General features: G+C 37.2%; 10 protein-coding genes, 1 long non-coding RNA gene, 1 other non-coding gene and 3 pseudogenes across 13 annotated transcripts; 2 read left to right on the top strand and 13 right to left on the bottom strand.

Moving 5' to 3' along the window:
• Positions 1-5565: 5565 nt before the first annotated feature.
• Positions 5566-6201, bottom strand: LOC126937292 (interferon omega-1-like; annotated as a pseudogene).
• Positions 6202-13694: 7493 nt separating this feature from the next.
• Positions 13695-14629, bottom strand: LOC126937601 (interferon alpha-17). The gene has a single exon (XM_050761151.1). The coding sequence runs from the start codon at positions 14360-14362 to the stop codon at positions 13793-13795; it is 570 nt and encodes a 189-aa protein (XP_050617108.1). The 5' UTR covers positions 14363-14629; the 3' UTR covers positions 13695-13792.
• A 3451-nt stretch (positions 14630-18080) lies between these two features.
• Positions 18081-18984, bottom strand: LOC126937602 (interferon alpha-17-like). The gene has a single exon (XM_050761152.1). The coding sequence runs from the start codon at positions 18741-18743 to the stop codon at positions 18174-18176; it is 570 nt and encodes a 189-aa protein (XP_050617109.1). The 5' UTR covers positions 18744-18984; the 3' UTR covers positions 18081-18173.
• Positions 18985-22546: 3562 nt separating this feature from the next.
• On the bottom strand, positions 22547-23214 carry LOC126937606 (interferon alpha-10-like). The gene has a single exon (XM_050761156.1). It carries the CDS (start codon positions 23195-23197, stop codon positions 22628-22630), a length of 570 nt encoding a protein of 189 aa, XP_050617113.1. The 5' UTR covers positions 23198-23214; the 3' UTR covers positions 22547-22627.
• A 3719-nt stretch (positions 23215-26933) lies between these two features.
• LOC126937603 (interferon alpha-17-like) lies at positions 26934-27792 on the bottom strand. Its single transcript, XM_050761153.1, has one exon. It carries the CDS (start codon positions 27644-27646, stop codon positions 27077-27079), a length of 570 nt encoding a protein of 189 aa, XP_050617110.1. The 5' UTR covers positions 27647-27792; the 3' UTR covers positions 26934-27076.
• An 11403-nt stretch (positions 27793-39195) lies between these two features.
• Positions 39196-39302, top strand: LOC126938219 (U6 spliceosomal RNA). The gene has a single exon (XR_007720030.1). It is a non-coding gene; the product is annotated as a U6 spliceosomal RNA (small nuclear RNA).
• Positions 39303-40066: 764 nt separating this feature from the next.
• On the bottom strand, positions 40067-40943 carry LOC126937605 (interferon alpha-10-like). Its single transcript, XM_050761155.1, is given in 2 exon segments — positions 40067-40495; positions 40498-40943. Coding segments are annotated over 2 exon segments (570 nt in total). The 5' UTR covers positions 40639-40943.
• Positions 40944-49578: 8635 nt separating this feature from the next.
• LOC126937600 (interferon alpha-4-like) lies at positions 49579-50794 on the bottom strand. Its single transcript, XM_050761150.1, has one exon. The coding sequence runs from the start codon at positions 50510-50512 to the stop codon at positions 49943-49945; it is 570 nt and encodes a 189-aa protein (XP_050617107.1). The 5' UTR covers positions 50513-50794; the 3' UTR covers positions 49579-49942.
• Positions 50795-57741: 6947 nt separating this feature from the next.
• LOC126937598 (interferon alpha-14) lies at positions 57742-59343 on the bottom strand. Its single transcript, XM_050761147.1, has one exon. The coding sequence runs from the start codon at positions 58763-58765 to the stop codon at positions 58106-58108; it is 660 nt and encodes a 219-aa protein (XP_050617104.1). The 5' UTR covers positions 58766-59343; the 3' UTR covers positions 57742-58105.
• A 14438-nt stretch (positions 59344-73781) lies between these two features.
• LOC126937291 (interferon alpha-6-like) lies at positions 73782-74973 on the bottom strand (annotated as a pseudogene).
• An 8057-nt stretch (positions 74974-83030) lies between these two features.
• On the bottom strand, positions 83031-94462 carry KLHL9 (kelch like family member 9). Of its 2 annotated transcripts, none has more exons than XM_050761136.1 (2): positions 92268-94462; positions 83031-83300 (listed from the first exon to the last, which is right to left on the bottom strand). In XM_050761136.1, exon 1 carries the CDS (start codon positions 94216-94218, stop codon positions 92365-92367), a length of 1854 nt encoding a protein of 617 aa, XP_050617093.1. In that variant the 5' UTR covers positions 94219-94462; the 3' UTR covers positions 83031-83300; positions 92268-92364. The 2 variants fall into 2 exon arrangements, with proteins under 2 accessions (XP_050617093.1, XP_050617094.1); XM_050761137.1 differs by lacking the exon at positions 83031-83300 and adding an exon at positions 89023-90290.
• Positions 83031-94513, bottom strand: LOC126937621 (uncharacterized). Its single transcript, XR_007719792.1, has 2 exons — positions 94456-94513; positions 83031-83295 (listed from the first exon to the last, which is right to left on the bottom strand). It is a non-coding gene; the product is annotated as an uncharacterized LOC126937621 (long non-coding RNA).
• Positions 94514-112624: 18111 nt separating this feature from the next.
• Positions 112625-113194, bottom strand: LOC126937610 (interferon alpha-6). Its single transcript, XM_050761161.1, has one exon. It carries the CDS (start codon positions 113192-113194, stop codon positions 112625-112627), a length of 570 nt encoding a protein of 189 aa, XP_050617118.1.
• Positions 113195-123975: 10781 nt separating this feature from the next.
• LOC126937290 (interferon omega-1-like) lies at positions 123976-125961 on the bottom strand (annotated as a pseudogene).
• A 3774-nt stretch (positions 125962-129735) lies between these two features.
• LOC126937608 (interferon alpha-1/13) lies at positions 129736-130305 on the top strand. The gene has a single exon (XM_050761159.1). It carries the CDS (start codon positions 129736-129738, stop codon positions 130303-130305), a length of 570 nt encoding a protein of 189 aa, XP_050617116.1.
• Positions 130306-144179: the final 13874 nt, after the last annotated feature.

Genomic DNA, 144179 nt, shown 5'->3' with positions numbered 1-144179 from the left:
TGTGCACTGTTGGTGGAAATGTAAAATGGTGCTGCACAGCCACAGTGGAAAACAACATGATGTATCTCAAAAAATGAAAAACATAATTACCATATAATCTAGTAAATTCCGGTATGGATACATATTTAGAACACTTTTTGAAAGCAGGATTCAAAGATACATTTTTTACATCTATGTTCATAACAATAGCCAAAAGTTGGAAGCAACCCAAGTGTCCATTGATAGATGGATTATATGTGATATATACATATAATGGACTACCATTCATCCTTATATATATTCCATTAAACATATCGGAATATTATTCACTCTTATACCATGGATGATTATTCTGCCTTATCATATTATTCAGGAAAATGTGGTATATACAGATAATGAGACATATTTAGCCTAATTCTGACATATACTACAACATGAGGACGTAATGTAAGCCAGGCGCAAACAGACAAATGTAGTATGATTTCAATCATATGAGTTATCTAGAATAGATAATTCATAGAAACAGAAAGTAAAATGGTTTTAGGGGTGGAGGTCCAGGGGAGAGGAGATAAGGAGTTGTTGTTCAATGAGTACAGTTTCAGTTTTCCAAGATGAAAAACTGATGATTAGTTGCATGGCAATGTGAGTTTACTTAATACTGCTAAACTGTATACTTAAAAATGGTTAAAATGGTACATGTTTGCATGGGCATGGGCTCGAAGAAAAGCAAGCATTTCTGGTCCAGGTTTTAGCTTTCAGATTTGCTGAATCCTGTCTTCACAGAGTCAAGGGAGACATATCAACTAACTCAGAAGAGTTTATACATAAGAAAGGCAAATTTTGGGGAGTTTCAAATTCTTTCTGTGTAGTGGGCAAATGTTAATTGCACTAAATTCTTCCCTAGTATATAAATAAATTAAGCAGATAAATAGTTTGCTCATCATATGTCTAACAAGAAGTAAGGAAATAGATAATTGGAAACAATACTTCCCCCAACTTAATAGAGCTAAATAACAAAAATAATGTTAACAAAAAGAACGAAATAGCTAAATTGTAGAAGATATTTACTGTCAGGCATTGTTGTTAGTATTTACAAATCAATCCACATTTTACCCAATGAAGAGTAGGCCCCATGTTTCATACATGTTGAAACACCTATTATGTGCCCTGTACCATTAAGTCACTGGAGACATCTGTGACTACAGCAGGCAGTGATAAATTCTGGTATTTTCCCCATTTTTAAGAGAACAAGGAAACTATTGAACTGTGGAGCCACTGTTGGAACCCAGAAAATCCTATTTAGAGTACTCAACTCTTGCATGTGCTCTGGTCATATGTCATAACCACCAGAGCTGATTTCTAGACTCCACATTTTTTTTTCCAGTAGAGTCCTACCTAAATAATGACAGATTATTTCTCTTCTGCTCTTTTTCCGTTCCTCCACCGAAATGCTTCATTTGCTCATGTCAGACATGTTTTGTTATTAAATTGGGCCCCATGTTACTTACCCATATATCCTGGTTTTGTCTTCCTGAGACTGTATTTTCATAAACTTGAATATATTGGCCAAACACTTTGTTCACCCCAGTAATATATCCATAAGCAACTCTTTGAAACCCTACATAGTTCTATCCATTTATGAAAATGTCCACAAGGCTTTAGATTTCTATCTGTTTGCCAGACACCTTTGTGTCATCACCAGGATATAGGCATGCACTAAAATCAGAACTGAACCAACCAAATGAAGGCTCAGAGCTCAGGGTGGGCACATCTAGAAGGGCTCACTAAAGGAGTTAGAGGTGTGGAAATGTAAGCACTTCTGGGGAAGAGAGGAGAGCCCAGTGAATTAGAGGAGATGGACTGAGATGACCGAAGTCTAAATCACCTCACTTGGCAGCTGGTTGATGCCTTTTATGTTGCAGGCCAGAGAGTTTGCTTCTGGATTGATTGCACATTCTGACTGGAGGAACCTTAATGGCTAAGGAACAATCTTTCAGACAGTTACATTATAGATAGAATTTTCTGTCTTCTGAAAAAAATTAGGAATCTAATGAATGATTTAAAACAATTAAATCCATTAACAAATGCTAAATCAGTAAGGTCTAGAATCTTGAAAATCTATTCATTTTTAACTTTTTACTTTGAAAGAATTTTAGATTTACAGAGAATTACAAAGACACTACAGAGATTTTGCTTAGGCCTTAACCCAGCTTCTTCTCATGTTAGCAACCTACATGACCATGGTATAATGAATCAAAACAAAGAAATGAACACTGGGGCAATATTACTAACTAACATTCAGATTTTACTAAGATTTCCTCAGATTTTTAAAAACTGATGTCTTATCTTATTTCAAGAATCAACCCAGAATCTCACATTGCATTTTTTTGTCATACCTTCAGTCTCCTCCAATCTATAACACATGCTCAGTTTTTCTTTGGCTTTCATGACATTGAAACGTTTGAAGAATATTGATCATTTATTTCATAGACTGTTCATCAATTTGGATTTGTCTGATGTTAACTCATGATTATGCTGAGGTTATGTGTTTAAAGGATTAAAACCACAGAGTTTATCTGATCATCTCATCACACAAAATCCATGGTACATGATATTAATATGTTTTATTGCTGCTGATGTTAACTTAATCACTTGGTTAAGATGTTGTTTGCCAGACTTCTGCCCTATAAAGTTACTATTTTTGCCTTCCATACACTACATGGTAGAAGTATATCACTAAATACCAGCCTACACTCAAGTCTCTAATCTAGTTTCTCTCATTCATTTTTATGTTATCTGACATTCTTGGTTATATAGTATAATTAGCCATTTTAAGATCCACAAATGTTTATGATTTCATGAAGCCAATGCTGTCTCTTAGAACAATTCTAAATTTAATCAGGAAATAAAGCAAGCAATAATATTAAAATGTGTAAAGGAATTCTTGAATTTAGGTAGCTCAACCAGAAGAATTAAATGAGTTTTAAAATATCAGAAGTAATATAAATGTTGCTATTAGTAAGTTTAGGAACCATATTAATACAGAAGAAACCTCAAAACGTTGTGTTATCAGAATTAACTAGATTTATTGTACAGCTGCATCTATTGTTAAGAAAGAAAATAAAATTTCAATAGAATGTTCTACAATAATTGTTTGTCACTCTGAAAAAATTAATTTGGATTATCATAGCATATGAAATAAATTCTAATATGTTACATAATTAAGTGTAAAAACACATTTACAAGAACAGAAACTGGATGTGTGTAAAATAAAAAGACTTAAGTAGGCATGTGGTTCTGTGTTCTAGACAGTGCTTGGAAAAATATACATGGGACTGTTTAGTGCTTGGTTAACACATGAAATAAAAAATAAGTATCCATCAAAAGATTATAGCTACAACGTATAAGAAATGTTTTGACAATGATTAGGAATTATAAAATTATAAATCAATAATGTAAATAACCAACATAGAAAATACAGTAAATGAAATAACAGGTAAAATAAAATCGAAATTGTAAAACTTGATTGAAAAAAGAATTAAACTAGCAAGTAAATGGGTTACTGTTGAAATTTACTACCAAGTAGTATTAATTAGAATAATGATAAATTACCATTTTAGCCAAATAAATAAGCAACAATTTGAATCAAAAATATAAATAAGTAATAGTTTAAATAAACCAAATATTTAAGATGTCCAGTACAGCATGGGAAATATACTTAATAATAGTGCATTGTATTCTGGAAATTTACTAAGGGAGTAGATATGTGTTCTCACCATGCACAATAAAATTTTTTGTTAGGTGATGGATGTGTTAATTAACTTCATTGTCAGAATCATTACACAAGGTATAATTACAGCAAAACAGTATGTTGTACACCTTAGATCCATAAATTTTAATTTCTCAACCATATTATCAACAGTAAAATTTTTAAAGATTTTGTTCCAATTAATCTATTCTTTGAAAATGATTTTCAGAAAACACTAACAACATATGCATGAAGATGTTAACTCACATTCTCCTGCAGGTATCATCTTATTTCCCAACTCCACGAACAAGCTTCCCAAGATAAATTTTTATACACAGTATACCCAAATGCCCTTTTTGTGTGTCTTATTCAAGCCACTCCCATCAAGTTTCTGTCCCATTCATTCCACTAAACCAGATCCACCTAAGGTCACTGATGGCATCTGTTTTTGAGTCCATTAAGATAGGTCAGCTTTCATCTTCCCTGAGAACACCACTGTCTACCCCTCATTGTCTCTCCCTCATTCTTTCCTATTTCTCCTTCCAGCTGCACTGACCACTCCTCCTAAGTGCTCTTTGCCCATCACAGACTCTCCTTCTCTGCCCTACCTATGACTGTTGAGGATCTGCAGGACTAAGTTTAGATCCTGTCTCAACGTTCCCTCTTTATAACTATGTTAGGTGATGGATTCCCTAATATCCATTCTCATGCCCTCAATACCAGACATGCAATAAAAAACCCCAAATTAATACCGTTGCCCGTGGCATTTGTTGTTCATTCTAGACCCATATTCCCAGCTGCCAATAAGATTCTGGAATCACTGTTTCCTTTGGTATCCATGGGATTTTGGTTCTAAGGCTCCACACCTGTCCTCCGGATACCCAAATCTGTGCATACTCAAGTCCTGCAGGCCCTTCATATATGCGCGTTTCACATCCCACAAATACGGTATTTTCTAACCATGTTTAGTTTTACATGCAGAAACTGCAGATATGAAAGGTGAACTGTATTTGGAAGAAAAAAAAAAAAAAAACCCTGTATAAGTGGGCCCATGCAGTTCAAAAGTTCAACCCACCATGTTCAAGGGTCAACTGTACATATATCCCAAGTACCTTAAGAAGGACATCTAATATTGGTTTTCCCTTCCTGTCATCATTTGTACATAAAGCTTCTGCTGTGAGAACATTGTTTTCCTTTACTTATTTTTCTAGCATTTAAAAGAATTGCAATAAAGTAAGCATATGTACTGTTTTTACATCTCTTTCTCTGTAAGACTGAGAGTGCTTCATTCAATTGTATTTCTTGAAGGGAACTCTACAATCTGCCACTTACTTAACTTACACATATAATGTGAATGGAATAAAAGAGTAAATATATTTTATTGTCCTTTCTTCAATTTTATTCAAAATGTGGGTGTGGATTTTGTTTTTAGAAAAAATAATTTCAAGACATTTTCCTTAATGAATAAAACAAATGAGAATTTAATGAATAAAACACATGCAAATTGAATAACATGGAAAGATAAATATATTTGTAAATGTTAATACAATGTAAAGATGAACATGTTATTATATGTAAAATATCTAAATATTATAAATGAAAGAGATGCAAAAAGAGTGCAAATAAGTAAGCAAATAAATGACATCAGAGTAGTCATGTTTTAGGAACCGAAGGCCAGCACTGAATGTTTAAACATATACTTGCTAAATATTGTTAACAAGGTATTTGCTGAGTTTAATTCAATAAATTCTGTGACAAAGGCAGAAATAAGAGTCTATTGAAATGACCAAAGACACATGTGCAAGTGTGATATGGTGGATTAATCAATGAGAATCATTTCAGGATGACCCCAGGTCTTCATCCTTACTTCTCAGTCCTTGCAAGTTTGTTGATGAAGAGAAGGATTTCATGATTCCACTCTGACAACCTCCCAAGCACAGTCACTGTATTTCTTCTCTCTCAGGCAGATTCCCTGGATTCCCTGGAAGTACCTCCTCAAGGCCAGTGTAGGGCCCCAATCACCCCCACAGATTCTTCCTCTCCTGTTGCCTGCCCTAAGCAAGACTCCAGGCTTTCTAGCTGCTGATGAAATCCAGTGTGGAGCTGGTCCAGGAGGGTCATGTTCCAGGCAGCAGAAGAGTGCTCTGTGGGGAAGAGGCGCAAGATCTGCTGCAGCATCTCATGGAGGACAGACACGGCCTGGGCCTTCTGCAACTGGCTGCCATCCACAACTCCACGGGGAACCTGAAATCTCTTGTCTTCTTGAGACACAAGAAAGTGGAGATTCTCCACATTTGGCCCAGATGTTCCAAGGTGTTCCTGCTAAGTAGGCCATGGTTGTGAGGCAGATCACAGCTCAGAGATCCAACAGGGCCACAGCTGCAAAGCACTAGGGCCACCAGTAGAAGAAGCAGGAGGACCACTGGGAAACGAGGGTGCTGCTGGCCTGGCTGAGCTCGAGTCCGGATGAACATTGGACTCCAGGTTCTCTGAAGGCATTCTTTTTATGCATGACTTACAGTTGGAAACAAATAGTTTTCAGTGTTGGCCAAGATGGCCACCCAGAAGCTGCTAGTGTGTGCCACTCTCATGGAGAGAAATGGAAGAGGCAAGTAAATACAGCACCTTCAACTGAAACATCCAGGTACAGACTTTCGGACTCAAGAAAACAACTTGACCCATGGAGAACAGAACAAAGCAAGGCAGGATGACTGCCTACCCAGGAGTGACACAGAGCCAGGGGAGACTCTCCCGCCCAGGGAAGTGGTGAGTAAGTGAGCAGCCCTGGGGACCCACGCTTCCTCCACAGATCTTTGCAATCCTTAGATCAGGAGATCTCCTAGTGAACCCACTCTACCACAGCTTTCAGTCTGACATGCAGGGCTACTTGGTGTTTCAGCAGAGCAGCTGCTCAGGCATGCGTGGGGACCTTGGAGTCTTAGCTACCCAGGCCTCCCACAAAAGAAGCTATAACTCCAGCCAAGCAGGAGGCTAGACCCCTTTACATACCCCTAGGAAAGGGGTTTCATCCAGGGGCTGAGCAGTGACAAGTGGCAGTCCCCCTTTCCATGGCCTGTCTCAGGGTAAGACCCACTGGCTTGGGAATCCAGCCAGCCACTGGTAGCAGCCTCACACCTCCTTGACATGGTGCTCCCAGCGGCAGGGCATGGGCTGCCATCTTTGTTGTTTCACAGCCTTAGCTATTGGAGCCTTTGGGTTCTAGGGAATCCAAGGCAGCTAAGGACTGGAGCAGCCACCCAGCACAGCCCAGCAGCTCTACAGAGAAGTAGTCAGACTGCTTATTCACGTGGATACCACAACGTGTTTCTTTTCACTGGGTGGAATCTCCCCAGTGGGGTCTCCACTCACCTCCACCAGTGTTTTCAGGCAGACAGCAATTTCGAATGTCCCTAGGATGGTGCTCCCAAAGGGAGGGGTAGGTCGCCATTGTTGCTGTTTAGCTGCCTTAGCCATTCTTGCAAATGGCATTCTTCTGTGCTGGGAGTGGTAGCAGACCCCCAGCACAGCACAGCTGCTCTACCAAAAAGTGGTCAGACTGTTTTTTCACCTGAGTCCTTGATGCTGTTTCTCCTCAGTGGGCGGGATATCCCAACTGGGGTCTCCAGTCACCTCCTGCAGGTATGTTGCAACAGGCAACAGGTTTCACCTCTCTGGAACAGAGCTCCCAGAGGGAGGGGCAGACTCCCATCTTCACTGTTTCATAGCCTTCCCTGTTGATACCTTCAGGTACTGAAAAATGCAAGGTGACTGTGGTCTGGAGTGGACCCCAGCATATTGCAGCAGCCCTATGGAAATATGGCCAGACTGTGTGTTATGTGGATCCCTGATCCCCTATCTCCTCACTGGGTGTGTCTGCCAGGCCTGGGTCTGCAGCCACCAGCTGGGGCTATCGAGCCAATAGCAGCTCTGCAACTCCCTGGAACAGAGCTCCCAGTGAGAAGGGTGAGTTGCCATCTTTGCTGTCTCACAGCTCTTGCCATTGCTGTCTCCAGGCTCCAGAGAGTCTGCAGGGAACAGGGGGTGGTCCAGATCGCCAGCACAGAGCAACTACCTCACAGAAGAGTGGTCAGACTGTTCTCCATGCAATTCCTGGTTGTCACCTCTCCTCATTGGCCAGGAACACCTGACCAGAGACTCCCTTCCCCTGCCTCATCACCTCAATCAGGCAGTCCAGCATTTCTCCAAGGAAGAAATCCCAGAGTCAACCCACAACTCATCCACCACTACCGTTGCAGTAGGACAGCCCCAGCAGCCCTCTGGCTGGGGAAGGAACAAATGGCCTAGTCACTACACTGGCACCTCCAGCACTCCACAGCCACCATAGAAAGAGGAATTTAGCCCCTCTTTCCTGGGAATCCCCATCCCTATCCTTCAGGAGGCAGGGCCCCCAGCCCGTGTCTACAGAACAGTCACCCCACCCATGGCTGAGCATATCCACTGGTAGTTGCCTGGAGTTTCCCTAGGGAGAGGCTCCCAGAGCCATCCTACCTCTGCCACTGCCACAGCAGCAGTATTATCCCTGCTGCCTTGAGTCTGGGGAAGAAACAAAGAGCCCAAAGCTCTTTGTTTATAAGCTTACAGCATGCCACAGTCACCTGAACTTACTGCACGCTGCAGTTACCATATGGGGAGGAGAAAAGTCTCTGCTCCTCGTGAGATTTTCACCTCTTGTTTCCAAAAAAGTGAAGCCCCAAGCTTACACCAGCAGTTCAGCCACCCCACCCCTCTGGCTATACACTCTCATTAACATGGCTTCACATTTCTTGGAGGTGGAGAAACCAGGGGCAACAGAAAGCCTGTCTACCATTGCCTCTGCAGTGGTGCCACCCCAGCTACCTTGGGACTAATGACGCAGCAAAGACCCCAAGTGCCTTATCCATACCTCCAACAAGCTGCAGTCAACCCAAGAGAGGAGGCCAGTCTGTCTCCCATTGGTCAACCACCCACCCCTCACATCACCAGGCAGGGAACCCCTGGCTTGGGCCCACAGCACAGACACCCCCATTCCAGGCAGATTGCACTGAGTGATTGCTGGCCTGCATCTCTGGGGTGGAGCACCCAGGAGACAAGCAAAAGACCCTCAGTTACAACTACTACTAAGGTCCCTTCCTTCGATGCCTCCAAGCTGGGGAGTAAACATTAGCCCTGACATAATACCAGAGCTGTTGTGGGCAGCCCGGGAGTGCCAAGATACAAGCTACAGTCAGCACTCAAGTGGGAGAGGAGCCCACAATTTCATAGCATTCAGCAGCACGGCTGCAACCATGAGGAAATATAGGGAAGCGACATGACTGAGCAAGAGCCTGACAACTGACCACCACACCTAAGGGTCACCTACTAGATCATGCCCAAAGCTTCAACACTAAAATATCTCACTAACATACCCTCATTAAACCAAAGACAAGTCAGCTACAAATAAAGACCCTGCACAAAGCTGCAGCCCTGTGAAAACATCCAGAAAAGAAGTCTATTTATTGAATAAACTCAAGCTACACTCCCATATGCAGAGATGAGAAAGAACCAATGCAAGAACTACAGTAACTCAAATGGACGGAGTTTCTTATGTCCTCCAAATAATCACACTAGTTCTCCAACAAGGGTTCTTAACCAAAATGAGTTAGCTACAATGACAGAAATGTAACTCAGAATATGGATAGAAAGGAACTTCATTGAGATTCCTGAAAACAGTAAAACCTAAACCAAGGAAACTAAGAATCACAGTCAAAGGATACAGGAGGTGACAGACAAAATAGCCAGTATAAAAAACAACCTAATGGACCTAATAGATCTAAAAAACACATTACAAGAGTTTCACAATGCAATCACAAGTATTAACAGTGGAATAGACCAAGCTGAGGAAAGAATCTCAGGTCTTGAAGGCTGGCTCTCTGAAATAAGACAGTCAGACAAAACTAAAGAAAATAAACGAAGAGCAATGAACAAAACCTCCAAGAAACAGGGGACTGTATAAAGAGGCCAAATGTAGGAATCACTTGCATCCTTAGAAGAGACAGGGAGAAAACAAACAACTTGGAAAATATATTTCAGGATATCATCTATGAAGAGTTCCACAACCTTGATAGAGAGACCAAAAGTCAAATACCCTTGAAATCTACACCCAGATTGGGAGGCTGTTCTAATTCCTAGTGTTGTACAATACATAGAGTAAGGGATAAGTTAGGAGGCCCCGGGGAGGCTGGGCAGGGTGGAGGAAAAGGGACACATCCTGACCCTTTTTCTTTCGCCATAGCTGTCCATTGCCCCAAGAGGACATGTCCTGCCTGAAGCTGGGAATATTTTTTCTCTCTAAGATCCAAAAGTTAGGGAAATGGCCTAATTCCAGTACCAGGGTCAGTTCTTTCTTGGGAAGAGCCTCTCTTTAGCTATGAAGATACATCTCCTGCAAGGAGGCCTACTTCTCACTAACAGCCTGCTCTCCAGACTTGGCTGCTGTCTTGGTGCATTTTGACCAGTTGGTGGATCACTTTCCCTGTAAATGTTTAACAGTCTCCAAGTAAATGGAACCTGCCTTTTATTTCCTTTTTTGCTAAGCTACTGTTATGTCATTGTAACAGGGACATTGCCTCTTTCAGAAATATTCATCATAAGAAAGGAAGGAGAGTATTTTATAAAAGAGCTTCTGAAAAACCTAGAACTTTCACTGAACTTCTGCTTTCATTTGTGATTTTGTACTCTTAATGGGAAAGTGATGGATAAAACCCACAAGAGAACTGAAAACAGCTGTGTGAAGAGGCAGTGCAGGCTCACGGTGAGTGAAGAAGAGACCACAGTGCCAATTTCTAGAGGAAGAGGAAGGAAACTAACGTGATATGGGAGTGAAAAATGTGATACGGAAAAGCAGGGAGGAAAGGGGAAAGTGTGTCAGCTCCCAGAACCAGCAAAGATGTATATTTTACTTAAGTTTAGGAGACTACCTTCATATGGGAGTGTACTCTGGAATTCCGAGAGCCAGGAAACGGATGTGCCAGGTGCCAGAATCAGTTAACCATAAACACGTGTATTCTGCACTTCACTCTAGATGCCGCTACTCTGTCAGGTATTTCTACAAGCCACCATTTCCTGACTGAATATAAATAGGACTTTGAAATGAGGTGAGACAATTTTTCAGCCTCTCTAGAATTCATGACAGAATTATGTTTTTTTAGGCTGCCTAAAATAATATATGCAAGCATAATGGAATTTCAATGAAAAATAATGTATTCTTATTTGTACCTGATGTGTAAATTTTGTATTGGGATTTCCTTAATCATTATTAATCTCCTCTTTTCCTCAATTATACATAGCCATATCCTGCTCTCTTAAATTCCTTGGTTGTATTTTCACCTGATTTTGACCAACTTCTTTTCTTTATTTTTTTTTTTTTTTTTTAATTTTGCTTGAAGTTCCAGGATACATGTGCAGAACGTGCAGATTTGTTACATAGGTATACGTGTGCCATGGTGGTTTGCCGCACCTATCAACTCGTCACCTATTAGCACATTTTTTTTTAATCGAGTCTATCGTTGAAGGGCATTGGGGTTGGTTACGTGTCTTTGCTACTGTGAACAGTGCTGCAATAAACATAGATGTGCCTGTATTTTTATAATAGATGATTTATATTCCTTTGGGTATGTACTCAGCAATGAGATTGCTGGGTCAAATGTTATTTCTGCGTCTAGATCCTTAATGAATTGCCACACTGTCTTCCACAATGGTTGAACTAATTTACATTCCCACCAACAGTGTAAAACCTTTCCTATTTTTCCACAGCTTCACCAGCATCTGTTATTTCCTGACTTTTTAGTAATTGCCATTCTGAGTGGCATGAGATGGTATCTCATTGTGGTTTTGATTTGCATTTCTGTAATGATCAGTGATGTTCAGCTTTTTTCATACTTATTGGCCACATAAGTCTTCTTTTGAGAAGTGTCTGTTCATGTACTTTACCAACTTTTTGATTTTTTTTTTGTTTGTTTTGTTTTTTTGTAAATTTGTTTAACTTCTTTGCACATTCTGGATATTAGACCTTCATCAGATGGGTAGATTGCAAAAATTTTCTCCCATTCTGTAGGCTGCCTGTTCGCTCTGATGATTCATAGTTTCTTTTGCTGTGCAGAAGCTCTTCAATTTGATGCCATTTGTCAATTTTAGCTTTTGTTGCAGTTGGTTTTGGTGATTTCATCATAAAATCTTTGCCCATGCCTATGTCCTGAGCATTATTGCCTAGGTTTTCTTCTAAGGTTTTCATGGTTTTGGGTTTTACATTTAAGGTTTAATCCATCTTGAGTTAATTTTTGTATTAGGTGTAAGGAAGGGGTCCAGTTTCAGTTTTCTGCTTATGGCAATCCAGTTTTCTCAGCACCATTTATTAAATAGGGAATCCTTTCCCCATTCCTAAAGTATTGAGAAAGAGAATCTCTTCCAGTTTCAGATTTTATTTTGTGAAAGAAATGTGTCAGTTTTTAGTGACATTTAACAGAGAAATAATCAAAATAATGATCAATTACTATTGTAAATAATTTTATATTTTATGCTTTAAAAATATAAAATATTTAATGTATTAATATGATTTACCAATGCATCAAATATATGAAATTTAGTGACATGTATTTTCAAAAAGGAAACACTATGCAGATAAAAGATAATCCACATTTTTGGAGAGTGCAACCTTATTACTTCCCTCCATTGCAAAGGCAGATCTCTCACAATTTTCTATATGTGTTATCTTGAATTTTCTTTTCGGATTCACTCTTCTACCTACCCCAGTATGGCTTCTGCTGATTAATTCTATCAATCCAGCTCTCAGTAAGCTCTGCACTGCCATCTCTTTTCTTGCTGTAGTGCTCAGTTTTAATTCACATTTTTCGTAAGTCTATTGATTCTTTTTCTAAGCACATTTATTTTCTAAATATGCTTTTATCACCATTCCCTCTTGTCCTTCTGCTGTTAAGATATTCCACCTCTGAGCTTGCAGTGAGCTGAGATCCAGCCACTGCACTGCAGCATGGGCGACAGAGGGAGAATCCGCCTCAAAAAAAAAAAAAAAAAAAAAAAAAAAAAAGATATTCCACCTCTGTTTTCTTTTTCTCTTTGTGTCTCTTCTGTTCCCCCACTTTAGTGGTGGAAGGTCCTCAGAATCCACTTTAAGTCTTTTTTTCCCTCTCCACTTGTTCTCCACATGGACATTCATTCCATTTCATTTTTGGCCTTTCCATTGCCAGTTAGGAATTTCCAGATATGGTATTCCTTGAAAACTGCAAACTCATTTATCTGACTGGCAATGTACCTTTTCAATTACATGTTGAAAGTCAGTTTACAGAGAATATCTCTGCTTTTAATTCCAGACATGTCTCAATCTACCTTCTGCTAAGGGAATTCATTGCTTTTTCACTTCTTCATATTACAGCAGTTAGCATAACTGATATTAATTCAGCATTATTATTGTTTTTAGATTTCTTTCTGGACAAAAATCAAAGATACAAGAGAACAGGAACTGTAGTTTTTATGTTCATGTTTGTATCCTGATGACGACATATAACCTGGTATAGAAAAATATATTTTTCTAAAACTTGAATAAAATTATGATAGGTAACTTAATTAAATGATCTATTTTTAAGTCAGGTTGTACAGTCAGGCTTGGCAATTTTATCTTAAAGAAAAAACAAACACAAGACATTTTGTGTAGTAAAAATTTAATGAAAAAGGAAATTAATATATTAGCTACATAAGAAGAACATATATTGTTACATTAACCACAATGTAAAGGTACACATGATATTACATAAAAATAATTTAAATCTTAAAAATATGTAAATAATAAATATTTCAATAAACAGATGAACAGAGACATCAGCATGGTCATCTGTAAAGGACTAGTGCCTGCACAGGCAAACACGATGCTTCTTTACACTCCTGAAAACATTTGAAAATTTGGATTCAACTCGTGGTGTTTATAGGAGAAACGAGTCTTTGAAATGGAAGAACTCATGAAAGTGTGAGATGACATGTCCGTCAATGAGGATCATTTCCATGTTGAACCAGTTTTCAATCCTTCCTCCTTAATCTTTTTTGCAAGTTTGTTGAAAAAGAGAGGAATCTCATGATTTCTGCTCTGACAACCTCCCAGGCACATGGGCTGTATTTCTTCTCCGTCAGATAGAGAGTGATTCTTTGGAAGTATTTCTTCACAGCCAGGATGGAGTCCTCATTCATCAAGGGAGTCTCTTCCATCCCAGGCTCTGCTATCACACAGGCTTTCAGGTCATTCAGTTGCTGGTAAAGCTCAGCGGAAAATTTTTCTAGGAGGTTCTGTTCCCAAGCAGCAGATGAGTCCTTTGTGCTGAAGAGATTGAAGGTCTGCTGGATCATCTCATGGAGGACAGACATGGCTTGAGCCTTCTGGAACTGGTTGCCATCAAACTCCTCCTGGGGGAATCCAAAGTCATGTCTGTCCTTCAGACAGGAGAAAGGAGAGATCCTTCCCATTTGTGCCAGGAGTATCAAGGCCCTCCTATGACCCAGCCTGTGGGTCTGAGGAAGATCACAGCCCAGAGAGCAGATGGATTTGTAGCTGAGCACCACCACGGCCATCAGTAAAGAAAAGGACAGGGCCATTGGGATGTTGTCAATATTGCTAGGCTACGTGAGGTGGGTAACCTTGAACCTTGGCCTCTAGGTTTTCTGAAGACTTTGCTCTGTGCATGGGTCTTAAATAGTGAAGATACTAATTTCCATTTTCTAAAGGCTCTAGTTTTACTTTCTATCTCTGTTTTTGCTTTCTTTATTCACTCTCTACATGTGTTGAAAGATGTTTTTCATCATTGCCTATTTTTCACCTACACTCAAAATTTTTATGGTATTTTTTTCTAATTGAAATCTTCATGAACTCTTAATAACACAGATTTGGCATATTTATTTATGTATACTGTGTATACCTCTACTTCAAAGATAAAAACTATGAACTTTGCTCTTTTTATTCAATGTAAAGTTAAGAATGACAGAAAAGTTAAACTAAAATCTAAGTTTAAAAGCTATTGACATTTAATTTAATTTGATGAGTATAATTGTGAAATAACTTTTAATGTAATTTGTTCATGTAAATTTTGTTGTGTGAAATTACATATGCAAAATAAAAATCTATATAAATACACATTAATAATATGAATGTAAATACCTACCTAATCATTCAGAACTGCTAAAAATGTGAATAATTTTTTAAAAAATTTTTCTCATAGTATATGAAGCTTTGAATTTTCCTTTATATGAGAAAATAATTTGTAAACTTCACTAGCTGCAGTATTCATCCAGGTATTGCCAACACTTTTTTCTTTTCAGTACTTAACATAAATATTGATGTGTTGACTAACTTTAGTAGAAATAAATCATATAATATAAGCTATTTGCATTTAATTCTCAAAGTCTACAAAACATCCTGAAAAACTGAGGATCAATCATAAGTAATAACCATCAGATAGTCAATGGCAGCCCAAAGTTATGCAGGCTAAAGCTACAAATTGTGATAAGACTTTAAGATCCAGCAAAAAATGGACAGAAAGTCCTCCAATCACAGTCATCTCTTTGCCCTAGGTTTGTGACACTGATCTTGTAAATATTTTGTGTATCTTCCTGAATCAATATCAGTGCTTCTCATGTGATACACAACAAAAGCCAATGAAAAGATGTATATTAAGCAATCAAATTTTGTTGGATAGACTTGTTGGAGATTCACACACTATTGTAATATGTCAGATTTGTTTATACTACGAGAACTAATTTTTGTACCCTTCGAAGAAGTATCATTCCAATAAACATATGTGACTTAGAAAATATTATCAATTAAATCATTGTCATTTTTCAAAGGTTTTCAGAAGTTCTTATCGAAGTCAATTCTTATCGAATAAAAAAGACCATCTTTGTTCTAAATTCATAAATTTATAAATATTGAATATTATCAACTAAAGAATTAACTTTCAGAGTGGTCCTGAACTCTGACTCTAACTTTTTATTTTGCATAAGACGTTAGTTTGTCTCAGCCCTATAGAGGCTGAGTCCTTAAATAGAATGAGCTCTGCTTTAGCAAATCAGCTATTTAGTAAGTGAAGGTTTACTAGTTTCTCATTTTTTCTTCTACTAGCAATGGGATTGCTGGGTCAAATGGTATTTCTGGTTCTGGTTCTAGATCCTTGATGAATTGCCACACTGTCTTCCACAATGGTTGAACTAATTTACATTCCTACCAACAGTGTAAAACCTTTCCTATTTTTCCACAGCTTCACCAGCATCTGTTATTTCCTGAATTTTTAGTAATCTCCATTCTGAGTGCCATGAGACGGTATCTCATTGTGGTTTTGATTTGCATTTCTGTAATGATCAGTGATGTGGAGCTTTTTTCATGTTTATTGGCCACATAGAAGTCTTCTTTTGAGAAGTGTCTGTTCATGTCCTTTACCAGCTTTTTGATTTTTTTTTTTTTTTTTTTTGGTAAATTTGTTTAAGTTCTTTGTACATTCTGGATATTAGACCTTCGTCAGATGGGTAGACTGCAAAAATTTTCTCCCATTCTCTAGGGTGCCTGTTCGGTCTGATGATTCATAGTTTCTTTTGCTGTGCAGAAGCTCTTTAATTCGATGTCATTTGTCAATTTTAGCTTTTGTTGCAGTTGGTTTTTTGGTGATTTCATCATAAAATCGTTGCCCATGCCTGTGTCCTGAACACTATTGCCTAGGTTTTCTTCTAAGGTTTTTATGGTTTTGGGTTTTACATTTAAGGTTTAATCCATCTTGAGTTAATTTTTGTATTAGGTGTAAGGAAGGGGTCCAGTTTCAGTTTTCTGCTTATGGCAATCCAGTTTTGCCAGCACCATATATTAAATAGGGAATCCTTTCCCCATTCCTAAAGTATTGAGAAAGAGAATCTCTTCCAGTTTCAGATTTTATTTTGTGAAAGAAATGTGTCAGTTTTTACTGACATTTAACAGAGAATTAATCAAAATAATGATCAATTACTATTGTAAATAATTTTATATTTTATGCTTTAAAAATATAAAATATTTAATGTATTAATATGATTTACCAATGCATCAAATATATGAAATTTATTTAGTGGCATGTATTTTTAAAAAGGAAACACTATGCAAATAAAAGATAATCCACATTTTTGGAGAGTGCAACCTTATTACTTCCCTCCATTGCAAAGGCAGATCTCTCACAATTTTCTATATGTGTTATCTTGAATTTTCTTTTCGGATTCACTCTTCTACCTACCCCAGTATGGCTTCTGCTGATTAATTCTATCAATCCAGCTCTCAGTAAGCTCTGCACTGCCATCTCTTTTCTTGCTGTAGTGCTCAGTTTTAATTCACATTTTTCGTAAGTCTATTGATTCTTTTTCTAAGCACATTTATTTTCTAAATATGCTTTTATCACCATTCCCTCTTGTCTTTCTGCTGTTAAGTTATTCCACCTCTGTTTTCTGTGTGTCTCTTCAGTTCCCCCGCTTTAGTGGTGGAAGGTCCTCAGAATCCAGTTTAAGTCTCTTTTTCCCCCTCCACTTGCTCACCACATGGACATTCATTCCATTTCATTTTTGGCCTTTCCATTGCCAGTTAGGAGCTTCCAGATATGGTATTCCTTGAAAACTGCAAACTTATTTATCTGACTGGCAATGTACCTTTTCAATTACATGTTGATAGTCAGTTTACAGAGAATATCTCTGCTTTTAATTCCAGACATGTCTCAATCTACCTTCTGCTAAGGGGAATTCATTGCTTTTTCACTTCTTCATATTACAGCAGTTAGCATAACTGATATTAATTCAGCATTATTATTGTTTTTAGATTTCTTTCTGGACAAAAATCAACGATACAAGAGAACAGGAACTGTAGTTTTTATGTTCATGTTTGTATCCTGATGACAACATACAGCTTGGTATAGAAAAATACATTTTTCTATAACTTGAATAACATTATGATAGGTAACTTAATTAAATCATCTATTTTTAAGTCAGGTTGTACAGTCAGGCTTGGCATTTTATCTTAAAGAATAAACAAACACAAGACATTTTGTATAGAAAAAAAATTTAATGAAAAAGGAAATTAATATATTGGCTAAATATGAAGAGCATATATTATTACATTAACCACAATGTAAAGGTACACATATTACATAAAAATAATTTAAACCTTAAAAATATGTAAATAATAAATATTTAAATAAACAGATGAACAGAGACATCAGCGTGGTCATCTGTAAAGGACTAGTGCCTGCACAGGCAAACACGATGCTTCTTTACACTCCTGCAAACATTTGAACATTTGGATTCAACTCGTGGTGGTTATAAGAGACATGAGTCTTTGAAATGGAAGAACTCATGAAAGTGTGAGATGACATGTCCGTCAATGAGGATCATTTCCATGTTGAACCAGTTTTCAATCCTTCCTCCTTAATCTTTTTTGCAAGTTTGTTGAAAAAGAGAGGGATCTCATGATTTCTGTTCTGACAACCTCCCAGGCACATGGGCTGTATTTCTTCTCCGTCAGATAGAGAGTGATTCTTTGGAAGTATTTCTTCACAGCCAGGATGGAGTCCTCATTCATCAAGGGAGTCTCTTCCATCCCAGGCTCTGCTATCACACAGGCTTTCAGGTCATTCAGTTGCTGGTAAAGCTCAGCGGAAAATTTTTCTAGGAGGTTCTGTTCCCAAGCAGCAGATGAGTCCTTTGTGCTGAAGAGATTGAAGGTCTGCTGGATCATCTCATGGAGGACAGACATGGCTTGAGCCTTCTGGAACTGGTTGCCATCAAACTCCTCCTGGGGGAATCCAAAGTCACGTCTGTCCTTCAGACAGGAGAAAGGAGAGATTCTTTCCATTTGTGCCAGGAGTATCAAGGCCCTCCTATGACCCAGGCTGTGGGTCTGAGGAAGATCACAGCCCAGAGAGCAGATGGATTTGTAGCTGAGCACCACCATGGCCATCAGTAAAGAAAAGGACAGGGCCATTGGGATGTTGCAAATATTGCGAGGCTACTTGAAGTGGGTAACCTTGAACCTTGGCCTCTAGGTTTTCTGAAGACTTTGCTCTGTGCATGGGTCTTAAATAGTGAACATACTAATTTCCATTTTCTAAATGCTCTAGTTTTACTTTCTATCTCTGTTTTTGCTTTCTTTATTCACTCTCTACATGTGTTGAAAGATGTTTTTCATCATTGCCTATTTTTCACCTACACTCAAAACTTTTTGTGGTATATTTTTCTAATTGAAATCTTCATGAACTTTTAATAACACAGATTTGGCCTATCTATTTATGTATACTGTGTACACCTCTACTTCACAGATAAAAACTATAAACCTTGCTCTTTTTATTCAATGTAAAGTTAAGAATGACAGAAAAGTTAAACTAAAATCTAAGTTTAAAAGCTATTGACATTTAATTTAATTTGATGAGTATAATTGTGAAATAACTTTTAATGTAATTTGTTCATGTAAATTTTGTTGTGTGAAATTACATATGCAAAATAAAAATCTATATAAATACACATTAATAATATGAATGTAAATACCTACCTAATCATTCAGAACTGCTAAAAATGTGAATAATTTTTTAAAAATTTTTCTCATAGTATATGAAGCTTTGAATTTTCCTTTATATGAGAAAATAATTTGTAAACTTCACTAGCTGCAGTATTCATCCAGGTATTGCCAACACTTTTTTCTTTTCAGTACTTAACATAAATATTGATGTGTTGACTAACTTTAGTAGAAATAAATCATATAATATAAGCTATTTGCATTTAATTCTCAAAGTCTACAAAACATCCTGAAAAACTGAGGATCAAACATAAGTAATAACCATCAGATAGTCAATGGCAGCCCAAAGTTATGCAGGCTAAAGCTACAAATTGTGATAAGACTTTAAGATCCAGCAAAAAATGGACAGAAAGTCCTCCAATCACAGTCATCTCTTTGCCCTAGGTTTGTGACACTGATCTTGTAAATATTTTGTGTATCTTCCTGAATCAATATCAGTGCTTCTCATGTGATACACAACAAAAGCCAATGAGAAAGATGTATATTAAGCAATCAAATTTTGTTGGATAGACTTGTTGGAGATTCACACACTATTGTAATACGTCAGATTTGTTTATACTACGAGAACTAATTTTTGTACCCTTCGAAGAAGTATCATTCCAATAAACATATGTGACTTAGAAAATATTATCAATTAAATCATTGTCATTTTTCAAAGGTTTTCAGAAGTTCTTATCGAAGTCAATTCTTATCGAATAAAAAAGACCATCTTTGTTCTAAATTCATAAATTTATAAATATTGAATATTATCAACTAAAGAATTAACTTTCAGAGTGGTCCTGAACTCTGACTCTAACTTTTTATTTTGCATAAGACGTTAGTTTGTCTCAGCCCTATAGAGGCTGAGTCCTTAAATAGAATGAGCTCTGCTTTAGCAAATCAGCTATTTAGTAAGTGAAGGTTTACTAGTTTCTCATTTTTTCTTCTACTAGCAATGGGATTGCTGGGTCAAATGGTATTTCTGGTTCTAGATCCTTGATGAATTGCCACACTGTCTTCCACAATGGTTGAACTAATTTACATTCCTACCAACAGTGTAAAACCTTTCCTATTTCTCCACAGCTTCACCAGCATCTGTTATTTCCTGAATTTTTAGTGATCTCCATTCTGAGTGCCATGAGACGGTATCTCATTGTGGTTTTGATTTGCATTTCTGTAATGATCAGTGATGTGGAGCTTTTTTCATGTTTATTGGCCACATAGAAGTCTTCTTTTGAGAAGTGTCTGTTCATGTCCTTTACCAGCTTTTTGATTTTTTTTTTTTTTTTTTTTGGTAAATTTGTTTAAGTTCTTTGTACATTCTGGATATTAGACCTTCGTCAGATGGGTAGACTGCAAAAATTTTCTCCCATTCTCTAGGGTGCCTGTTCGGTCTGATGATTCATAGTTTCTTTTGCTGTGCAGAAGCTCTTTAATTCGATGTCATTTGTCAATTTTAGCTTTTGTTGCAGTTGGTTTTGGTGATTTCATCATAAAATCGTTGCCCATGCCTGTGTCCTGAACACTATTGCCTAGGTTTCCTTCTAAGGTTTTTATGGTTTTGGGTTTTACATTTAAGGTTTAATCCATCTTGAGTTAATTTTTGTATTAGGTGTAAGGAAGGGGTCCAGTTTCAGTTTTCTGCTTATGGCAATCCAGTTTTGCCAGCACCATATATTAAATAGGGAATCCTTTCCCCATTCCTAAAGTATTGAGAAAGAGAATCTCTTCCAGTTTCAGATTTTATTTTGTGAAAGAAATGTGTCAGTTTTTACTGACATTTAAAAGAGAATTAATCAAAATAATGATCAATTACTATTGTAAATAATTTTATATTTTATGCTTTAAAAATATAAAATATTTAATGTATTAATATGATTTACCAATGCATTAAATATATGAAATTTAGTGACATATATTTTCAAAATGGAGAGTGCAATCTTATTACTTGCCTACAATGCAAATGCAGATCTCTCACAATTTTCTATATGTGTTATCTTGAATTTTCTTTTCGGATTCACTCTTCTACCTACCCCAGTATGGCTTCTGCTGATTAATTCTATCAATCCAGCTCTCAGTAAGCTCTGCACTGCCATCTCTTTTCTTGCTGTAGTGCTCAGTTTTAATTCACATTTTTCGTAAGTCTATTGATTCTTTTTCTAAGCACATTTATTTTCTAAATATGCTTTTATCACCATTCCCTCTTGTCCTTCTGCTGTTAAGATATTCCACCTCTGAGCTTGCAGTGAGCTGAGATCCGGCCACTGCACTCCGTCTGGGCGACAGAGGGAGAATCCGCCTCAAAAAAAAAAAAAAAAAAAAAAAAAAAAAAAACAGATATTCCACCTCTGTTTTCTTTTTCTCTTTGTGTCTCTTCCGTTCCCCCACTTTAGTGGTGGAAGGTCCTCAGAATCCAGTTTAAGTCTTTTTTTCCCTCTCCACTTGTTCTCCACATGGACATTCATTCCATTTCATTTTTGGCCTTTCCATTGCCAGTTAGGAACTTCCAGATATGGTATTCCTTGAAAACTGCAAACTCATTTATCTGACTGGCAATGTACCTTTTCAATTACATGTTGAAAGTCAGTTTACAGAGAATATCTCTGCTTTTAATTCCAGACATGTCTCAATCTACCTTCTGCTAAGAGGAGTTCATTGCTTTTTCACTTCTTCATATTACAGCAGTTAGCATAACTGATATTAATTCAGCATTATTATTGTTTTTAGATTTCTTTCTGGACAAAAATCAAAGATACAAGAGAACAGGAACTGTAGTTTTTATGTTCATGTTTGTATCCTGATGACGACATATAACCTGGTATAGAAAAATACATTTTTCTATAACTTGAATAACATTATGATAGGTAACTTAATTAAATCATCTATTTTTAAGTCAGGTTGTACAGTCAGGCTTGGCATTTTATCTTAAAGAATAAACAAACACAAGACATTTTGTATAGAAAAAAATTTAATGAAAAAGGAAATTAATATATTGGCTAAATATGAAGAGCATATATTATTACATTAACCACAATGTAAAGGTACACATATTACATAAAAATAATTTAAACCTTAAAAATATGTAAATAATAAATATTTAAATAAACAGATGAACAGAGACATCAGCGTGGTCATCTGTAAAGGACTAGTGCCTGCACAGGCAAACACGATGCTTCTTTACACTCCTGCAAACATTTGAACATTTGGATTCAACTCGTGGTGGTTATAAGAGACATGAGTCTTTGAAATGGAAGAACTCATGAAAGTGTGAGATGACATGTCCGTCAATGAGGATCATTTCCATGTTGAACCAGTTTTCAATCCTTCCTCCTTAATCTTTTTTGCAAGTTTGTTGAAAAAGAGAGGGATCTCATGATTTCTGCTCTGACAACCTCCCAGGCACAAGGGCTGTACTTCTTCTCCATCAGATAGAGAGTGATTCTTTGGAAGTATTTCTTCACAGCCAGGATGGAGTCCTCATTCATCAAGGGAGTCTCTTCCATCCCAGGCTCTGCTATCACACAGGCTTTCAGGTCATTCAGTTGCTGGTAAAGCTCAGCGGAAAACTTTTCTAGGAGGTTCTGTTCCCAAGCAGCAGATGAGTCCTTTGTGCTGAAGAGATTGAAGGTCTGCTGGATCATCTCATGGAGGACAGACATGGCTTGAGCCTTCTGGAACTGGTTGCCATCAAACTCCTCCTGGGGGAATCCAAAGTCACGTCTGTCCTTCAGACAGGAGAAAGGAGAGATTCTTTCCATTTGTGCTAGGAGTATCAAGGCCCTCCTATGACCCAGGCTGTGGGTCTGAGGAAGATCACAGCCCAGAGAGCAGATGGATTTGTAGCTGAGCACCACCATGGCCATCAGTAAAGAAAAGGACAGGGCCATTGGGATGTTGCAAATATTGCTAGGCTACTTGAGGTGGGTAACCTTGAACCTTGGCCTCTAGGTTTTCTGAAGACTTTGCTCTGTGCATGGGTCTTAAATAGTGAACATACCAATTTCCAGTTTCTAAATGCTCTAGTTTTACTTTCTATCTCTGTTTTTGCTTTCTTTATTCACTCTCTACATGTGTTGAAAGATGTTTTTCATCATTGCCTATTTTTCACCTACACTCAAAACTTTTTGTGGTATATTTTTCTAATTGAAATCTTCATGAACTTTTAATAACACAGATTTGGCCTATCTATTTATGTATACTGTGTACACCTCTACTTCACAGATAAAAACTATAAACCTTGCTCTTTTTATTCAATGTAAAGTTAAGAATGACAGAAAAGTTAAACTAAAATCTAAGTTTAAAAGCTATTGACATTTAATTTAATTTGATGAGTATAATTGTGAAATAACTTTTAATGTAATTTGTTCATGTAAATTTTGTTGTGTGAAATTACATATGCAAAATAAAAATCTATATAAATACACATTAATAATATGAATGTAAATACCTACCTAATCATTCAGAACTGCTAAAAATGTGAATAATTTTTTAAAATTTTTCTCATAGTATATGAAGCTTTGAATTTTCCTTTATATGAGAAAATAATTTGTAAACTTCACTAGCTGCAGTATTCATCCAGGTATTGCCAACACTTTTTTCTTTTCAGTACTTAACATAAATATTGATGTGTTGACTAACTTTAGTAGAAATAAATCATATAATATAAGCTATTTGCATTTAATTCTCAAAGTCTACAAAACATCCTGAAAAACTGAGGATCAAACATAAGTAATAACCATCAGATAGTCAATGGCAGCCCAAAGTTATGCAGGCTAAAGCTACAAATTGTGATAAGATTTTAAGATCCAGCAAAAAATGGACAGAAAGTCCTCCAATCACAGTCATCTCTTTGCCCTAGGTTTGTGACACTGATCTTGTAAATATTTTGTGTATCTTCCTGAATCAATATCAGTGCTTCTCATGTGATACACAACAAAAGCCAATGAGAAAGATGTATATTAAGCAATCAAATTTTGTTGGATAGACTTGTTGGAGATTCACACACTATTGTAATATGTCAGATTTGTTTATACTACGAGAACTAATTTTTGTACCCTTCGAAGAAGTATCATTCCAATAAACATATGTGACTTAGAAAATATTATCAATTAAATCATTGTCATTTTTCAAAGGTTTTCAGAAGTTCATATCGAAGTCAATTCTTATCAAATAAAAAAGACCATCTTTGTTCTAAATTAATAAATTTATAAATATTGAATATTATCAACTAAAGAGTTAACTTTCAGAGTGGTCCTGAACTCTGACTCTAACTTTTTATTTTGCATAAGATGTGAGTTTGTCTCAGCCCTATAGGCTGAGTCCTTAAATAGAATGAGCTCTGCTTTAGCAAATCAGCGATTTAGTAAGTGAAGGTTTACTAGTTTCTCATTTTTTCTTCTACTAGCAATGGGATTGCTGGGTCAAATGGTATTTCTGGTTCTAGATCCTTGATGAATTGCCACACTGTCTTCCACAATGGTTGAACTAATTTACATTCCTACCAACAGTGTAAAACCTTTCCTATTTTTCCACAGCTTCACCAGCATCTGTTATTTCCTGAATTTTTAGTAATCTCCATTCTGAGTGCCATGAGACGGTATCTCATTGTGGTTTTGATTTGCATTTCTGTAATGATCAGTGATGTGGAGCTTTTTTCATGTTTATTGGCCACATAGAAGTCTTCTTTTGAGAAGTGTCTGTTCATGTCCTTTACCAGCTTTTTGATTTTTTTTTTTTTTTTTTTTTGGTAAATTTGTTTAAGTTCTTTGTACATTCTGGATATTAGACGTTCATCAGATGGGTAGACTGCAAAAATTTTCTCCCATTCTCTAGGGTGCCTGTTCGGTCTGATGATTCATAGTTTCTTTTGCTGTGCCGAAGCTCTTTAATTCGATGTCATTTGTCAATTTTAGCTTTTCTTGCAGTTGGTTTTGGTGATTTCATCATAAAATCGTTGCCCATGCCTGTGTCCTGAACACTATTGCCTAGGTTTCCTTCTAAGGTTTTTATGGTTTTGGGTTTTACATTTAAGGTTTAATCCATCTTGAGTTAATTTTTGTATTAGGTGTAAGGAAGGGGTCCAGTTTCAGTTTCTGCTTATGGCAATCCAGTTTTGCCAGCACCATATATTAAATAGGGAATCCTTTCCCCATTCCTAAAGTATTGAGAAAGAGAATCTCTTCCAGTTTCAGATTTTATTTTGTGAAAGAAATGTGTCAGTTTTTACTGACATTTAAAAGAGAATTAATCAAAATAATGATCAATTACTATTGTAAATAATTTTATATTTTATGCTTTAAAAATATAAAATATTTAATGTATTAATATGATTTACCAATGCATTAAATATATGAAATTTAGTGACATATATTTTCAAAATGGAGAGTGCAATCTTATTACTTGCCTACAATGCAAATGCAGATCTCTCACAATTTTCTATATGTGTTATCTTGAATTTTTCTTTTCGGATTCACTCTTCTACCTACCCCAGTATGGCTTCTGCTGATTAATTCTATCAATCCAGCTCTCAGTAAGCTCTGCACTGCCATCTCTTTTCTTGCTGTAGTGCTCAGTTTTAATTCACATTTTTCGTAAGTCTATTGATTCTTTTTCTAAGCACATTTATTTTCTAAATATGCTTTTATCACCATTCCCTCTTGTCCTTCTGCTGTTAAGATATTCCACCTCTGAGCTTGCAGTGAGCTGAGATCCGGCCACTGCACTCCAGTCTGGGCGACAGAGGGAGAATCCGCCTCAAAAAAAAAAAAAAAAAAAAAAAAAAAAAAAGATATTCCACCTCTGTTTTCTTTTTCTCTTTGTGTCTCTTCCGTTCCCCCACTTTAGTGGTGGAAGGTCCTCAGAATCCAGTTTAAGCTTTTTTCCGTCTCCACTTGTTCTCCACATGGACATTCATTCCATTTCATTTTTGGCCTTTCCATTGCCAGTTAGGAACTTCCAGATATGGTATTCCTTGAAAACTGCAAACTCATTTATCTGACTGGCAATGTACCTTTTCAATTACATGTTGAAAGTCAGTTTACAGAGAATATCTCTGCTTTTAATTCCAGACATGTCTCAATCTACCTTCTGCTAAGAGGAATTCATTGCTTTTTCACTTCTTCATATTACAGCAGTTAGCATAACTGATATTAATTCTGCATTATTATTGTTTTTAGATTTCTTTCTGGACAAAAATCAAAGATACAAGAGAACAGGAACTGTAGTTTTTATGTTCATGTTTGTATCCTGATGACAACATACAGCTTGGTATAGAAAAATACATTTTTCTATAACTTGAATAACATTATGATAGGTAACTTAATTAAATCATCTATTTTTAAGTCAGGTTGTACAGTCAGGCTTGGCATTTTATCTTAAAGAATAAACAAACACAAGACATTTTGTATAGAAAAAAAATTTAATGAAAAAGGAAATTAATATATTGGCTAAATATGAAGAGCATATATTATTACATTAACCACAATGTAAAGGTACACATATTACATAAAAATAATTTAAACCTTAAAAATATGTAAATAATAAATATTTAAATAAACAGATGAACAGAGACATCAACGTGGTCATCTGTAAAGGACTAGTGCCTGCACAGGCAAACACGATGCTTCTTTACACTCCTGAAAACATTTGAAAATTTGGATTCAACTCGTGGTGGTTATAAGAGACATGAGTCTTTGAAATGGAAGAACTCATGAAAGTGTGAGATGACATGTCCGTCAATGAGGATCATTTCCATGTTGAACCAGTTTTCAATCCTTCCTCCTTAATCTTTTTTGCAAGTTTGTTGAAAAAGAGAGGGATCTCATGATTTCTGTTCTGACAACCTCCCAGGCACAAGGGCTGTACTTCTTCTCCGTCAGATAGAGAGTGATTCTTTGGAAGTATTTCTTCACAGCCAGGATGGAGTCCTCATTCATCAAGGGAGTCTCTTCCATCCCAGGCTCTGCTATCACACAGGCTTTCAGGTCATGCAGTTGCTGGTAAAGCTCAGCGGAAAATTTTTCTAGGAGGTTCTGTTCCCAAGCAGCAGATGAGTCCTTTGTGCTGAAGAGATTGAAGGTCTGCTGGATCATCTCATGGAGGACAGACATGGCTTGAGCCTTCTGGAACTGGTTGCCATCAAACTCCTCCTGGGGGAATCCAAAGTCACGTCTGTCCTTCAGACAGGAGAAAGGAGAGATTCTTCCCATTTGTGCTAGGAGTATCAAGGCCCTCCTATGACCCAGGCTGTGGGTTTGGGGCAGATCACAGCCCAGAGAGCAGATGGATTTGTAGCTGAGCACCACCATGGCCATCAGTAAAGAAAAGGACAGGGCCATTGGGATGTTGCAAATATTGCTAGGCTACTTGAGGTGGGTAACCTTGAACCTTGGCCTCTAGGTTTTCTGAAGACTTTGCTCTGTGCATGGATCTTAAATAGTGAACATACTAATTTCCATTTTCTAAAGGCTCTAGTTTTACTTTCTATCTCCGTTTTTGCTTTCTTTGTTCACTCTCTACATGTGTTGAAAGATGTTTTTCATCATTGCCTATTTTTCACCTACACTCAAAATTTTTATGGTATTTTTTTCTAATTGAAATCTTCATGAACTCTTAATAACACACATTTGGCGTATCTATTTATGTATACTGTGTACAGCTGTACTTCACAAATTAAAAACTATAAACTTTGGTCTTTTTATTCAATGTAAAGTTAAGAATGACAGAAAAGTTAAACTACAATCTCAGTTTAAAAGCTATTGACATTTAACCTAATTTGATGAGTATTGTTGTGGAATAACTTTCAATGTAATTTGTTCATGTAAATTTTGTTGTGTGAAATTACATATGCAAAATAAAAATCTATATAAATTCACATTAATAATATGAATGTAATTATCTACCTAATCATTAAAAACTGCTAAAAATGTGAATAATTTTTTTTTGAATTGTATGATTTTTTTTTTTTTATTTCTGTGATGAATGTCAGTGAATTCTGATAGGGAATGCATAGAATCTGTAGATTGCTTTGGGCAGTGTGGTCATTTTAACAATATTAATTATTCTGATTCATATACATGAGTGTATTTCCATTTGTTTGTATCCTCTTGGATTTATTTAATCAGTGTTTTGTATCTTTCCTTGTAGAGGTCTTCTCCCTTCTTTGTTATATTTATTTCTATGTATTTTACTTTTTTGTAACTATCGTAACTGGAATTTTTTTCTTGATTTCTTTTTTAGCTAGTTTGTCTTTTGTGTATGGAAAGGCTAGTGATTTTTGTAAGTTAATTTGTATCCTGCAACATTACTGAATTTACTAATCAGTTCTAAGAGATTTTTGGTAGAGTGTTTAGGTTTTTCGTTGTACAAAATCATGTCATCCACAGAGACATTTTGACTTCCTCCATTCCGTTTCATATGCCTTTTCTTTCTCTTGCCCATGGCTCTGGGTAGGACTGCCAGTACTGTACTGAATAAGAGTGGTGAGAGTGGGCATCTTGTCTTGTTCCAGGTTTTAGAGAAAAAGCTTTCTACTTTCCCTCACTGAGTATGTTGTTAGCTATAAATCTGTCATCTATGACCTTTATTGTGTTGAAGTACTTCCTTTTTATTGAGAGTTGTCATCATGAAGGAATGTCGAATTCTATCAGATGCTTTTTCTGCATTTATTGAGATGATCATATGGTTTTTGTCTTTTCTGTTGATGTGATGTAACATATTTTTAAATTTGTGTATGTTGAACCATCCTTGTATCCCTAGGATAAATCCCATTTGATTATGATGTATTATCTCTTTGATTTGTTGTTGGATTCTGTTTGCTAGTATTTCATTGACGATTTTTGCATCTATGCTCACCAGGGATATTGGCCTATACATTTTTTGTTGTGTCCTTGTCTGGTTTTGTTATCTTGGTTATGCTGGTCTTATAGAACAGTTAGGGAGACTTCCCTCCTCTTCAACTTTTTTGGAACAGTTTGAGAAGATTTTTTATTCTTCTTAAATATCTTCGTGGAATTCAGCAGTGAAGTCATGTGGTCCTGGGCTTTTATTTGTTGGGACACTTTTTTAAATTTATTTTTTATTTTTTACTTTTTATTTTATTATTATTATACTTTAAGTTCTAGGGTACATGTGCATAATGTGCAGGTTTGTTACATATGTATACTTGTGCCATGTTAGTGTGCTGCACCCATCAACTCGTCAGCACCCATCAACTCGTCATTTACATCAGGTATAACTCCCATTGCAATCCCTCCTCTCTTCCCCCTCCCCATGATAGGCCCCGGTGTGTGATGTTCCCCTTCCTGAGTCCAAGTGATCTCATTGTTCAGTTCCCACCTATGAGTGAGAACATGCAGGGTTTGGTTTTCTGGTTTTGTGATAGTTTGCTAAGAATGATGGTTTCCAGCTGCATCCATGTCCCTACAAAGGACACAAACTCATCTTTTTTTATGGCTGCATAGTATTCCATGGTGTATATGTGCCACATTTTCTTAATCCAGTCTGTCACTGATGGACATTTGGGTTGATTCCAAGTCTTTGCTATTGTGAATAGTGCCGCAATAAACATACGTGTGCATGTGTCTTTATAGCAGCATGATTTATAATCCTTTGGGTATATACCCAGTAATGGGATGGCTGTGTCAAATGGTACTTCTAGTTCTAGATCCTTGAGGAATCGCCATACTGTTTTCCATAATGGTTGAACTAGTTTACAATCCCACCAACAGTGTAGAAGTGTTCCTATTTCTCCACATCCTCTCCAGCACCTGTTGTTTCCTGACTTTTTAATGATTGCCATTCTAACTGGTGTGAGATGGTATCTCACTGTGGTTTTGATTTGCATTTCTCTGATGGCCAGTGATGATGAGCATTTTTTCATGTCTGTTGGCTGTATGAATGTCTTCTTTTGAGAAATGTCTGTTCATATACTTTGCCCACTTTTTGATGGGGTTGTTTGTTTTTTTTCTTGTAAATTTGTTTGAATTCTTTGTAGGTTCTGGATATTAGCCCTGTGTCAGATGAGTAGATTGCAAAAATGTTCTCCCATTCTGTAGGTTGCCTGTTCACTCTGACGGTAGTTTCTTTTGCTGTGCAGAAGCTCTTTAGTTTAATGAGATCCCATTTGTCAATTTTGGCTTTTGTTACTGTTGCTTTTGATGTTTTAGACATGAAGTCCTTGCCCATGCCTATGTACTGAATGGTATTTCCTAGGTTTTCTTCTAGGGTTTTTATAGTATTAGGTCTAACATTTAAGTCTCTAATCCATCTTGAATTAATATTCGTATAAGGAGTAAGGAAAGGATCCAGTTTCAGCTTTCTACTTATGGCTAGCCAATTTTCCCAGCACCATTTATTAAATAGGGAATCCTTTCCCCATTTCTTGTTTGTCTCAGGTTTGTCAAAGATCAGATGGCTCTAGATGTGTGGTATTATTTCTGAGGACTCTGTTCTGTTCCATTGGTCTATATCTCTGTTTTGGTACCAGTACCATGCTGTTTTGGTTACTGTAGCCTTATAGTATAGTTTGAAGTCAGGTAGCGTGATGCCTCCAGCATTGTTCTTTTGACTTAGGATTGTCTTGGAGATGCGGGCTCTTTTTTGGTTCCATATGAACTTTAAAGCAGTTTTTTCCAATTCTGTGAAGAAACTCATTGGTAGCTTGATGGGGATGGCATTGAATCAATAAATTACCTTGGGTGGTATGGCCATTTTCACGATATTGATTCTTCCTATCCATGAGCATGGTATGTTCTTCCATTTGTTTGTGTCCTCTTTTATTTCACTGAGCAGTGGTTTGTAGTTCTCCTTGAAGAGGTCCTTTACATCCCTTGTAAGTTGGATTCCTAGGTATTTTATTCCCTTTGAAGCAATTGTGAATGGAAGTTCATTCCTGATTTGGCTCTCTGTTTGTCTGTTACTGGTGTATAAGAACGCTTGTGATTTTTGCACATTAATTTTGTATCCTGAGACTTTGCTGAAGTTGCTTATCAGCTTAAGGAGATTTTGGGCTGAGACAATGGGGTTTTCTAAATATACAATCATGTCATCTGCAAACAGGGACAATTTGACTTCTTCTTTTCCTAACTGAATACCCTTGATTTCTTTCTCTTGCCTAATTGCCCTAGCCAGAACTTCCAACACTATGTTGCATAGGAGTGGTGAGAGAGGGCATCCCTGTCTTGTGCCACTTTTCAAAGGGAATTTTTCCAGTTTTTGCCCATTCAGTATGATATTGGCTGTGGGTTTGTCATAAATAGCTCTTATTATTTTGAGATACATTCCATCAATACCGAATTTATTGAGCGTTTTTAGCATGAAGGGCTGTTGAATTTTGTCAAAGGCCTTTTCTGCATTTTATTGAGATAATCATGTGGTTTTTGTCTTTGGTTCTGTTTATATGCTGGATTACGTTTATTGATTTGCGTATGTTGAACCAGCCTTGCATCCCAGGGATGAAGCCCACTTGATCATGGTGGATAAGCTTTTTGATGTGCTGCTGGATCCAGTTTGCCAGTATTTTATTGAGGATTTTTGCATCGATGTTCATCAGGGATATTGGTCTAAAATTCTCTTTTTTGTTGTGTCTCTGCCAGGCTTTGGTATCAGGATGATGTTGGCCTCATAAAATGAGTTAGGGAGGATTCCCTCTTTTTCTATTGATTGGAATAGTTTCAGAAGAAATGGTATCAGCTCCTCCTTGTACCTCTGGTAGAATTCAGCTGTGAATCCATCTGGTCCTGGACTTTTTTTCGTTGGTAGGCTATTAATTATTGCCTCAATTTCAGAGCCTGCTATTGGTCTATTCAGGGATTCAGCATCTTCCTGGTTTAGACTTGGGAGAGTGTAAGTGTCCAGGAAATTATCCATTTCTTCTAGATTTTCTAGTTTATTTGCGTAGAGGTGTTTATAGTATTCTCTGATGGTAGTTTGTATTTCTGTGGGGTTGGTGGTGATATCCTCTTTATCATTTTTTTTTTTTTTTTTTTTTTTTTGCATCTCTTTGATTCTTCTCTCTTTTCTTCTTTATTAGTCTTGCTAGCGGTCTGTCAATTTTGTTGATCTTTTCAAAAAACCAACTCCTGGATTCATTGATTTTTTGGAGGGTTTTTTGTGTCTCTATCTCCTTCAGTTCTGCTCTGATCTTAGTTATTTCTTGCCTTCTGCTAGCTTTTGAATGTATTTGCTCTTGCTTCTCTAGTTCTTTTAATTGTGATGTTAGAGTGTCAATTTTAGATCTTTCCAGCTTTCTCTTGTGGGCATTTAGTGCTATAAATTTGAGCTGCGTTCCTTTGCAGGGGGCGATGCGCTCTTATTTTTTGAATTTCCAGCTTTTCTGCCCTGCTTTATCCCCATCTTTGTGGTTTTATCTGCCTCTGGTCTTTGATGATGTTGACATACTGATGGGGTTTTGGTGTGGGTGTCCTTCCTGTTTGTTATTTTTCCTTCTAATAGTCAGGACCCTCAGCTGTAGGTCTGTTGGAGATTGCTTGAGGTCCACTCCAGACCCTGTTTGCCTGGGTATCAGCAGCAGAGGCTGCAGAAGATAGAATATTGCTGAACAGCGAGTGTACCTGTCTGATTCTTGCTTTGGAAGCTTCCTCTCAGGGGTGTACTCCACTGTGTGAGGTGTGGGGTGTCGGTCTGCCCCTAACGGGGGATGTCTCCCAGTTAGGCTACTCAGGGGTCAGGGACCCACTTGAGCAGCCAGTCTGTCCATTCTCAGATCTCAACCTCCGTGCTGGAAGATCCACTGCTCTCTTCAAAGCTGTCAGACAGAGTCGTTTGCGTCTGCAGAGGTTTCTGCTGCTTTTTGTTGTTGTTGTTGTTGTTGTTGTTTAGCTGTGTCCTGTCCCCAGAGGTGGAGTCTACAGAGACAGGCAGGCCTCCTTGAGCTGCTGTGAGCTCCACCCAGTTCGAGCTTCCCAGTGGCTTTGTTTACCTACTTAAGCCTCAGCAATGGTGGGCACCCTTCCCCCAACCTCGCTGCTGCTTTGCCGTTAGATCGCAGGCTGTTGTGCTAGCAATGAGGGAGGCTCCGTGGGCATGGGACCCTCCCGGCCAGGTGTGAGATATAATCTCCTGCTGTGCCTGTTTGCTGAGACCCTTGGTAAAGTGCAGTATTGGGGTGGGAGTTACCCGATTTTCCAGGTGTTGTGTGTCTCATTTCCCCTGGCTAGGAAAAGGGATTCCCTTTCCCATGGCTTCCCAGGTGAGGCGATGCCTCGCCCTGCTTCGGCTCTCGCTGGTCTGGTTGGGCTGCAGCAGCTGACCAGCACCGATTGTCCGGCACTCCCTAGTGAGATGAACCCAGTACCTCAGTTGAAAATGCAGAAATCACCTGTCTTCTGTGTCGCTGGCGCTGGGAGCTGGAGACTGGAGCTGTTCCTATTCGGCCATCTTGCTCCGCCCCCCGCAAATGTGAATAATTTTTTAAAAATTTCTCATAGTGTATGAAGCTTTGAATTTTCCTTTATGTGAGAAAATAATTTGTAAACTTCACTAGCTGCAGTGTTCATCCAGTTATTGCCAACACTTTTTTCTTTTCAGGACTTAACATAAATATTGATGTGTTGACTAACTTTAGTAGAAATAAATCATATAATATAAGCTATTTGCATTTAATTCTCAAAGTCTACAAAACACCCTGAAAAACTGAGGATGAAACATAAGTAATAACCATAAGATAGTCAATGGCAGCCCAAAGTTATGCAGGCTAAATCTACAAATTGTGATAAGACTTTAAGATCCAGCAAAAAATGGACAGAAAGTCCTCCAATCACAGTCATCTCTTTGCCCTAGATTTGTGACACTGATCTTGTAAATATTTTGTGTATCTTTCTGAACTCAATATCAGTGCTTCTCATGTGATACACAACAAAACCCAATGAGAAAGATGTATATTAAGCAATCAAATTTTGTTGGATAGATTTGTTGGAGAGTCACAAACTATTGTAATATGTCAGATTTGTTTATACTACGAGAACTAATTTTTGTACCCTTCGAAGAAGTATCACTCCAATAAACGTATGTGACTTAGAAAATATTATCAATTAAATCATTGTCATTTTTCAAAGGTTTTCAGTTCTTATCCAAGTCAATTCTTATCGAATAAAAAAGACCATCTTTGCTCTAAAATCATAAATTTACAAATATTTAATGTTATCATGTAAAGAATTAACTTTCAGGGTGGTCCTGAACTCTAACTCTAACTTTTTATTTTGCATAAGAAGTCAGTTTGTCTTGGCCCTATAGATACTGAGTCCTTAAATGGAATGAGGTTTGCTTCAGCAAATCAGCTATTTAGTAAGTGGAGTTTTTATTAGTTTCTCATGTTCTCTTCTACTAGGAAGTGTTCAAGAATGAAGCTGTTTTGCTTCATCATGGCCATATTTGCTGGGATTATAATAAACAATGACAAAAGTTTCCATTTAGCTCTTATTGAGAGTCAATAATGCCCATTTAGTTTACTGCTAAAACTACTGGGATTCTAGTTTTTTTAAGGTGCATGTAGATCTGGGGATCCCAATTGCAAGAGAAGCACAATATCATCCTCTGCCCAGCACTATATTAACCATTTATGACTTCATCTCTGATCTGCCCTCTACTTTGTTATAATTGAAAACAACCAGCCTGGTGTCAAATGCAGATTCACATATCTAAATTCAAACTATCCCATTCACACAGTTTATAGGAATCAGACAATTTACTATTCCCAAACGTAGAGAATAATAGCCTCTGTCCCCCAGATAATCCTACAGCTTTCCTTCCCTGTATCAAATCCCCAGAATGTGTATGTGAACTGTAAATACTTGTGACATCATTTTTTTATCACTGTAAATACTTGTGACATCATTTTTCCACCACTGCCTTGGGCCCACAGCACAGACACCCCCATTCCAGGCAGATTGCACTGAGTGATTGCTGGCCTGCATCTCTGGGGTGCAGCCCCCAGGAGACAAGCAAAAGACCCTCAGTTACAACTACTATTAAGGTCTCATCCTTTGATGCCTCCAAGCTGGGGAGAAAACATTAACCCTGACATAACCCCAGAGCTGTTGTGGGCAGCCCGGGAGTGACAAGATACAAGCTACAGTCAGCACTCAAGTGGGAGAGGAGCCCACACTTTCATAGCATTGAGCAGGAGCACGGCTGCAACCATGAGGAAATATAGGGGAGCCACATGACTGAGCAAGAGCCTGACAACTGACCACCACACCTCAGAGTCACCTACTAGATCATGCCCAAAGCTTCAACACTAAGAAATCTCACTAACATACCCTCATTAAACCAAAGACAAGTCAGCTACAAATAAAGGCCCTGCACAAAGCTACAGCCCTGTGAAAACATCCAGAAAAGAAGTCTACTTATTGATTGAACTCAAGCTACCCTCCCATATGCAGAGATGAGAAAGAACCAACGCAAGAACTACAGTAACTCAAATAGAGTTTCTTATGTCCTCCAAATAATCACAACTAGTTCTCCAACAAGGGTTCTTAACCAAAATGAGTTAGCTACAATGACAGAAATATAATTCAGAATATGGATAGAAGGGAATTTCATTGAGATTCAGGAAAACAGTAAAACCTAAACCAAGGAAACTAAGAATCACAAAGGATACAGGAGCTGAGAAACAGTCAGTATGAAAAAGAACCCAATGGACCTAATAGATCTGAAAAACACACTGCAAGAATTTCACAGTGTAATCACAAGTATTAACAGCAGAATAGACCAAGCTGATGATAGAATCTCAGGACTTGAAGACAGGCTCCCTGAAATAAAACAGTCAGACAAAAGTGAAGAAAAAAGAATGAAGAGCAATAAACAAAACCTCCAAGGAATAGGGGATTGTATAAAGAGGCCAAATCTAGGAATCACTTCCATCCTTAAAAGAGACAGGGAGAAAGCAAACAACTTGGGGAAAGTAATGGATAATCCCACAAGAGAACTGAAGACAGCGGTATGAAGCGGCAGTGCAGGCTAATGATGAGTGAAGAAGAGAGCACAGTGCCGATTTCTAGAGGAAGAGGAAGGAAACTAATGTGATATGGGAGTGAAAATGGAATACAGAAAAGCAGGGAGGAAAGGGGAAAGTTTGTCAGCCACCAGAACCAGCATAAATGTATGTATGGTTTTAACTATACATAAAAGATGTATATTTTACTTAAGTTTAGGAGACTACCTTCATATGGGAGTGTGCTCTGGAATTCCGAGAGCCAGGAAACGAATGTGCCAGGTGCCAGAATCAGTTAACCATCAACATGTGTATTCTACACTTCAATCTAGATGCTGCTCCTCTGTCAGGTATTTCTACAAGCCACCATTTCCTGACTGAATATAAATAGGACTTTGAAATGAGGTGAGACAATTTTTCAGCCCCTCCAGAATTTGTGACAGAATTCTGTTTTGTTTTTTGTTTTTTGTGTTTTTTTCAGGCTGCCTAAAAAAATATATGCAAGCAGAATGGAATTTCAATGTAAAATAATTTATTGTTATTTATACCTGATGTGCAAATTTTGTATTGGGATTTCCTAAATAATTATTAATCTTCTCTTTTCCTCAATTATACACAACCATCTCCTGCTCTCTTAAATTCCTTGGTTCATGTTGTATTTTTACCTGATTTTGACCAACTTCCTTCCTTCCTTTCTTTCTTTCTTTCTTTCTTTCTTTCTTTCTTTCTTTCTTTCTTTCTTTCTTTCTTTCTTTCTTTCTTTCTTTCTTTCTTTCTTTCTTTTTGCTTTAAGTTCTGGGATACATGTGCAGAACGTGCAGATTTGTTACATAGGTATATGTGTGCCATGGTGGTTTGCTGCACCTATGAAGTCGTCACCTAGGTTTTAAGCACAATCTTTTTTAATCCTGTCTGTCATTGACGGGCATTTGGGTTGGTTTCTTGTCTTTGCCATTGTGAATAGTGCTGCAATAAACATACACGTGCATGATTTTATAATAGAATGACTTATGTTCCTTTGGGTATACACTCAGCAATGGGATTGCTGGGTCAAATGGTGTTTCTAGGTTCTAGATCCTTGATGAATCGCCACACTGCCTTCCACAATGGTTGAAGTAATTTACATTCCTACCAACAGTGTGAAAGCTTTCCTAATTCTCCACAGCTTCACCGGCATCTGTTATTTCCTGAATTTTTAGTAATTGCCATTCTGAGTGGCATGAGATGGTATCTCATTGTGGTTTTGGTTTGCATTTCTCTAATGATCAGTGATGTTCAGCTTTTTTCATGTTTATTGGCTGCATAAATGTCTTCTTTTGAGAAGTGTCTGTTCATGTCCTTTGACAGCTTTTTGATGGGGCTTTTCTTTTTGTAAATTTGTTTAAGTTCTTTGTGCATTCTGGATATTAGACCTTTGTCAGATGGGTAGACTGCAAAAATTTTCTCCCATTCTGTAGGTTGCCTGTTCTCTCTGATGATTCATAGTGTCTTTTGCTGTGCAGAAGCTCTTTAATTACATGCCATTTGTCAATTTTAGCTTTTGTTGCAGTTGGTTTTGGTGATTTCATCATAAAATCGTTGCCCATGCCTATGTCCTGAATGCTATTGCCTATGTTTTCTTCTAGGGTTTTTGTCGTTTTGGGTTTTACATTTACGTCTTTAATCCATCTTGAGTTAATTTTTGTATTAGGTGTAAGGAAGGGGTCCATTTTCAGTTTTCTGCATATGGAAACCAGTTTTCCCAGCACCATTTTTAAAATAGGGAATCCTTTCCCCATTCCTACAGTACTGAGAAAGAGAATCTCTTTTCCAGTTTCCGATTTTATTTTATGAAAGAAATGTGTTAGTTTTACTGACATTTTACAGAGTATTAATCAAAATAATGATCAATTACTATTGTTAATAATTTTATATTTTGTGCTTTAAATATATAAAAATTAAATGTATTAATATGATTTGCCAATGCATCACATTTTGAAATTTATTCAGTAACATATATTTTCAAAAAGGAAACACTATGCGGATAAAAGATAATCCACATGTTTTGGGATTCCAACCTTATTACTTCCCTCCATTGCAAAGGCAGATCTCTCACAATTTTCTATATGTGTTACCTTGATTTTTCTTTTCTGATTCACTCTTTTACCTACCCCAGTATGGCTTCTGCTGAGTAATTCTATCAATCCAGCTCTCAGTAAGCTCTGCACTGTCATCTATTTTTTTTTGCTGTAGTGCTCAGTTTTAATTCATATTTTCCATAAGTCTGTTGATTCTCCTTCTAAGCACATTTATTTTTTCAATACGCTTTTATCACCACTCCCTCTTCTCCTTCTGATATTAAGGTATTCCACGTCTGTTTTCTTTGTGTCTCTTCTGTTTCCCCACTTTAATGTTGGAAGGTCCTCAGAATCCAGTTTAAGTCTTTTTTTTTCTCTCCCCACTTGCTCCCCACATTACAGCCTTCATTTTTGGCCTTTCCATTGCCAGTTAGGAACTTCCAGATATGGTATTCCTTGAAAACTGCAAACTCATATATCTGACTGGCAGTGTACATTTCCAATTACATGTTTGAAAGTCAGTTTACAGAGAATATCTCTGCTTTTAATTCCAGACATGTCTCAATTTACCTTCTGCTATGCCTAATTCATTGTTTTTTTTACTTCCTCACGTTACAGCAGTTAGCATAACTGATATTAATTCAACATTATTATTGTTTTTAGATTTCTTTCTGGATAAAATCAAAGATACAAGAGAACAGGAACTGTATTTTTTATGTTCCCATTTATATTTTGAAGGCAACATATAACCGGGTATAAAAAAATGTATTTTTCCATATTTGAATAAAATTATGATAGGTAACTTAACTAAATCATCTATTTTTAAGTCAGGTTGTGCAGTCAGGCTTGGCATTTAATCTTAAAGAATAAACAAACAGTGCTCACTCCTGCAGCACATATACTAAAATTGGAACCATACAGAGAAGATTACCATGGCCCCTGTGCAAGGATGACATGCAAATTTGTGAAGCGTTCTATATTTTTAGCAAACTATTGCAAGAACAGAAAACCAAACACTGTATGTTCTCACTCATAGGTGGGAATTGAACAATGAGAACACTTGGACACAGGAAGGGGAACATCACACACCAGGGCCTGTAGTGGGGTGGGGGTAGCGGGGAGGGATAACATTAGGAGATATACCTAATGTAAATGATGAGTTAATGGGTACAGCACACCAACATAGCATATGTATACATATGTAACAAACCTGCACGTTGTGCACATGTACCCTAGAACTTAGAGTATGATAAAAAAAAAAGAATAAAAAACACAAGAAATTTTGTATAGTAAAAATTTAATGAAAAAGGAAATTAATATACTGGCTAAGAATATGAAGAACATATGTTATTACATTAACCACAATGTAAAGGTACACATTATATTACATACAAATAAGTTAAATCTTAAAAATAGTTAAATAAATAAATATTTAAATAAACAGATGACACTGCACTCCAGCCTGGGCAACAGAGCGAGACTCTGTCTCAAGAAAAAAAAATAAAAATAAATAATAAATAAATAATAAATAAATAAATAGATGAACAGAGACATCAGCGTAATCATCTGTAAAGGACTAGTGCCTGCACAGGCAAACACGATGCTTTTTTACACTCCTGAAAACATTTGAAAATTTTCTTTCAACTCGTGGTGGTTATAGGAGAAATGAGTCTTTGAAATGGAAGAACTCATAAAAGTGTGAGATGATGTGTCAGTCAATGAGGATCATGTCCATGTTGAACCAGTTTTCAATTCTTCTTCCTTAATCTTTTTTGCAAGTTTGTTGAAAAAGAGAGGGATCTCATGATTTCTGCTCTGACAACCTCCCAGGCACAAGGGCTGTATTTCTTCTCCATCAGATAGAGAGTGATTCTTTGGAAGTATTTCCTCACAGCCAGGATGGAGTCCTCATTCATCAGGGGAGTCTCTCCCACCCCGGCCTCCTGTATCACACAGGCTTCCAAGTCACTCAGTTGCTGGTAAAGTTCGGTGGAAAATTTTTCTAGGAGGTTCTGTTCCCAAGCAGCAGATGAGTCCTTTGTGCTGAAGAGATTGAAGGTCTGCTGGATCATCTCATGGAGGACAGACATGGCTTGAGCCTTCTGGAACTGGTTGCCATCAAACTCCTCCTGGGGGAATCCAAAGTCACGTCTGTCCTTCAGACAGGAGAAAGGAGAGAGATTCTTCCCATTTGTGCCAGGAGTATCAAGGCCCTCCTATGACCCAGGCTGTGGGTCTGGGGCAGATCACAGCCCAGAGAGCAGATGGATTTGTAGCTGAGCACCACCATGGCCATCAGTAAAGAAAAGGACAGGGCCATTGGGATGTTGCAAATATTGCTAGGCTACTTGAGGTGGGTAACCTTGAACCTTGGCCTCTAGGTTTTCTGAAGACTTTGCTCTGTGCATGGGTCTTAAATAGTGAACATACTAATTTCCATTTTCTAAATGCTCTAGTTTTACTTTCTATCTCTGTTTTTGCTTTCTTTATTCACTCTCTACATGTGTTGAAAGATGTTTTTCATCATTGCCTATTTTTCCCCTGCACTCAAAACTTTTTATGGTATTATTTTCTAATTGAAATCTTCATGAACTTTTATTAACACAGATTTGGCATATCTATTTATGTATACTGTGTATACCTCTACTTCAGAGATAAAAACTATAAACTTTGCTCTTTTTATTCAATGTAAAGTTAAGAATGACAGAAAAGTTAAACTAAAATCTAAGTTTAAAAGCTATTGACATTTAATTTAATTTGAGGGGTATAACTGTGGAATAACTTTTAATGTAATTTGTCCATGTATATTTTGTTGTATCAAATTAAATATGCAAAATAAAAATCTGTATAAATACACATTAATCATATGAATGTAATTACATACTTAATCATTCAAAACTTCTAAAATTATGAATCAATAATTTTTAAACATTTTTCTCAAAGCTTTGAAGTTTGCTTTATATGAGAAAATAATTTGTAAACTTCACTAGCTGCAGTATTCATGCAGATATTGCCAACACTTTTTTCTTTTCAGTACTTGACATAAATATTGATGTGTTGAATAACTTTAGTAGAAATAAATCCTGTAATATAAGCTATGTAATTCTCAAAGTCTACAAAACATCCTGAAAAACTGAAGATCAAACATAAGTAATAACCCTAAGATAGTCAATGGCAGCCCAAAGTTATGCGGGCTAAAGCTACAAATTGTGATAAGACTTTAAGACCCAGCAAAAAATGGACTGAAAGTCCTCCAATCACAGTCATCTATTTGACATAGGTTTGTAACACTGGTCTTGCAAATATTTTGTGTATCTTCATGAACTCAATATCAGTGCTTCTCATGTGATACACAACAAAACCCAATGAGAAAGATGTATATTAACCAATCAAATTTTGTTGAATAGAGTTGTTGTTGGAGAGTCACAAACTATTGTAATATGTCAGACTTGTTTATACTATGAGAACTAATTTTTGTACCCTTCGAAGAATTATCATTCCAATAAACATCTGTGACTTAGAAAATATTATCAATTAAATCATTTTTGTCATTTTTCATTGATGTTCAAATTCTCTAAAGGTTTTCAGAAGTTCCTATCCAAGTCAATAATTATCGAATAAAAAAGACCATCTTTGTTCTAAAATCATAAATTTATAAATATCGAATATCATCATGTAAAGAATTAACTTTCAGGGTGGTCCTGAATTCTGGCTCTAACTTTTTATTTTGCATAAGAAGTTAGTTTGTCTTGGCCCTATAGATACTGAGTCCTTAAATGGAATGAGCTCTGCTTTAGCAAATCAGCTACATAGTAAGTGGAGTTTTTACTAGTTTCTCATGTTTTCTTCCACTGGAAAGTGTTCAATAATGAAGCTATTTTGCTTCATCATGGCCATATTTGCTGGGATTATAATAGACAATGACAAAAATGTCCATTCAGCTCTTACTGAGAATCAATAATGCCCATTTAGTTTACTGCTATAACCAGTGGGATTCTAGTTTTTTAAGGTGCATGTAGATCTGGGGATCTCAATTGCAAGAGCAGCACAATATCATCCTCTGCCCAGCACTATATTAACCATTTATGGCTTCATCTCTGATCTGCCCTCTACTTTGTTATAATTGAAAATAACCAGCCTGGTTTCAAATACAGATTCACATGTCTAAATTCAAACTCTCCCATTCACACAGTTTATAGGAATCAGATAATTTACTATTCCCAAAAGTAGGGAATAATAGCCTCTGTCCCCTAGATCATCCTACAGCTTTCCTTCCCTGGATCAAATCCCCAGAATGTGTATGTGAACTATAAATACTTGTGACATCATTTTTCCATCATTTATAAATTTCAGCTTCAAATCATGTGATAATCTTCAGAAGACACTAGTAGAAAATGAGCCTGTTTATATAAAGGTAGAGATTATGAAATGGATCAATTTTAGAAAATAACCAAACACATTTTATTATTCATTATTTTAAATAATTCAAATTCTTCATATCTCTGAACAATTAAAATATTCTACATTGTGAAATGTGCACAGTGGTTTCCATAATAGAGGAGTCTTCATTTCACAAATGCATATTTTGTACATGAATTTAGTAGTTTATATAGTCGACAAATTTGTATTGAATTTTGAGCCTATCCTTTTTATCAGACCTTGAGAATACAGGGCAATTTTGCCCAAGTTATTGTTCTTAGTCTTTGAAACACTGGGGGAGAGAGTATTTTTCCTTTGTTCACTTGAGATTGTATTGGGAATTTTTGCATATTCATTTTTTACATAGTATGTTACTGTGAAAATTTGTTTTTCTATACTTTGATTTCTTTGATTTTCATATTCAGGTTAGTGTCAATGAAAGAATATGAATATAATTTTTAAATGGGCTATACAGTAGTTCTGTGTGGCATTCATGACAACAAATATATTTATATTTCTCACTTCACTTTTCCTAGAAGGTAAAAGTGGTCTGATTTTTCATCTTAATTTATGGGAACAAAAAGAAAACAAATGTATGTCTAAATGTGATAAGCATGTAAGAGGAGAAATACCTAATGTAAATGATGAGTTAATGGTGCAGCACAGCAACATGGCACATGTATAGCTATTTAACAAACCTGCATGTTTTGCACATGTACCCTAGAACTTAAAGTATAATAAAAGAAAAGAATGACCAGAAGGGAACTTAGAAAATATCTTGAGACAGATGAAAATGTAAACACAACATAACAAAATGTATGTGATGCAGTGAAAACAGAGCTAAAGGGGAAATTGAAAGCTATAAAAGTTTATATTTAAAAAGAAGAAAGACCTCAAACCAATGAACTAACTTTACAAATTAAGGAAGTAGAAAAAGTAGAAATAAACACAGAGCTAGGAAGAGGAAGAAAATAAGAAAGACTAAAGCAGAAATTAATAAAATACAGAATAGAAAAGCAATTAACTTGAAATACCATTTGACCCAGCCATCCCTTTACTGGGTTTATACCGAAAGGTATTATAAATCATGCTGCTATAAAGACACATGCACATGTATGTTTATTGTGGCACTATTCACAATAGCAAAAACTTGGAACCAACCCAGATGTCCCTCAATGATAGACTGGATTAAGGAAATGTGGCACATGGCTGGGCGTGGTGGCTCACACCTGTAATCCCAGCACTTTGGGAGGCCACGGCGGGCGGATCACAAGGTCAGGCGATCGAGACCAGCCTGGCTAACATGGTGAAACCCTGTCTCTACTAAAAATACAAAAAAGTTAGCCAGGCATGGTGGCGGGTGCCTGTAGTCCCAGCTACTCGGGAGGCTGAGGCAGGAGAATGGCATGAACCCAGGAGGAGGAACTTGCAGTGAGCCGAGGTCACACCACTGCACTCCAGCCTGGGCGACAAAGCGAGACTCCGTCTCAAAAAAAAAAAAAAAAAAAAAAAAAGAAAAGAAAATGTGGCAAACAGACACCATGGAATACTATGGAGCCATAAAAAAGATGTGCTCATGCCTTTTTCATGCCTTTTGTAGGGACATAGATGAAGCTGGAAACCCTTATTCTCAGCAAACTATCACAAGGACAAAAAAAAACAAACACCGCATGTTCTCACTCATAGGTGGGAATTGAATAATGAGAACACTTGGAAACAGGAATGGGAACATCACATACCAGAGCCTGTGGTGGGCTAGGGGGTAGAAGGGAGGGATAGCATTAGGAAATATACCTAATGTAAATGACGAGTTAATGGGTGCAGCACACCAACATGGCATATGTATACATATGTAACAAACCTGCACGTTGTGCACATGTACCCTAGAACTTAAAGTATAATAAAAAAATAATAAAAAGGAAAGAAAAGCAATTAAAAAATCAATGGAAGTGAACATTGGTCTTTTGAAAGGATCAACAAAATTGACAAACCCTAAATTATGTTAAGAGATAAGTAGAGAAAAATCACATGAAAGTCAGAAATAACAGAGGACATAAAACAACTGACGGCATAGAAGTAAAAAGGATTGGCCAGGAGCGGTGGCTCACGCCTGTCATCCCAGCACTTTGGGAGGCCGAGGCGGGCAGATCACAAGCTCAGGAGATCGAGACCATCCTAGTTAACACAGTGAAACCCCATCTCTACTAAAAATACAAAAGGAAATTAGCTGGGCATGGTGGCAGGTGCCTGTAGTCCCAGCTACTCAGGAGGATGAGGCAGGAGCATGGCCTGAACCCGGGAGTCAGAGCTTGCGGTAAGTGGAGATCGTGCTACTGCACTGCAGCCTGGGCGACACAGAGAGACTTGGTCTCCAAAAAAAAAAAAAAAAAAAGAAGAAGTAAAAAGGATTATAACAGACTACTATGAGCAATTATACTCCAGCAAAGTGATTAACCTATAAGACATAAATAAATTCCTAGAAACAAACAACTTACCAAGACCAAATCATGAATAAACAAAAAATCTGACTAGACCTATAACTAGCAAGGAGATCAAATCAGTCATCAAACTTCCCAATAACAACAACAATATAGGGGAGCCACATGACTAAGCCTGACAACTGACCACCACACCTAAGGGTCACCTACTAGATCATGCCCAAAGCTTCAACACTAAAATATCTCACTAACATACCCTCATTAAACCAAAGACAAGTCAGCTACAAATAAAGACCCTGCACAAAGCTGCAGCCCTGTGAAAACATCCAGAAAAGAAGTCTACTTATTGATTGAACTCAAGCTACACTCCCATATGCAGAGATGAGAAAGAACCAATGCAAGAACTACAGTAACTCAAATGGACGGAGTTTCTTATGTCCTTCAAATAATCACACTAGTTCTCCAACAAGGGTTCTTAACCAAAATGAGTTAGCTACAGTGACAGAAATATAATTCAGTATATGGATAGAACGGAATTTCACTGAGATTCAGGAAAACAGTAAAACCTAAACCAAGGAAACTAAGAATCACAATCAAAGGATACAGGAGCCGACAGACAAAACAGCCAGTATGAAAAACAACCTAATGGACCTAATAGATCTAAAAAACACTATAAGAGTTTCACAATGCAATCACAAGTATTAACAGCAGAATAGACCAAGCTGAGGAAAGAATCTCAGGACTTGAAGACTGGTTCTCCGAAATAAGACAGTCAGACAAAACTAAAGAAAAAAGAATGAAGAGCAATGAACAAACCTCCAAGAAACAGGGGACTGTATAAAGAGGCCAAATCTAGGAATCACTTGCATCCTTAGAAGAGACAGGGAGAAAACAAACAACTTGGAAAATATATTTCAGGATATCATCTATGAAAAGTTCCACAACCTTGATAGAGCCCAAAAGTCAAATTCACTTGAAGTTCTACACCCAGATTGGGAGGCTGTTCTAATTCTTAGTGTTGCACAATACATATAGGAAGGGATAAGTTAGGAAGCCCCGGGGATGCCAGGCAGGCTGGAGGAAAGGCACACATCCTGACCCTTTCTCTTTCCTCATAGCTGTCCATTGCCCCAAGAGGACATGTCCTGCCTGAAGCTGGGAGTATTTTCTCTCTCTAAGATCCAAAAGTTAAGGAAATGGGTTAATTCCAGTACCGGGGTCAGTTCTTTCTTGGGAAGAGCCTCTTTTTAGCTATGAAGATACATCTCCAGTCAGGAGGCCTACTTATGCATTAGCAGCCTGTTCACAGACTTGGTTGCCGTCTTGATGCATTTTGACCAGTTGGGGGCGCTCATTCCCTGTAAATGTTGTAATAGTCTCCAAACCTGCCTTTTATTTCATTTGCTAAGCTACTGTTATGTCATTGTAACAGAGACATTCCCTCTTTGTCAGAAATATTCATCATAAGAAAGGAAAAGGAATATTTTATAAAAGAGTTTCTGAAAAACCTAGAACTTTTATTGAACTTCTGCTTTCATTTGTGATTTTGTACTCTTAAGGGGAAAGTGATGGGTAAAACCCACAAGAGAACTGAAAACAGGTGTGTGAAGAGTCAGTGCAGGCTAATGATGAGTGAAGAAGAGAGCACGGTGCCGATTTCTAGAGGAAGAGGAAGGAAACTAATGTGATACGGGAGTGAAAAATGGGATACAGAAAAGCAGGGAGGAAAGGGGAAAGTGTGTCAGCTCCCAGAACCAGCAAAGATGTATATTTTACTTAAGTTTAGGAGACTACCTTCATATGGGAGTGTCCTCTGGAATTCTGAGAGCCAGGAAACGAATGTGCCAGGTGCCAGAATCAGTTAACCATCAACACGTGTATTCTGCACTTCACTCTAGATGCTGCTCCTCTGTCAGGTATTTCTACAAGCCACCATTTCCTGACTGAATGTAAATAGGACTTTGAAATGAGGTGAGACCATTTTTCAGCCTCTTTACAATTAATGACAGAATTCTGTTTTTTGTTTTTTAGGCTGCCTAAAAAAATATATGCAAGCAGAATGGAATTTCAATGTAAAATAATTTCTTGTGATTTATACCTGATGTGTAAATTTTGTATTGGGATTTCCTAAATAATTATTAATCTCCTTTTTTCCCCAATTATACGCAACCATCTCCTGCTCTCTGAGGAGATGTTGCATTTTCAGCTGATTTTGACCAACTTTCTTCCTTTCTGTTTTTTTGACATTGCTTTAAGTCCTGGAATACATGTGCAAAATGAGCAGATTTGTTACATAGGTATACGTGTGCCATGGTGGTTTGCTGCACCTATCAACTCGTCACCTAGAATTTAAGCACAATTTTTGTTTAATCCCGTCTATCATTGATGGTCATTTTGGTTGGTTTCTTGTCTGTGCTATTGTAAATAGTGCTGCAATAAACATACACGTGCATGTATTTTTATAATAGAATGATTTATATTTCTTTGGGTATATACTCAGCAATGGGATTGCTAGGTCAAATGGTATTTCTGGTTCTAGATCCTTGATGAATTGCCACACTGTCTTCCACAATGGTTGAACTAATTTACATTCCTACCAACAGTGTAAAACCTTTCCTATTTTTCCACAGCTTCACCAGCATCTGTTATTTCCTGACTTTTTAATAATCGCCATTCTGAGTGGCATGAGATGGTATGTCATTGTGGTTTTGATTTGCATTTCTGTAATGATCAGTGATGTTGAGCTTTTCTCATGTTTATTGGCCACATAAAAGTCTTCTTTTGAGAAGCATCTGTTCATGTCCTTTGCCAAGTTTTTGATGGGGCTTTTTTTTTTGTAAATTTGTTTACGTTCCTTGTACATTCTGGATATTAGACCTTCGTCAGATGGGTAGACCGCAAAAATTTTCTCCCATTCTGTAGGCTGCCTGTTTGCTCTGATGATTGATAGCTTCTTTTGCTGTGCAGAGGCTCTTTAATTAGATGTCATTTGTCAATTTTAGCTTTTGTTGCAGTTGCTTTTCGTGATTTCATCATAAAATCTTTGTCCATGCCTATGTCCTGAACGCTATTGCCTAAGTTTTCTTCTAGGGTTTTTATGGTTTTGGGTTTTACATTTAAGTGTTTAATCCATCTTGAGTTAATTTCTGTATAACGTGTAAGGAACAGGTCCAGTTTCAGTTTTATGCTTATGGCTCTCCAGTTTTCCCAGCACCATTTATTAAATAGGGAATCTTCTCCCCATTCCTAAAGTATTGAGAAAGAGAACCTCTTTTCCAGTTTCTGATTTTATTTTATGAAAGAAATGTGTCAGTTTTTACTGATATTTAACAGAATTAATCAAAATTTTGATCAATTACTATTGTAAATAATTTTATATTTTATGCTTTAAATATATAAAAAGTAAGTGTATTAATATGATTTACCAATGCATCACATTTATGAAAATTATTCAGTGACATATATTTTCAAAAGGGAAACACTATGCAGATAAAAGATAATCCACATTTTTGGAGAGTGCAACCTTATTACTTCCCTCCATTGCAAAGGCAGATCTCTCACAATTTTCCGTATGTGTTATCTTGATTTTCTTTTCTGATTCACTCTTCTACCTACCCCAGTATGGCTTCTGCTGATTAATTCTATCAATCCAGCTCTCAGTAAGCTCTGCACTGCCATCTCTTTTCTTGCTGTAGTGCTGAGTTTTAACTCACATTTTCCATAAGTCTGTTGATTTTTTTCTAAGCACATTTATTTTCTAAATACACTTTTATCACCATTCCCTCTTGCCCTTCTGATATTAAGGTATTCCACGTCTGTTTTCTTTGTGTCTCTTCTGTTCCCACACTTAAACGTTGGAAGGTCCTCAGAATCCAGTTTAAGTCTTTTTTTCCTTCTCCACTTGCTCCCCACATGACAGCCTTCATTTTTGGCCTTTCAATTGCCAGTTAGGAATTTCCAGATATGGTATTCCTTGAAAACTGCAAACTCATTTATCTGACTGGCAATGTACCTTTTCAATTACATGTTGAAAGTCAGTTTACAGAGAATATCTCTGCTTTAATTTCCAGACATGTCTCAATCTACCTTCTGCTAAGAGGAATTCATTGTTTTTTTACTTCCTCACAAATCAGCAGTCAGCATAACTGACATTAACTCAGCATTATTATTGTTCGTAGATTTCTTTCTGGACAAAAATCAAAGATACAAGAGAACAGGAACTGTATTTTTTATGCTCACGTTTATATCTTGAAGTCAGCATATAACCTGGTATAGAAAAATATATTGTTCTATAACTTGAATAAAATTGATAGTTAACTTAATTAAATCATCTATTTTTAAGTCAAGGTGTACAGTCAGGATTGGTGTTTTATCTTAAAGAATAAACAAACACAAGAAATTTTGTGTAGTGAAAATTTAATGAAAAAGAAATTAATATATTGGCTACATAAGAAGAACATATATTGTTACATTAACCACAATGTAAAGGTACACATGATATTACATAAAAATAATTTAAATCTTAAAAATAGTTAAATAAATAAATATTTAAATAAATAGATGAACAGAGACATCAGCGTGGTCATCTGTAAAGGACTAGTGCCTGCACAGGCAAACACGATGCTTCTTTACACTCCTGAAAACATTTGAAAATTTGGATTCAACTCGTGGTGGTTATAGGAGAAACGAGTCTTTGAAATGGAAGAACTCATGAAAGTGTGAGATGATGTATAGTCAATGAGGATCATTTCCATGTTGAACCAGTTTTCAATCCTTCCTCCTTAATCTTTTTTGCAAGTTTGTTGAAAAAGAGAGGGATCTCATGATTTCTGCTCTGACAACCTCCCAGGCACAAGGGCTGTATTTCTTCTCCATCAGATAGAGAGTGATTCTTTGGAAGTATTTCCTCACAGCCAGGATGGAGTCCTCATTCATCAGGGGAGTCTCTTCTACCCCAGCCTCCTGTATCACACAGGCTTCCAGGTCATTCAGTTGCTGGAAAAGTTCAATGTAGAATTTGTCTAGGAGGGTCTCATCCCAAGCAGCAGATGAGTCCTTTGTGCTGAAGAGATTGAAGGTCTGCTGGATCACCTCATGGAGGACAGAGATGGCTTGAGCCTTCTGGAACTGGTTGCCATCAAACTCCTCCTGGGGGAATCCAAAGTCATGCCTGTCCTTCAGGCAGGAGGGAAGAGAGATTCTTTGCATTTGTGCCAGGAGTATCAAGGCCTTCCTATAACCCAGGCTGTGGGTCTGAGGAAGATCACAGCCCAGAGAGCAGATGGATTTGTAGCTGAGCACCACCACGGCCATCAGTAAAGAAAAGGACAGGGCCATTGGGATTTTGCAAATATTGCGAGGCTACGTGAGGTGGGTAACCTTGAACCTTGGCCTCTAGGTTTTCTGAAGACTTTGCTCTGTGCATGGGTCTTAAATAGTGAACATACTAATTTCCATTTTCTAAATGCCCTAGTTTTACTTTCTATCTCTGTTTTTGCTTTCTTTATTCACTCTCTACATATGTTTAAAGATGCTTTTCATTTTTTTCATCATTGCCTACTTTTCCCCTGCACTCAAAACTTTTTATGGTATTTTTTTTCTAATTGAAATCTTCATAAAATTTTAATAACACAGATTTGGCATATCTATTTATGTATACTGTGTAAACCTCTACTTCACAGATAAAGACTATAAAGTTTGCTCTTTTTATTTGATGTAAAGTTAAGAATGACAGAAAAGTTAACCTAAAATCTAAGTTTAAAAGCTATTGACATTTAACTTAATTTGATGAGTATAATTGTAGAATAACTTTTAATGTAATTTGTTCATGTAAATATTGTTGTATCAAATTACATATGCAAAATAAAAATCTATATAAATACACATTAATAATATGAATGTAATGACATACCTAATCATTCAAAATTCCAAAATAATGAACCAGTTGTTTAAAATTTTTCTCACAGTATATGAAGCTTTGAATTTTGCTTTATACGAGAAAATAATTTGTAAACTTCACTAGCTGCAATATTAATCCAGATATTGCCAACACTTTTTTCTTTTCAGCACTTGACATACATATTGATGTGTTGTATAACTTTAGCAGAAATAAATCATATAATATAAGGTATTTGCAATGAATTCTCAAAGTCTACAAAACATCCTGAAGAACTGAGGAGAAAACATAAGTAATAACCATAAGACAGTCAATGGCAGCCCAAAGGTATGCAGGTTAAATCCACATGTTGTGATAAGACTTTAAGACCCAGCAAAAAAATGGACAACAAGTCCTCCAATCACAGTCATCTATTTGACATAGGTTTTTAACACTGATCTTGCAAATATTTTGTGTATCTTCATGAACTCAATATTAGTGCTTCTCATGTGATACACAACAAAACCCAGTGAGAAAGATGAATATTAAGCAATCAAATTTTGTTGGATAGACTTGTTGGAGGTCACGAGCTGTTGTAATATGTCAGACTTGTTTATACTATGAGAACTAATTTTTGTACCCTTCAAAGAAGTATCATTCCAATAAACATATGTGACTTAGAAAATATTATCAATTAAGTCATTTTGGCATTTTTCATCGAAGTTCAAATTCCCTAAAGGTTTTCAGAAGTTCCTATCCAAGTCAATTCTTATCGAATAAAAAAGATCATCTTTGTTCTAAATTCATAAATTTATAATATTGAATATTATCATGTAAAGAATCAACTTTCAGAGGGGTCCTGAACTCTGACTCTAACTTTTTATTTTGTATAAGAAGTTAGTTTGTCTCAGCCCTATAGAGGCTGAGTCCTTAAATGGAATGAGCTCTGCTTTAGCCAATCAGCTATTTAGTAAGTGGAGTTTTTACTAGTTTGTCATTTTTTCTTCTACTAGGAAGTGTTCAAGAATGAGGCTATTTTGCTTCATCATGGCCATATTTGCTGGGATTATAATAGACAATGACAAAAATGTCCATTCAGCTCTTATTGAGAGTCAATAATGCCCATGTAGTTTACTGCTAAAACGACTGGGATTCTAGTTTTTTTAAGGTGCATGTAGATCTGGGGATTCCAATTGCAAGAGCAGCACAATATCATCCTCTGCCCAGCACTATATTAACCATTTATGACTTCATCTCTGATCTGCCCTCTACTTTGTTATAATTGAAAATAACTAGCCTGTTGTCAAATACAGAATCACATATCTAAATTCAAACTCTCCAATTCACACAGTTTATAGGAATCAGATAATTTACTATTCCCAAAAGTAGGGAATAATAGCCTCTGTCCCCCAGATAATCCTACAGCTTTCCTTCCCTGGATCAAATCCCCAGAATGTGTATGTGAACTGTAAATACTTGTGACATCATTTTTCCATCATTTATAAATTTCAGCTTCAAATCATGTGATAATCTTTAGATGACACTAGTAGAAAATGAGCCTGTTTATATAAAGGTAGAGATTATGAAATGGATCAATTTTAGAAAATAACCACATTTTAGAAATTTAGAAATTGTAGAAACAAACACATTTTATTATTCATTATTTTAAATGATTCATTTAAATTCTTCATATCATTGAACAATTAAAATATTATACATTGTGAAATGTGCACCAGGGTTTCCATAATAAAGGAGTCTTCATTTCAGAAACGTATATTTTATACATTAATTTAGTAGTTTATCCAGTCAACAAGCTTGTATTGAATTTTGGGCTCATCCTTATTATCAGACTCTGAGAATACAGGGCAAGTTTGCCCAAGTTATTATTCTTAGTCTTTAAAACACTGGGGGAGAGAGTATTTTTTCTTTTTTCACTTGAGATTGTATTGGGAATTTTTGCATACACATTTTTATGTAGTGTTTTACTGTGAAAATTTGTTTATATTTTGATTTCTTTGATTTTTATATTCAGGTTAGTGTCGATGAAACAATATAAATATAATTTTTAAATGGGCTATACGGTGGTTCTATGTGGCATTCACAACAACAAATATATTTATATTTCTCACTTCACTTTTCCTAGAAAGTGAAAGTGGTCTGATTTTTCATCTTAATTTGTGAGAACAAAAAGAAAACAAATGTAGGTCTAAATGTGATAAACCTGTAAGAGGAGAAATACCTAATGTAAATGATGAGTTAATGGGTATAGCAAACCAACATGATACATGTAGGGCTATTTAACAAACCTGCAAGCTTTGCACATGTGCCCTAGAACTTAAAGTATAATAAAAGAAAAGAATGACCAGAAGGGAACTTAGAAAATATCTTGAGACAGATGAAAATGAAAATACATCTTACCAAAATATATGTGATGCAGTGAAAACAGAGCTAAAGGGGATACTGAAAGCTTTAAAAGCTTATATTAAAAAAGAAGAAAGGCTTCAAACCAATGAACAAATTTCACAAGTTAAGGAAGTAGAAAAAGAAAAAATAAACACACAGCTAGGAAGAGGAAGAAAATAAGAAAGATGAAATTTTATTAATAAGAAATTAATAAAATACAGAATAGAAAAGCAATTAAAAAATCAATGGAACTAAGCGTTAGTCTTTTGAAAGGATCAGTTGAAAGCTATAAAAGCTTATATTAAAAAAGAAGAAAGACCTCAAACCAATGAACTAACTTTAAAAGTTAAGGAACTAGAAAAAGAAGAAATAAACACATAGCTAGGAAGAGGAAGAAAGTAAGAAAGACGAAAGAGCTTAGAAAATATCTTGAGTGAGATGAAAATGAAAACACAACATACCAAAATGTATGTGATGCTGTGAAAACAGCTAAAGAGGAAATTGAAAGCTATAAAGGCTTATATTAAAAAAGAAGAAAGACCTCAAAGCAATGAACTAACTTTACAAGTTAAGGAAGTAGAAAAAGAAGAAATAAACACATAGCTAGGAAGAGGAAGAAAATAAGAAAGATGAAATTTTATTAATAAAGAAATTAATAAAATACAGAATAGAAAAGCAATTAAAAAATCAATGGAACTAAGCGTTGGTCTTTTGAAAGGATCAACAAAATTGACAAACCCTGAAGTGTATTAAGAGATAAGTAGAGAAAAATCAAATAAAAATCAGAAATAACAGAGGACACATAACAACTGATGGCATAGAGGTAAAAAGGATTGGCCGAGCGCGGTGGCTCACGCCTGTCATCCCAGCACTTTGGGAGGCCGAGACAGGCGGATCACGAGGTCAGGAGATCGAGACCATCAGAGCTAACACAGTGAAACCCCATCTCTACTAAAAATACAAAAAGAAATTAGCCAGGCTTGGTGGCGGGTGCCTGTAGTCTCAGCTACTCAGGAGGCTGAGACAGGAGATGGCCTGAACTCTGGAGGCAGAGCTTGCAGTGAGTGGAGATCTCGCCTCTGCACTCCAGCCCGGTCGACAGAGAGAGACTCCGTCTCTAAATAAATAAATAAATAAATACATAGATAGATAAATAAGTAAAAAGGATTATAACAGACTACTATGAGCAATTATACTCCAACAAATTGATTAACCTGGAAGAAATATATAAATTCCTAGAAACAAACAACTTACCAAAACCAAATTGTGAATAAACAAAAAATCTGACTAGACCTATAACTAGTAAGGAGATCGAATCAGTCATCAAACTTCCCAATAACAAAAACAACAACAACAACAACAGCAAAACATAATCGGATGGCTTCAGTGGATAATTCTATCCAACATTTAGGGAATTAACACCAATCTTTCTCAAAATCTTCCAAAAAATTGAAGAGGAAGGAATAGTTTCAAACTCATTTCATGAGACGAGCATTTCCCTGATGTCAAAGCCACATAAGGATACTGCAAGAAAACTACAGATCCATTTCCCCGATAGATATTGATACACAAATCCTCACTAAAATACTTGTAAACCAAATTCAACAGCACAATAAAAGGATTATACATCATGACCAAGGGGGATTTACTACTCGGTTGGAAGAATGTTTCAACATATGAAAATTAATCAATGCAATACATCACATTAACAAAATGAATGAAAAATATACATAATAATCTCTATAGATACAGAAAAAGAAATTGACCAAATTTCATATCCTTTCATGATAAAAAACATTCGACAAACTTGGAATAAAAGGAAGTTAGCTCAACATAATAAAGACCATATACGAGAATCCCACAATTAACATTATATTCAATGGTGAGAAACTGAAAGCTTTTCCTCTAAGATGAGGAACAAGGCAGGGAGGCCACTCTTACCACTTTTATATAACATAACATTTGTAGATCTAGCCATAGCAATTAACAAGAAAAAGAAATAAAAAGCGTTCATATTGGAAAGGAAGAAGTAAAATAATCTTTTTTCAGATAGCCTGATCGTGTATGTAGAAAACTCTAAGTTTACACACATACACACACTCACATACAAACTATTAGAACTAATAAATGAATTCAGCAAAGTTGTAAAATATAAAATTAAGATGCAAAAATAAGTAGCATTTTTATATGCTAACAATGGACAAATCTGAAAAGGAAACTAAAAAAACAAAACCCATTTGCAATAGCATCAAAACAGTAAAGTACTCAGGAAAAAACTTAAACAAAGTGGAAAAAGATTTATATATTGAAAACTAGCAAACACTGCTGAAAGAAATTAAGGAAGAGAAATGAAAAGACATTTCTGTTCATGGATTGGGAAGCCTGTCATTGTTATGATTTTCAAACTATCCAAAGCAATACACAGATACAATGCAAGCCCTCTCAAAATCACTAAGGCATTTTTGGAAGAAGTAAAAAAATCTGCCCTATTTTTCTACAGCTTCACCAGCATCTGTTATTTCCTGACTTTTTAGTAATCACCAATCTGAGTGGCATGAGATGGTATCTCACGGTGGTTTTGGTTTTCATTTCTCTAGTGATCAGTGATGCTGAGCTTCTTTTATGTTTATTGGCCACATATATGTCTGTTTTTAAGAAGTGTCTGTTCATGTCTTTGCCTACTTTTTGATGGGCCTTTTTTTTTTTTTTTTTTTTTTTTTTTGGTAAATTTTTTTAAGTTCTTCGTACATTCTGGATATTAGACCTTTGTTGGATGGGTAGACTACAAAAATTTTCTCCCATACTCTAGGCTGCTCGTTCGCTCTGATGATAGATAGTTTCTTTTGCTGTGCAGAAGCTCTTTAATTAGATGCTATTTGTCAATTTTAGCTTTTGTTGCAGTTGGTTTTGGTGATTTCATCATATAATCTTCGCCCATGCCTATGTCCTGAATGCTATTGCCTATGTTTCTTCTAGGGTTTTTATGGTTTTGGGTTTTATATAAGTCTTTAATCCATCTTAAGCTAATTTTTATATAAGGTGTAAGGAAGGGGTCCGGTTTCAGTTTTCTGCATACGGCTCTCCAGTTTTCCCAGTAGCATTTATTAAACAGGGAATCAATTCCCCATTCCCAAAGTATTGAGAAAGAGAATCTCTTTTCCAGTTTCTGATTTTATTTTGATAGAAATGTGTCAGTTTTTACTGACAATTAACAGAGTATTAATCAAAATAATGATTAATTACTCTTGTTATATTTTATGCTTTAAATATATAAAATATTAAATGTATTAATGTGATTTACCAGTGAATCACATTTATGAAATTTATTCAGTGACATATATTTTCAAAAGGGAAACACTATGCAGATAAAAGATAATCCACATTTTTCTGGAGTCCAACTTATTACTTCCCACCTTTACAAAGGCAGATCTCCCACAATTTTCTATATGTGTTATATTGATTTTTCTTTTCTCATTAATTCTTCTACCTACCCCAAAATGGCTTCTGCTGATTAATTCTATCAATCCAGCTCTCAGTAAGCTCTGCACTGCCATCTCTTTTCTTGCTGTAGTGCTCAGTTTTAATTCACATTTTTCGTAAGTCTATTGATTCTTTTTCTAAGCATATTTATTTTCTAAATATGCTTTTATCACCATTCCCTCTTGTCCTTCTGCTGTTAAGGTATTTCACCTCTGTTTTCTTTGTGTCTCTTCTGTTCCCCTACTTTAAAATCGTGGAAGGTCCTCAGAATCCAGTTTAAGTCTTTTTTTTCCCTCTCCACTTGCTCCCCAAATGACAGCCTTCATTTTTGGCCTTTCCATTGCCAGTTAGGAACTTCCAGATATGGTATTCCTTGGAAACTGCAAACTCATATATCTGACTAGAAATGTACATTTTCAATTACATGTTTGAAAGTCAGTTTATAGAGAATATCTCTTCTTTTAATTCCAGACATGTCTCAATCTACCTTCTGCCAAGAAAAATTCATTGCTTTTTGACTTCCTCACTATACAGCAGTTAGCATAACTGATATAAATTCAGTATTATTATTATTTTTAGATTTCTTTCTGGACAAAAGTCAAATATACAAGAGAACAGGAACTGTAGTTTTTATGTTCATGTTTATATCCTGAAGGCAACATATAACCTGGTATGGAAAAATGTATTTTTCTATAACTTGAATAGAATTATGATAGGTAACTTAATTAAATCATCTATTTTTAAGTCAGGTTGTACAGTCAGGCTTGGCATTTTATCTTAAAGAATAAACAAACACAAAAAATTTTGTATAGTAAAAATTTAGTGAAAATGGAAATTAATATATTGGCCAAATATGAAGAACATATATTATTATGTTAACCACAATGTAAAGGTACACATGATATTACATAAAAAATAATTTAAATATTTAAAATAGTTAAATAAATAAATATTCAAATAAATAGATGAACAGAGACATCAGCACGGTCATCTGTAAAGGACTAGTGCCTGCACAGGCAAACACGATGCTTCTTTACACTCCTGAAAACATTAGAAAAGTTTGATTCAACTCGTGGTGGTTATAAGAGACATGAGTCTTTGAAATGGAAGAACTCATGAAAGTGTGAGATGATGTATAGTCAATGAGGATCATTTCCATGTTGAACCAGTTTTCAATCCTTCCTCCTTAATCTTTTTTGCAAGTTTGTTGAAAAAGAGAGGGATCTCATGATTTCTGCTCTGACAACCTCCCAGGCACAAGGGCTGTACTTCTTCTCCATCAGATAGAGAGTGATTCTTTGGAAGTATTTCTTCACAGCCAGGATGGAGTCCTCATTCATCAGGGGAGTCTCTTCTACCCCAGCCTCCTGTATCACACAGGCTTCCAGGTCATTCAGTTGCTGGAAAAGTTCAATGTAGAATTTGTCTAGGAGGGTCTCATCCCAAGCAGCAGATGAGTCCTTTGTGCTGAAGAGATTGAAGGTCTGCTGGATCATCTCATGGAGTACAGAGATGGCTTGAGCCTTCTGGAACTGGTTGCCATCAAACTCCTCCTGGGGAAATTCAAAGTCATTTCTGTCCTTCAGGCATGAAAAAGGAGAGATTCTCCTCATTTGTGCCATGAGCATCAAAGTCCTCCTGTTATTCATGTTGTGGGTTTGAGACGGATTACAGCCCAGAGAGCAGCTTGACTTGTAGCTAAGCACCAGCAGGGCCATCATTAAAGCAAAGGGCAATGCCATTGGGAATCCTGAAGATGCTGCTGGGCTGGTTGATGAGGAGTAACCCTGAACCCTGGGCTGTAAGTTTTCTGAAGACCTTGCTCTGTGCATAGGTTTTAAATAGGGAACATACTAGCTTCCATTTTCTGAACGTCTTCATGTTTCTTTCTACTTCTCTTTTGGCTTTCCTTTGTGTCATGTCTACACAGGTATAGAGCAGTTTCTCAACCACTTTTATTTTCATTATTACCTCCTCTTTCCCTGCCCCATAGGCTTTTTAGAAATTTCTTTCTAATTCAAAGTCCCATTAAGTTTTAATAACAGGGATACCCCATATATTTGTTGAGGTACTCTACATATCTATTTATAAGGAGTGTAAAGTTTAATCTTTTAATTCAACTTAGTGTTAAGAATGACCAAATGGGCTGGGCCCAGTGGCTCACACTTAAAATTCCAGCACTTTGGGAGGCCAAGGCAGGTGGATCACGAGGTCAGGAGTTCGAGACCTGCCTGGCCACCATGGTGAAACCCCATCTCTACTAAAAATACAAAAATTAGTTGGGCATGGTGGCAGGTGCCTGTAATCCTAGCTACTCGGGAGGCTGGAGCAGGAGAATTGCTTGAACCCGGGAGGCAGATGTTGCAGTGAGCCGAGATTGCAATATTGCACTGCAGCCTGGGCGACAGAGTGAGGCTCCATCTCAAAAAAAAAAAAAAAAAAAAAAAGAAAAGAAAAAAAAAAAAAAAGAAAAAGAAAAAAAAAAAAAAAAAAGAAAAGAAAGAAGAAAAGAAAGACCAAATGAAATTTTTAAGCTAAAAGTTAATGGTTAAATTTAAAACCCATGGGCATTTAACTCAATTTGTTTGTGTCTTTAAAGTGATTTATTTACCTATATAAAATGTAATATGTTCAATTACATCAGCAAATTAACAAATTATAAAAACACATAATAATACCTAATACAATAAAATACTTAAAAACATTTAAAACTGCTAAAGACTATTAAAATTTAATTTTTTAACATTTTCTTTTAGTCTATTTACCTTTTAATTTTCCTTCATGTTCGAAAATGTTTAACTTCACTAGCTGCTAGATATTCATCCAAATATTGTCTAGATTTTTTTTCTCTTCAGTGCTTGACAATTATTGATGTATTTGAACACCTTTAGTAGAATTAAATAATAAAATATAAAGTATTTGCATTTAATTCTTAAAGCCCACAACACAGTCAGAAATGCTAAGGATTAAACATAAGCAACATTCATAAGATGGCTGCTGACAGCCCATTTGTATACAGAGGCCACCTGAGATGATATGACTTTGACATCTAGTAAACCTTGGAAATTCCTCCAATCACAGCACCCATTTGACATAGGTGTGTAACACTGATCTTATATACCTTGTATCTTCCATGAACTCAATGTCAGTGCTTTTCATGTGACACACAAGAAAACCCACTGGAAAAAAAAGTACTAAGGAATAAGGTTTTGCCAGATAGAGTTGAGTTTTAGAGTGTTACCAATCACCGAAATACCTGAGATTTGTTTCCACACTCAGAAATAACTTTTACACCGTTGGGAGCAATATCATACGGAATGAGTATATGTAGCTAAGAAAAAAAACATTAATTTGATTAAACAAATGTTTTGGCACTAAAATTTAAATTTCCAAAGGACCTGCAGATGTTCCAATTCTGGTTCATTTTTATCAAACTAAAGGAAACCCTTTTTGTCCTGAATGTCCATAATAGGATGTAAATGTGATTACATAAATGTGTTGTACAATTGTTTTACATGCAGAACAGCAGAAACCTTTATTTCTCATTTTCATTTTCATTTTTATTGAAAACAAAGGTCGTCCACTTTTTGCATCCTAAAGAAGTGGGACAAAAGAAACCCCAAAACAAATGTATATCTAAATTTGATAAAAGTATAAAAAGGAAGCAATATATTAATGGGAAAAAACAAGGACAAAAAGCAACTTACCCACATTCAGCCCAGCCAAGGTAGAGATTAAGGAATGGAGAAGAAAAGAGGCAAGAAAGTGGAACAGATGTAGATCAAAGGCAGCAAATGATCATGGGCTAGAAGAAAAGTAATCATTCCTGATCAAGGGTGTGTTTTTGTTTTGCTGAATACAGCCTTCACAGAGAGTCATGGGACACACACCAACCACATGAGTTTGTGCATTAAAAAGGCAAATTTAAAAGACTACAGTATACTCTCCACATAATGGTTAAATGTTATTTCCCAAGCTCTCCCTTAATGTATACATAAACTCAAGAGGTCAATGTTTTTCTTATCATGTCTCTTAGAAGAAACAAGGGAATTGATTATCTCAAAGGACACTTCTCCCAACTTAATGTGTGTGTTGTCAATGTTTTGGAATTTAGCCATTCTAATATGTATGTAGTGGTATCTCATTATTATTCTAATGTGCAATTCCCTAGTAGTGTATGATGCTGAGCATATTTTCATATGTTATTTTCCATCTTTATATCTAGTTTGGTTAGGAGTATATTCGGAGGTTTTTTCCTAATTTCTAATTGGGTTGTTTGTTTTCTTATTGCTGAGTTTTAAGTATTCTTTGAATATATGTATATATATACACACACACACATACACATACACACATATATATGTTAATTTTTAATTTTTTTGGGTATATAGAAGTATATATTTAAGGGATACATGAGATGTTTTGGTACAGGCATACAATGAGTAATAATTTCATCAGGGTAAATAGGTAAATCACCTCAAGGTTTTATCCTTTCTTTGTGTTACAAATAATGTAATTATACTCTTTTAGTTATTTTTCAATGTACAATAAATTATTGTTGACTGTAGTCACAATGTTATGCTATCAAACTTGATCTTATTCATTCTATATAACAGTATTTTTGTATCCCTTAGCCTTTCCCTCTTTCCTCCTCCACTACCCTTCTCAGACTCTGGTAACTACCCTTCTACTCACTATCTCCATGAGTTCAATTGTTTTAATTTTTAGCTCCTACAAGTAAGTGAGAACATGTGAAGTTTGTCTTTCTATGCCTGGCTTATTTCACTTAACACAATGACTTCCAGTTCCATCCATGTTGTTTCAAATGACAGGATATCATTTTTTAAATGTGTCAATTGTACTCCATTTTATATGTATATGTATTATTTGTATATTTTGGATAACGGCCATTTATTAGATGTCTTTGCAAATATATTCTCCCAGTATGTGGCTTTTCAAATTCTCACGACAGTGTCTTTTGCAAAGCAGGTTTTAATTGTAATAAAATCCAATGTATCATTTTTTAAAATGAATCATACTTTTGGTATTTTATCTAAAGTTATCACCAAACACTAGGTCATCTAGATTTCCATGTTTTCACAAGGACATGTTTTTGGAAAACATACCTTATTTTCTTACTAGGTATGATTCTTTCAGTTGGTGCCAATATTCGGAGTGCAAATCCAAGTTATATTCAGGTATAATGAGTGTGGGAATTTAAATTACAAAACCAATATTATTTTCATCCTTTTCACAGTACCATCTCACCTTAAAATCCTGAGGTTTCACATCTCTAGTGACACCCTCTGTTCTGAAGTGACAAAGTGTAGCTTGATTAATATGGGATCAGGAGTTAATCCCATTTAATTCTAACAGGGAATTAGCATCCAGAATACACAAGGAACTCAAACATCTCAAGAGCAAAAAAAAAATAATGTGATTATAAAATGGGCAAATTATCAGGAGTTTGAGAGAGTTTAAGAATAAACAGAAAATGCCAAACAAGTTTTGGTATACTGATAGTACCGCCATATAGGGCCTGCCTTATCTCCTTGAAGACCTCACTCATTCCACAGGAGAATCAGATTTTTATAAATCAAATAAATGTTATTATCCCTTATTTTGATGATTAAAATAAACTCTTCGTATAATTTAACAATTAAAATATGCAAAGTTTTGAAATTGGCATACAAGTTTCTTTAATAGATGAGTATTCTGTTCAGAAATGTATTTTGCAAAAATTGATAACTTTTACTAGTTTATCCAATCATTTTTATTAGATTTTAGAGTTCATGCTAATCATCACATCCTGAGAATATTCATTATTTCTGAGCAAGCTATTTTTCTTAGTCTATCCAACACTGGGAAAGCAGCATTTTTTTTCTTTGTTCACTTGAGATTCTATTGAGAAATTATGTATAACCTCTCTTCATGTGGTGTTTTACTGTGCAAATTTGTTTTTCTACCCCAGGTTCTTTTCCTTTATATATTCAATTTTATATTAATGAAGGGAGGTGAGCATGACAAAACAAATGAAATGTACAATGTTTCCATATAGCATTCACAAGACCAGATCTTTCTTTCTTCATTCCACTTTTTTTTAGAAAGTAAAAGTGGTCTGATTTTGCATCCCAATGCACAGGAACAGAAAGAAAACACATGTATATCTAAATGTGATAAAAATACAAGGATCACAAATTTAAAAAGGAAATTAAAACATATATTAAGATAAATGAAAATTTAAACAAAACATTCCAAATGTTTTGGAAACCAGTACTAAGTGGAAAATTTACAGCTGTAAAAGCATACACTTTTACATACACTTTTACAACTATAAGAACATAAATAGAAGAGATTCAATCAACAACCTAACTTTAAACTCTAAGTAGAAAAAGAACAAACTAAACCCAAAGCTAAGAGAAGGAAGGAAATAATAAAGACCTGAGCAAAATTAATGAAATAGAGCATGGAAAAACAGAAAAAAATTAACAAAATTGAGTTAAATTTTTGAAAAAATTTACAAACCCTTAACTAGATTATGAAAAAAGAGACATAACTCAACAAAAACTAGAAATTCAAGAAAAGAGATTACAACTGATGGTACAAAATGTGTCCAGAATTGGTGGGTTCTTTGTCTCGGTGACTTCAAGAATGAAGCCACGGACTCTCGCAGTGAGTGTTAACAGTTCTTAAAGATGGTGTGTGCGGAGTTTGTTCCTTCAGACATTCAGATGTGTCTGGAGCTTCTTCCTTGTGGTGGGTTCGTGGTTTCACTGACAGGAGTGAAGATGCAGACCTTCGCAGTGAGTCTTACAGCTCTTAAATGCAGCACGTCTGGAGTTGTTCCTTCTTCCTGGTGGGTTCGCGGTCTGGCTGGCTTCAGGAGTGTTAACAGCTCATAAGTGTTAACACGTCATAAAAGCAATGTAGACCCAAAGAGTGAGCAGCAGCAAGATTTATCCTAAAGAGGAAAAGAATAAACCTTCCACAGTGTGCAAGAGGACGCCAGCTGGTTGCGGCTGGTTGGAGCCAGCAGCCTGCTTTTATTCCTTTATCTGGCCCCACCCACATCCTGCTGATTGTTCCATTTTACAGCGAGCTGATTGGTCTATTTTACAGAGAGCTGATTGGTTCGTTTTACAGAGAGCTGATTGGTCCATTTTGACAGAGTGCTGATTGGTGCATTTACAATCCCAGAGCTAGACACAGAGTGCTGATTGGTGCGTTTACAATCCTTTAGCTAGACACAGAGTGCTAGACAGAAAAGTTCTCCAAGTCCCCACTAGGTTAGCTAGATACAGAGTACTGATTGGTGTATTTACAAACCTTGAGCTAGACACAGAGTACTGATTGATGCGTCCACAATCAGTGGCTGTTTTAGCCAGACATAAAAGTTCTCCAAGTCCCCACTAGATCCAGGAGCCCAGCTGGCTTCACCCAGTGGATCCTGCACCAGGGCTGCAGGCAGAGCTGCCGGCCAGTCCTGCACTGCGTGCCTGCACTCCTCAGCCCTTGGGCGGTCGATGGGACTGGGCGCTGCAGCACACAGAGCGGTACTGGTCGGGGAGGCTCGGGCGGCACAGGAGCCCACAGTGGTGGGGGGAGGCTGGGGCATGGCGGATTGCAGGTCCTGAGCCCTGCCCAGTGGGGAGGCAGCTGAGGCCCGGCTAGAATTCGAGCAGGGTGCATGCCGGCTGGCAGTGCTGGGGGACCAGGTGCAACCTCTACAGCTGCCAGCCAGGGTGCTAAGCCCCTCACTGCCCTGGGCTGGCAGTGCAGCCCGCGCCACCCCCGCTCCCCATGCCCACCGGAACTCGCGCTGGACTGGGAGCACTTTGTGCAGCCTCGGTTCCTGCCCACACCTCTCCCTCCACACCTCCCGGCAAGTAGAGGGAGCTGGCTCTGGCATCGGCCAGCCCAGAGAGGGGCTCCCACAGTGCAGTGGCGGGCTGAAGGGCTTCTCAAGTGCCACCAGAGTGGACGCTGAGGCGCTGAGAGCAAGGGCTGCTAGAACGTTGTCAACTCTCAAAAACGTTAAGGCTCACAAAAGAGTCCTATAAACAATTAAACACCAACAAATTATATAACCTAGAAGAAATTGATTAATTCTTAGAAACATACTAATTCATGAAGAAATAAAACATTTGAACCAACTTATTACTTGTGAGGAGATTTAATTAATATACAAAAACTTACCCACCACTACCAACAAAAAAGGCCCATGATCATGTGGCTTCACTGCAGAACTCTACCTGCCATTTTAAAAAGTATCACTAATTCCTCTCAATTTCTTCCAAAACACTGAAGAGGAAGGCAGATTTCCAATATCATTTGATAAGGCTGTCATTACTCTGAAATCAAAGCCAGACTAAGATACTATAAGAAATGAAAACCATAGACTAAAATCCCTGTTGAATATTGATGCAAAAATCCACAACAGAACACAAGCAAACCAAATTCTATAGCACATTAAAATGATTATACACTATGACCAAGTGGGACTTAGTTCTGGAGTACAAAGCTCAATACATGAAAAATCAATCTATGTATCACACTGCATTAACTAATGAAGAAAAAAATGCATGATTATCTCAACAGATGAAGGAAAAGCATTTGACAAAATTCCCCTTTCATGATAAAAACACTCAATGAAGTTGAAATAGAAGCAAATTACCTCAAAATGATAAAGGCCATATATAAAAATCCCACAGCTAACATTGTAGTCAATGGTGAAAAATGGAAAGCTTTTCCTTTAAGATCAGGAACAAGTCAAGGCTGACTTTTGCAAACGTCTTTGCTTCATTAGAAATTGTGATCTTGCAATGTCAACATTAATAATACCTGTCCTCATGGGAAGGCTCTGTCCCCTCCCTCTCTTGCTAGTAAATGTACTCAAACACCTGCCTATCTCTGCTCTGTTAAGGTATTGTTTCATTTTGTTTTGTTTTGAACAAAGTCTCCATCATGACCAAAATTCATGAGATTCCTGCACTGGGATGACTTGCTGGGCCCTAGGGAGGAAGTAGAAGTTTGCAGCTGGCACTGGAGTAATTCTTGCCACTTCCAATTCTTTCAAGTTGAGAGAGCATCAAGGTCACCCATGCTGGGGACACTGATGTTGGCCACATCTCTGTTAGAGAACATGTGCTGTCAGCATTCACTTCAGTCTTCTCTCCTGATCACAATGATTTGAACAGTTGACTTAGGGCTCCTGTTGGAATTGTTCAGTCTCCTGAGGTCTGTCTTTAATTTCATGATGTGTACTTTCGGTTGCTAAAATAAATGAGAGAGCCCTGTCCCTTCTGCAGTCTCTTCTAGTGGAATTAGAACTTGGAAGCTTCTGAATAGAGGCACAGATGAGATTCTGCACCCAAAGAGCTGGTAAGAATGCAGAATTGCATCTGTGCCTCCATTCAGAAGGACAGGGGTTGTCTCCGTTTACCATGGTTGTGCTGGATTGGGCTTCAATAGGTGTTGACCTCTGCAGCTCATGAATCACCTGGCAGGAAGACTGGAAGCAAAGCCAAGTTCCTACCCTTGCTTCTGAGGCTTGAAAAACATGGCTGTCTCCAGTTGTTGCTACATAGTAATCCCTCGCCCTGTCTCCCTAGGCACGGGAGCACTGATCCCTACTCTCCACACCCCTTCTAGATCTACTAGATGTGCTTTGGCTGGGGTGAGGGTAAGAAAAGTAAAATCAAGTCCACAGTGGGACGTGGGTGGGGCGGCCAGCTCAGCGCTCACGCTGCCTACGACACCCCTGCACAGTCGGTCCAGATCTGCTGCTCAGTTCCCCAATACTGTAGAATATATAACAAATTAGTATCTCCAAGATATAAAACAAGATATGGCTATTGAGATTTCCAGGTCAAGGTGCCAGTAATGAGCCAAGTCATGAAATATTTGCACCCTAAAAAGTAATGGGAAAAAAAAAGCACATAAAAAAATCAATGAAAGAATTAAAGGGGTCATAATATTTGAAGTTTTTATACAATTACAAAGACAGAGATAGGTTTACGAAAGAAGGACAGAAGAAAGAAAAGAAAGAAAAGAAAAAGAGAAGAAAGCAAAGGAAGGAAGGAAGGAAGGAAAAGAAAGAAAAAGAAAGAAAGAGAAGGAAAAGAAAGAAAAAGAAAGAAAGAGAAGGAAAGGAAAGAAGGAAGGAAAGAAGGAAGGAAGGAAGGAAAGAAAAGGAAAGAAAGAAAAAAAAGAAAAGAAGAGAGAGGAAGGGAGGGCAGGCAGGCTGTGTGCTCCTGCTCCTGTTCTGGTTCCCCATAAGTGGTGGGGGAGGAAAGGAAGGTAAGGGACAAAAACCCTTTAACATGTAAATTAACGTCCTCTAACCCATCAAAAGGATAGAAGCAATCTAATGGTTGGGTCTCTAACCTGAGGTAGAGATTTGAGAGATGCCTTCCAAATTGAAACCCCACCCTGCTGCCTGAGAAATTCACATGGGGCCAATTTACACACGTTTCCTGAGGAACTTCGTCAATTACAATTTTGAGCAGGTTACCTTAGTATATTTCAATTCTACCCAAATAGATAGTGCACAGGTGTCAACTGGCAATCACTGTAATCTCTGAAATTCCTTTACTTACGCTAGTGCTCTAACTACTAAGTCTAGGTAGAACTGATGCAAGCTCATTCATTATTCAAAGTGAGAGTAAGAATTTTCTCCTGATTATAAAGTCAAGGGACAGAATCTGATAATAGGAAGGAATTTGTAAAACTGGCAGCTTAGTCTTAAGAAAGAGCTAATGTAGCTTCAAACAGGAGGTTTTTTTCCTGGTTTCTCTTGCAGTTCTACACCCAGATTGGCAGGCTGTACTGATTCCTAACGTAGCAGAATACGTAGTGGGAGGGATTAGACAGGAGGCCCTGGGAGGTTGGGCAGGCTGGAGGCAAGGGAAACATTCTGTCTCTTTCTCTCTCCTCATAGCTGTTCATTGCCCTTAGAGAATATGCCCTGCCTGAAGCTGGGAGTATTTTCTCTCTGTGTGATACAAAACCTAAGGAAATGGGCTTATTTCAGTACTGGGGTCAGTTCCTGACAGGAAAGAGACTCTTTTTAGCTCTGAAGAAAAATCTCCTGCCAGGAACACACTTCTGCATAAACAGAAAAGCCTGCTCCCCACAGACCTGGCTGCTGTCTTGTTCTGTCATGGCCAGTAGGTGGCTGCCTGCTTCTGTTAATGTTGTAATAGCCCCCAAGTAAAACGGAACCTGCCTTTTATTTTCCTACAGCTGCTGTTACATTGTTGTAACAGGGGCATTCCCTCATTTCTGGAAATAGTCATCAGACGAAAATAAAAAGAGGTTTTTTATATATAAGAGTTTCTGAAAAACCTAGAACTTTCATTCAACTTCTGCTTTTAATTAGTGGCTTTGTACTCTTAAGGGGAAATTGAAGGACAAAACCCACAAGAGGACTGAAATCAGCTCTATGAATAGGCAGTGCAGGTTAATGAGGAGTGAAGAGGAGAGAACACTGGGGATTTCTAAAGGAAGAGGACGGAAACTAACGTGATATGGGAGTGAAGAATGGGATCCAGACAAACAGGGAGGAAAGGGGGAAGTATGTCAGATATCGGACTTGAAAAATGGGTACTATGTGCAGGTCTATTTTACTTCAGTTTAGGAGATTAACTTATCTTTCAGATATTTCTACAAGTTGCGTTTTCCTGACTGAATATACAATTCAGACTAATCTTTCATCTGAAGGGTGACTATTTTTCAGTCTTCTAGGAACACTTCCTAGAATGCAGTTGTTTAGACTGTCATGTTACTGAAAGGAGGTGGGAGAGTTCAGTATTCTGATATTTATATCTATATAAAAAATAGAAAATAACCATATTTGAGCCCTCGCTCAGTGGCAAATACTCTTAAGTGCTTTAAAATGTTTTAGTTTGTTTAATACAACTGTATGAATATTTCTACCCTATATTTACTTAAGGGGACTGAGGCTCAGAGAAGTTAAGTGAATTTCCCAAGATTATACATAATTGGTGGCAGAATCAAGATACAATGTAGAGTCCTGAATTGCATATTATGGACAATTCATATTTTAGAATTCTATTAAGTTTTAAAACATGCTTTGACTCCAGAATTAAACATCTGTCTTGATCCCTTGTCTTTATTTTATTGGTGCAGGTGCATGCTGTTGTATTTTTTGCTGGTGCTCACCTATTCTCTACCTTAGATATTGGGGAAAAGAAATTCCTTGATCCACTTTTACTCTTCCATTGTATGAAGATTTTGTCCCAGAATATTGTATTCATTGCAATTTGGTTACTTGTTCATCCTCAAGGGCCAGTGATTTTTTGTGAAGTTTATGCTTTACATGGTAGATAAAATATGAATTTAATCAGGAATAATACATTATAATAATGTAAAAGTATAGAAGAAGAATTCTTGGCATAACTATCCCTACTAGAAAATGAAATGAGTCTTTAATGCTGGAAACAGTGTGATATAGGGGAAAATTAGATAAACCAACTTTTAAAGTATATAGTCTTTGAAATTATGTGTAGTAATTAGATTTGGGAATATATATATATATAATGCTAATGTGGCAGAAAGGAGTTTTCCATAAGTGGTTCTAAAATGATGAATTGGGAATAAAGGCAGAAGTCAATGTAAAATCTCATTCTATGCCATAGATAATAATAAAATTTTGATGGAATGGAGACTTGAAAATAAGATTAGATTTTAAATAAAGAAGAGGGGGCCTGGGCTGTTATTGTAAGCTCATGAAAAATAGCTAAACTACAAAAATATGTGGTTATTTTTAATGTACAAATATTTCTGACTTCTTCCTATGAAACAGAGCATGGCTAAGAGACTTTTCCTAGTAAGATGATGGAGTGGACCCTGATCTTAGGATTTGCTCACCTAGAAACAGAAAAGGTAGGAAAATTATGTAAAATATATAAAACACACAAACCACTGTCGAAGAATGGAAGAGGAATAATATTTGAAAAGTGTTAGGACATCAATTAGAAAGGGGCGGTATGATGGTTAATTTTATATGTCAACTTGCCTAGGCCAGGGAACCCAGATGTTTGGCCAAACATTCTTCTAGGTGTTTCTGTGAAGATATGTTTTAGATCAGATTAACATTTAAATTAGTAGACTTTGAGTAAAGCAGACTATCCTCCATAATGTGGGTGGGCTTCCTCCAATCAGTTGAAGGCCTTAATAGGGAAAGATATACCTCCTCTGAAGAAGAGGGTATTCTGCCAGCAGACTACCTTTGGACTCCAATTGCCACTTTGTCCATGGTCTCCACCCTGCCAGACTACCCTACAGATTTGAATCTGCCAAGATTGCACAATTATGTGATCCAATTTCTTAAAATAAATATCTCTCTCTCCATCCTCTTTGTTCTGTTCTCTGGAGAACCCTCACATATACAGCGTGGAAAGCTATGCCATGTCCACCTCCTAAATTTCTTCATCCTCCCCTCTGGAGGACAGAAGAAGTCTACAAAGGACAAAATGTGTTGAACTTTATCTAAGGCTCGGGTCAACTCCCATTTGGAAAGCAGCAAATTCAAATGTTGAGTGTACAGCCTAAGGAAAACATTCGAGTCCCCTCTGCAGTTGCAGGCCCTCCCTCCCTGCTATCTTAGCAATTCATGCACTTCCTGGTGAAATACCTTCGTAAAAATATGGTGCCTATTATAAGAATGCCTCTAAAATTATACCAAATTTGATATATTTGAATAAATAAGTTATACTAGCTCTCAGGTAAAATGACACTATTCTTTCATATTCCTCAGCTTTCCTGAAACTTCTGTTTTTTGCTACCTAGGCAGTGTTTTTACTACTAAGTAAAAGAGATGTCAAAATCATTATTCAAAGCAACAGTGAAAGTATTCTACTATTTGTTAATATTTGAAGTCTGATATTAGGAATGAATCTGTGAAACTAAGATTGTACTGTTGAGAGTTTAATGCGCCCTATTAACATGAGATTTTTACAATGACCATTGAGTTCCATGCCAAGATTGGCAGCTCTGCCTATCCCTTGGAGTCCCAAAGTATGTAGAAGGGGTGATTCCAAGGAGGGTAGACTGCTTTGCACCATAGACTCTAGGCAGGGGTACAACCCTCTCTGTTTCTCTAACTGCCAATCCTAAGGATTCCCTGCCCTGCCTGAAGCTGGAGAGTCACTGTCTTTGTAAGGAAACAAACAGGGTAGGAAACAAGCTTATGACAATATTTGAATCTGTTCTTGCCAAGAAGTAGCCTTTTTCCACATAAAGATAAATCCCCAGAAGTGATAGGGTTTCTGAATAAATCAGCCTTCTAGTCTTGGTGGCTGCCCTTGTCACCTTTGACCATCTTCCCCTGAGAGGTTTTCAGGAGCACACACATAAACTGGATTGTCTTTTCTCTTTCCTTTTTGCTAAGCTACTATTACATTATAGTCAACGGAAATTCAGAAAAACCTCTCTTATAGATGTTTCTGCAAAACCTAGAAATTTTATTTCACTTCTGCTTAGCATTTGTGGCATTTTGCTCATTTGGGAACCCATGAGGTCAAAAGCACAACAGAACTGAAAGCAGCTGTGTGAATGGGCAGGAAAATGAAGGGAGTGAATGACCTGGGTCCCATGGGGAATCCACCCTGGAGAGGAAGGAATCCCTAGTGATATAAGAGTGCATCCTGGAATGCTGAGAGCCAGGGAGGGAATGTGTAAGGTGCCTGAATCAGTAAATAAACATCATGTGTCTTCTGCACTTCGATCTACATGCTTATTCTCCTGTGTCATGTATTTATACAAGCCACCATTCCCTGACTGCATATAAATAGGACATTTCTTTGAAATGAGGAGTAACCATTTTTCAGCCTCTCTACAGATAACAGAATCTAGTTTTTTAGGCTGCCTTTCTGGGAGGTCAGTTATTAAAAGGTAGGACATAGTTCCTAAGAATTTTACAGAAACACAAATAATATTCTTATTTACCGCTGAATGAAGAAAAATAGGGAAATACCTCCCATATTTTAACTCCTTACTCAATGGGAGGTACTATGGTAGGTACTTTAAACTGCATGGGTTCCTTTAATATTCACAAGTATCTAAATAGTTCTATTTATGAGAAAACTAAGGCTCAAAGAGATTAGACGCCTTGATCAACATCACACTTACGTCTAAGCAGAATGAAATTTTAATGTCAAATTCTTTCATGTAAATTACAGGTGATTTTGTCAGTTTTGTATTCAGGATCTCTGTGCAAATTGTTAAATTTCCTTTTACTCATGAATTACACAGAACTTTTTCTTGCTGTCTGAATTTCTATGGTTCATGCTGTATTTTCAACTGGTTTTGACCAATTTTTTTTCTTCACTGTATATTGGGAAAGAGATTCTTTGATGCAATTTCTTACTTTTGTGAAGGAAGTTTATCAGTAATGTTTATAGTAATTTGGTTATTTTGGGATCAATATAAGACTCCAATATTCATAAAATCTGATAAAATTACCAATTACCAATATAAAAGAATTCTTATCGTATCTACATCCACCAGAGAGCAGCAGTAAAACTAGTAAATCAATGATGTAAGTAACTTAATTAATAAAGCCAATAATTCCAGTAACTATTATATTAACAGTATTAATGTAATATTTTCATTGAATTAGTCATATATTCTAGCCCAACAAATTAACAAACACTGAGCAGCTTTGATATTCAATGTAGTATTAAAATAATAATAAATTATAAGTTATTGAATGTCATGATTTATAATAAGTATATATAGCATATCATATAATTTGTCACTACATCAATTCTATGAAATTTATCCAGAAAAAATATTGCAGAAAAGGAAAACCTATGTACAGAAAAAAATAACCTACGTTTTTTCAAGATTTCATCCTATTTCCTTCTTCTCTCCCTACCTTCTCTTATTTACACTTCCACCTTCTTCATTATGGTTTCTGCTGATTAAATCTACCAAAACAGCTGTCACTGCAATTGCCAGTGCCATCTATTTTTCCATTGCAGTGGGTAGTTTCAATCCACACCCTTCATGAATCCAGTGACTACTCTTCTAAGCATGTTTATTTTCTTAAATACGCTTCATCACCTTTCTCTCTCATTGTCCATAGTCTCATATGGCCATTCCACTTGTTTTCTTTGTGGCTCTTCTCTCCCCTTCCTTTAAGGGTTGAAGGCTCTCAGAACCAAATTTAAGTACTTTTCTCCCTTTACACTCTCTCCCCACATGATCACCTCCATTTCTGTGCTTTCAGTTACCACCTATGAACCTCTCCCAGTTGCATTTCTTGTAAATTGCAAATTCACATAACAAACTGACAGTGCACATTTGCACATAGATTTCTACCAGTCAACTTATAGAGGATATCTCTGCATTAGTTTCTATTGCCTTACATGCCTCAGTCTACTTTCTGCTGAGAGAAATTCATTGATCCTTCTTTTTGTTATAGTATTTAACATAACTGATATTAAGTAAAATTACTATTTGTAGGGATTTTTCCCTACAAAAATCAAAGACATCAGAAAGCAAAAACTGTATTTGTTATGTTCTCCTAGATATCCTGAGGCAGCATATAATCTGGCTTAGACAGAGTCCATTTTTACTTATAACTTGAATATAATAATGGCGAGTAAATGAATTGTGCCACCTATACTTTTATCAGGTTGCAAAATCAGGCTTAGGGTTTCATTTAAAGAATAAACAAATAAGAGAATTTTCTATAGTAAACATTTATTAAATAAGGTAAAATACATTAAGTAAATATAAAAACCATATTCCTGTTACATAATTCACAATATAAAGGTGCACATGCTATGTGAGCAAGAATAATTTAAGTTGTATAAGTAGTTAAATAAGCAGATACATCTGCATGGCCATCTGTAAGTCTTTAGTACCTGTATAGCTGAACAGGATGTTGATTAACACTCGTGAAAACATTTGAAATATTTGATTCAATTCATCTTGTGTTATAACATAAATGAGTCTTTTCTTCCTCCTTAATCTTTCTTGCTAGTTTCTTGATGAAGAGAAGGATCTCATGGTGTCTGCTCTGACAACCTCCCAGGCACAAGGGCTGTATTCCTTTCTCTGTCACATGGAGAGTGACTCTTTGGAAGTATTTCCTCACAGTCAGGATGGAGTCCTCATTCATCAGGGCAGTCTCTCCTACTTCCACCTCCTGCATTACACAGGTTTCCAGATCATTCAGCTGCTGGTAAAGTTCTGTGTAGAATTTGTCTAGGAGTGTCTCATCCCAAGCAGCAGATGAGTCCTTTGTGCTGAGGAGGTTGAAGGTCTGCTGGATCAGCTCATGGAGGACAGAGATGGCTGGAGCCTTTTAGAACTGGTTGCCATCAAACTCCTCCTGAAGAAATTCAAAGTCATGTCTGTTCTTCAGACAGGAGAAAGGAGAGATTCTCCTTATTTGTGCCAGGAGGACTATAGTCCTCCTGTTATCCAGGCTGTGGGTCTGAGGCAGATCACAGCCCAGAGACCAGCTTGACTTGCAGCTGAGCATCACCAGGGCCATCAGTAAAGAAAAGGGCAAGGCAATCACAGATGTTGCAGATGCTGCTGGGCTTGTTGACATGGGTGACTCTGCACCTTGGGCTCTAGGTTCTCTGAAGACCTTGCTTTGTGCATAACCTTAAATAGGGAATATATTAGTTTCCATTTTCTGAATTCCCCTCTCTTACTTTTTACTCCTGTTTTTGCTTTCCTTTATGCACTCTCTATGTGGGCTTAGACTAGTGTTTCTCAGCCATTTTTTTTTTCACTATTGCCTTCCCTTTCCTTACCTCCAGAGCCTTGATGAAGAGAAGGATCTCATGATGTCTGCTCTGACAACCTCCCAGGCACAAGGGCTAGATCATTTTACCTAATTGATTCCCTCATGATAATAACACATATATATTGTATATGTATTTATATGTTGCATTTATATCTGCATTTTATACATTTGAAAAAGTAGAAAATATGGTTTTTAATTTAAGGTAGAATTATGAATAACTAAATAAAAAATTTTAAGCTAAAATTTGAATTTTAAATCTACTGACATTTGACTTGAATCCTTAAAATTTAATTTTCTGAGTAACCTTTAGTATAATTTATTTACTGATATAAGTATTATTGAATAATTTATATATACAAAGTTGCAATCTATAAAAATATATAACACCAATATAACACTTTAAATTATTTCAAAACTGCTAAAAATTATTTATAATTAAATGATTTTCTCAATATTTATTTGTAGTGTATGTAACTTTTAATTCTACTTCATACAGAAAATAATTTAAAACTTGACTGGCTGCTAGATATTCATCTAGGTATAATCAAATTTTTTTCAGCCCTTGACTTAAGTATTGATGTGTTGAATAACTTTAGTAGAATTAAATAATTTTATTCTCAAAGTCTATCACACATTCAGAAGCACTGAGGATCAAACATAACCTACATCAGTAAGACAGCCAATAGCAGCCCATATGCCAATGGAGGACACATCTCGTGGTATAACTTTGGGATTGAACAAATAATGGAGAGAAAGTCCACTAATGGCAGCCATCTATTCCACATAGGTTGGTAGCTCTGGTCTTGCATTCATTTTGTGTATCTTCCCTGAACTCAATGTCAATGCTGTTCATGAGATACACAAGAAAACCCAAATGAAAGAAAATAAATAATAAAGAGTCGTGATTTGCTAGAGGTAAGCTTTGAAGTGTCATAAGCCATTGTAATATATATGACTTTTTCACAACCCCAGGAATTGATTTTTGCAGCTTTGGGAGCAATTTCATCCCTAATGACAGTATACAATTGAGAAAACTTCAATTAATTAAAAAAAATTTATTGACATTAAAGTCTCAAATTTCCATTGAGACATTTCAATCCTAATTGAGTTTTAAAAAATCTCATCTTTTTTCTAAATATCAATAATGGTATGTAAATAGTATAAATGGACAGTACAGTTGTTCTATATAACATGTAAGACACCATATATCTTTCTCACTTCCTTTTTTATAGGAATCAAAAGTTGTTGCTTTTTGCATCCCAATTAATTGGGACAAAAAGAAAACAAATGTATAAGTAAATATGATAAAAATGTAAGAATGACAACAATATCCCACTGGAGAAAAAAATGACAAAATGTAACTTAGCTACATTCAGCCCAGGCAAGATGGACATTAAGGGATGGGAAGGAGCTGGAGCAAAATTATAAAAAGGATGTAGATCAAAGGTAGCATATGGAAATGGGCTTGAAGAGAAGTAATCATTACTGGTCCAGTGGGTGTTTTGGTGAATTCAGCCTTAACTGACAGTTGTGGTAGACACACCACACACAAGACGTTGTACACAAAAAAGGCAAATTTGTGAAAGCACAATATTCTCTCTGAAGAATGGACAAGTGTAATTGCATCAAGTTCTCCCCTGGTGTCAATGATCTTCATGTGATACACAAGAAAATCCAATGAAAGAACATAAGTACTAAGAGATAAGGTTTTGTTAGAGGGGAGCTTTGAAGGGTCATAAGCCATTGTAATATCTACCATTTGTTTGCACCCCTAATAATTAATTTTTGCACTGGTAAATAAACTCAGAAGATCAACATTTTTCTTGTCATGGCTTTAATATTAATAAGAAGAAAGGGAATAGATGATGTCAAAGGAAACTTCCTTAAACTTAATAAAGATACTAAAAATAACATTAATAAAAAGAATAGTAAGTAGCTAAACTGTTTAGTGTTTCTTATCAATCAGATATTGTTCTTAGCACTGACAAAATCTACCCTAATTTTATCTAATAAGGAATACCCTCATTTTTCATATTTATTGAATATTTACTATGTACCCAGCCCTATTTAGTCGCTAGAGGTATCAGTAACCAAAGCAGATAGTGATAGGTTGCACTATTTTCCCCATTTACAAAAGAAAAACCCAGAAGCACAGGGAGCTATTGAGTTGTGGAGCCACAGCTGGAATCCAGAAAATTGGACTCTCAATCCTCAGCTCTTACATGCTTTGTGGAATATTTCTGGCCATAAAAACTAAAGCTGATTTCTAGAGTCTGATCAATATTTTCTAAGTACAGTCCCGCCTAAAGCATGGCATTGTCCTTCTTTTCATCTCCTTTTCCTCTCCTTCATTTGCTTATGCCTGGTATGCTGCATTATGATTAAGAAAGGCCTCAGTTTACTTACATATGTTATATACTAGTTTTGTCTTCTTGAGAACGTATCTTCATAAACTTAAATGTACTTGTAAAACTCTGTTCACCCTAGTAATATATTAATAAGTAGCTCCTTGAAAAGCTCAGCATATGTCTACCCTTTTGTTCAAATATCCATAAGGCTTTAGATTTCTGTTTGGCACAAGCCTAAGTAAGACTAAGTCATGACAAGGCTAGAGACATGAGCTAAATAAGAATGAAACCAATAAGCTAAGTCTCAGAGCTCAGGGAGACCACATCTAGAAGGGCTCACTAGAGGGACTAAAGGAGAAAATGGCAGCGCTTCTGGAGAAGCGAGGAGAGTCCAGCGCATTAGAGTAGGAGGACTGAGATGTGAAAAGGCTCTGAGTCACTTGACTTGCCTGCTGTTTGATACCTTTTATGTTGTAGGCCAGCAGAGTTTACTGCTGTGTTAATTTTACCCACTTGCTTTGAGAAACAGAGCTGACATGATGGGTAATACCTGGATAGAACTAAAGAAAAAGGGTTGGAAAAAAAAGTGTTTGCACAGGTGGGAAGTAATTTGGCAAAAGTGAGCATAGAATTGGAGCAAAGTTTGACTTCAGCCTTTCATTTTTTGGTGTGTCTTAGACGTGATAGTTACCTATCTTTTTCCTGTAATTATTTCTATGTTCTCATCACACACAGAAAATATGAATGACCTTGTTATCACCATCCATTTTACATGTGATAGTAGTGTCCATTTCAGTTTGATTTCCAAAATATGGAATGTAGTATAGAATGCCACTTCAGGTAGATAAACCAAGATTTTGCAATTTGAGTCCTTGGCCAAATTTTTTGCCTGGAAATGTTTTCATTCTTTATACATGACTATATTCTCTTTTGCTTTTTCAATTTAGTATTGTGTTTTTCCATGGCTGAAAATCAAGATAGTCCCATTTCCAATCCCCCTCCCTCCAGAAATACATGTGTGTATATATTTTATGTAACATAAGTTTATATACTTATATTAAATATATATTACATTTTTAGATTATGTATTTTGTATTTAATATGTGTAAATATAATTATGTATACTTAAGTATATACAGCTTTAAGTACTATATACACTTTGACAATATCATATAATTTAATATATGCTTATTAAATTATACTTAATATATTAAAATATATTAAATTTGTATACTATTAAATACAAAAGTATACATAATTTAAGCATATGTTTTTAAATATACATAAAGAATATATAGGCCTGGTGTGGTGGCTCAAATCTATAATGCCAGCACTTTAGATGACCAAGGCAGGAGGATTGCTTGCAGCCAGGATTTACCAGCCTGGTCAACAGGAGACACCATCTCTACCAAAAAACAAAACATTAGCCAGGTGTGGTAGTTCACACCTGTAGTCTCAGCTATTTGGGATGACAAGGTGGGAGGATCACTTGGGCCCAGGAGTTTGAGGATGTAGTGAGGTATGACAGGACCACTGCACTCCAGCCTGAACAAAAGAGTGAGACTTTGCCTCAAAAAAAAAAAAAAGAATATATATTTATATATCTTATATGTTTTTGTACATTTAAAAATCCATATGTAAATATAATGTACAAAAATATGTATACATTTGTATATTTTAATGTATATACTTCAATATATACCTTATATGGAATTATAACATATATACTGATTACAACATTTACTTATTTATATGTATTTAAATATGTATAAATATGTAAGTGTATATTCTGTATATGTCTATAGGTAACTATATAATACTATATTCAGTTAGTTTCAAATCACCTTTTTCTTTTAGGGTTGAATTAAAGAGTTGTAAAGACTGGGAAAATGGTTTACAAAATATTTTTTACTTGGGCCTAAAAATAATCAGCAATGGTGATTTGAAACTAACTGAATCTGAGTAAAGGGATTATTTTATTTATTTATACTATTCACAGAGCAGTCGTTTTCTGTCACAACTTGCTGAGACACTGGTTCCCTGGAACAAGCTTCACGGGGGCTGTACAATTTTTCTTCTGTGCAAGGCACTACTCTGACAATGGAAACCTGGGCTCTACTCCTTCACAGTTTTACAGACAGAGTTTGGGACATCAATGTGTTAGACCTCAGGAATGTTAGGGGAGCTGCAATCAAAACTTCTCTTGTCTGGATTTGGTGAAATGTGGACTATACACAGGATTATGTTATTTATTACATTGAAATTAAAGGTAACTATCATTTACCATGTTCAGAGTCTCAGCCAGTAATTTGCAAACTTTATTTAATCTTTTCAATTTCCTATGTGACAACTATTAAAATTGTCTCAATTTTGCAGAAGAGGAAACGAAAACCTGATATTGTTTAAGCTCCTAGGAGCCACAGATTTTGTCAGAAAGTGGTAGTTTCTGCTGCCTCCCAATTTCCCTCTTTATTAGCTTTTAGTTCGTCCTCTTGGCTGCACTGAGCATGCTAGTGTTTAATTAATCACAATCATGTCTTAAATGCCATTCTTTGAATCCATGGAGGGTAGTTATCATCCTGTTTTACTTATCTCTTAATCCAAATTACCAAGCCTATTGTCTGTCACATATATGCAGTAAGACATTTTTAGTGACAGAATAAAGACAACTGGATGACTTAACCCTGGGTTTTCAAGTTTTATGCCACCGTTATCTACAGATTATGAGCTGTGGCTCTTGTAAAGAAAGGTGGAAGAAATCAAATCCAGTGTATTAGTTCATTAAAAGGGAAATGCAGAGAAGTGAGGAAACATGTATTTCAGTGCAGTTTAAGAAGTAAAAATGTCCAAGATGAGACCTCTAAGTACCATTATTAGAATTTTAAAAGAGACATAGATTGAGACTCAGATAGGCTTTTATTTCAACATTGAGTCTCATTTGGATGGATATATCCTATTAGATTGAGAGTTCTGCCATTTTCTGAGTGTGTTTAATTTCCATTGTCATAATACAAAAGAAATGTTGAGGTCATGACATTATCTGAGACCCGTAAATAGAAGAGAAGGTGAACAAAGTGGAAATAAAGTTGAGATAAGTACAAAAACTGAAAATCCTAATCTGGTTATGTAAGAATCTCACAACAAGGAAGTGCTGAGACAGGCGGGTAAAGACTCAAATGACCTAGCCAGCTGCATCCCACCAATGACCCTGCCAAACTCTTCCCTAGTGACACTGAGGATGATATTCTGCAGTTCTCTCTGCACCCTTAGCTGTGGCCTAGCCCAGAGCCATGGGCTGCCATAAATAGGTGACCTTCAAAGTTCTGCACCAAACTGGGAGATTCTTTCTTTTCTTCCTGTCTGAAGAACAAGAATGTTTTCAATTTTCCCCTGGAGCAGCTGCATGGCACCAAATTCCAAAAGGCTCAGGCCACCAATGTTCTTCATGAGATGATCCTGCAGATGATCCAGCAGATCTCCAGTGTTTTCAGCACAAAGAACTGAAATTCTTTACTGGGCTTGATCAGTAGCTAGAATTTCTGGAGACCTGTTTGGGTATAGGAAATCAAAGAGACCTTGAGCAGGAGAATTCTAGCCTGGCTGTGAAGGAGTATTCACAAGGAATCAGTCTCTATGTGAGAAAGAAAGAACACATCTGTTGTGCCTGGGACATGTCAGACTGCAAATTAAGAAAGGAAAATCAATAAATGCCTTTTCTGTGTTAATAGGCTCATCGGAAATCCCAGGAGGTTGGAAAGGAAACTTGTATTTAGACCCAATATCAGTCAATTGGGTCTCATCTACTGATAATGTGGCTTCAAGCTTGTAAATATTCTTTCAAAGACTTTCTGCTTCATTTTTCAATGTATTGAGTCATTTTTGTAAGATTGTGTTTCAACAATAAGAAGAAATTGTACTTTTTTGTTTGTTTGTTTTTGACATTCTCACTCTGTCACCCAGGCTGGAGTGCAGTGGCAGAATCTCGGCTCACTGCAACCTCCGCCTCCCAAGTTCAAGTGATTCTCATGCCTCAGCTTTCCAAGTAGCTGGGATTACAGGCATGCACCACCATGCCCAGCTAATTTTTGTATTTTTAGTAGAGATTGGTTTTTGCCATGTTGGCCAGGCTGGTCTCAAATTCCTGACCTCAAGTTATCCACTCACCTTAGCTTCCCAAATGTTGGGGTTGCAGGCATGAGCCACTGCACCTGGCAAAATTGTACTTTTGAATAGGGAGAAATTACATTTTTAGCTCGTAATAATTAAAATGTATCCAATGATAATTGCTGTATTTTCAAAATTTATTGTTTATAAATATGGTCAGCTTTGCCTTCTGATTTCTTTTGTTTGATGGGGATGGAGAGGGTACTTAAATCTTTACAGTAAAAGTCAGGTCTTACTCAAACCCTCAAAGAGATACAAAGTGCCCTTAAACCTTTAATCTGCTTTCAAATCCAAAAGGAACATTAATTCCATTTATTCATAAATCGTTTTAAATATCTCTGCTCCAGGCAATTTACTTGTCATTGTGAATGTATTGGTAAGTTAAATAAAGACTTGACTTTCTTTAGTGGAGCACTCTTCCTGAGAAGACAGTTCTAAACAATAAGTAGGTAGGTAGGAATCCTAGGGCCATGAAGGAGATGAACAATTCACTATAATAGATTATACCAGCTGAAGTGAATTCAGTTTTACTTATGCTTTCTTAGAGAAGTCATATCTGATGACTGTTGATTCAGTTTCAGCGGTTGCATGAACTAGAAACTAAAGTGAAATATAGAATCATCCACCTTGAAACTTCAAATAAGTAGCAAATACCTTTTATTTGCTGGCTGTGTGGATGGTGCCAGTTACAATGAAAAAAAGTAGACACATTCTCTGCTTTCAGGGAATGACAGAGTTTCCAGTCTGGTGGGATGTGGGCAAGTGAGCATTTGATTAAAGTAATGCTAATGACTGTGACAGGGAAAGTACCAGATTCTGGAAGCATGTAGGACTTGATTCCATCACGGAAAGCATCCAGGAGAAGTAACCGCTAAGCTGGCATCTCAAGGACCTGTGGGAGTTAACCAAGTAAATGTGGGATGTTCAAAGGGTCAGAAACAGGGAACAGCAGATGTGAATATGTAGTGGCCAGAGGGTGCATGCAGGAGCAAACAGTGAAGAAGGTTTAGAAATATGTAGAGGTAGAAGGGAGGGAGGGAGAAAGCAGAAGTTAGAATAGGAAGCAGGTGTTGCATTGTAAAAGGCTTTGCAAGCAAATATGGGAGTATGATTCACAGAAATGATAATTAGAAATATCGAGATGTTTTAAGCAGTGAATAGATGTCAACAAATACATATTAGAAAACTCTTACAGCTGCCCTTTGAAAACTGGGTTGGGGTTTGCTTGCACATACTGGTTAGAAAGGTGGGAAGTGAACCCATTAGGGCAGAGTTATTGTACCCAATGAGATAGGTAACAGGTTTGGAAGGTATTTATTAGGTTGTAGTAAAGAGTAAAGCTGAATGTAAGACTGATGACTAAACAGAGGTGTTAAGATGCTTGCTGAATTTTTGGGATGCCATAGAAACAAGCTGTAGACTAAGCCTCCAGACAAAAATATCAAAAATTAAACCAGAGAACTGTCCAGATATAAAAACCCACTGTTGATGATGCTGCTCTAGTAAGAACTAGAAAGAACTTCCATTCTCTGATGCCGTTTATTTTCCTAAAACCTGAACTTTCCACCATAGAAAGTCAACAACTCAGCCAACAAATACAGAAACACCATGCAGAGCGTATATCTTCTTGTGGACACTTTAGGATCAAAAGCTCATGCAGGTGCTCCAGATTGGCAAGTTTTTCTTGGTGCCCATGTCCTATCTACAAGGGAGGCTTGAAATGTACATTATTTTGCCTGCATTGGTGATTTGGTTTTCCATTGATGCATAATTAATTAATCAAAAACTCAGTGGTTTAAAACAACACACATTTATTACCTAACAGTTTTTGTGAATCAATAATTCAAGACCAGCTTCGGTGGGCTTAGAATCTCTCATGTGTTGCTGTCAAGATGCCAGCTGGGGCCGCAGTTGTCTGAAGGCTCTATTTGGGCTGGCGGATCTGTTTTTAACATGGGTCACTCACGTGGCCACTGATAGGGAGTCTCAGCTCTTCATCACAGTCACGTGGGCCTCTCCATGGAGCTATGTGGTATGTGCTCACAACATGGCAGTTGGCCTGTACTGGAGGAAGTGATAAGAGATAAACATGGAGGAAGTGCACAATTTTTTATGACCTAGTCTATAATTTAAACACTATTGTTTCATTGTATTCATTAGATGGGAATCACTGCATCCAACACATAAGTCAAAGGAGGAAAGAAAAGAATATGAGAAAATCTGTGAATATATTTTAAAACAATCACAACTAGAATTCATAATGTGAGAGTATCCCTTAATGTAGAAAGAGTGTTTTACAGATAATGAGTAGGCATGGTTATGATAGATGTTGAAACTACAGATGTCAAAAGGAAAGTGACATTGGATTTGGGGGCTGAGTTTCAATGGATCTCCTTGGTCTCATAGAGGCATTCCCAAATGGTAGTCATGAACCTGTTGTAAGTGGCTAGACTATCTACTAGGTAAGTGGTAACGGTGAATGGGAAGGGTCGATATTGCAGCCCAAGAAGTGAACAAAATAGACATACCAATGGAATCCATAACTTATTCCCCTTGCAGGATAAAGTACAGCTAGTCCAGGGCATGGGAGGGATTATTAATGTAGAGTCAGGCCTTGAAAATTAGAAAACTTTTTCTGGCTGGGGGTGGCGGCTCACGCCTGTAATCCCAGCACTGTGGGAGGTCCAGGCGGGTGGATCATCTGAGGTCAGTAGTTCGAGACCAGCCTGGCTAACATGGTGAAACTCCGTCTCTACTAAAAATACAAAAATTAGCCAGGGGTGGTGGCAGGCGCCTGTAATGCCAGCTACTCCAGAGGCTGAAGCAGGAGAATCGCTTGAACCGGGGAGGCAGAGATTGTAGTGAGCCGAGATCACGCCACTACACTCCAGCCTGGGTGACAAGAGTGAAACTCCATCTCAAAAAACAAACAGTAACAACAACAACAAAAACAACAACAAAAGCAAAACAAAAACTTTTTCCTTAATCTTTGAGTTAACTGATGCCTTCAAGTATATGTATATACATATATGAAAGGTTTTGTGAAATCTGTGATTTTCTTATCTGGAGAAGGATGGAGAGAGTAATAAATAATTGAAGTAAACACTGCTTTGTATGTAGAAATGAAGTATGAAGAAATAAATATTACACTGACTCAAATTAGGTTTTTATATTGAGTATGTTTTGGTTCATGATTTAACATGAATTAGAAATAAGTTCTAATGGATTACTAATTCCTGGCTGGAAGAATTTTTTGACTTCTAAGTGATAAAGTATACTCCTTAAGTAAGACAAAGCTGTTTGAATCAGTAGAAGTTAGACCTGCCTCCCATCCCCACCACACACAAACATGTACTCTGTTGACTGGCACTTGGGTGAAATAAGCAAAGAATGATAAACTTCCATTATAAGAGATTGTAAGGCGGTATTGTAATAGCCTTTTTGAAGATGGACCAGTAAAGAGCTAGACTTACTCTTTGGACTTAAATTGGAGAAGGCGCTCTAGACAACGAAACTTCTGAAGTTTAGGTTACTTGGTTGCTGTCAACAGCTTTATACACATCTTGAGCTAAGATTGCATGAAATTGAATCTTGCTCCTTCAGTTTTATGTAGAAAAGATATGTGCACTCTTGATATCCTTCAGGAGGCACTATTAAGAGATCACCTGTTATATACATCCATCTTGAGGGAAAAATGCTTGGTGTATAAGAATATTTTGTTCTGAGACAATAACATGGAGAATAAGGAAATGGGTAGTTGATGCCATTCTTACTGTTCACATAGTCAAGAAATAGGCTTTCTTTGAGCCCATGGATGGCTCTAAGAAAAATTTGGATCAGCTGGTCCAAAAGCTATTTTACATCAAACACATGTATATGCATATGTATATTTGTCTCTGGCTGGCCGGGTGAAAATTATGTGGCTATGGCAGTCATGATTTGATCCTCATACCCACACGAGCAAACCAATATAAAAATTTCTTAAATGAGGTTGTCATATTTACTTATAACTGGATATAATGCATATTACATCCTTTCTGCTGTTGAAAAGATTTATTCTACACATGTCTTTGTGATGAGGCTGTCTGCTAAAAACTAAAAATAAAAATGGTATAGGGAATCCACTCAAAGGAAAAAGCAAGTAGTGGGTATGAATGCTTAGAATCCAGATGAAATGTTGCAGATTTTAAAATTCAATGTATATGAATTTATAAATAAAATAAAGGTCATAGCTATTTAAATCTGTATTTTTAAGTAATATAAAAAAATTCTTCTCTTTGATCTACCATACACCAAAAAATTACCAAAGGTTTTTAATATTCACTTATGTAATTTATATAAGCTGCCAACTTTGAACTTCCACATGTGCTATAAAAATTTCAGGGTTTTGTTATTACTGTTGTTTTGATAAAGGAGATATATTTTCTGTAATCTAGCTAAACAAAGACTTAATTTCAACCAGTAGATGGCAAAATAACATTAGCCCCTGGAAAGCAGCCACTCTGAGACTTTTACAGAGGAACTACCTACTCTGTGTACTAGTGCATCTGGCTCATGTGCACAGTTCAACAGTTCTGTTACGTGTTCAGTCATCCTTAATGGATATCTAAGTCTTTTATTCTAATCATCATCCAGTCATTCAAATATATGCTCAACAATTGAATACTAGAGGATGTAGATAAAAGTATCAAAATTAAGGTGGGAAGAATCTTTAAAAATCCATTTAAAAACATTTTAATGGAAGGTCTAGTGTGGTCATATTAGGAAGCAAATAGTAGTATCATGCTGAGATGACTATTTCTGGCTTATTTTCTGTCACTTATTAATTCTAGAAATATGCTTACTGTCCAAAAGGCATGAAACTTGAAAGATCATTTTACTACTTTTGCCAAATTACATTCTAAACTCTATACCAATTGACAATGCACTCATCGATATATAAAAGTGCTTTCTAACCCAAGTTGAAAACAATTAAAAAACAGACTCTTCTTCAGTATTTGACATGAGAAAAATTAAATTGTCATCTCAACAAATTTTACTAAATAAATGAAGAAATGGGTAATGACACACTGTTCACATAGCCAAGAAATAGCCTTTCCTTCAACCCATCAATGGTACTAAGAAAAATTTGGATCAGCTGGTACAGAAATCATTTTGTAATGAAGATATATAACCCTAATTTTTTAAGACTCCTAATTAATGAGGAACTTCATAAACAAGATCAAGGATATTTCCCTGTAACAAAGGAATTCTAAAACTAGAATTACCCCTATTAAAATTACACATAAGACACAATTCCTTGGTCACTACTATAATTTTGCTGGAAGTATGAACCATGCTTTAATGTTTCATATTAAACAAATAATATGAAATTGGCTTTTATAATATGCAGATAATGGTTACTTCAGGTGAAAATATGAGAATTGACCCAAAAAACTGAAGAATCAATGAGTGTCGGTAGACAAAAAACCATTATGCTAAAACCACGTATTTCCTACTTCTACCAAGAGTTCAGAACATAACAAAATTCCATTCAAAGCAGAAATACAAACACACACACACACACACACGTATATTTCAAAGACTCAACTTGAAAAAAGATCATCGGAAGTGAAGAAAAATACTCTAAATTGATTGCCTATAAGATTTTATATGATTTTTTTAAAAGCATAAAAATTCAGCAATTCTACTGAATTGCTGATACTCAAAAAGTGGTTATGGAAAAATTGGATAATTTGAAAAAATACATTAGATTTTATGCCAAAAGTCTGGTAGAAAGTTGTATCAATAATAACAACATAAAATACTGGGATAATTATACTACCTAATGATAAAAAAAAATTATTCAAGAAAGCATTAAAAAATGACCAAAAAAACCCCACTAATTCTGCTATGTTACAAAGGAAAAAAACTGTCTTTTTGGCTCACAGAAAACAAGTGGGCAAATCCTTTCTGTAAATAAGAGAATAAAGATTAATTTTAATATAGCCAGGTGCAGTGGCTCACGCCTGTAATTCTAGCCCTTTGGGAGGCCGAAATAGGAGGATGACTGGAGGCTAGGAGTTCAAGACCAGCCTGGTCAACATAGTGAGACTCCATCTCAAAAAAAAAAAAAAAAAAAAAAAAAAAAAAAAAAGAATGATTAATCTTAATATAAAAATGAAATTTTATTAATTTTAAGGAAAAACTCATCCTCATTTTAACTAAAAAGAAAAGCTACTTGAACAGGAGACAAGCAGTAGATGCCACCCTAACATGTCAAGAACTAGTAATCACAAAGCTATAGAGCTATAGGATCAAGAACAAGTAATACCACATCAGTACTATGTAATAACCACCACCACTACACACACACCCCAAATTAAAAAAACAAAAATACCACCAAAAGGTCAACATACAAAAGAGATGAACATATTTGATCACATTAACTTGAATAAAAAAGTATAGAGTATAAAAAAGTATTTATAGCAAAGAGGACAATTAAAGCAAAAGACAGGAGCAAATGATTTATGTATGAAAAATACACATGCTCAATAAACAAGAAATTGTAACTAGTAATTAAAGATATGTAAATCCAAACAGTAAAATAACTAGATCTGTAAAGATTTCCTTTGAAATAGTTACTGAACACAGTTCCGCTAAAAATGCATATTGGTATAATCCTGGAAATACGTTTTAAGGCCCTAAAAAAGTTAACACTATATGATTCAGATTTTACTTAACATTTATCATAGGATAGTAGATATGGGCAAAGTTTTATGTAAGAATATTACATCTTGCTTTATTATGGTGAAAATTTATGGTAGACATTTAAATATCTACACATAAGGAAACGGAATAATATGGCATGTTCATGGAATGAAATATTTAGTATAGACACTGAACACTTTCAAATAGTCTGAAAATCATTAAGATGAAGCAAAAGCCAAAAATTATAAAATCCCAACTTTGTTAGTAACAACTATCATTCACTGACTGCTTCTGTGCATATCTTATGCTAATCGCTTTATATTATTTCCTTACAAATCTGATATAAATATAATTATTATTGACCACACCCAACCTGATAGATGTATGACAAAGCTGAAGTTTTAGAGAGTTAAGCTTACCCCACGATCTTTCAGCAATTGTTTATAATCAGTTGAGCTGGGGATGGCACATTGATTTTAATTCTCTTTATGGTACATTTATGTAGTTTAAAAATGTCCTGTAGGAGTTTACTGCCTTATAGTGAGAACAAAATAACTTTGATTACAAAAATCTGAACATGAGTGAAATGTGTTTGCATTGCAGGCCAACTACATAAATATTACTTCTAGCAATTGGGAAAGAAATTTAAGTCTGGATTTATCTGAGTAAAAATGGAATCTGTTTTTCTAAATACATGTGCATTTGATAATTAGAAAAAAAACACCTTACAATTTTTTTTTTTTTTTTGAGAGGGAGTCTGGCTCTGTCGCCCAGGCTGGAGTGCAGTGGCGGGATCTCAGCTCACTGCAAGCTCCGCCTCCCGGGTTTACGCCATTCTCCTGCCTCAGCCTCCCGAGTAGCTGGGACTACAGGCGCCCGCCACCTCGCCCGGCTAGTTTTTTTTTTTTGTATTTTTTAGTAGAGATGGGGTTTCACCGTGTTAGCCAGGATGGTCTTGATCTCCTGACCTCGTGATCCGCCCGTCTCGGCCTCCCAAAGTGCTGGGATTACAGGCTTGAGCCACTGCGCCTGGCCACCTTACAATTTTTTTATACAGCTTTTAAAAAATAAGATAAAGTCATAATAGGAGTCTGTGTCTTTGGAAGGTGGATTTGTTTTCATTATCCAGCTTTTAGCCTAAGGTCTGGCATATTTGAAAAATATTTGACAAATGCCTGCACATATGTATGTGTATATATATATATAATATACTCAGTATTAATAGAAATTATCTTCAGCATGTGGAATCACTGATAATTACTTTTTGTTTGCTTTTATTTTCCTGTACTTTCTATAACAGACATACCAAAAAAGCTAGCAAATGTTAATTTTTGAATACTTACCAGAAAAACTAAAACAAGAAATGTTAAGAGTGCTTTATGTGCTTTTAGTTTTTATCCTCTAAATATTTTTCCAGTCTGAACTTTCTTTAAAAAATTACCAGCTTATGAAAATAAATCTCTCTCTACTTAATCATTTCAACCACCTAAAATTTCTCTCTATAACGAACTCCAGGTTTAATGAGCAGTACAAGTTGAATATCCCTTATCTGAAATGCTTGGGACTAGAAGTGTTTTGGATTTTGGAATATTTGCATGTACATGATGTATCCTGGGGGAGGGACCCAAGTCTAAACAATATTACTTAAAACTTCAGTTATATATCACATATGTTTTATACACATAGTCTGAAGGTAATTATATATAATATGCTTAATAATGTTGTGCATGAAACAAAGAAGTCTTCACTGTGTTTTGAGTATAACCTGTCACATGAGGTCTGGTGTGGAATTTTCTACTTGTGGCAGGCATCCTGTTAGCCCTCAAAAAGTTTTAAATTTTGGAGCATTTTGGATTTTTGGATTAGGGCTGCTCAACCTGTATTAGCATAGCATTAGTCAGCTACCTGCATGATACCAAGAGAACTGTCAACTGCAGAATATGGGAAAGTAAATGAATGAGAGGCAGGGTGTGTGAAGCTGGAGGTGGGGGATATAAGTAGAGCAGTTTACCTGGTAAAACAATACTTATTTCAATAGGAAGCACCAGGGTCAGACATAAGACGTAATAAAAAGTATTTTGTTTCAATAAAAGGAAAAGCTTGTACAAAATAGAAGCAGGGCAGTACCACTTTGGTAGGTCAGAATAAGCACTGAAATACTACATTAAAAATAAACCATATCAAATTTATCCCCTAACCCCATCTCTACTAAAAATACAACATTAGCCGGGCGTGGTGGTACATGCCTGTAATCCCAGCTACTCGGGAGGCTGAGGCAGGAGAACCACCTGAACATGGGAGGCAGAGGTTTCAGTGAGCACAGGTCGTGCCACTGCACTCCAAACTGGACAACAGAGTGAGACCCTGTCTCAAAAAAAAAAAAAGAAAAAGACAAATTTGATCTCAAAAATTAACAGCGTTGCCATTGTAAAACTACAATAGATTGAGGGAAGAAATAAATGCAAGCAAATGCAAGTTAAATTACATTTATTATATAAAGAGATCCTATAACTTGATACGAAAAACAAAGCAACTCCAACAGGTAACAGAAGGGCAAAAGGACAGGAATATTTGATCAAAGAAACACAGCTATCCATAATACACAAATATTCAACCTCATTAATAATCAAGAAAGGATTAGGATGCACTTCTTGCTTATTCAATAAAGTTAATTTCTAATTTCTATATTTTTCAAATGTACTCAAATGTGCTATTTTTAGTAATAAAAAACTGAGTCATTAAAAAAATATATAAAATATGAACATTTCTGCCAATGCAGAAATCATAAAAAGCATTAAAATGAATCAACACTTGTATGGGCAGTAAGGTTCAGACCCCTAGAAGCCAATTCATTTTGCCTTGGTTCCTGAGTTTTATTATGGGATTGTCAATAAAGTTGTTCCTGATTTACACTCTGACAATCTTCCAGGTATAGGGGTGTTTGTGTGTGTGTGTACATACACATATGTATATATAAAATTTTTTTCTTCAGGTAGACAATTATTCCAGACAAGTACCTCTTCAGAATCATTACAGAGAATTCCTGTAACTCCATTTGCTGATAAAAGTCCCATTAAAAACTATCATGTGGTTCTCAACCAGTAGGGATACCCTTGGTATTGAAGAGGCTGGAGGTTGCTATTAGTACTGCTCATAAGACCATAATGTTCCAGAGGCTCTGTAGCTGGCTTCTTAGGGAATCTGAAGTTGGTCCTGTCCTTGAGACATGGCCAAAAGCACATTTTTCCTCACTTGATGCAGAAGAAAATGTATCTCCTGCTTGCTCAGATCATAGCCTTGAGGCAGCTCACACAGCTCAGGATGCACATGGACTGGAACAGCACCAGGGCAATCACCCCAAATCGCAAAATAATCATGTTAGGATGACTAAGTTGGGAGGCTGAACTTAAAACTCTATAGCTTTGTTCAGAATATTTTTTTCTTTGCTTTTTTCATTAAGTTTTACTGACCAAAAAAGGTGGAAAAAAGAACCTAAATTTTCTGCACAAAAACAATTCTCTGAAACCTGAACTTTACCAATCTGTGTAAAAGTACTCTACAGAAACTATACAAGTAGAAAAAACTAATGTAAGCTTCTTATGAAGTAATGGTTTAGTCACATGACAAATTTGGTTGTTGATTTAGTATGCTGTAGCCCTCATCTAAATTCAGTATGACTATATAAACATTTATTCTCTGGTATTGAATTCCCATTTGAATAGAAACGGCTGCTTTGTGGAAGAAAGAAACTTCAATTTAAAAACAATTTCAGCATCGTTGAAGTGCCAATTTTTAAATTATGTGTGTGTATACATATGTATGTATGTGCGTAGGCATGTATGTTTGTATTGTGTATTTTTTTCTCCTTTCTCCCTCTCTTGCTCACTCTAGAGAGAGATACCAAATACTGGTTTGGTGCTATACTGTTTTTTCCTAATTAGTATTTTTATTATTTCTGTCTGCGTAAGAAACTTCAAATATTCTGAATGCAACCACACAATCGAGTAAGTTGACAGACATATCAAAAACTATGAAAAGAGGGAGGTAACTAGTATTAATACTGGGCAACCTTTCGTTAATTTTAGGTTACAGTGACCTCCCTCTGACATTTTGGAGTCAAAGATGAAAACTCGACTTTGAAGCATAATGGACATAATTACACATTTACCACAGTCATCTACAATTTTATATAACATCACAAAAAGACATCTAAACATTTTTCTACATCTTTTTTTCTCATTTGTTAAAACAGCTAGCTATGTTAAATACATCTTCAGAATGCATTTGTTAGTCACTTGATAAACATACTAAAAGCCAAACAAGACGAATAACATCAATTACCTTTATATCTAATAACTGTACCAATCACTGTAAGAAGATACAACTGAAGAAGTATTAGATCACCCATGATGTACTGCAAAGGTGTTACACCTTAGACCTAAGAATGATCTGAAGGTGCTGAAAGAGGTGATTCTCTAGAAGGTGACCCAGGGTTTTCTTCAGGTGGAAAAACTGTGAGTGTACAAGCTCGAATGCCACCAAGTGACTCTGGAAGATCAAAAACTTTATGCCACTCATCTTTTTCTGGGTCATATTTCTGGACAATTTCTACCATACAACGATTATTCCAAGAATATCCACCAACAACGTAGATTTTATTTTCAAAGACGGCAACTCCAACATCACTTTGGCCTCTTAACATGGCGGCAATTGGGGTCCACTGGTCAAGGGTTGGTGAATAGTATTCACAGCTTAGAACATCATCATAATCACTTGTTCCTCTGAAGTGATTGCCGCCAATGACATAGAGCTTATCTCCAACCGTACACATGCAATGCAGACCTCTGACTGTAGTCATTGGAGCCTTTTGCATCCACTTATCTGTATCTGGGTCAAAACACATAAGCTCATTTTGGAAAGTGTCATGGGTAATTCCTCCTGAAATATACATTAAGCCTCCATATACTGTTCCAGCATGGCCATAGTGGGGTTCACTCATTTTTGCAACATAGCTCCACTCATTCATTCTTGGGTTGTAACATTCTACTGTGGCCAGTTCACCAGCTGCACTGCGCCCACCAACTGCATACAAATGTCCTTTGAGGGCACTCAAGTGAAAGAATGTACGCTTTTCATTTAATGATGCAACCTGCATCCATTTATTATACCGAGGATCAAATCTGAAAACTGTATCAACAGCAGTTTTTCCTTTTGTATCATAATTACTTTGACCACCAACTACATAAAGAAAGTTTCCAATGACAGCAATACCATGCTGGTAACGGGGAGCATCCATCGGGGCTAAAGATCTCCATTCTTGTGCCCTTTCATCATACATTCGTAATTCTTTACTGACAACGAGCTGCTGCCTCAAAACTCCTCCTAATGTAACCAAGTGAGTGGAGTCAGATCGAATGGCAGTTCTATCTGACTGCATCACTGGCTGCATATATGGCATCATTTGGTAATTGCTGGCTTCCAAAAGCAAATTCACGCAGGTATTGTCTGTTCTCATGAAATCTACTGTCTGCACGTAATTGATGAGATCCTGTGGTGTCATCAGTGGGAATCGAATATTCTTCATTAATTTTGCAGCATAATCCATCCGAGGGTCTTCCAACCTTAGCCAGCGACAGGCTGCCTTAAAGAGTTCGAGTTCGGTACAGTGCTTAAGACTATTACTGGAAAGCACAAAGGCAAGCCGTTCAAAAGGGAGTTTTAGAAACTCCCCAGTACTCAATAAAGCAGGAAAGTTCTTCAGGATGAAATTATTAACATATTTATCCACTTCTATGAGATTGTAGGTGTTAGCAATTCGTCCAACCTCAACACAGTTATCTAAAGAGACTCCTGATATAAGAAATACTTTACAGAAATCCAAAACGGGTAATATTTGTAAAAAACTAGCAGCTTCAAGTGTGTCCTGAAGATTGTCCATATTAAGAGAAAGTTTTGCAGTATAAATAAAATCAATGATTTTCTTCAGACCAACCTTGTTCACCCCATGAAGCTTAATGCACATCAGATCTTGTTCTTTCATTCCACCTGTGAACATAGCTTTGAAATAATCACTAGCAGACGCCATCATAGCTCTGTGAACAGGGAAGATTTCATCTCCATCACCTGGTACCAGAGTCACATCACAAAGCAATCCTTCTATTCTAAGCTGATCAAAGCCTTGCAGTACCACCGAACTGTGTGTATTGCTGGTAAAAAAGCGTGTGGTTCCTGCCTTACAAGGCTGCAAATGGGCAGAGACGCCCATTTCGCCGTTACCAAGGGACACTTTCATGTGAAAGCTTTCCTCTTGCACAGAGATGCAAGCCGGAGAAAGAAGTTATAACCGGAATGTTTTACAGGCAACGAGGTGTCCACAAAGAACAGAAAGCTCGTTTCCTTATCAAGGGAAGGCAGCCACTGCGGCACCCCTCAGGCCACGCCAGTCAGTCATCCACTGAAAATCGCCCTGTAGCAGGACCACAAAGGGCTGTGGACCTCAAATCTGATTATTAGACAGATGATTCATCACCTGAAGGCGGTTAAATGACCCGGTTCACCTCGTCCGGCCTGCGCTGCCGCTCCTTCAGCAGTTCCGCTTCGGGCAACGAAGAGGCGCCGCCACGTACTGTGGCTCCACGGCCCGCTCGGCGGCGGGTCCGGGAACCTCAGCGAACGGCCCGCTGCGCCCTCCGCTGTACCTAGAGTGTCGCAGCGGCCACCGACCTGTCTTTGAGCAAGGACCTGGAACACAGGCCTGGGACTGGGCTTGGGCCTAGAATACCCGCCTAGCCCCGACGCCGAGCCGCTCCTTCCGGAAAAGCTTACTCCCAGGATCCCGCGGGGTGGGAGCGGCCGTAGCGGCTACTGCGGCTGCGCGGCCTCCAGAGCTCGTCAGTGGGCGGGCGTGTGGGGGTGGGGAAGGGGGAGGAAGTGTGCGGGAGGCGGGGAGGGCGGGGGTTGAGGAAGACGAGCTGTCTGGAGTGGGCGCGAGCCCGGCTCCTTAGATCTGCCTTGTATGTGGGACAAAATAGGACAGAATGTGTGCACGTATATTATGCTGCATGTTTGATGTAAGTTTTTCACATATCTGAGCTCTTACGTTCCCCAAATGCATACATTTTTTAAAACTTTGCAATTCCTAGTTTCTGTTTTTTTGAATAACAGTGAAACGCGGCTTTTGTATAAATTGAGAGGAAACCTGGATGCTTAATTTTTTTTTTTCCTCTACAAAACAATAATTGTTATCCCACATTATGTAATAGATACCTTAGTTACAATTTTGGTTCGTATTTTCAAATTTGTTATAATTTCAAAGGCAAAATATTTGTCTCTACTAGATTGTTACTTTATTATATAAATGATATAGTCTAAATTTTTGGCTTGAAATGCCTTTGTTTTCCATAATTTTAAAAATGGCTACATAATTTTTCAATAACATACTATAGTTTCCTTTGCCCATTGTTTGTTCCTGAATATGTACCTTCTTATCCTCCATTGTTCTATAGAATCTGTAGTAAATTTACAGAATCTGGTAGCAAAATTTTAGCCCTGTTATGGATAATATTTAGTAAAATGCTGATCCAAGACAGTATTTCCAAAATATTATCATGAGCAATGTTTGTGCCTTTCCCTTCTGCTGACTTTTCCCTTTTTAAGTATTTTATTAATTTACATTTTTTTAATTAGTGGTAAATTTAAATTTTGACATACAAATCAATGTATACTTTGACACAGTTTCTTCCATTTTCCAAATTTTGAAGTTTATGTCTTTTAAGTCCTTCTAGTTCTTTAAGCGTGTGCAAAGTAAGAATAGTCATGTTTTTATTACACTCTCCTCATTTTTATGTAAAAGATAGCATACCATGTACACTGTTCTGCATTTTTCTTTTTTCACTTCAAGATCTTCCTGAATTACTATAGAGAGCTTATTTATATTTTTAAACAATTCTATTGTTGCCCTCAGAGTTGTTATAAGTTATTTAACCAGTGCCCGATTGATGGACAGTTCATCTGTTTTGAATGTTTTCTATTGTTTCCGATGGATGGCAGCAAAATTCAGAAGGCTTAGACTACCACTGACCTCCACAAGGTGCTCCAGCAGATTGTCAACCTATTCAACACAAGAGGTTGGTTGGAATGAAACTGGCCTGGAGAAATTATTCACTGAAATTTTATCAGCATTGGGAAGTCCTGGAGCCCTACTTGTTGCATGAGTTAGGGGTGGAAGGGCTCTCTTGGGGCATGACAACTCCATAATGCTGTGAAGAGCTACTTCCAAGGAATCAGTCTCTATCTGGAAAAGAAAGAATAGAGCCTCTGTACCTGGGAAGTTGGAGCAAGAAATCATGAGATCCTTCTCTTTTTCATCAAACTTGCAAGTAAGATTAATAGCTTAGGAACAGACTTGTTCCTATACAGTAATAATAATGAAATTATTACTGTATAGAGACTCTTCATTGTATTCCCATATGTTTAGTTATTTTAAAAGACTGTCTTTTTTGCCTGCATAATGAAATGATTGAATCAAATTTGTCACAATACTTGCTGGTAATGTCTATATGATAAAGCATCCAGTCCTTAGGGGCATTAGCTCACCATGGATGATATTATTAATTTACCTATGTACTTAGTTATTGAGTCTACTACATTTATTGTATTCAGTATTTTTGCTTATATGAAATGTTCACCTTTAACACTGTGCTAATTACATTAAAAAGTGTTCAGTTTATATATTTTTGTTTGTTTGTTTGTTTTGTTTTGTTTTGATGGAGTCTCGCTCTGTCACCCAGGCTGGAGTACAGTCGTGCCATCTCGGCTCACTGCAACCTCCGCCTCCCAGGTTCAAGCAGTTCTCCTGCCTTAGCCTCCTGAGTAACTGGGACTACAGGTGTGCGCCACTGTGCCTGGCTAATTTTTTGTATTTTTAGTAAAGATGGAGTTTCACCATGCTGGCCAGGCTGCTCTCAAACTCCTCACCTCGTGATCCATCCGCCTCAGCCTCCCAAAGTGCTGGGATTTCAGGCGTGAGCCACCACGCCCAGCTCCTCACTTTATATTTTGAAAATTATTCTCTTTATTATTTCAAGTTTTACTTTCAGATCTTTTTGCATTTGTTTGTTAAACACACACACACACACACACACAAGGTCTTGCTGTGTCACCTAAGCTGGAGTGCAGTGGCAGGATCATAGCTCACTACAGCCTCGAACTCCTAGCCTCAAGCAATCCTCCCATCTCAGCCTCCCACACTGCTGGGATTACTGGCATAAGCCACCATACCTGGCCTTACTCAATAAATCAATGCCAAGTTTGATTTTGCAGCCTCAAGTGAAGTTGAGTTCATTCATTCCATTCACACTGTATGGAACACTTGATATGTGACTGTTTTCAGGATAGAAAAGTGAATAAAGGAAACACAGCTTCAGCCCTCTTGAAACTTTTTGCCGAGAGAGAAAGAAAATTATTAATCAACCAATTAATTTCAACTGTATCATAAACTGACACCATAGGCAAAAGTAAAGTGGTTTTTATCACCAGAAACTGGAGGATTTTAAGCCTTGAAAATTGGATGCACAGTTCTGGAATTTACAGAGTGCATGGCTAGAGATGTTCATTTGGGAGCTGGGCTATACTTTTTTCCTGAAAGCCCAAGGATGGATGAGGTCTGGCAGAAATTGTGTAGTGAATCAGAAGACCAAAACCTGAATCTTGAGGACCTTTACATCTTAATGTAGTGAACAGAGTGAGGAACCTGAAAAGGGCATTTCAATGAAATGATAGGAGGACATCCAGGAGCAAAATAGGAGGACAACCAGGAGAAAATTGTGATAAGAGGGTGTTTAAGGGAAGAAACGTGTTTAAAACATGACGTTTTACATTTAGGAAAAGAAAGGGGTGGTTTGCCAGAATTAATTTGTCAAAATCCAGATTGGAATATATTGACTAGAGTAAATAGGAGGAGAGGTTGGAGACAAAGTGGATGGAAACTTCTTTTAGAAGTTTATCTGTGAATGGAAGAAGAGAAAGAAGGTAGTACCTGGAGAAAAATGTGTGTTTGTATTATTGGATATAATTTTGTAACCTTTTTACAAACTAGGATTGACTTCAGGGAATGGATATAGTGGCACAAAGCATATAAAATTAATACTTTATTTAATCGGGTATATTGTCTAACTGCTTATTTAATAAGCTAAAATTTCAAGAATAATTGTTTAATAGTTTTTGAGTACTAGGGGGCTACAGTGTTTTTCCATTTGCTTCACTTGCTGTTCTTAATTCTATTTGGGTTTCATTTTATGGCATTAATTGTACTTTTTATTATTCTTATGAATTATGGTTTTATACGCCCCTCTTAAAAGTATATATAAACCTTTTATGCAGATGTTAGCTATATTCCCTATGATGCAACTTTGTCAATTTTGTTTACACATAACTGTTATTTTCCTTTACATTTCTCCTATTGCCAGATGATTGAGACCATGCAAAACTTAAGGAAAATGAGTTTGAAATCCTACTTCTTTCCATCAAACAAATGGGCTCTCTTTATTAATGTGGATAAATAAAATCCAGATGCTCTTCAGAGAGGGTGTAGATGACTGCACAGAGAGCTCATTTATCACATTTTTCGTACACCAGGGATGCTAGTTCTGCAAAAATACTGAAACCTAAGTAAGACTAGACAAGGATGGCCATCGCAGTAAAGGCCATCTCTGACCAGATGGGGATACTTCTAGGGAAGTATATTCAGCTGCCATGCAGATAATGTCTGTAAACCACCACACTGTGAGTTTATTGATTCACTGGTTTCCTATTCTTTACTACCTAGTCATAAAACTCACTCATACTTTGGTAGCATTTTATAATTTTCTCTCTTAGCAGAGATGATATGAGGAGTGATCTGCAGATCAGAATTGGTAAGTGATGTCTTTAAGACATCCATTTAGTGAATGGTGAGGGGCAGAGATAGGATTCATAGCTGGTTCTGCCTGTATGTTCAGTGTTCTTTTCTCTTTGTTTAATGTATCTAAGTTAGACTTTGTTGTTTGTCATGAATGCAGAATTGATGAGAGCACTCAATACTAAGAAGGCATTAAAAGAAAACATTGTTTTTCTTTTCTTTCATCAGTGTTAAGAAAGAACAGGGAAAGAAAGAAAAAATCTGTTGATTATGTGCTATCTATAAAATACGTATGTGCCATCTATAAAACAAATAATATGTTACATGATTTAATCCACCTGTTACAGTGTGAATAGTAATACTATTAAGCTTACTTTATCAATGAAGAAAGCAGGACGCTGAGAGAAGAGGTGACCCACGTAGAGTGCACAAGTGATTGGCAGAGATAGGATTTGAGTCTAGGTGTGCTGATGGAAAACTTCATGTACTCAGTGGATATCATGTTTCCCCAAGGTTAGGTTCTTTCTTTCTCTTCTTTCTTTCTCTTCTTCACAAGTTACCCTGGTGGAGACCCAAAATCACAGCATCTGCCTTACTCACTCTATGCTTCACTCATTTCCTCATTATTGCCTTATCTTCCTACAGCATCTCTCTGGGTCACAGATAGACCTCCTGTCACCTGCATAAGTGCAGTGAAGAACTTGGGTACCCCAAGGATTCTGAGGGGTTGAGTAACATATAAATCTTCAGTCAAGAGACAGGGCCTGACTAGGACTTACAAGTTTAGCACCAACCATGTCCAGAGTGCCTAGCTGGCCTCACTGGAGAAAAGGATTACTCATGAAATCCTCTTGGTCTGTTGTCTCCTGTCCTTTGTGAAATGGTGAAGAAAATAATAGACCCCAATCTGTTCTCAGCTCAAATCTTCTCCTTTTTAGTGGTGGCTTTTGGGCAAGTCTTTTTCCCTCAGAGGTTGACGCCTGCTTACAGGGTCTGAGCCGTAAGTAGGAGGAAGTCAAAGGGTATGTGCAGAACAATCTACAAAGTGCTGTGTGGTAGTTAGTGGTTATTTCTCTAAACACATCTAATTGTCTTGACTCAGACTGTTGATCGAGCTTGCCATGATATTTTAGACAGCACAATTTAGTGACCAAAGGGTTTGACTTTAGAGCCAGAGTTCCTGGTTTGGATTCTAGCTCAGCTATTTAATAGCAATATGACCATAGCAAGTACCATGAACATTATGCTCCCTAGTTTCCTCATCTGTAATATGGGAAGAATAATAGTATTGATCTCATAGGATTATTGTAACAATCAGATCAATAAATACACATGAAATGGATGAAACCATATCGAGCAAAAATAATCATGCTATTAGAAGTGATAATGTCTACTCGCAGGGCAGAGGCAGAAGGGTTGGTCTTACTTAGGTACTGACTGGCACAGAGCACTAGAGAGGCTTCTAAGTCCTGAGTAAACTGTTTCTGACATGCTGCTACTTTGACATATATTCAGTATGTGAGGAACTATGTCACTGTGTGTGTAAGACATGTATACTTTCATTCTGTGTGTTATGCTTTCAAAAATGAGTTGCTTTTTAAAATATAATTGTGCTACAAAAAATTCCTGGGATATCTTAAGATTTTCGGGATCCAAGCCCCTCTCTCTCTCTCTCTCTCTCTCTCTATATATATATATATATATATATGTATATACATACACACTATCTAAATAGCTATTATTAACCTGATATCTAATCTATATTCACCTATCTATATCTATGTTTATCTATATCTATCTATGCGAACATATCAGATCAAAGTTTTTCAGGGGCTCGCCATTGCTTTCCATGTTGGCTCTATACAAGGGAGAAATTTGTCCCCAGGGTCACCTGAGATGGGATGGGGAAGTGGCTGATGAAACGATATTGAAGGGCTGTCCTGTTTGAGTGTGCTGAACTCCCTTCATCAGCCAATTCATAACCCTGAATCACAGTGTTTGGGATTTTACTTTGAAGACCTCTCTCACACTCAGATAAATTATTTGTGACCTTTAGTTAGAAGCCCTAGGCTCTGTTCTCTCCCCTGACCTGCCTACCCTGTTCTCTAAGACTAATGATGTTCTCATCTTTTCCCAGTACTCTCATTCCTGGTGTATCTCTTTTCCAATATTTAATTCAGAATAATGGAAAGTGATATTCAGGCGCTTTTCTTTACCATGCCTAATTGATGTCTCTGCTTTCTACGAACAGTGGTAGTTATGGATTCCACTGAATTCAGGAACATGACAGAAAGAAAATAGCAATTCCATACAAAAATAGAAAAGAGAGAACTAATTCTCCAGGCCTCACTTATATGCAGGAGAAAACAGCTACACTTCTCCATCATCTCAAGCATGCTGCTGTCTCAGCAACTGGACACAGAGAATGTACACTTTAGTCTGGAGCCCCAGTCCAGCATTCCAGAGCTATGGAACAGTCACAAAGGGTTATTGAGCATGGTGGAGGGTGGACAGGACGGGAAGAGGAAGGTGAGCCCACAGCCTCTTCCTCCTCAGATTCTGCACCACCTTTATGGTCAGAGTAGATCACTCAGTTCTTATCTGGGACAGTTTTCCCATGGACAGGGTGGTGGTGGATGAAACTGCTCCACCTCAAATCATCAGGCATTAGATTCTCATAAGGAGCACACAACTTAGATCCCTCGCATGCACAGTTCACAATAGGGTTCATGCCCCTGTGAGAATCTCAAGCCACTGCAGAGCTCAGCAGGTAAGGCTAGCTCACCTACCATTCATCTCCTGGTGTGCAGCCTGATTCCTAACAGACCACAGACTGGTACTGGTTCATGACCCGGGGATTGGAGACCCCTTGTCCTAGAGAATTCCCCAATGTTTTCTTTAGTAGTTTCATAATTTGAGGTCTTATATTTAAGCTGTTTTGATTTTTGTATATGGTGAGAGATAGGGATCTAGGTTTATTCTTCTGCACATGGATATCCAGTTTTCCCAGCACCATTTATTGAAGAGACTGTCTTTCCTCCAATGTATATTCTTGGCATCTTTATTGAAAATGAGTTCACTGTAGATGTATGGATTATTTCTGTTCTATCATTCTATGTTTCTGTTTTTATTCCAGTACCGTGCTGTTTTGGTTACTATAGTTCTGTAGTATAATTTGAAGTCAGGTAATGTGATTCCTCCAGTTTTGTTCTTTTTGATCAAGATGGCTTTGGCTGTTCTGGGTCTTTTGTTAACCCTCTACTTTTGGACACAATGACTAGTTCGGTAAAAAGTATGTTTCTTGAAGTTTTAAAATCCAATATGTTTCTCACAAGGGGTTCACATAGGGATTTCAGCTTTTCTTTATATTTTACTTAAAAACTACAAATGTTATGTATCTCAAAAAGCTTTACCTTTTGTAGGCATATAATCTAGGTCCCAAGAGATCACAGATAAAAAACATTATTAAATGAATTATTGAGTGCTAGACATGTATTGAGTGAAGATGCTGTCCTCTCCACCCTTATCCTGCTCGTATCACAACCAACTGCACGTGAGTGCTTCTGCATTTGAATTCCTCTGGGCTTCAGAACTTCCACCACTGGAAAGTATAGCAGATTCCATGAACAACTAGAGGATTAGTTAAGTATAGTTTATAATGAATTCTAGCTAGAGTGACCCCCAAACCTTTGTATTTACCAAGCATTTATACTTCCCAAAAAGAATGTTACTGGATCATCTTGTCATTTAGCTTAGAATCCTCTGCATTTTGCAGTCTAGATTTCTTCATATATGCAGCATTCTTTTCCCCCCAGCTGTTGTTATAGCAGCTTTGATTTCATTCAACCACTTGACATGAGCAACAGAAACATTTGCAGAAAAAAATTAATTTGGGTCATATTCCTTAAAAGGTAGTTTTTGCCATGTGGGGAGGTTATTTGGGTTTTAAAAGTCTCTATATGGTCTCTATACACAGTTTCTTTTTTTTTTTTTTTTTTTTTTAAGAGATGGGGTCTCTGTCACCTAGGCTGGAGTGCTTTGGAGTGATCATAGCTCACTGCAACCCCCAACTCCTGGGCTCAAGGGTTCCTCCTGCCTCAGCCTTCCAAGCAACTAGGACTACAGGTATAGCCACCCTGCCCAGCTACTTTTATTTTATTTTAGAGATGGGGTCTTGCCCTGTCACTCAGGCTGGTGTTGAAATCCTGACCTCAAATGATCCTCCTTCCTTGGCTTCCCAAAGTGCTGGGATTACAGACATGAATCATCTTTCCTAGCCAACATTTTGTTATTAATTGGTCTTTAGATTGTTGCCTAAATCACTGGCTATCTTATGTTTTAAAGTCATTTGTGTGTATATCAATCCTAATCCCAAGAACCACAACATTTTTATTCTTTCCCCAGCACCTCCTCACCTCTCAAGTTAGAGACCACATCTTTAATCTGACTCTCTGGCTTAATGTGCACACAGCCACCTATCTTCCAATTTAACCCTCCCTAACTCACTCTAAATGTGCTGGCAGGAGTCTGCTCATCACAATTTAGAAATTTTGGCACATCTTTATTGGAAGGTGATTGCTTTTGTCCTTCAAACAGTCAATTGGCCAAGACAACAGAGTTTTGCTGTGATTGAAGTAGGTTGTCAGCAGTGATCTCCTCTTTTTGATCTGGTACTAACATGTCAATATTTTCATAGCCTCCAGATGATAGGAGCAAAAATGTATGTTCAGTGTGTGTGCATGTGGGCAGGGTTTGGGTAAATTATCCTTTCCAAAATTTTTATGTTGAATAGCAAAAAAAAAAAATTATTTTTACAAATATGGATTATATCTATGTTGAATTCAATTCATTAAATTGCTGAATACTTTTTATGCTTTAAGTTTTTAAGCTGGCCACAGGGGATATTATGATGATTTTGCTTCCATCAGATTACATTGTTCTCATTGGTTTCAAAGAACTTCTTGATTTCTGCCTTAATTTATTTATTTACCCAGGAGTCTTTCGGGAGCAGGTGGTTTAATTTCCATGTAATTGTGTGGGTTTGAGTTAGTTTCTTAATCTTGAGTTCTAATTTGATTCCACTGTGGTCTGAGAGACTGTTATGATTTCAGTTTTTTTTCATTTGCTGAGGAGTGTTTTGCTTCCAATTTTGTGGTCAGTTTTAGAGGCAGTGCCACGTGGCACTGAGAAGAATGTATATTCTGTTGATTTGGGGTGGAGAGTTATGTAGACATCTATCAGGTCTACCTGATCCAGAACTGAGTTCAAGTTCTGAGTATCTTTGTTAATTGTCTGTCTCGATGATCTGTCTAATATTGACAGTGGGCTGTTAAAGTCTCCCACTATTACTGTGTGGGAGTCTAAGTCTCCGTGTAGGTCTCTAAAAACTAGTTTTATTAATCTGGGTGCTCCTGTATTGGGTGCATGTATATTTAAAATTCTTAGTTCCTCTTGTCGAGTTGATCCCTTTACCATTAAGTAATGCCCTTCTTTGCCCTTTTTTTTTTTTTTTTTAATCTTTGTTGGTTTAAAGTCTGTTTTGTCAGAAACTAGGATTGCAACGCCTGCTTTCTTCTGTTTTCCATTTTCTTGGTAAATTTTCCTCCATCCCTTTATTTTGAGCCTTGTCTTTGCAGGTGAGATGGGTCTCTTGAACAGCACACTGATAGGTCTTGACTCTATCCAGTTTGCCAGTCTGTGTCTTTTAATTGGGGCATCTAGTCCATTTACATTTAAGTTTACTATTTTTATGTGTGAATTTGATCCTACCATCATGGTGCTAACTGATTATTATGCAGATTAGTTGATGCAGTTTCTTCATAGTGTCCCTGGTCTTTGTACTTCAGTATGTTTTTGTTGTGGCTGGTAGCGTTTTTTCCTTTCCATATTTAGTGTTTCCTTCAGGAGCTCTTGCAAGACAGGCCTGGTGGTTATGAATTCCCTCAACATTTGCTTGTCTGAAAAAGATTTTACTTCTCCTTCACTTATGAGCTTAGTTTGGCCAGATATGAAATTCTGGGTTGGAAATTCTTTTCTTTAGGAATGTTTAATATTGGCCCCCCTCTCTTCTGGCCTATAGGGTTTCTGCTGAGAGGTTGACTGTTAGTCTGATGAGCTTCCCTTTGTAGGTCACCCGGCCTTTCTCTGTGGCTGCCTTTAACATTTTTTCCTTCATTTCAACCTTGGAGAAACTGATGGTTATGTGTCTTTGAAACCAATGAGAACAAAGACAACATCCCAGAATCTCTGGAATGCAGCTAAAGCAGTGGTTAGAGGAAAATTTATAGCACTAAATGCACACATTAGAAAGCTGGAAAGATCTCAAATCGACATTCTAACATCACAACTAAAAGATCTAGAGAAGCAATAGCAAACAAATCCAAAAGCTAGCAGAAGACATGAAACAACTAAAATCAGAGGAAACTAAAGGATATAGAGACACAACAAAACCTTCAAAAATCAATGAATCTAGGAGCTGGTGTTTTGAAAAAATTTAATAAAATAGACCGCTAGCTAGACTAACAAAGAAGAAAAGAGAGGAGAATCAAATAGACACAATAAAAAATGATAAAGGGGATATCACCACTGACCCCACAGAAATTCAAACAACCATCAGAGAATTCTATAAACACCTCTATGCATATAAACTAAAATATCTAGAAGTAATGGATAAGTTTCTGGACACATACACCCTCCCAAGACTAAACCAGAAAGAAGTCGAATCCCTGAATAGACCAATAACATATTCTGAAGTGGAGGCAGTAATAAATAGCCTATCAACTGAAAAGAAAGCCTATTACCAGATGGATTTATAGCTAAATTCTACTAGAGGTACAAAGAGGAGCTGGTACCATTCCTTCTGAAACTATTCCAAAAAAGTAGACCTTCATGTTAAAAACTCTTAATAAACTATGTATTCATGGAACATATCTCAAAATAATAAGAACCATTTCTGACAAACCCAAAGCTAACATCATACTGAATGGGCAAAAGCTGGAAGCATTCTCTTTGAAAACCAGCATAAGACAAAGATGCCCTCTCTCACCACTCCAAATTCCAAAAAAAAAAAAAAAAAGATACTTTCAGAAGGAATGGCACTTTGGAATAGTTTCAGAAGGAATGGTACCAGCTCCCTAACTCATTTTATGAGGCCAGCATTATCTCGATACGAAAACCCGGCAGAGACACAACAAAAGAAAACTTCAGACCAATATCCCTGATGAACATCGACGAGAAGATCCTCAATAAAATACTGGCAAACCAAATCCAGCAGCACATAAAAAAGCTTATCCACCACGATCAAGTCAGCTTCATCCCTGGGATGCAATGCTGGTTCAACATATGCAAATCAATAAATGTAATCCATCATGTAAACAGAACTGATGACAAAAACCACATGATTATCTCAATAGATGCAGGAAAGGCCTTTTATAAAATTCAACATCCCTTCACGTTAATAACTCTCAATGAACTGTGTATTGATGGAACATATCTCAAAATAATAAGAGCCATTTCTGACAAACCCAAAGCTAATATCATACTGAATGCGTAAAAGCTGGAAGCATTCCCTTTGAAAACCAGCATAAGAAAAGAATGCTCTCTCTCATCACTCTTATTCAGCATAGTATTGAAAGTTCTGGCCAGGGCAAGCAGGCAAGATAAATAAATGATATTTAAATAGGAAGAGAGGAAGTGAAATTGACTGTTTGCAGATGACATAATCCTATATTGTCTCAGCCCAAAAGCTCCTTAAGCTGATAAGCAACTTCAGCAAAGTCTTAGGATACAAAATCGATGTGCAAAAATTACAAGCATTCATATACACTAAAAGTAGACAAGCAGAGAGCAAATCATGAATGAACTCCCATTCACAATCACTACAAAGAGATTAAAATACCTAGGAATACAGCTAGCAAGGGATGTGGAGGACCTTTTCAAGGAGAACCACAAACCACTGGTCAAGGAAATAAGAGGGAACACAAACAAATGGAAAAACATTCCATGCTCATGGTAGGAAGAATCAATATCATGAAAATGGCCATACTGCTCAAAGTAAAATTTATAGATTCAATGCTGTTCCCATTGAGCTACCATTGACATTCTTCACAGAATTAGAAAAAAAAACTACTTTAAAATTTATATGGAACCAAAAAGAACCCAGACAGCCAAGACAATCCTACGCAAAAAGGAAAAAGGTAGAGGCATCATGCTACGTGACTTCAAACTGTACTGCAAGGCTACAGTAACCAAAACAGCATGGTACTTGTACCAAAAAATGACACATAGACCAATGGAACAGAATAGAGATCTCAGAAATAAGACCAGACATCTACAACCATTTGATCTTCAACAAACCTGACAAAAACAATGGGGAGAGGATTTCCTCTTCAAGAAATAAGAGAACTGGCTAGCCATATGAGAAAACTGAAAACTGGACCCTTCCTTACACCTTATCCAAAAACTAACTCAAGATGGATTAAAGAGTTAAATGTAAAACCCAAAACTATAAAAACCCTAGATGCTGGGGAGGATGTGGAGAAATAGGAATGCTTTTACACTGTTGGTAGGAGTATAAATTAGTTCAACTGCTGTGGAAGACAGTGTGGTGATTCCTCAAAGATCTAAAATCAGAAGTACCATTTGATCCAGCAATCCCATTACTGGGTATATACCCAAAGGATTATAAATCATTCTACTATAAAGACACATGCACACGTATGTTTATTGCAGCACTATTTACAATAGTGAAAACTTAAAAAAAAAAAAACCCTAGAAGAAAATCTAGGCAATACTATTCAGTACATAGGCGTGGGAAAAGATTTCATGGCAAAAACATCAAAAGCAATTGCAACCAAAGCAAAAATTGACATATGGGACATAATTAAACTAAAGAACATCTGCACTGTCAAGATGTTTACTGTCATTTGAGTAAACAGACAACCTATGTAATGGGAGAAATTTTTTGCAATCTGTCAATCTGACAAAGGTCTAATACCCAGAATCCGCAAGGGACTTAAACCAATTTCAAAGGAAAAAAAAAAAGGGCAAAGGATATGAACAGACACATCTCCCAGAAGTCATTTATATGGCCAAAAAACACATGAAAATCCAAAAGCTCAACATCACTAATCATTAGAGAAATACAAATTAAAACCATAATGAGATACCATCTCACCCCAGTCAGAATGGCGACATTAAAAAGTCAAGAAATAACAGATGCTGGTGAAGCTGTGGAGAAATGGGAATGCTTTTACACTGTTGGTGGGAATATAAATTCATTCAATCTTTGTGGAAAACAGTGTGGTGATTCCTCAAGGATCTAGAACCAGAAGTACCATTTGACCCAGCAATCTCATTACTGGATATATACCCAAAGGAATATAAGTTATTCTGTTATAAAGATACATGCATGTGTATGTTTATTGCAGCACTGTTCACAATAGCAAATACATAGAATCAACTCAAATGCCCTTCAATTATGGATTGGATAAAGAAATGTGGTACATATACACTATGTAGCCATGAAAAGGAATGAGATCATGTCCTTTTCGAGGACATGGATGGAGCTGGAAGCCATTATGCTCAGCAAACTAACAGGAACAGAACATTAAACATCACATTTTCTCACTCATATATGGGAGCTGAACAATGAGAAGACATGGACACAGGAAGGGGAACAACATTGGAAGGCATGGGGAGGGAGAGCATCAGGATAAATAGCTAATGCATATGACACTTAATACCTAGGTTATGGGTTGATAGGTCCAGCAAACCACCATGGCACACGTTTACTTATGTGACAAACCTGCATGTTCTGCACATGTATCTGAGAACCTAAAATAAAATAAAATTAAATATAGAAAGGAAAAGTAAGATTACATTGTAGCAACTACTAAATGTCCCTAGAGCAGTCAGTCAGTGCATTTCTACTGAAATTAGTCTGCTTTTCTTTACTGGTTTTAGAGTTTAAACAATTCATACATTCTTTTTTTATTTTAGTATTTTTCTGGTCAAATGCTGTATGGCTGCTTCTGAATTACTTTCTATTTTATCTTCAGGTAAATAACAACATAGAGAAGTACAAATGGAAACATAAAGAGCTCATATCATTATTTTCTATCATTTTCAACACATCCTTTTATTCTTTCCTTAAATTAATGTTTTTATAAATTGTCATTGCATTTGGATATGTTGAAGAAAGGAGAAAACAAATGCAAATCTGAATATGGTAAACATGAAAGAAGGAAAGTGACTCCCCAGGCCAAAAAATTGTAATAGGAGTTTTTCTCTCATATTTCCCTTTCCACCTACTCTAATATGGTTTCTGCTTGTAAATTCTACCAAGTCAACTTCACTAAGGTCACCAATTCCATCTGTTTTTCTACTGTGGTAGATGATTTCAACCCATAGAGCAGTTTACTGACAGTCATGATAGTATTAACCAAAATAACATTATCATTATAATTTATCATTATAAATAATTTGATATGTCATAATTTAAAATAAATATTAAATATACTAGTATGATTTTTCAATACATCAAATCCATGAAATCTATCTATAGACATACATATTTCTAAAAATGGCAAGCTATGCAGATAAAAATTAATTCATGTCCTTTTCCAGATCCTACTTTACTTCTCTCCTTAATTTCATGATGAGGCAGGATAGGGAGTTAGGGAAGTAACCATGTCATCAGGATGTCACAACCTTGGTGACCATACCATCAACACAATAAGCTTCAGCATTAATATTGTAATTGAACTCATTCAAGCAAGGCTGTAGTTCCCCTGTAGAGATCATGCACATTTTGATTTTACCTGTCCTCAGAGTGACCCTTTGCTCATTATAATAGTAAAGAATAAACCCGTGGATGGAAGATTTAAGATGCTAATGAGACATACAATGTTACAACAAGCATATAGAGCTACTGCACGTGTGCACCCAGAGGACCACCAAGAACATGCTTACTAGTAACGCCTCTTCCCACCTCCTTATGGATAATCATGGAAGATTCCCATAAAAGGAGTCTCCCTAGTACTAGTCTACTTTCTGATCTTTATTAGCAGCCTACCCTGAATCCTCTCTGTCTCAGGGTGTAGTCTATTCTACACCTAGCTTTCAAAATATTCTTTTTCTATTTTTTTGCAATAAATTACTCCATGCTGCATATCCACTGCTGTGTGTCTCTTGTTTAAATTCTTAAAACTAGGAAGACAAGAATCTAGGTCTCACATCAGCCATCAGCAAGAAGGCAAACTTCTCAAAATTGTTTTCTGTATATATTGTCATTACCTTCTCTTCTCTTATTTATTCTTCTACCTGCTCCTGTATGGTTTCTACTGATTAATTCTATCAGTCAACTGATTGATTCTACCAATCAACTTCCACTAAGACCACCAATGCCCAATGTACCAGGCAGTTTCAATCTACTCTACATTTTGCATGAATATATCAATTCTTCTAAGCAGTTTTAGTCCTTTAAATTTACTCTTATCACCATTCTGTCTTTTCCTTCTAGTATTTGGCCATTCCAAATCTGTTTCTATTGTGGCTGTTTCCTCCCTTTAAAGTTGAAGGTTTCAGAGGAAACTTTCAGTCTCTTTTGTCATTCTGTAAACTCTTCTCACATGACCACTGCTGTTCCTGGAGTTTCAGGTCATGGCATTGCTTGAAAATTGCAGACTGAAATATCAAATTGCCAGTGAACGTTTGCACTTATGTGTCTACCAGTCAACTGTAGAAGACATCTGCTGCTTTTGTTTTTGTTTCCTCATATGCCTTACTTCAGCTTCTGCTGAAAAAAAAAAATACAGTTTTTCGGTCTTCTTATATCATTTATCTAACAGATTTAATTACAATTGTTGTTTTTAGGTTTTTTTCCCTACACAAAGAAAGATGACAGACAGCAAGAAGTGTAAGTGTATCTTCATCTCTATAACCTGAAGTCAACATACAAGCTGGCTTATAGAATGTAAATTTGTACTGTACTTATACCTTGAGTATAATAACAATGAGTCAATGAATTGAACCATAAATTTTTTTTAATTAATTTATTATTATTATACTTTAAGTTGTAGGGTACATGTGCATAACGTGCAGGTTTGTTACATATGTATACTTGTGCCATGTTGGTGTGCTGCACCCATCAACTCATCATTTACATCAGGTATAACTCCCAATTCAACCCCCCTCCCCCCTTCCCCCTCCCCATGATAGGCCCCTGTGTGTGATGTTCCCCTTCCTGAGTCCAAGTGATCTTATTGTTCAGTTCCCACCTATGAGTGAGAACATGTGGTGTTTGGTTTTCTGTTCTTGTGATAGTTTGCTAAGAATGATGGTTTCCAGCTGCATCCATGTCCCTACAAAGGACGCAAACTCATCCTTTTTGATGGCTGCATAGTATTCCATGGTGTATATGTGCCACATTTTCTTAATCCAATCTGTCACTGATGGACAACTGATCTTTGACAAACCTGAGAGAAACAAGAAATGGGGAAAGGATTCCCTATTTAATAAATGGTGCTGGGAAAGTTGGCTAGCCATAAGTAGAAAGCTGAAGCTGGATCCTTTCCTTACTCCTTATACGAAAATTAATTCAAGATGGATTAGAGACTTAAATGTTAGACCTAATACCATAAAAATCCTAGAGGAAAACCTAGGTAGTACCATTCAGGACATAGGCATGGGCAAAGACTTCATGTCTAAAACACCAAAAGCAATGGCAGCAAAAGCCAAAATTGACAAATGGGATCTCATTAAATTAAAGAGCTTCTGCACAGCAAAAGAAACTACCATCAGAGTGAACAGGCAACCTACAGAATGGGAGAAAATTTTTGCAATCTACTCATCTGACAAAGGGCTAATATCCAGAACCTACAAAGAACTCAAACAAATTTACAAGAAAAAAACAACCCCATCAAAAAGTGGGCAAAGGATATGAACAGACATTTCTCAAAAGAAGACATTCATACAGCCAACAGACACATGAAAAAATGCTCATCATCACTGGCCATCAGAGAAATGCAAATCAAAACCACAATGAGATACCATCTCACACCAGTTAGAATGGCGATCATTAAAAAGTCAGGAAACAACAGGTGCTGGAGAGGATGTGGAGAAATAGGAACACTTTTACACTGTTGGTGGGATTGTAAACTAGTTCAACCATTATGGAAAACAGTATGGCGATTCCTCAAGGATCTAGAACTCGATGTACCATATGACCCAGTCATCCCATTACTGGGTATATACCCAAAGGATTATAAATTATGCTGCTATAAAGACACATGCACACGTATGTTTATTGCAGCACTATTCACAATAGCAAAGACTTGGAATCAACCCAAATGAACCATACATTTTTAAATCACGTTGGAGAATCAACTTGGTGTTTCTCCTTAGAGAATAAACAAATCCAAGAAGTTTTCTATAGTAAATATTTAATAAACTAAACAAAATAATACATTGACTAAACATAAAAATATATTTTATTTTCAACAATATAAAGGTATACATTTTATGTCTTTATATGGGCAAAAAATTAAATATTATAAATAGTCAAATAAATATTCATTTAATAAATAGATAAATAGATCCATCAGCTTAGTCATCTGTAACGGACTAATTCCTGTGCAACCGAACACGATGTTGCTTAATTTACACACTTGAAAATATTTGACACATTTGATTCAACTCATGGTATGGTTGTAGCAGAAACAAGAGTCTTTAAAATGGCAGATCTTGAAAGTGTGAGCTGGTGTAGTCGTCAATGGGAGTCGTTTCTGTTTTGGATCAGGTCTTATTCCTTCCTCCTTAATCTTTCTTGCAAGTTTCTTGATGAAGAGAAGGATCTCATGATTTCTGCTCTGACAACCTCCCATGCACAAGGGCTATACTTCTTCTCTGTCAGGTAGAGAGCGATTCTTTGGAAGTATTTTCTCACAGCCAGGATGGAGTCCTCATTCATCAGGGGAGTCTCTCCCACCCACGCCTCCTGCATCACACAGGCTTCCAGGTCATTCAGCTGCTGGTAAAGTTCAGTGTAGAGTTTGTCTAGAAGCATTTCATCCCAAGCAGCAGATGAGTCCTTTGTGCTGAAGAGGTTGTAGGTCTGCTGGATCACCTCATGGAGGACAGAGACAGCTTGAGCCTTCTGGAACTGGTTGCCATCAAACTCCTCCTGGGGAAATCTGAAGTCGTGTCTGTCCTTCAGACAGGAGAAAAGAGAGATTCTTCTCATTTGTACCAGGAGCATCATGGTCCTCCTGTGACCCAGGCTGTGGGTCTGAGGCAGATCACAGCCCAGAGAGCAACTTGACTTGCAGCTGAGCACCACCAGGGCCATCAGTAAAGCAAAAGGCAAGGCCATGGTAGATGTTGCAGATGCTGTTGGACTTGTTGAGATGGGTGACTGAACCTTCAGCTCTAGGTTCTCTGAAGACCTTGCTTTATGTGTAGGTCTTAAATAGGGAACATACTAGTTTCCATTTTCAGAATTTACTTTCTACTTCTGATTTTGCTTTCCTTTATGTACTCTCTAAATGGGTATAGAGTAGTTTTTCAACCAGTTTTGTGTGTGTGTGTGTGTATATGTGTGTGTGTGTGTGTGTGTGTGGTCATCATTGACACTCCCTTCTCTTGCCTGCCTCCAGTGTCTTTTAAGAATTTTTCTTCTTAATTGAAATTAAATTTTTATTACATTTTATTAAATTTTAAATGTTATGAAATTTTAATAACAAATATACTGTATATATCCTTATGTACTGTATGTATATCTACTTTGTACAGTAAAAGAAAAAGGATAAAGTTTACTCTTACTATTTCTTGATCCGTTAGGAATGGTAAAATAATTTAACTAAAAGTTAAATTTTAAAAAATTTGACATTTAACTTAACTCTGAGCAGCAACTTTTAATTCGCTCTATTTCCTTATATAAATTGCCTCAAACAAATTTGTGAATTAAGAATGTAGTAATATACATAATAATACCAACATGATGACATATGTTCATAAATTTCTTTTTTTTTTTTTTTGAGAGAGTCTTGCTCTGTTGCCCAGGCTGGAGTGCAGTGGCCAGATCTCACTTCACTGCAAGCTCTGCCTCCTGGGTTCACGCCATTCTCCTTCCTCAGCCTCCCGAGTAGCTGGGACTACAGGTGCCCGCCACCTCGCCCGGCTAGTTTTTTTTTGTATTTTTTAGTAGAGACGGAGTTTCACCGTGTTAGCCAGGATGGTCTCGATCTCCTGACCTCGTGATCCACCCATCTCAGCCTCCCAAAGTGCTGGGATTACAGGCTTGAGCCACCGTACCCGGCCATGTTCATAAATTTCTTAAAGGTAAAAAATGAAATTATTTTCTTAAGTTTTATTTTTCGTATACCTAACTTGTAATTTTGCTTCAAAAAATAAACTAATTTTTAATTTCACTAGCTGCTACATATTCATCCAGAGATTGTCAACATTTTCTTCTTTTCAGTATTTGACATTAACTGTTGATGTGTTGAAAATATTTAGTAGAATTAAATAATAACGTATACATTATTTGTATTTAATTCTCAAAGTCTACCTAATACTCAGAATCCCTGAAGCTCAAACATAAGCATCATCTGGAAGAAAGGCAATCACAGCAAATGATGGAAAGAAAGTCCTCCAGTAAGCCATCTATTCACCATACATTTATAACACTGATTGTGCATGTATTTTGTCTGTTTCTACTGAATTCAATGTCAGTATGTCTTGTGTGATACACAAGAAAATTCAGTAAGGAAAATGAACACTAGAGAATAACATTACGTAAGAATTGAGCTTTGGAGAACCACAAACTATTGTAATATCTGAGAGTTGTTCACACCCCGAAGAATTAATTTCTACAACCTTAGGGGCAATGCCATCTCCAGTGGAAATACACAACTTGAATATATCATCAATTTCATTTTGTTTTCTATTTTTGCATTAAAGTTCAAATTCCTCAACATATATTTATAGTTTCTTTTTTTTTTGCCAGTTATATATCAGTTAGTTTATTATAGGCTTCATAGAAAACAATCATCTGTGCCAAAGTGTTTTCATTAATCTAAGCTTACTTTAAAGCATAAATCTAGAAAACATACTTCTGATAGTGAATTTTAGTAAATAGGAAGATATATCTTTTTTTTTTCTTTTATACTTTAAGTTCTAGGGTACATGTGGATAACGTGCAGGTTTGTTACATATGTATACCTGTGCCATGTTGGCGTCCTGCACCCATCAACTCATCAGCACCCATCAACTCGTCATTTACATCAGGTATAACTCCCAATGCAATCCCTCCCCCCTGCCCCCTCCCCGTGATAGGCCCCGGTGTGTGATGTTCCCCTTCCCGAGTCCAAGTGATCTCATGTTCAGTTCCCACCTATGAGTGAGAACATGCGGTGTTTGGTTTTCTGTTCTTGCGATAGTTTGCTGAGAATGATGGTTTCCAGCTGCATCCATGTCCCTACAAAGGACACAAACTCATCTTTTTTTATGGCTGCATAGTATTCCATGGTGTATATATGCCACATTTTCTTAATCCAGTCTGTCACTGATGGACATTTGGGTTGATTCCAAGTCTTTGCTATTGTGAATAGTGCCGCTATAAACATACATGTGCATGTGTCTTCATAGGAGCATGATTTATAATCCTTTGGGTATATACCCAGTAATGGGATGGCTGGGTCATATGGTACTTCTAGTTCTAGATCCTTGAGGAATCGCCATACTGTTTTCCATAATGGTTGAACTAGTTTACAATCCCACCAACAGTGTAAAAGTGTTCCTATTTCTCCACATCCTCTGCAGCATCTGTTGTTTCCTGACTTTTTAATGATTGCCATTCTAACTGGTGTGAGATGGTATCTCATTGTGGTTTTGATTTGCATTTCTCTGATGGCTAGTGATGATGAGCATTTTTTCATGTGTCTGCACACATCTACAGCCATCTGATCTTTGACAAACCTGAGAAAAACAAGAAATGGGGAAAGGATTCCCTATTTAATAAATGGTGCTGGGAAAATTGGCTAGTCATAAGTAGAAAGCTGAAACTGGATCCTTTCCTTACTCCTTATACGAAAATTAATTCAAGATGGATTAGAGACTTAAATGTTAGACCTAATACCATAAAAACCCTAGAAGAAAACCTAGGTAATACCATTCAGGACATAGGCATGGGCAAGGACTTCATGTCTAAAACACCAAAAGCAACGGCAACAAAAGCCAAAATTGACAAATGGGATCTAATTACACTAAAGAGCTTCTGCACAGCAAAAGAAACTACCATCAGAGTGAACAGGCAACCTACAGAATGGGAGAAAATTTTTGCAATCTACTCATCTGACAAAGGGCTAATATCCAGAACCTACAAAGAACTCAAACAAATTTACAAGAAAAAAACAAACAACCCCATCGAAAAGTGGGCAAAGGATATGAACAGACAGTTCTCAAAAGAAGACATTCATACAGCCAACAGACACATGAAAAAATGTTTATAGTTTCTAAACCAAGTCAATTCTATTAAACAAAAAGAAACCATCTTTGTCCTAAATTCATAACTGGATAAATATTATCATGTTAAGCATTAACTTACAACTCCAATCCTAAGCGTTGGGATTTTTTTTTTTCATAGCAAGTTAAATTGCCTCATTCCTCTAGATTCCCTTTCTTAAAATGGTAAGTATGGGATCATCTTTGGCAAATCATCTCTTTAGTAACTGGACTCTGTCCTATTAACTGCCTTATCCTCAGTACCAGGCCTACTGTACTTATTCAAGAAATAATTTTTGCTGAAGCAATTTATCAGACTTTCTCTTTATACTAAAAGGCATTCATGGATGACCAAGCTATTTTGTTTCATCATGGCTGTATTTGTTAGGATTATAATAGACAATGGCTAATATTTCTACTCTACTCTTACTAAGTGTCAATAATGATTTTAGAATGTATTGCCAAACCCACTGGATATCTAATTCCTTTAAGGTATATATTGCACTGGGAATTCAAATGCAAGAGAAACATAATTTTCAGCCTTTGCATAGCACTATATTAAACTATATTATGACCTCATCTTTAAATTGCCCTCTACATTTTATAATAGAAATTAACCAGCCTGGTGTCACAATATCGAGCCAAATGTCCAAACTCAAACTCTCCCTGATTCACACAGCTTACAGCAATCAGACAACAAATCACACTACATTTTGTGGGTAGTATCCCTGTAATCCCCAAGTCATCGATCTTCTACCTTTCCTGCCATTGTTAAGTAAGGCCAACTTCCCAGAATGTGTGTGTGAACTATAAATTGTTGGGACTTCATTGTTCCATCACCCAGAAATCTAGGCTTTAAATCATTTGATGATATTTAGATGACAACAGTATAAAATCAACATGTCTATATGAGGATAGAGATCAGATAGGATCAGTTTTTTTAAATAAACCAAATGCATTTTAGTATTTATTATTTTTAACAATTTACTTAAACTATTTATGTCATTAATTAACTTAAACTCTTTTTATCATTAAAATGCTCAGAGTTCTGAAATGGGTACAGGAGTTTCCACAGTAAATGAACTTTCTTTCTAAAAATGTATTTTGCAAAAATTAGTAACTTTTATACAATAATCCAGTCAACACATTTTAATTGGATTTTAGAGTTTAACCTAATCATCATAGCTTTTGAATGCAGGATAATCCTGCTTAAGCTGTTATTCTTAGTCTATTCAACACTGGAAAAGGAACCTTTTTTTTTTTTTTTTTTTTAATATGGATTCTTGCTGTGTCTCCCAGGCTGGAGTGCAGTGGCAAGAGCTCAGCTTACAGCAACGTCTGCCTCCTGAGTTCAAGCAATTATCATGACTCAGCCTCTCAAGTAGCTAATACAGGCGCTTGCTACCACACCTGGCTAATTTTGGTAGAGATAGGGTTTCGCCATGTTGGCCAGGCTGTTCTCAAACTCCTGAACTCAAGTGCGGTGCCTGCCTTGGCCTCCCAAAGTGCTGGGATTACAGGCTTGAGCCACCATGCCCTGCTGGAACATTTTTGTTTGTTTCCCTGGATTGTGTTGGGGACTTAATGTATATTCCCTTTTATTGTGATATTTTGCTATGCAAATTTGTTTTGCTACTCCTGGATTTTCATCTTCATTTTATGTCAATAAAAGTATGTAAATATGACAAAAAGAACTGAAATGTACAATGTTTCTATATAGTCCTCACAACACCAGATGTCTTTCTATCTCATTTCACTTTCCTAGAAAGTAAAAGTGGTCTGATTTCACATACAAATGCACAGAGAAAAAAATAAAACATATGTATGTCTAAATGAGAAAAATTTAAGAAGGAACACAATAGAAATTAGAAAACAATAAATGAAACTAAAAAAACAAAATATACCAAAACTTATGCAATGAAGTGAAAGCAGTGCTAAGTGAGAAATTTCCAGCCATAAAAACTTATAAAGAAGAAGAGAGTTCAAATCAACAACTGATATAGTTTAATTCTGTGTCCCCACCCAAATCTCATCTTGTAGCTCCCATAGTTCCCACATGTTGTGGGAGGGACCTGGTGGGAGATAATCAAATTATGGGGGCTGGTCTTGCCCATGCTGTTCTCATGATAGTGAATGGGTCTCCCAAGATCTGATAGTTTTAAATGAGTCTCACAAGATCTGATCTGATAGATGAATGGGTCTCACAAGATTTGATAGTTTTAAATGGTCCTCACAAGATGTGATCTGATAGTGATCGAGTCTCATGGGATCTGATAGTTTTAAAAATGGGAGTTTTTCTGCACAATCTCTCTCTTTGCCTGCTGCCATTCGTGTAAGATGTGACTTGCTTTTCCTTGCCTTCCACCATGATTGTGAGGCTTCCCCAGCCATTTGGAACTGAAAGTCCAATAAACCTCTTTCTTTTGTAAATTTCCCAGTCTCGGGTATGTCTTTATCAGCAGCATGAAAACAGACTAATACAACAACCTTATTGTGCACCTTAAGTAACTAAGAAAAGAAGTGCAAATAAATAAATAAACCCCTAATCTAGCAGAAGGAAGGGAATAATAAAGCTGGAGCAAAGATAAATAAAACAGAGAATAGACGAGCAATTATAAAAAAAAAAAATCAGTAAAACTGAGGGTTAGTTTTTTGAAAAGTTCAGCAAAATCAACAAACTCTTACTAGATTACTTTTTAAAAAAGAGAATACTCATATCACAAAATCAGGAATATAAGAGGGGACACTACAGCTGACGCCACAGGAAAAAAAGATCATAAAACTATGAACAATTATACTTCAGCAAATTGTATAACCTAGAAAAAATGGTTGAATTCCTAGAAATGTACAACTTACCAAGACTGAATCATAAAGAAATAAAAATTTGCAATAGACCTATAAGGAGATTGAATAAATAATTAAAAACCCCTGAAAAAAGACAAGCCCTGGGCCAGATGGCTTCACTAGAAAATTCTACCAAAAATTCAAAAAATTAACAGGATCTTTCTCAAACTATTCCATAAGATTGAAGAGGAGGGAACACTTCCAAACTAATTTTATGAATCTTGCATTAACCTGACATAAAATTCAGTGAAGGACATGATATGAAAACTACTACAAACCAATATCTCTGATGAATATTGATGCAAAAACCCTCAGCATAATACTTGCAAATCAAATTTAACAGCACATTAAAACGATTATAGAACATGGCTACATGCAATTTATTCCTGGAATGTAAGAATGGTTCAACACATAGAAATAAATCAATGTAGTAAACTACATGAACAGAACGAAGGGAGGAAAAACCATGATCACCTCAGTTGATGCTGAAAAACCATTTGATAAAATTCAATATCCTTTCATGATTAAAAAAGACACACAACAAACTAGGACTAGAAGGAAATTACCTCAACATGATATGGCCTATTATATGAAAATTCTATAGTAAACATCATACTCAACTGTGAAAAACTACATGTTTTTCTTCTAAGTTCAGGAAAAAGGCAAGAATGTGCTCTTACAACTAATATTTCAAATCCTAGCCAGAGTATTTAGGCAACAAAAAGAAATAACAAGCATCCAAATTGTAAAGGAAAAAGTGAAATTATCTCTGTTGGCAGATGACATATTCTTATATGTAGAAAAACCTAAAGATTACACACACACACACACACACACACACACACACACACACACACAGAGAGAGAGAACTTATAAATGAATTGAGCAAAGTTGCAGTATATAAAATCAATAAAAATCAGCAGCATTTCTATATACTAACAGTGGATAATCTTAATAGGAAATTAAGAAAATGCTCTCATTTACAATAGCATCAAAAAACGTAAAATATTTAGGAATAAACTTAACCCAGGATGTGAAAGACATGTACACTGGAAACTACCAAATACTGCTGAAAAAATTAAAGATGACTAAAATAAGTGGAAAGACATTTACTTGTATCCATCATGGGTTGGAAGACTTAATATTGTTAAAATCTTCATACCCTCCAAAGTGATATACAGATTCAATGCAATCTCTATCAAAATCACAGAGGCATTTTTAACAGACATAGAAAAATATATATCCTAAACGTCATGGTCTCTGGATTGCCAAAACAATCTTGAGAAAGAAAAACAAAGCAAGAGGCCTCATGTTTCCTAATTTTGAAACATATTATGACGCTACAATAATTAAGGCAGCATGGCACTTGAATAAAAACAGACATATAGACTAATGGAATGGAATGGGAGCCCAGAAGTAAACTCTAACCTGCATGGTCAAATAATCTTTGACAAGTGTGCCAAGACTACACAATGGAAAAAAATCCCTTTGACAAATGGTTTGGGAAAACTGAATATTCACATGCAAAAGAATGAAATTGGATCTCTTACACTACACGGTAAGCAAAAATGAACTCAAAATGGATAATGATCCAAATATAAGATATAAAACTGTAAAATCAATTGAGGAAACTTACATGGCAAGTTTCATGACAATGGATTTGGCAATGAATTCTTGGATATGACACCAGAAGCACAGGTGAATAAAGTAAAAATAGATTAACTGGACCACATTAAAATGTAAAATTTCTATGCATCAAAGAACATAATTAACAGATTTAAAAGGCCACCTATGGAATGCAGGAAAATATTTGCAAATAGTAGATCTGATAAAGGGTTAATATCCAAACCATATAAGTAACTCCTTCAACTCAACAATTAATAAGTTTAATTTAAAGAATGGGCAAATAACTTGAATAGGCATTTCTCCAAAAAATACACGTAAAGAGCCAACATGAACATTACTATGATCTGAATGTTTGTGGCCCTCCAAAATTCATATATTAGAATCTTAACTCCTAAGGTGATGGTATTAAGAGATGGGAACTTCTGGGATATGATTAAGTCATCACGGTGGATCCCTCTGTGGCTGAATGGGATCAGTGCTCTTATAAAAGAGAACCCAGAGAGCTAGCTTTCCTTCCACCATATGATAACATAAGCAGGTGCTATCTATTAAAACAGGAAAGGGGCCCTTGCCAGACATCAAATTTGCTGGTACACTGATCTTGGACTTCCCAGCTTCCTTCCAGGAATGTGAGAAATAAATTTCTGTTGTTTATAAGCCATCCAGTTTTTGGCATTTTGTCATAGCATCTCCAATGGACTAAGACACAGGTGAAAAGGTTCTTAACATAACCAACCATTAGGGAAATGCAAATTAAAACAACAAGAAGATATCACTCACACCTATCAGGATGTTTATTGTAAAAAAAGATGTTGGCAAGGATGAGGAAAAATGGAAACCCTTGTGCAGTGTTGGTGCGATTATAAAGCGGTACAGCTCAGCACTATGGGAAGCAGTATTATGGTTCCTCAGAAAGTCAAAAATAGAAGTACCATATAATTCAGCAATTACACTTCTGGGTATATATAAAAAATAATTAGAAGCAGGATTTTGAAGATATATTTATACACTATGTTTATAGCAGCATTACTCACAGTAGCCAAAAGGTAAAAGCAGCCCAAGTGTTCATTGATGGATGAATGAATGGTTAAACAAAATATGGGATATACATATAATGGAATATTGTTCAGCCTTATGTATATTCCATTATGCTTACAATGGATTCGTATTCGGCCTTATACAATGGAATATTGTTCTGCCTTGTTATATTATTCAGCAAAATGTGGCATATCCATGCAATGAAGTATTATTCAGCTTCATTCTAACACATGCTACAGCATGAAGGGACCTTGAGGACTTTATGCCAAATGAAATAAGCCAGTCACAAAAAGACAAATACAGTCTTCCCTCAGTATCTGCAAGGAGATTGGTTGCAGGACCTCCTTCAGATACCAAAATCCACGATGCTGAAGTTCACTATATAAATTGGCATAGTATTCACATATAACCTATGAATATCCTCCTGTATACTTTAAATAATCTCTGGATTATTAATAATATCTAATAAAATAAAATGCTATGCAAATAGATATTATACAGTATTTTTATTTGTATTGTTTTTCTTGTATTGTTATTTTTATGGTTTATTCAATATTTTTGACCTGAGGTTGGTCGAATGTATGGATGCTGATCCATGGATATGGAGGGCCTACTGTACTGTATGATTCCACATATGTGAGATATCTAGAATAGAACAATTCATATAAACAAAAGGTAGGATGGTGGTTGCCAGGGGCTCACAGAAGGGAGAAAAAAATGGGGAGTTATTGTTTAATGGGTACAGAGTTTCAGTTTTGCAAGATAGAAAAGTCCCAGAAGTTAGTTGCACAACAAAATGAACATACTACTGAACTGTATGCTTAAAAACAGTTAAAATGGTAAATTTTATATTACGTATATTTTACCATAATTTAAAAAGTATGTACAAAGGGAAACATCCCTTTGGAAAAAGAGTGAGATTAAGGGATAAAGAAAAGACGAAGCAAAATAGTAGAAGGGATGTAGATTGGAGGTAGCAAGCAATTCTGTGCTTGAAAAACGTAATCATTTCTGGCTCAGGAGGTATTTTCAGCTTTATTGAATCCAGCCTTCACAGAGAGTCGAAGGAGACACACAAAGCACTCACAAATGTTTATACACAAGAATGACCAATTTCTGAGAGTACAATTTTTTTTTTCTGGATAATGGTATGTTAACTGCACAAAATTCTCCCCTAGTAAATAAATATTTTCAAAATATGAATAATTTTTTCATCATGTTTGTAATAAAAGTCAGGAACAGATTATTTCAAAGAATATGTCTCCCCACTTAATAGAGTTAGACAATTAGGATAATGTTAATGAGAAGGATAAAATAGGTAAATTGCAGACGGTGTTTATTGTCAGTCAGCCTTGTTCTTAGCAGTTACAAGTCAATCCTCACTTTATCCAGTGAGGAATATGCTCATTTTTCACATTTATTGAACATCTACTATGAGCCCAGCTTCATTATGTCACTGGAAATATCAGTGACTGAAGCAGATAGTGAGAAATTCTATTATTATCCCCATTTACAGAAGAAAAAAATGGAAACACAGAAAGCTATTGAATTGTGGAGCCACTGTTGGATCCCAGAAAGTCTGACCCTGAGTCCAGAGCTTTTATGTGCTTTCTGGGAATGTTTCTGACCATAAGAACCTAAATTCTAGACTGATCAACATTTTCCCAGTAAAGTCCTGTTCAAGTATGACAGGGTCTTTATCTTCACTCCCATTTCTCCTTCTGGTGTGAGAAAATCACTTTTCTTTACTTCTCTTTGTAGCATTTAACACATTTGAAATAATATAAATATTAGTCCTGTTTTTATGTCTCTTTCCCTCTTAGACTGAGAGAAACTGTGTTTGCCTTATTCACCTGTATTTCTTTAAGGAAATGTCACAGTTTGCCATTTATTCAGTTCACACATATAATAGGAATGGAATGAATGAGTTGATACATTTTTTCGTATTTTCTTCAATTTGGTTTACAAAAATAGAATGTAGATTTTATTTTTAGAATAGAAACATTTACAGAGTTTTCTTTGATAATAATTTAATAAAACAAAATACAAAGTTAATGACATGAAAAAGTGAATGTTTGTAAATTTTAATACAATGTAAAGATGAACATGTAAATTTTATAAATATCATAAAAATAAGGCATGTAAAACAGAAGGAAGATATGTAAATAGCATCAGGGTAGTCATCTCTGAGGTACGGATGCTCCAGGAGCTGAACATTTTTTACATACACTTGCTTTATGCTATTACTAAAGTATTCGCTAAAACTAATTCAGTTAATTCTGACTAAAGCAGAAATGAGCTGTTTTAATATCCAAAGTCACACGTACAAGTGTGATATGGCAGATCAGTCAATGAGAATCATTTCAAGATGAGCCCAGGTCTTTAATCTTACTTCTCTATTTTTCTAGCAAATTTGTTGAGGTGGAGAAGGATCTCATGATTTCCACTTTGGCAACTTCCTAGGCACAGTTACCATATTTCTTCTATTTCAGGTAGACACAGATTCCCCGGAAGTACCTTCCTCAAGCCCAGTGTAGGGCTCCCAAACACCCCAGCAAATTCTTCCTCTACCATCACCTTCACCAAGCAGGTCTCCAGGTATTCCAGCTGCTGATGAAGTCCAGTGTGGAGCTAGTCCAGGAGGGTCATGTTCCAGGCAGCAGAGGAGCGCTCTGTGGGGAAGAAGTTGAAGATCTGCTGCAGCATCTCATGGAGGACAGACACGGTATGGACCTTCTGCAACTGGCTGCCATCCACCATCTCCTGGGGGAATCTCAAGACTCTTCTGTCCTTGAGACATAAGAAAGGGGAGATTCTCCTCATTTGGCCCAGAATCTCTAAGGCCTTCCTGAGTAACAGGCCATGGTTTGGAGGCAGGTCACAGCCCGGGGATCCAACAGGGCCACAGCTGCGCACCACCAGGGACACCAGTAAAGGGAGGAGGAGGACGATTGGGAAATGAGAGTGCTGCTGACTTGGCTGAGCTGGGGTCTAAGTGAACCTTGGACCATAGGTTCTCTGAAGATCATCTTTCTATGCATGGCTTTCACGGGGCATAAATAGTTTTCATTTTTCTGAGCATTTCTCTAAATTTTTACTTCCACTTATGTTTTCATTTATGTATTTTCCATATAACCTAAAATGATATCACTCTACCCTCTTGATTTTTGCATTAGAAGTTTAATATTCCCAGTAAACTTTAGAAATATCAATCCAAATGGATATTTATTAATCAGATGAGAAACATCTTTGTGCTAAAGTTAGAAGATATATTTTTAGCCCTGATTCTAGCCTCCAGTTTTACTCTCCATACTTTGCATAGGAAGTCAGGATACCTAGGTCCTATGGGTTTCTGTATTCAGTTAGAGATTTACCTATCCTTGGTTAGTTTAGCAAATATTAATGCACCAGTTTTAATTTCTTAGTTTTGATCATTGTTTCATGGCTATGTAAGTTGTTAACATTAGGAGAAGCTGAGTGAAGGGAAGAGAACTCGCTGTACAATCTTTGCACCTCTGTATAGGTCAAGAATTATTTTGAAATACAAGTTAAAAATGAATAGGCTTCCAAAATTCTAAACATTACTGATTAAAATTTTAAAAATATATGTTTCATTGATTAAAATCTTTCATTAAATGGTATTGTTTTCAAAAGACATAAAATTTAATCTCCTTTGTAACTGTATAGCAGATAGTTCTGTCTCTTACCCCTTAAGGTTCTGACAAAGACTCTGTCCTTCACCAAACTTTAATCAGTCTCCTACAAACTCTCTTGCTGACTAGGTCGTGCCTTTGGGTCCATTCTTAGGTTTGCCAAGTCCAGTTGTAGCAAGAATCTTACTAAGTCAGTTTTATGAGAATCCTTCCACGCTTGATAGCTGATTTACCATTGATATCTGATCAAATTCCTCATCTCACACACTCAATATATAATTACCCTGGCTTGCCTTTAGAAAGAATTATGTTCAGTTTAGCAATGATCCCCCTGCCTTTGATGTCTCCTTTTAGTGACTTTCTATCTGACCCCCTCATTCTGCTTGTTGGGTATAAACCCCAGGTTGTCTTTGCTGATTTTTGAGCTGAGCACCAGTTGGTTTCTCTCCCCTCTTGATATGGTTTGGGTCGGCATCCCCATCCAAATCTCACATGGAATTGTAATCCCCAGTGTTGGAGGCAGGGCCTGGTGGGAGGTGATTGGATCACGGGGTGGTTACTCATAGTTTAACACCACCCCCTGGTAGTGTCATGGTAAGAGTGAGTTATTGCAAGATCTGGTTGTTTAAAATTATGCAGCACCTCCCCTGCTTCTCTCCTCCTGCTCCGGTCATGCAGGACATGCCTGCTTCCCCTTAGCCTTCTGCCATGTTTATTAGTGTCCTGAGGCCTCCCCAGCCATGCTCCCTATATTGTCTGCAGAATCGTGAGCCAATTAAACCTCTTTTCTTTCTAAATTACCCAGTCTCAGGTTTTTCTGTATAGTAATGCAAGAACTAATACACCTATCATGATAGTCTCAACACCTGTTGCAATACTTCTAAATAAAGCCTTCCTTACTGTTATAACAAGTGTCAGCATAAATTTTTCTTCACCAGATCCTTAAATTAAGGCAGTACAATCAACACTGCAGCACACTCTGGTGGCCTACAACGTAAAAGGCATCAAGCAGTTGGCAAGTCAGGTGACTCAGGGTCTTTTGTCATCTCAGTCCTCATCCTCTAATGCCATGGACTCTCCTCATTTCTCCAGAAGTGTTTCGATTTCCACACCTTTAATAACCCCTTTAGTTAACCTGTCCAGGTGTGCTCTCCCTGAGCTCTGAGCCTTAGCTCATTGGTTTAGTTCTGATTTAGTTCATGTCTCTAGCCTGACAATGACTTGTTCTTTCTTAAATTTCTGCTATACAGGTGGAAATCTAAAGTATTGTGGATATTTGATTAAAAGAATAGTACTGTGTAGAATTTTAAATTGACAGAAATATACAGGGTTGATGAATATATTCACCGGGTGAACAACGTGTTTTACAAATATGTTCGTGCTTATGATGGCGTATCCTCAAGAAGACAAAACTAGAATATAATGTGTAAGTAAAGTGGGGCCCAATTTAATTGTAATGTAACATGTTGGCATGGACAAATGGGAGATTTCAGTGAAGGAGACAAATGGAAACTGAAGAGAAAGACCCTGCCGTTATGTACACAGGACTCTACTAGCAAAACATTGATTGGTATAGAAATCAGCTCCGGTTCTTATGTCCAGAAATATTCCCAGAGAGCATGTAAGAGGTAAGAGGTAAGACTTCAGAGCTGAATTTTCTCCATCCAAACTGTAGCTGCACAACTTAATAGCTTAGCTTCATAACTTAATAGCTCTCTGGGTATTTCTTTTTTTTTTTTTTCTTTTGTAAATGAGGACAATAGTAAAATCTATCACTGTGTGCTTTCGTCAGTGATATCTCCAGTGAATAAATGGGACTAGGTACGTGGTACGCATTCAGTAAATGTGGAAAACGAGGGTATTCTTTTTTGGTTAAGTGAGCATTCATTATGCAAGTTCTAAAAACAGTGTCTGAATAAATAAAGACTTTTCACAATTTAGATATTTCATTCCTTTTTTGTCTTTTTTTTTGAGACAGAGTTTCACGCTAGTTGCCTGGACTGGGGTGCAAGTGGAGTGCAATGGCACGGCCGACTGCAACCCCCGCCTCCCCAGTTTAAGCAATTCTCCTGCTTCAGCTGGGATTACAGGCATGCGCCACCAAACCAGGCTAATTTTGTATTTTTAGTAGAGATGGTGTTTCAAAATGTTGGTCTGGCTAGTCTCGAACTCCTGACCTCAGGTGATCTGCCCGTCTCAGCCTCACAAAGTGCTGGGATTGCAGGCGTAAACCACCACGCCCAGCCTGATATTTCATTTCTCTTATTAACATTATCTTTATTATATAACTCTATTAAGTTAGGGAAGTATCCTTTGAAAGTATCAATTCTCTTGTTTCTTACTAGAAATATAAGAAAAAAACAAATAGGCCTTCTAAGTTTACTTATCTAATAGTGGAGAGTTTGGTGCAGTGAACACTGACCCGTTTTCCAGAGAGAATATTGTACTCTCAACAATGTGTCTTTCTGTGTATAAATTCTTGCTGTTGGTATATTTGCAAGTGGGGTTCAGTAAATCTGAAAACAACTTGTGGACCAGGAGTAATTACTTTTCTTCCAGGCGATACTTATTTCCTACCTTTGACCTACATCCCTTCTACCATTTTGCTTCTGCACTTTCCCACCCCTTAACCTGCACCATGTTGGTCAGGCTGGTCTCAAACTCCCGACCTCAGGTGATCTGTCCGCTTTGGCCTGTCAAAGTGCTGGGATTACAGGTGTGAGCCACTGCACCCGGCCACTTGTGTTGTCTTTTTGTCCCCATTCGTTAGGATGCAAAAAGTGACAACTTTTGCTTTCTACAGAAATGAAATGAGAAAGAAAGGTATCTGGTGTCTGGCATGCTATGGAAAACAAACTGTCAACTTATTTATGTTACTACATTTACATCCTATTATGTGCATTTAGGACAAAGATGGTTTCCTTTGGTTTACTAGGAATCAACAAAGAACCTCTGAAGGTACTTTGGAAATTTGAACTTTCATGCCAAAAAATTTTTTTAATCAAATTGAGAATGTTTTTTCAATTGTGTATTCTCATTGCATATGATACTACTCTCAAGGGTGTAGAAGTTAGTTCTTGGGAATGGGAACAAATCTTACATAATTAAATGGTTTGTGGGTCTTCAAAGCTCAACCCTATTTAACAAAATCTTATTCCTTAGGTTTATTTTCTTTCTCCATTGGGTTTACTGACCTTGAGTTCATGGACGACACATAAGAGGTATAAAAGTTCAGCATTACAAACCTGTGAATAATGGGTAGCTGTGATTGGAGTACTTCCCAAGATTTATTAGAACTAAAAGTCATATCATGAGAGGTGTTCTCTGCATACATATGGTTTGTCACTGGCCATCATATAGATATTGCTTATGTTTGATCCTTAGTATTTCTGTCTGTGTTATGGGCTTTGAAATGAAATATAAATAATTTATATTTTAAAAATTCTACTGAAGTTGTTCAACCCATCAATATTTAGGTCAAGCATTGAAGAAAAAACTCTTGACAATATCTAGGTGAGTATCTAGCAGCTAGTGAAGTTAAAAATTTTCTCACATGCAGCAAAATTTAAAGTTAAGTATAATAAAAATAAACGATAAAAATATTAAAAAATTTTAAGGCTTTATCAGTTTCAAATAATTTGTAAGCATTCACTACTTAGATGTATAATGTCTTATCTATAAATATTAGATAATATTTATAATTTGTTAATTTGCTTATGTAATTTAATACATTACAATTTATATCAGTAAATAAATTACATTGAAGCCCATAAGCAAATTTAGTTATAAAGTTCAGTTAAATTTGAATAGAATTTAAATCTAATTTTTAGCTTAAAATTTTCATTTGGTTATTTTTAAACCTGCGTTGAATTAAAAGATTAAACTTTGTGCTTTTTGAGTATAGAGATATACACATAGTACACAAATAGATACATACTATATCTGTGTTATTAAATTTTCACAGTGGGTTCAATTAGGAAAAAAATATTTTAAAAGTCTCTGGGAACAAGATGGGGGAGGCAATAATGAAAAACCAAATGGTTGAGAAACACTGGTCTCAACTCATGTAAAGAGTGCATGAAGGAAAGCAAAAACAGAAATGGAAAGTGGCCCAGGAGCATTAAGAAAGTGGCAATCAGTATGTTCCCTATTTAAGTCATCGGCTCGAAGCAAGGCCTTCAGAAAACCTAGAGCCCAAGGTTCAGAGTCACCCATCTCAGCAAGCCCAGAAGCATCTGCAATATCTACGATGGCATTGCCCTTTGCTTTACTGATGGCCCTGGTGGTGCTCAGCTGCAAGTCAAGCTGCTCTCTGGGCTGTGATGTGCCTGAGACCCACAGCCTGGATAACAGAAGGACCATGATGCTCCTGAAACAAATGAGCAGAATCTCTCCTTCCTCCTGTCTGATGGACAGACATGACTTTGGATTTCCCCAGCAGGAGTCTGATGGCAACCAGTTCCAGAAGGCTCCAGCCATCTCTGTCCTCCATGAGCTGATCCAGCAGACCTTCAACCTCTTTACCACAAAAGACTCATCTGCTGCTTGGGATGAGGACCTCCTAGACAAATTCTGCACTGAACTCTACCAGCAGCTGAATGACTTGGAAGCCTGTGTCATGCAGCAGGAGAGGGTGGGAGAAACTCCCCTGATGAATGCGGACTCCACCTTGGCTGTGAAGAAATACTTCCGAAGAATCACTCTCTATCTGACAGAGAAGAAATACAGCCCTTGTGCCTGGGAGGTTGTCAGAGCAGAAATCATGAGATCCTTCTCTTTATCAACAAACTTGCAAGAAAGATTAAGGAGGAAGGAATAACACCTGGTCCAACATGAAAACAATTCTTATTGACTCATATACCAGCTCACACTTTCATGAATTCTGCCATTTCAAAGACTCTCACTCCTGCTATAACTATGATCATGCTGATAAATTGATTTATCTATTTAAATATTTATTTAACTATTTATAAGATTTAAATTATTTTTGTTCGTATAACGTCAGGTGCACGTTTACACTGTGGCTAGTGTAATAAAACATTTTCCTTGTATCTACTCAATTCATTATTTTATGTTGTTCATTAAACTTTTACTATAGGAACTTCTTGTATGTGTTCATCCTTTAACATGAAATTCTTATCCTGACTGTGCAACCTGATTAGAGAATAAAGGGTAAAATTTATTTACTCGTCATTATTATATGAGAGATGTAAGTAAAAATGACCTTTCTCTAAACCAGGTTGCATGTTGTACTCAATATGTAAAGGTAGATACAATAAATCTATTTTCTACTCTCTTGCATATTTGATTTTTGTAGGGAATCAAACTAAAAATAGTAATAATATTTAATATCAGTTATGCTAAGTACTCTAAGGAGAAAAAAGAACAAACGACGATTTCTTTTGGCAGCATGTAAACTGAAACATGTCAGGAAATAAAAATAGAGATATCCTCTGTAAGTTGACTGGTATAACATGTGGTAGAAACCGTCTGTTGCCAGTTGGATACATGAGTTTTCAAATTATAAGGAATGCAATTGCTGTGGTTTCATATGTGGCAAGCAAAATCCCAGAAATGGAAGTGCTCATGTGTGGAGAGAGTGTAGAGGGAGAAAAAGACTTAAGCATGATTCTGAGGACCTTCTACCTTTAAAGGGAGGGAAGAGAAAAGCCACAGAGGAAGCAGAGGGATTGACAAAAAGAGAGAATGGTGATTAATATGGTCTGGATCTGTGTCCCTGCCCAAATCTCAGGCAGACCAGCCTCTAGAATATATATATACACACACACACACACTATATATATATAGTGTGTATATATAAAACATATATGTATACATGTGCTTTTCTTATTTTATAAATATATGGTTATCATTTTCTTAATTACTACATATATATCAGAAAAGGGACTGGGTGCAGTGGCTCATATTTGTAATCTCAGCACTTTGGGAGCCGAGGGGGGTGGATCACTTGAGTTCAGGAGTTCAAGACCAGCCTGGACAATATGGTGAAACTCTGTCTCTACTAAAAATACAAAATTTGGCCAGGCATGGTGTTGGGTGCCTGTAATCCCATCTATTCGGGAGGCTGAGGTGGAGAATCACTTGAACCCTGGAGATAGAGATGGCGCCTCTGCACTACAGCCCCTGGGTGACAGACCAAGACTCCGTCTCAAAAAGAAAAAAAAGAAATAGAAAAAGAAAAAGAGAAAATGGAAAAGGGAATGCTCTCTCCTTAATCTCCATAACACACAATAATCTAAAGAGCAGAATTCTTGGAGTATTCAGGAGAAAACTGGAGAATAGTCACCCTTCATACTGAAGATAAGTCTGATTTGTATATTCAGTCAGGATACAGTATCTTACAGGAAAATCTGGAAGAGTTTATTTTCTTAAACCTAAGTGAAATATACATATCATTCACTTGCTGATTCCGATACCCAGCACAGTTCCTTACTTCTTCTCTAGCTTTTCTGGATCTCATTTTCACTCCTACTGAGGCTCAGAAATAATACCCCAAAGTGAAGGTCTCAGAAGCAGCCTCAGAAGCAAAGTTTCTCTCTGGCCTTCTCCTGCTCTGCTGTTTGTCACCCCTCATCTCCTGACGGAGCCCCTTTTCCCCAAAGCCAGCCATAAAATTTGAAAATATGACTCTAACTTTCCCTCACCTTTGTGTGTAAGAACTGAACGGGCCATAAAGAAATTCTCTAACCTACCTTGTTTGATTGTAGATATTAAGACCCCCATTCCAAAAAGAGCTCGGCCACATACCCAAGAGGAAAGAATGGTGCATGGAGAGACCAAGAAGTATCTGACCAGAAGGGCCTTGCTGGGTTCCCCTACTCAGAATATTAGCATTAGATGATGCCCTTTTTATCTAATCACATTTCTACTCAGCTGTCCATTCTTCATGGAACATAAGCACAAAAAGGGATAGTTTTTTCCTGTACTTTGGGTCTTCATTTTGAAGGCTTCCATAGTTATACAAATCTATGATTCAATACATGTGTTATGCTTCTCTCTTGTTAACCTGTCTTTTGTTATAGGCATGTCAGCTGTGACCCTTTTGATAGGAAGGAAAGAGATCACACTGTTTCTGCCCCTATAGTTTTGGTGATGAAGATGGGATGCCTGAAGCACCTGACTCACGTACTGATGAGGTCCTGGTAAAAGACTGATAAAGAACTTGCTAATAAAGGTAAGAATTTTTACCAAGGTCAGTTCTGAATTTCTGCTTGTAGTGTCTGGTCAAGAACTAAAGGTCAAAATTTCTCTTTATTTCTTCCTTTCCAAATGCAGGTCATCAGGAGATCATTTGTTGGAATTGTTCTCTTGTGTAAATTTGGACTTATGGGACCCATTTGTTATTGATCCTATCCCTTCAAAAGACAGCTGTCGTTTTGTTGTTTTGTGTCCTGAGAACCTGACTTGGCTTGCTGCCTGTCAGGACACTCTTCAGTCTGTGCAGGGGGCCAATCCAAAAGTTGGAGGCTCCCATTGGAAGCTTACATATTGACTATTGCTACCTCTCAAGACGTCTAAATTTTTCTTTCTTGTGGCTATCTTTAGAGGTGGCTCTGAATTTTGAGAGGACTGCATCTTGGCATTTCTTTGAAGATGTCTCATGCATCCTTGGTGAAGTCATAAAAGGCTTGGTTTTTGTTCTGAGGCACTTCTTAGGTGTCTTTGTTTTAAAAGAAAAGAGAAAAAAAAAGGAAGTTTCAAACATTAGAAATATTGATTGTTTGTTCTTGCTGAAATCCGATAAGTGAGTTTAAAGTAATTTTAAGACCTCTGTATTCAATTATTAGCTTAATTTAAAGCTGATATCAAGGCTACCATTTTTTAAAGGTCTTTCTGATTTTCTCCTTGTGATCTTGTATATCCCATGTAAACTTTTTTTCTGTAAACTCAAGTCTTTTAAAATTATATATTTGAATCCTCTGTTTGCTTCCTTTCTTGTAGGCAGGATTTTTGCTGGAAAAAAAAAAATGTATAACTTCATTGGCCTTTTGTAGAAGCTTAAGACCTCCCCAGTCTGGCCCCTGTAAGACTTGTTCTTCCATTTACTTCTGCCCCTCCTTCCTTCTGCCACTTTCAATCTTCCATCTAGGTCTCTCTTATCATCGACAAGCCCCTGCCTCTGCATTTGGTGGTCAGTGGATGGAAAACTACTAAGCAAAAATGTCAGAGTTCTGTCAACCACATATAGGGATGTAGAGAAGACTTCTAGAAAGCCCGCTATTCCTCGAAGAATGAAAAAAACAAAACTGTTGCCACAGACGCCCCATTACATAGAGTCTCCTGTCTTTCTCATGAAGCCCCAAGAGTCATGGGTAGGTTCTTCTCATGTCTGGAGCTCTGCTCTCCCTTGCCTTGAGTTCCCTGATCTCTTTGGCTTTTGTGGGTATCAAGGGTAACTTCACACTGTGAGAGAGCCACCTACCTGCCAAGACCAGAGACAGTGGCCAAGTTTGTTCTCTGTATAAGTCTGTCTCCTTCCAGCACCTTTTTCTTCAGAGCTAAAAAGCGGCACTTTCCTGGAAACAACTGACCCAAATTCTGGAAGGAACCCATTTCTTTAATTTTCATATCTTAGAGAGGGAAAATTCTCCCCGCTTCAGGCAGGACACGTCCTCTTTGGACAACGGGCAGTTCTGGGGAGAGAAAAGGTCAGGATGTGTACCCTGCTTCCAGCCTGTGCAGCCTCCCAGGACCTCCTGACTCGTCCCTCCCTCTGCTTACTGCAGGTCACATGGAGGTGAGAGCCATTCCATCTGACTGTGGCACTTCAAGGGAAATCCAGAAAACTCTCCTGTTTGAAGGTACATTAACTCTTTAGAGTAAGTTGACAGTTTTACAAATTTATTCCTCCTATCAGATCATTCCTTTCAACTTTATAATTGAGAAAATTTTTACTCTCCCTTTGAATAAGGAATGAGCTTGCATCAATTCCACCTCAATTCAATAGTTAGAGAGAGCACTGACGTAAATTAAGAAACTTCAGAGAATGCAGTGATTGCCACAGGTGTCAACAGGGTAGACCAGAGAGGCATCCTGACAACATCGCAATTAAGGACGTAATAAGGAAATATGTGTGAATTGTGCACATGTCCATTGCTCAGCTAGCAGGGCAGGGGTTCAGTTTAGCACGGATCTGTCAGTTGTGTGACTCAGGTTGGAGACCCAACCATTACATTATTTCTCTTCTGTTCCTGAGTTAGAGGGTCCTAATTTACATGTTAAACCATTTTTCCTTTCCTCCTCCACCACTTGTAGTGCACGTAATGCACTGGAATAACTGAAAGAGCCAGCAGTAGCCTGAGAACTTGGAAGGAGGACGGAGATGTTTAAGTCATAGACATCAGTGTCAGGTACTCAGGAGATGGAACAACACCAACGAGCAACATTATGTCAACTGTTCAGATCATTCCTATCGGGGGGAAGATTGAAGTGGATGCTGAGAACACAGAGTTCTATTGAGCTGTGGCCAGCATCGTGTCCATGGCATGGGTAACACGGACACCACAGCAGCCTGCAGAGTACAGGGAGAGATAGGGGTTAACCCACTTCCAGATGCAAACTTCTATTTTCTCCCTAGAACCTAGCATGTCATCACAGTGCAGGGAAAATTATTCATGGAACCAATGCAGTCCAAGGGATCTCTTAAGTTCTGCTCACAATGCAGCTTCCTTTAAAGACCAACAATACGAAGACAGTTCTTGAACAGAAGGGTCACAGGAAGACCCTCCAATAACGTCATTTCATTCGATGTCATATCCTTGTAACATTGATCAGAGAAGAAACTGACTCCCCACCAGGGCCTTTTCTGTGTGGAGTTTGCATGTTCTCCCCATGCCTGCATGAGTTTTCTCCAGGTACTTCAGTTTCCTCCTGTATCCCAAATATGTGCATGTTAAGTTAATTGGTTTGTCTAAATTTCTCCAGTCTCAGTGAGTGCGTGTGTGTGTGTGTGTGTGTGTGTTTGAATGTGCCCTGTGATTAAATAGCTTCCTGTCCAGTGGGGGTTTCCACCTTACACCTGATCTGTGAGGATAGGTTCCTGCCCCCCTTGACCCTGAAACAGAATAAGTGGATTTGAAAATGAATAAATGAATGAATGAATACAAATGATTGCAAAACAAAAATTCACAAAGCATATGACACTTATACAGATGCACAACGATGTATGAAAGTGCTCAGCGAGCCCATCATATTTGTTCCTGTTTGTTTTGGAACTGCTTCATTGTAATAGGTGTTCCTTACAATTTTCACTTTGTAAACATTTTTTTAAATATATCTTCCTATTACTATGACGGGAAAATATCATTTATTGTAATGCCAACCATAGACAACAATACACAGCCAAAGACAACCATACTCAGCAATGTGACCGAGCCTGTAGTTAAAGCCAGACTTTCATTGGCAAGCAGCCCTCTAAAAGCATTCATTGTGTGTTGCAGTTGTAGCAGTGAGACAGCAAAATGCCTAACATAACGAACTCCATTTTGTTTATGGGGCCTATACCCATTCCTGCACATAGGTTGGGATTATTTTAGAGCACCGAGATAATGTACAAAAACAACAGTCACGTAGTTTTAAAAACTAACTAACTCTGGTATTCAAGAAGAAGATGTAAACAACTAACTATGTTTCATTAAAGACTGTAGGAGCATTGTGACCTGACCAAGAACAAAGAATTTTCCAACCTCCTTGGACCCTCGCTGATGCCCAGATGTCTGCTGTTGAAGGTCTCCTTTAAATCCTGACGCCTTCCTCTTCTGCCTGCCCTTAACATAAAAAGAGCCTGAAATTTGTACTCTCTTAAGATGGTATTTTAAGATGCTAGTCCACCATCTTCTCAGTTTGCTGGCTTTCCTAATGAATCTGCTTCCCTGATCCCAGCAACTATCATCTCTTGAGTTTGGTTTTCAAAGGGTGAGCAGCTACACCTGGGTTCAGTTACACTGTCCAGGAATACCTGAGCTGCGTAATTTATGAAGAAAAAAATGTTTATTTGGCCCACAATTCTTCTACCTGGAAGACTGGGCAACTGGTGAAAGCCTCAGGCTGCTTAGATGCTATATAATTTAGATGTTTGTTAGGGACAACTTAGATCTCTATAGTTTACATACTAAGCAAAGATTGATAGTTATTAGTGAATGAGCTTCTCTAGTGCTTTTCTTCTTCTAGGATATATTTGTTCAGGTTCATGTGGTTATGCTTCCCTGGGGACTCAAGATTCAATTAATATGGATAAGGCCCTTTCTTTCATTAATTTATTTTATTTTTGGAGACAGAGTCTTGCTCTGTCAGCCTGCCTGGAGTGCAGTGGCACAAGCTCGGCTGACTGTAACCTCTGCCTCTTGGGTTCAAGCGATTCTCATGCCTCAGCCTTCCAAGTCCTGGGATTACAGACATGCCCCACCACACCTGGCTAATGTTTTTTTTTTTTTTTTGTATTTTAAGAGAGATGGGGTTTCACCGGGTTGGCCAGGCTGGTCTGGAACTCCTGAGCTCAAGTGATCTGCCTGCCTCTGCCTCCCAAAGTGCTGGAATTACAGGTGTGAGCCACCCCGCCCAGTCCATTAGTTTGTTACTAGAGAAATACAGGTTGTGCTAATACCTCTAAGAGGAATTCCATTATTTTTTTTTTCAGGTGCATGTGGAAATTTTAATATCAAAATAATGTTATTTCCTCAGTATCACCTCACTCGCAAGGTATTTATTGCATCAAGTCATTCCGTAAGTGTAGGCTCAGCATATCCTGATGATTTTAGAACTCCTTCCCAAGGAGGACCTTGCTTCTTTGTTGCCAAAATATTAAATCCCCGTGACTCTTGCTCTTGCCCCTAGAGTTTTGTGTGAAGAAGTATTTGCTCCCAGTGGTGACCCCCTCATCTCCTGACCCAGATCCTAGATACCAAAAGTCTCAACAGCCCTAGAAGGCTGACTGCAAAGATTTGTTTTGTTTAAGCAGATAAGGGAATTATCCTATTGTGATTATTTTATCTTTTATAGTTAAATAATTTTAACTTTGCCAAGTACAGCTTTTATTCTTCAACTCTTTTGCTATCTTCAACTCTTTTAAACTATGGAACAGTTTTATGCTTGAAATTTCTGAGCTAGGCACAGAAGACTCAAAGGTAATGTTTCTCTTTAGAGGCTCATATTGCAGAAACTGGTGACCCTCAGTTGTTCACCAGTTCAGTGTGATCTGTTAAAGTTCCTTGATCCTCTGTCAACGTGAAACTTTGATGGTGCAGGGCAGTGAGCCCCATGCTATCATGTTAAACAGTAATAGCCGTCTTTCCTTTACTGATTTGTGATTCTTCATTTTAAATTTAAAGCATAAAAACAAATGAATTTTTAGAACGCCTTTTTGACGTAGTGGTTTACTGGGCAAAGTTTGTCTTGCTGCTACCACATTACATTCTAATTCATGATGAAGTAACACAAAAAAAAAGGAAAGTAAAAGAAAGGCAAAAGAGCTGCAGTGGTTTTCTTTATAATTTCCAAATTTTGTGGTTTTCTTGTCTCTGACTTCAACTTTTCTAGAAAGCAATACTTGACAGTTGTTTGTAGGCAGCAGAAAAACAGAAGCTATTCTGATTGTCATGAAAGTGAAAGAAGGGAAGTGACTTTCCCCTTACTAACTACAAAGTGTAAGTTAGCAAAATTCAATGCAGCAAAAATTGGGGACGAGAGCCTCTGGCAGAGTGAAATCATGATGCCAGTGTTGAGGTGCACAAAGACAGAAAAATGGCTGCATCTGCCAGAGGTTCTAAGAAAAGCAATTCCTGGGTCAATGGACTGAATTCAGCTTTCGAAGACAAATTACCTGCCTTTCTTTCATATAATTCACATGTGATCAGCACTGTAGAGAAGGGAGAAGTCACACCAATCAATTCCCAAAAGACTGGTAACCAGGCTGCAGTTGCTAGACAACCAACAAAGCTCTCTGGCAGGATAATGCATATTAGCCTTGCCTAAAGACTCCACCTAGTTAATAAATTTACTTAGGCAATGAAAAAATAGCCTTGAGAAACCAGGAATTAATAGAAGAGAATTGGATAATCCCAAAAGATTCTACTTTAATCTGGATGATAATATCAAAAATGATAACACGAACATTTATTGCAGGCGGAATATGGACCATCCACTGTTTTGCGATTTTCTTTTTTGAGACAGGGTCTCACTCTGTCACCCAGGCTGGAGTGCAGTAGTGTGATCCCTGCTCACTGCAGCCTGACTTCCTGGGCTCAAGCAATACTTCTACCCTAGCCTCCTGAGTAACTGGGACCACAAGCAGGCATGACCACACATGGCTAATTTTTTGTAGAGACCAGGTTTCACCATGTTGTCTAGATTGGTCTTGAGCTCCTGGGCTCAAGCAATCCTCCTGCCTTAGCCTCCAAATACGCTGGGATTACAGGTGTCAGCCACTGTGCCAGGTCGTTTTATGATGTTTTGAAAATACTATCTCTGTCCTCTCAATAATACTATTTGGATTACACCCTTTTATAAAACTATTGAGAGAGAAATATAAATCTGCAGGATGAACTATTCTGACCACACCAATCATGCAAGGTCAAAACCTTAGGGAGAATCATTATAATGGCTTGATTGGAAGGACCCATTAAAGAAAGGGGGGGGGTAGATGTGAATTTATCAACCAAGGAGAGACAAGAGCATAAAATCGATAGAGCAGAGAGGGTGAGATGACAAAAGATTCTGAGATCCATTTTGAATGTCAAACATTTGCTCTTGCTTCATAGAGCAACAAGGGGTGTGGTGTAAGTGAACTGAACTAACTACATTTAAGTTCTAAGGAAAAGTAGACTAAATATATTCCTTTTTTTTTTTTCTTTCTTGAGACGGAGTCTCACTCTGTCGCCCAGGCAATGGTGACATCTTGGCTCACTGCAACCTCCGCACCCTGGGTTCAAGCGACTCTCATGCCTCAGCCTCCTAAGTAGCTGGGATCACAGGCACCTGCCACCACGCCCAGCTAATTTTTGTATTTTTAGTAGAGACAGGATTTCACCATGTTGGCCAGGCTGGTCTTGTCTTCTGGCCTCTAGTGATCCACCTCAGCCTCCCAAAATGCTGGGATTACAGGCATGAGCCATCATCTATTGAAAAAAATAAATCATAAAATTTAATTACTAATTTCTTCAAAAATATAGTAAAACAACTCTGTTAACCCATCAACTACAAACTCCTGGAAGCCAATTTATTTTTTACTCTTGAGTTTTCTTATGTATTTAAGAATAAAGAAAAGGCAGTGAACAATTTCCAGGACAACCCAATGATACAGGCTCTGAGTTTTTCCTCCTTCAGGACTCAACAGGTCAGCCTCCCCATTAAACATGTGAACTATAGAGATGTAAGATGTCCCCACCAAACATCTAAACTGTATAGCATCTAAGCAGCCTGAGGCTTTCACCAGTGGCCCAGCACTTTGGGAGGCAGAGGCAGGTGGACCACTTGAGCTCAGGAGTTCAAGACCAGCCTGGCCAACATGGTGAAACCCTGTCTCTACTAAAAATAAAAATAAAATAAAAAAAATAGCCAAGTGTGGTGGGGCATGTCTGTAATCCCAGCTACTTGGGAGGCTGAAGCATGAGAATAGCTTCAACCCGAGAGACAGAGGTTACAGTGAGCCAAGATTGTGCCACTGCACTCTAGCCAGGGCGAGCGACAGAACAAGACTCTGTCTCCAAAAATAAAATAAATTAATGAAAGAAAGAGCCTTGTCCATATTAATTGAATCTTGAGTCCCCAGGGAAGCATAACCACATGAACCTGAACAAATATATCCTAGAAGAAGGACAGCACTAGAGAAGCTCATTCACTAATAACTACCAAACTTTGCTTACTATGTAAACTATAGAGATCTAAGTTGTCCCCAACAAACATCTAAACTATATAGCATCTAAGCAGCCTGAGGCTTTCACCAGTTGCCCAGTCTTCCAGGTAGAAGAATTGTGGGCCAAATAAACATTTTTTTTATAAATTACGCAGCTTCAGGTATTCCTGGACAGTGTAACTGAACCCAGGTGCAGCTGCTCACCCTTTGAAAACCAAACTCAAGAGATGATAGTTGCTGGGATCAGGGAAGCAGGTTCATTAGGAAAGCCAGCAAACTGAGAAGATGGTGGACTAGCATCTTAAAATACCATCTTAAGAGAGTACAAATTTCAGGCTCTTTTTATGTTAAGGGCAGGCAGAAGAGGAAGGCGTCGGGATTTAAAGGAGACCTTCAACAGCAGACATCTGGGCATCAGCGAGGGTCCAAGGAGGTTGGAAAATTCTTTGTTCTTGGTCAGGTCACAATGCTCCTACAGTCTTCAATGAAATATAGTTAGTTGTTTACATCCTTCTTCTTGAATACCAGAGTTAGTTTTTAAAACTACGTGACTGTTGTTTTTGTACATTATCTCGGTGCTCTAAAATAATCCCAACCTATGTGCAGGAATGGGTATAGGCCCCATAAACAAAATGGAGTTCGTTATGTTAGGCATTTTGCTGTCTCACTGCTACAACTGCAACACACAATGAATGCTTTTAGAGGGCTGCTTGCCAATGAAAGTCTGGCTTTAACTACAGGCTCGGTCACATTGCTGAGTATGGTTGTCTTTGGCTGTGTATTGTTGTCTACGGTTGGCATTACAATAAATGATATTTTCCCGTCATAGTAATAGGAAGATACATTAAAAAAAATGTTTACAAAGTGAAAATTGTAAGGAACACCTATTACAATGAAGCAGTTCCAAAACAAACAGGAACAAATATGATGGGCTCGCTGAGCACTTTCATACATCGTTGTGCATCTGTATAAGTGTCATATGCTTTGTGAATTTTTGTTTTGCAATCATTTGTATTCATTCATTCATTTATTCATTTTCAAATCCACTTATTCTGTTTCAGGGTCAAGGGGGGCAGGAACCTATCCTCACAGATCAGGGTGTAAGGAGGAAACCCCCACTGGACAGGAAGCTATTTAATCACAGGGCACATTCAAACGCACACACACACACACACACACACACTGAGACTGGAGAAATTTAGACAAACCAATTAACTTAACATGCACATATTTGGGATACAGGAGGAAACTGAAGTACCTGGAGAAAACTCATGCAGGCATGGGGAGAACATGCAAACTCCACACAGAAAAGGCCCTGGTGGGGAGTCAGTTTCTTCTCTGATCAATGTTACAAGGATATGACATCGAATGAAATGACATTATTGGAGGGTCTTCCTGTGACCCTTCTGTTCAAGAATTGTCTTCGTATTGTTGGTCTTTAAAGGAAGCTGCATCGTGAGCAGAATTTAAGAGATCCCTTGGACTGCATTGGTTCCATGAATAATTTTCCCTGCACTGTGATGACATGCTAGGTTCTAGGGAGAAAATAGAAGTTTGCATCTGGAAGTGGGTTAACCCCTATCTCTCCCTGTACTCTGCAGGCTGCTGTGGTGTCCGTGTTACCCATGCCATGGACACGATGCTGGCCACAGCTCAATAGAACTCTGTGTTCTCAGCATCCACTTCAATCTTCCCTCCTGATAGGAATGATCTGAACAGTTGACTTAATGCTGCTCGTTGGTGTTGTTCCATCTCCTGAGTACCTGACACTGTTGTCTATGCTTTAAACATCTCCGTCCTCCTTCCAAGTTCTCGGGCTACTACTGGCTCTTCCAGCTTATTCCAGTGCATTACGTGCGCTTTCATTGTTTGAACAAATGAGAGTCCTGTGCCTGGCGCAGTCTCTTCCTGAAGGACTCAGAACGTGGAAGCTTCTAAACAGAGTGACAGATGAGCTCCTGCATTCTTTACCAGCTAATTGGACATAGAGCTATAGGCAGGACTCCCTTTATTTACTGCATTTTGATGCCAGACTGGACATCAGTGGGTCTACGCCCCTACAGCTCATGACTCACCTGGAAGGAAGGGTGGAAGTGAGGCCACATACACACTCTTGCTACTGAGGCTTGTAAAACAGGACTATCTCCAGTGGGTGCTGCATGGTGATACGTTGCCATATCTCTCTGGGCACCAGACACTGATCCCTGCCTCCCCTCACCTTTTCTCCAGTAGAATAGATGTTCTTGGGTGGAGATGGGCCTGGGAGCAGTAAAATCTGGCTCCTCAGTGGGACATGGGCAGGGCCAGCAGCTCAGCACTCAGTGTCCCCACCATGCCCTCTGCCTAGGTGTCTCCAGACCTGCTGCTGGGTTCCCCAATACTGTAGATTATATATAACAAGTTAAAAACTCCAAGATATGAAATGAGATTTGGCTATGGAGATTTTTCAGGGCAGGGTGACAATATGAAGCCAAATCAGAACTTTTAATATAAACATTGTATAAACTATAATATAAATATAATGAAAAAAATTTTTAAAAAGCAGTTACCCAAGAATGGAAGGGGTTCTAATATTTGAATGGCTAATTTGGCAATCACAAAAGGTAGAGCCAAGTGAATTAAAAAATGTTTCCATTGTCCTGGCCCTAAACCGGTTCCCTCTAAGTGGTGGAGGAGGAAAGGAAAAATGGTTTAACATGTAAATTAGGACCCTCTAACTCAGGAACAGAAGAGAAATAATGTAATGGTTGGGTCTCCAACCTGAGTCACACAACTGACAGATCCGTGCTAAACTGAACCCCTGCCCTGCTAGCTGAGCAATGGACATGTGCACAATTCACACATATTTCCTTATTACGTCCTTAATTGCGATGTTGTCAGGATGCCTCTCTGGTCTACCCTGTTGACACCTGTGGCAATCACTGCATTCTCTGAAGTTTCTTAATTTACGTCAGTGCTCTCTCTAACTATTGAATTGAGGTGGAATTGATGCAAGCTCATTCCTTATTCAAAGGGAGAGTAAAAATTTTCTCAATTATAAAGTTGAAAGGAATGATCTGATAGGAGGAATAAATTTGTAAAACTGTCAACTTACTCTAAAGAGTTAATGTACCTTCAAACAGGAGAGTTTTCTGGATTTCCCTTGAAGTGCCACAGTCAGATGGATGGCTGTCACCTCCATGTGACCTGCAGTAAGCAGAGGGAGGGACGAGTCAGGAGGTCCTGGGAGGCTGCACAGGCTGGAAGCAGGGTACACATCCTGACCTTTTCTCTCCCCAGAACTGCCCGTTGTCCAAAGAGGACGTGTCCTGCCTGAAGCGGGGAGAATTTTCCCTCTCTAAGATATGAAAATTAAAGAAATGGGTTCCTTCCAGAATTTGGGTCAGTTGTTTCCAGGAAAGTGCCGCTTTTTTTAGCTCTGAAGAAAAAGGTGCTGGAAGGAGACAGACTTATACAGAGAACAAACTTGGCCACTGTCTCTGGTCTTGGCAGGTAGGTGGCTCTCTCACAGTGTGAAGTTACCCTTGATACCCACAAAAGCCAAAGAGATCAGGGAACTCAAGGCAAGGGAGAGCAGAGCTCCAGACATGAGAAGAACCTACCCATGACTCTTGGGGCTTCATGAGAAAGACAGGAGACTCTATGTAATGGGGCGTCTGTGGCAACAGTTTTGTTTTTTCATTCTTCGAGGAATAGCGGGCTTTCTAGAAGTCTTCTCTACATCCCTATATGTGGTTGACAGAACTCTGACATTTTTGCTTAGTAGTTTTCCATCCACTGACCACCAAATGCAGAGGCAGGGGCTTGTCGATGATAAGAGAGAC

This window comes from Macaca thibetana, chromosome 15 (genome assembly GCF_024542745.1).
Source record: "Macaca thibetana thibetana isolate TM-01 chromosome 15, ASM2454274v1, whole genome shotgun sequence".
Lineage (NCBI taxonomy): Eukaryota > Metazoa > Chordata > Mammalia > Primates > Cercopithecidae > Macaca > Macaca thibetana.
This window is presented reverse-complemented; position numbering and strand designations above follow the sequence as displayed.

Coding starts and splice junctions, on each gene's coding strand:
- LOC126937606 (XM_050761156.1), bottom strand. CDS start 23,197: ATGGCCCTGTCCTTTTCTTTACTGATGGCCATGGTGGTGCTCAGCTAC.
- LOC126937600 (XM_050761150.1), bottom strand. CDS start 50,512: ATGGCCCTGTCCTTTTCTTTACTGATGGCCGTGGTGGTGCTCAGCTAC.
- KLHL9 (XM_050761136.1), bottom strand. CDS start 94,218: ATGAAAGTGTCCCTTGGTAACGGCGAAATGGGCGTCTCTGCCCATTTG.
- LOC126937608 (XM_050761159.1), top strand. CDS start 129,736: ATGGCATTGCCCTTTGCTTTACTGATGGCCCTGGTGGTGCTCAGCTGC.
- LOC126937603 (XM_050761153.1), bottom strand. CDS start 27,646: ATGGCCCTGTCCTTTTCTTTACTGATGGCCATGGTGGTGCTCAGCTAC.
- LOC126937598 (XM_050761147.1), bottom strand. CDS start 58,765: ATGCACAGAGCAAGGTCTTCAGAAAACTTACAGCCCAGGGTTCAGGGT.
- LOC126937610 (XM_050761161.1), bottom strand. CDS start 113,194: ATGGCCTTGCCTTTTGCTTTACTGATGGCCCTGGTGGTGCTCAGCTGC.
- LOC126937602 (XM_050761152.1), bottom strand. CDS start 18,743: ATGGCCCTGTCCTTTTCTTTACTGATGGCCATGGTGGTGCTCAGCTAC.
- LOC126937601 (XM_050761151.1), bottom strand. CDS start 14,362: ATGGCCCTGTCCTTTTCTTTACTGATGGCCGTGGTGGTGCTCAGCTAC.